This window comes from Ochotona curzoniae, unplaced genomic scaffold (assembly GCF_017591425.1).
Source record: "Ochotona curzoniae isolate NIBS_2020 unplaced genomic scaffold, NIBS_Ocur_1.0 contig_2754, whole genome shotgun sequence".
Taxonomy (NCBI): Eukaryota; Metazoa; Chordata; class Mammalia; order Lagomorpha; family Ochotonidae; genus Ochotona; species Ochotona curzoniae.
Genome location: NW_024465582.1, coordinates 17,615,059 through 17,747,038, shown reverse-complemented (window position 1 = coordinate 17,747,038; position 131,980 = coordinate 17,615,059). Strand labels below are relative to the sequence as shown.

At 45.9% G+C, this 131,980-nt stretch overlaps 1 protein-coding gene across 1 annotated transcript; it reads right to left on the bottom strand.

The window, feature by feature from the left end:
- Nucleotides 1-11,296: 11,296 nt before the first annotated feature.
- On the bottom strand, nt 11,297-117,386 carry EGFLAM (EGF like, fibronectin type III and laminin G domains). Its single transcript, XM_040977332.1, has 22 exons — nt 117,252-117,386; nt 115,930-116,013; nt 112,859-112,885; nt 106,617-106,734; nt 105,669-105,804; nt 83,993-84,159; nt 57,111-57,229; nt 56,204-56,522; nt 55,172-55,272; nt 54,325-54,425; nt 51,972-52,116; nt 48,612-48,801; nt 45,197-45,322; nt 43,788-44,031; nt 40,129-40,240; nt 36,185-36,301; nt 33,427-33,607; nt 25,769-25,847; nt 23,036-23,179; nt 16,390-16,473; nt 12,252-12,355; nt 11,297-11,510 (listed from the first exon to the last, which is right to left on the bottom strand). Exons 1-22 carry the CDS (start codon nt 117,384-117,386, stop codon nt 11,356-11,358), a joined length of 2,988 nt encoding a protein of 995 aa, XP_040833266.1. The 3' UTR covers nt 11,297-11,355.
- Between the last annotated feature and the right edge of the window lie 14,594 nt (nt 117,387-131,980).

The following is a 131,980-nucleotide window of genomic DNA, read 5'->3' as shown; positions in this document are numbered from 1 at the left end:
TTTGTACAACCTTCCAGGAAATCAACATTCTACTTACCAACAGAAGGAGACATCACAGTGACAGTGTCCGGCAGCAGCACATGAATCCTGGTCCTTCCGGGAAGGTTTGCCGTTGATGTGCCCTGACAGAGCTTAGTGGTCCTGCAGGGTCACGAATGCATCAGCACCCCCAACTTACTGAGTTCATTCAGACAGGAACACCTCAGTAATTGTAAGATTTAAAGCGATCATCTGAAGTGAAGCTCCTAAGAGGCGAAGGGAACTTCCCCCATCTTAATAAGCCAGGGTAACCCACAATCACACCTGAGCTCTCAACAGGCCTGGGCTTGGCCTGAGAAACTGCAGCTAATTTTAAATTAACTGCGAAACACACATTAGCAGTGCCACACCAGGAAGCTGCACTTGCGGTACGTCAGGTCTCAGTGGAGAACTTGTTTCCCAGATGGTGAATTCGCGACCCAAAATGTGCCACACCATCAGTCTCGGAAACTTCTAAAGGGCCAAAAGAGAAGGGTGAGATAGCCTTCAAGGGGAGGAAGACCAGAGAGACGAGCTCTTTGGAAAGGACAGTTCTTACCATCACACTGAAATGTTAGCATGTAAACTCCTTTACCAAACTGCCGCATAAGAAAATGGTTTGGAGAGCCTAGCGTGGTAGCCAGGTGGCCAAAGTCCTCGCCCTGTATGCACTGGGATCCCCTATGGGCACCAATTTTAATCCCAGCAACCCATCCAGCTCCCTCCCTGTGGCCTGGGAAAGCAGTTGAGGATGACCCAAAGCCTTGGGACCCTGCACCTGCAATGGGAGACCTGGGGGAGGCACTTGGCTTCAGATTGGCTCAGCTCTGGCCATTTGGGGTGGGATTCGTCGGAGGGAAGATCTTCCTCTCTGTCTCGCCCTCCTCTCTGTAGACCTGGCTTTCCAGTCTAAATAAATAAATTGAAATAGTTTAGAATGGTTTACATCTGACCATTTCCCTGCCACTGCAATAACCCAGCAGTAAAACTGAACTCAGCACTCAGTCTTCGAGACCCAAGAAGGTTAAAGTAGTGAGAGGCCCTGAACCAATTTGGGATTACCTTGGAGATGCTTTTTATCCCTGTATGATTAGTCTGAGATTGAAAAAACAAGAAAAGCTTTCCAAGATGATTTTTGGTAAGGCTGTTAAGTGGAAATAATGTTAAAGTGAATGCCATCCTAATATACTCTTGGTCTCATGATCTGTAAGCATTTGAAGGGGAGAGCATTCCCAGTTTCAGCTCAGATTTCACGTTTCCCCCTCCCACTTCCAGCCAGCACCTCCCTGCTGAAGACACCTGCCAGAGACCGAGCCTGGCGCAGGACTCCGCCTTTCTCATCTCATCCCATGCATCCCTCCCTCAGGTCCTCCCCATGCTGGAGGCCACCCCAGGTCAGGAGGCCTTGGGGCAGTGCAGAGCTGAGAACCGGAGGGCTCACCTTGCCCCAGACACACACCACCGTGAGCAGGTAGCCTCCAGGCTGATGGGCTGCCGACCACTGCGGGCCCCGTTGTTTTCCTGTGTCAGCCGCAGCTTGCACAGACCTAGCCCTGACCTGGTCTTACACTTTGTACCTGATCTTTCCTTCCTGAAACATGGGTCCACCTTGGCAACACTGGGCAGGTGCACAGGTAAAGCATGTGTTTGAGCGAGTGCACACCTCGCTCCTTGGGCACCCTGCGGGCTTCCTGGCCAACACCCCAAGGCATAAAGGTCTTCACAGTGGTGTAGACATACCTTAGATCCCATCTCATCTCCCCACACAGCACTAGGCCTGCCAGCTGAGCCACGGGGCTGATCCAGGCCTGGGGCCCATCTTCTCAGGAAATTCCTTCTGCCCTCGCACCCTAGTAGAGACCCTGTAGGCTCAGTGAGGCCTTTTTGGGGTCCCCAGGGCCTTAGTCCTCAGCCTTCACAGCCCAAATGTCCCTCCATCCATGCCCTGTTCTAAGGCCCCATTCTAAGGCAGGAATTGAGTAGTGTCTCAGTCACTGCCCCATTCGCAGAGCTCAAGACAGCACACGCACCTGCCGCATTTCCAGTGCTTGAGCAGTACTGAGCCTCGGAAGACAAGAAGTGGTTTCATGTGTTTGTCTGAATCATACACCTAGATGGTTTCAGAGACATCATCGCCCGGTAGAATCATCTCTCACTAAGGGGAAATGAAGGATCCATTTGACACGGTGTGCTTAGCAGGGAGGAGGTAGTACAGTGCCCTCTTGCTGAGAGTCCTTGCTAAAGTCCACGTTGAATGTAGTTCCCTTGCTGTCTCCAAGGAGATGCACCTGCAGTGGATGTGGGTGAGTGGAGTCTATAACGGTTACAGCCCTTCTGACCCCTGCCTTATTTCCCTATGTCCTTCCAGCTGAAGTGGACAGCTCACTTACTAAGTTCTGATTCCTGACCTTATCTACCCGTCAGGAAGACAGTCTTTAGACTGTCTCTCACCCCACCTCGCATGGCTCAGCCATCCTCTTTGTGGGTAGATAAGCCTGGTTTGTCCCCCAGGCCACAGTACTATCCTATCCTACTCTACCCAAAGTCTCTCTAAATGCTGAAATTTTCTTCCCTCAAGCCAGACTTCTTGAAAGTGCTAGGCTGCTGGTCCCAAATTCCTGCAAGCTTACAACATCACAGTCAGTACAGGGTCCTGACCCCACCACTCCCCAGCAATCACACTAGTCAGGGTTGTGTGTCCATGGCTGGCCCAATCCCATGGCCAGGTCAAGCTTCCATTCAGAGGGCCATTTTCCCTTAGCACTGGGCAAAGACCAGTTCTTCAAAAGGAGATATATTCCAGGTAGACCAAGCAAGGAAAGCCAGCATACAGATGAAGAGAAGAGCAATCACATAATTTGCTTAAATAACATTACATTTTCTTCTTTCCAGAAGTTTTTTTTTAAGCCGTACACACACACACGGTATACATTCTGTTGTAGAACTTGATTCTTTGAGCTTTGAAGGTTCGCAGCTAGCACTGTGATGAGTGGGTAAAACTGCTGCCTACAGTGCTGGAACCCCACATGGGCCCTGGTTTGAGACCTGGATGCTCCACTTCTGATCCAGCTCCCTGTAACTGCTTGGGAAAGCTGTGGAAGATAGTCCAGTTTCTTGGTTCCTTGTAGCCACATGAGACCCTGAAGCAGCCCCCAGCTCCGACTGTCGGGGCTGTCTGGGGACTGAGCCAGCAGACCGAAGATCTCAGTTACTGTCTCCCTCTCTGTAACTTTGCCTTTCAGATAAATCTTTAAGAAGATACTTTCCTAGCCATGGAATTATTCTTTGAAATGTTTGTTTATTTGAAAGGCAGAGATGCAGCAAGAGAGAGATGGGATGGGGTGGGGGTGGGAGGTGAGAGAGAGCCAGCTTGCATTTGCTGATTCTCTCTCTGAAAGGCTACACCAGCCAGGTCTGGATCACCGGGAGCCAGGAACTCCACCTGTGCCTGCTGCTAGGCAGGAGCCTGTGCTTCTGAAAATGCTTTTTCTCCTCCACTAGGAGTGTCCCATCTCCTGTCTGCCCAGCAGGTCACTGTGCCCACTGTGAGTCGAAGACTCGGGTACATCGCCCAGAGAGCCCTACACCTACAGCAACATTCCTCCCCACTGCGCCCTCACACACCTGACTTTGACCCTTTAGTGCCAGGACATACCAGAGGAGGGGTATGAGCAAGAATGGGAGTGAGGTGGAGGAGGGCAGCCAGCTCCTGTCACAGCGCACACCTGGCCAGGGTCAAGCAGTGGTCAGGAGGCAGAGGCCACTACCTCTCATCACTACCAAGCAACACAGCACGTAGGACAAGCCATCTAATGCAAGGCCACAACGGCTGACTCGCTCCCCCCCCCTCAGTGAACCTCAGAGTGCAAAGCCACAGACCTCCACATGGCACACGGCAAGCCTCCTGTGCTTTCTGTTGATTTCAGCTGGAGTTATCAAACACAGACAACTTTGCGCGTTTTAGCCCAAGGTGAACCCAATGTTCAGCTTTCCCAGTAAATTTCAGGGATCCACCTGGAGGCCTGCGGGTCCCTAGACTAGATTCTGAGCCTTCATTCTCAAGACCCACAGCAGGAATAAACCATTTGGTCAAAGTCAAGGGAACCACAATCCCTTTAACCTCAGTGTTTTAACCAAAACTGTTGTCCAGAGTCGATCAGAGTTAGGGTCATCACTCCAACCATCCAAAAAATAAGATGACAAACCAAACCAGATAACCCTCTTACCAAGGGCTAAAGACAAAAGCCATCAAATTGTAAACTGCAGAGAACAAAGAGAAAAAATAATCCATCCAAATAGGAAGGAATTAACAAGGGTTTAGTCCCTCTTTAGCTTAACGGGGAAGCAAGGCTGTCTGGCCTCGGTAGCCAGAGGCACTCCCCACTTCCCTTCCTGAGATTTCAGAAGACTGAGGCAGACAGAGCAGCAGCCTCCCCAGGACTTGCCCAAGTTTGTCCTCTGTCTTTGAGACCAGCAGCCACACCAACCGCCTGTAACGGGCTGCCGGAGTACCAGCAGTGATAACCACCAGCGACTGTGGAAGACGGCAAGAACCTCTGGGACAAAAAGCAAAACAAAGCCAAAGCAGTCCATCTTTACTCACCTTCTGCTCATCCCAGGTGACGCTCCAAGGGCGGCTGCGGAGTGTGAGCTTCTTACAGTTCTTGGTTCCCACCCTGTGTCTCCTGCCACAGGTGAGGAGCACGGACGAGGAGGGGCGTGTACAGAAGTGGCTCAAAAAGTGAACGAAGGAAATGGAAACCGTCAGCAGCACGAAGAGGGATCCAGACAAGAGCAAACGTGGGAGAGGGCAAACTCCCAGGGGCACGGAGAGGGTCCCTTAAAGAGGCAGCCATTGCCAAGGCTGAGGGTGGGGGCTCATACATCTCACAGTTGGCCCAGCGCAGAGCTGGTTCTCATTGGTTAGTTGGTTGATAGTTCCAATTGAAATTCAACAGAAAACACGTGAGGCTTTCGCCCAAGATGCGTAACCTCCTCATGACCAGCAAGCCCAGAACACCTGATTGCAAGGACTAACACATGGCACCCACATCCTAACAGGTGCTGGCTGTTTCCCTTATCTTGAGCTAGTGAGAAGAGGCCCCTGGTCTACCATCATGTGGATGACAGGGGCCGAAGCACTTGAGCCAGCTTCCCCGTTGCCCAGGCACATGAGTGGGGGCTGGGAAATGGAGCCACCAAAACTCTGCCATGTTGGCGTCCTGTATCAGCACACAGGTTCAAGACCCATCTGTTCCACTTCTAATCCAACTCCTGGACTGTGCCTGGGAAGGTAGCAGAGGATGGCTCCAGTGCCAAGGCCCCTGGCACTCATGCAGGAGACCCGGATGGAGCTCTGGGCTCCTGAGTGTAACCTGGCCCAGCCCCAGCTGTCGCAGTAACATGGGGAGTGAGCTGGCAGATGGAATTCATACTCCCTCTCTCCCTCCTCTTCTCCCTTTCAAATTTTTTTTTTTTCCAAAAACTAAAAATGGGAGATGATGCAGGTGGCCCTGACACAATCAGGTGCTGAGGCATGGGGTCTTCCACTGCCTCTGAGGCCTCTGCATGTCTCGTCCAGGGGTTGTCTGTAAATTACAAACCCTCAGTGAACATTTGGGGGAGGTAAAACGATGTAGCCACGAGCGGAGAGCTCCTTTGTTTCAGGGACCCAGCGAGGGCCCAGCGAGGGCCGAGTTACAGCAGCACTTGGGAGGCCCCAGCCCATCACATCACTGGCCCTACTTCTTCCCACCAGTCCCAAAACCTCCCAACAGAGCACGTGGAGCTTCAGGCCTCTAGGCCGGAGGCAGTCACACACACACGGCCAGCAGGGCCTCCACTCCTGGCCATGGCCTTTACTTCCACGGCCTGGGCAAGGGGCTCGAGCGGGGTTTAGCTGGTGTGACTCCAGCCTGGACAGCGGGCATGCGCAGTGTCCGGGTCCCCCTCCATGCGAAAAGGCCTCCTTTCACCCCAGCCTCCCACAAGGGCTGCAGTCAGCACGCAGAGACGGGACCACCCGCCCACCTCTGCCCGACTGGCCCTTGGCGTCTCCATTTTCCTGGCCTCTGCTGGTTTCCTCACAGGCTTTCCTCGGCGAATCCCCTGGCCTGGTGCCTCCTCGTTTGGCGCCTAAATGAGTATAAATGGCAAATTCCTTGCGCCTCCCCAGCCTTCCTGCTCAGAGGCATTCGGATCCAGTTCCTTTCCTAGCCAAGCCGGAAGTGTAGCCCCTTGGTACCTGGCTATCCAAGGCAGCATGTGGGCCCTGGTTTAGAAGAAGGCAGCCAGGCACTCGCGGCGGGAGGCCCTGACACGTATGGGCGGAATTTCCACATGGCAGATGTGGATCTTAAGCAAAATGGAAAGATAAGACAAATTAATAGGAAAATGGACATCTCCTCCCAAATACTGAGACACAATCCCCTCTCGCATCCCTGCAGGCAAAGGTCTGTGCTCAGGGAAGAAGCCCCGCAGGAAGGGGGCAGGGTGGGAGAGGGTTCTCCCTGAGGCTGCCCGGCTACTGCAGGCACAGCTTGGTCAGCGCCCTGCGAGGGGCCCAGGGGAGCACTCCGCTGCACAGAAATAGTTCGCACCAACTCCCCTGAGGGAGAGAGGTTATTTGTGGAAATGAAAGCCAAGGCGAAGAGGGAAAAGAATTCACCCTGGGCTTTGTGACCCCTGGAGAAGCCTGAATCCTGGTGAATAGAGCTCCAGTGTCGGCTTTGAGATCTGCCCAACCTAGAGCTCTTGCAAGACTCGCTTTGGCCCAAAGCTCTCTCCATATACTCATGGCAAGAGACTGCCCAACAGCCTGCTGGGAACTGGCTGCTGACCACAGGACTACACTGCCCAGGACAGCTGCCTCAAGGAAGCCTCGGGCTGCTGCTTTGGGACTCCTGTGTCCTTGATGGAAGGCCGGGCGGGGAAGGGAAAGCCTAGAAAAGCATCTGGGGCAACATTCTGGCTCCATCCCAATGGTGGGACCCTGGGCATGTCACTCGGGCTTCTTGGCCAGCTTCTGTCTTCCTAAACCCCTGGGCCATCTGCTGTGGCTATCATAGGACTATTGTTAAGATCAAATATGCAATCATTCTGTGACCAGGAGGTCAAGGGCATCCACTCACAGTGTCCACAGCAGAAGCTGGCTCACACGGCTGACTTGGATTCGTCCTTCTGTTGGCCTGTGTGCAGACTGGGACGTCTCAGTTCTACCAAGAGCTGCCCACTTACATGCTTTCTGACTTGGCACTTTCTGGCTGCGGCAGGGCCACTGGGATTTCCCCTTGGCTTGCTGTGGGCTTGCTCATGCAAACGCTGTGGGACAGCCCACATTGCCCATGCTGAGAAAGGATGGTGGGAGTGGACAAAGCTCACAACCCTTCCTTGGGCTGATTTTGATTCCAGGCCAAGCAACTCTTTCCCTCGGGCCACCTCCAGGGTGGAAGTCCTTGAGAGTTCTCCCACCTAAGATAAACTCATCTGACCTCCTCCTCCTCCGAGGGTGTGTCCAGCGCAGCTACTGCGCCTGGCCGGATGGGGCAGGAGCTGGATGCAGCAGGTGCTGCTGTGTCGGGCTCCTGTCTTACAGGTCCATCTTCCCCCTGGCAGCTGCAATTCTCAGCCTTTACTCCCTGTCCTACCTGGCTGGGCAGCTGGGCCCCAGCAGGCTGCCCTGGGCAGTTTTTCCCAGGAAGACCAGCCTTCTGAGGTAGGGGTTGGTTGGTTGTCCAAGCTCTAGGAGGGGCAGGGGCCCCCTCCTACCGCCTCCTTGTCTTCCTTTGGGAACTCACAGTGCTAAAAACAAGCCTTCTGAGAACCATATTTTTCTGGGTTAAAGGCAAAAAATGCGGTATTTCCTCCAAGTGGAAAGCACGGGGCCAGCCAGCTCTGGGCACATTTCCTAGATCCTTCCTCCCACTCAGGGGCCGGGGGGAGAAGCCAGGAGGTGGCTGGTGGAGGGAAGAAGAGGAGGGACGCCAGAAAGCAAACACCAGTTAGAGTGAAACCAGGGCAATACACACAGGAAAGCGGCAGCCTGTTGGCTGGGTGCAGGCCTGGGCCAGGCAATGAAAGGCCAAGGAGAAGGTGGGAGAGGGCCCACCCTTCAGAGTCAGGGCAGCTAGGCCCCAGCAGCTTCCGGGCAGAGTGAAGGTCAAGGGCATACAGAGCTTTCAAAAAGAAACCCCATGGGGTTGGACCTAGAAGAAACACGGGAGTTGTAAGGCTCCCATCTGATTGGATAAGCAAGAGCTCTGCTTTCTCTCACTCCACCCCTGGTCACCCCTGCTCAGGATAATATGAGTTCTGGGGAATTTTCTTGGGTCCTGATTGTGGGACAAAAGCTTTTCAGGAACCCATGTCTCACTGTTTCCTTCCTGCACAGGAAGAGCACTGGAGTAACCTCCCAGCTCGCCGGCCGCTCGCCAGGCCTCCCCCTCTCTCTAAGCGCCTGCTCAGCCTTCTCCCGCAGGCCTCTCACCACAGATCCCGTCTCCCTGCCGGTCCCTCATCCTCAGCACACAATACTGCTGTCAGAAGTCAGGTGGCAGGTGGAAGGATGAACAAGGAGAAAGGGGCAGAGCAGACGAGGCTGTGGAGGGGTGAATGCCATTCCCTTCGGGCCTGGCCAATCACCGAGAACTTTACACACCCCACTGCAACCATGTTCCACCACTGCTTTCTGTAACACGATTTGATATGGTAGACTGATGGCATTATTAGACTGATTTTTTTCTTTTTCAAACCTCCCTGTGTCTGTGCCCCTTGTCAGGGACTCAGTGGTTCCAATGCCATGTGCCACCACGAAGGCTCGTTTTTCATCTATTGAATCCATAGACTGTGATGAAGATACAGAGTGTGATGAAAATGGTTATAAGACAGCTTCAAACCTGGGCTACATGACTCCACTGCTCTTGCCTGCCACAACCATCATGAAAAGAAAAAACCCACAGTCCAAGAAGGATGAGAGACATATGGAGCAGGTCCATGCCAACCAACACATGCGAAATTAGCAACTCCTACACACGTGAATATATCCACCTGAGACCAGATGGACTGTCTGGTCAAGCCGAGTCAGGATCAGCTGAACTGAGCTGCCAAGTCCATTACTTGAGGCACACAGCAACAAAGGTCACTTGCATACGTCACTTCATATGTCTTCCATATGTCACCCGGGGGTGGTGGTTGTGGAACAGAATTGCTGTGGCCATGAACAACAGAGACACCCAGAGAGAAAACTGGGACATCCTCAAATCCAGCCTGCATCCTTCCAAGTGCTCCTGCCTATCGGAACCCAACGTGAGCCCCTCAGCGGCAGAACAAAATCCTTACAGCCATAACCAGCTCTGACGCACACTCGCCCTGCATTTCCCAGCTTTCACCTTCCGGGAGGGTCCGAGAGCCTTGCGCCCAGCCTGGAGCACACTGCGTCTTACTCTGCTCCTACCCCGAGTCTCCTATACTATCATCTTCTCTTGCATCTTCCCATCCTGCTATCCTTCCTCCCACAGGATCCCTCACCCATCATCTTGTCAAGTCTCTTCTCTCAGCCCCCTCTGCCTCCCACCCACGGGGAACGTGGTCTGAATCCTCTTCAGTTTCCACACACACTCCCAGGCCCCATCCCTGGGTCATTGCACTTTTCTCTGGATAACATTTGCATGGAACAACTCATCTGCAAGATAGCTTTCCTGGCTTTGACTCAGCTGGATATTTTGCTAAAATCACAATGATTTCTTTGTCTGGAGGCAATGCATTCATACTGTGCTGCAAAAGCAAGTCTATCACAGCCTGGGAAGCCCTCACCCCAGCAGTCTCCTAGGAACAGGTGTTGAGGTAAGGGTGCCTAGGAGATAGCAAGACCTAGATTGCACTCACCAGGTGATGTGGGTAGAAGAGGAAGATTTTTATTCCTGTTGTCACTAAGATCACCACCATTCCTTTGGTAGAAAGAATCCTGGCCATCCAAGCTTCCCAAAAGTGGAAGGCAGAACGCTGGGCATGAGCCAAACTTCTCTTAGCCAGTTACTTATCTTTTAGAATTCTTACAGTGCATGGCAGGATTTTGCACACAGCTCACCAGCAACTGCTGAACAAATGCTGTACAAAAAGGGTTGAGTCATGACTGGGGCTAATTACAGGCTCACATCCTGCTCCTCACCAGGGGCCACATTCATCTCACCTTGTCCCTAGCAAGTCCTGTCATGGGGCATCCGCCAGGGGAGCAGCTGTCTCCAGGGTCACGTGAGTGGATTCTCCGGAAGCAGTTCCATCGCTTCAGCTCATGCCTAGATGCTCCGACCGCACGGAGGGCGTGTCCTCCACCTGCAGCCTTGAGGACACTCTTCATCTCCAATGACCTCTGCAAAATCAGACTTCCACCAATGAATGAATGAACAGTTCAGTTCTAGCTTCTTTATCCCTTTTATTCAAGTGCACACAGATATCTCTCCCCTTTCTTAATACAGAAATGACAGTGACCCACCACAGTAACACATGTTCCTTTGAATCTCCTTCTTTTGGAAAGCTCCATTCCCATCCCCTGGAGCCATCAACACTTGCTGGAGGAGAAAGGGAAAGCCCCTGTGTTGCCCGCTCACATCACCTGTCGCACCCCACTGACACCACGTGTGGTCTAAATGAGTCTCCCTTGGAAGAAACGTTTTTTAGGAAAGTATGCAAGAATTCAGAATGGTCCACCCAAACTTCCAAAAGCATGGTAGTCTGCAGCTATAAAAATATTCACATATAAAAGTACAGCTACAAAATCATGAGACCCATTTTCCTATAACTGTGTTATAAAAAGTAGGGATTCTGCATTAGAGGTAAACAGGGACAGTGGGCCACACCGGGATCATGACTTTATGCTTAGTCTCCCCCAACCTTTATTTTCATGGAATAGCCGCAGTGTCTCGAAGTAGCCAGTGAACAAGGGAAGGGGCTAAAAGGAACAATTCCTGGACCAATGTGGGAATTGTGAAGTTCAAGGTCACACAGTCATCCTGTTGTCAGTAAGAATGTCATTCGTCAGGGAAAGAGAGAGAGAAGTATTTCAATACTGCCCCATGGGTCTCAGTCTCTCTCCCTGCACTATGAATCACAACACAGTCATTGAGCTGCACTAGACAGGCTCTGGAATTTGCACGTTCAATGGGCAAAGTCTGATGCTTCCTACACAGAGTGTTCCATTGAGTTGGGCCCTCGGGGTGTCAGCAGGAAAGGTCCCCCAGGGACTCCTGTCCTGGTTTTCAGTTTCTCATCAGGGTGTCCTCTTTCAGGGCCCCTGGGATCGTCAGGTTAGAGGTTCTGTCCCTTGGGCAAGGCCAGCTGATGTTACTTGGCTCCGCAAGTGTTGATGTTTTTCCCATCCACAGCGTCTTCCACGAGGGAAATGTGGTAATCAGTGGAGAGAGTCAAATGAGAGATGCAGCCCACGAGGCCTCTCATGTATTGCCTGTTGGTGTGCAGAGCAATTTCTTTCATTCCACCTGCCAGGAAGCAAGACGGAGGTGAGGTGAGCCAAAAGTCAAGGGTCAGCAGTCAGCTTTCTCTTTGAGGCCCCTGGGATGTGGGTCCCTAAACCTGCCCACTACCTCACAGCTCTGAAGTACCCTTGAAGACACAGGTCGGCTTGGATTGGTTTGGCACAAAACCAGAAGCTTCCAATACATCTGTTTCTTGTGTGTTCTAGCTCAAATGACCACATACAGTATCTAGTAAATTCTGTAACACTATATAAAGTCAACAAAATGTAGTCTGTCATTAGAGGTGATGTCATGTTAAACCACAAGAAATACACTGCCATGGAATGCTTCCATAGCTCACTGTTGGAAAATCTTGGATGGCTAACGCTATCCCATCATGTTTATGTTCTGCACTGGTATATTACAAGCCACTTACAGAAATACTACACAGTCTATTCTGAGAGAGGCCAGAAAGGCAGCTCCTCCTCCGGGAGAATTCACAGAGCTATTTGTAGTAGGTTCCTGTTCTATAAACAAGAAAAGCATGGTTTTCCTGGTGAATTGGTCCAAAGCACTTGAGCAAATGCCTTTCTGCCCTTCAGCGATGAGTCAGAAGTTCAGAAAATGCAAGAGTTGAGCATCTGGACAGCTTCCTGATTTCCAGGTATTTGACCGGCCCAGTGAAGTGCACACCCCAGCGAGACAACTGGATGACTAACAGGGAAAAGCACTGGCCTAATTTAGATGTGGCCAAAGGTCACTCACCCACATATAGAGCTCCATTGATGTTGAGCTGTCTCATCATGCCTGGTGATTTCCCTGTTCTGGCTCCATAGTCGTCCACGGTTATCTTGCCTGATTGTCCGTCCCTATAAGCACACATATACACACTTTAAACAGATATACCACCACACAGAACTTTTTTGTGGGGGGGCAGTTTTAATTTTATGTTTATTCTCCTTTGGTATGCTAGGTGTCACACTGCCTTTTTTGGCCTTTCTCCCATTGTGCACGTGTTTTAATAAACATGCATAAAACCACTGTGTGCCAGGTACTGCACTACATGGAACCAATGAAACAAAAACAAAACAAAGTCCTGGGCCTCGGGAGGAAGGTGACAATTCAAATTGTGAATGATGACATGGATCACCGCTCGGCAAGAATGCAAGGGTGCTATGGAATTGCATGGACAGGGCCTAATGCCATCCAGTGAAAAGCAACACATATGCGGGTTAGGACAGACTAAGGTCAGACAACAATGAGCTGAGAGACAGCGTGCTGGATGATGATGTCACAAGCAGATGGTGAAGGGTACTGGCAAGGACTTGAGAACTGAATCTGCAGGTGAGAGGGAGCCAGGGATGGAAGCGTAAGTGAAAGCAGGGGAGGAGTGGTGGCAGCACAGGGAGGCTTGGTGAGCTGGGCGGGACAGAAGAGGAGACAAAAAAGCAATTTTTGTGCATAAAGGTCACAAGAAGAATGGTTTACAAGTCCCTGAAGGACAGAATGCAGTAGTGACTTTGAGGTCTTGAGGGGGAGCTGTTAATCTGCGGAAGGGGCTTTGCAAGGTTTGTGGGTTGTTATTATTATTAATTTATTTTTATTGGAAAGGCAGAATAGACTTATGGAGAGAAGGAGAGACAGAGAAAGACCTTCCATATGCTGGCTCACTTCCCAGATGGCCACAACAGCCAGAGCTGAGCCAATGCAAGGCCAGGGCCCAGGCACCTCTTCTGGTGTCCCATGTGGGTGCAGGGTCCTTAGGCTTGAGGCCGTCCTCTGCTACTTCTCCAGGACACAAGCAGGGAGCTGGATGGGAAGTAGGGCAGCCAGGCCAGGAACTGGTGCCACTCTAGGATTCTGACGCGTGAAGGGAGAGGATTAGGCAGTTGAGTGATTCCACTAGGCCCTTTGCAGTTTTTTAAAGCTGTTATCCAAACATCTCCAGCCCCATAAGCTTTCTTCAGGAAAACACATCTTTTTTCAGCCCTGGGGGTGGGAGTGTGTGTCTGCCAACCCTGACTCACCTCTTACTAGAAACCCTTCCAGTCTGAGCCTTAGTTTGTTTTCTCTTGTTCTCATCTCACCCTTGGGATCATACACTGCCAGTTCTCTTTGGAAATGCTTGTGTAAAATGTCCTATCTGGGAGCCAGCATGTTAGCTCAACTGGCTCGTCCTCCACCTCCAAGTGTCGGCATCCCGTACGAGTGCCAGTTCATGTCCCAACTGCTTTATTTCCCATCCAGCTCCCTGTTTAAAATTTGAAAAGGATGGGCTAAGTCCTCAGGACCCTGCTTTTGCATGGAAGACCCAGAAGAGGCTCCTGGTTCCTGGCTTTGGATTGGCTCAGTTCCACCCATTGCAGTCATTTGGGGAGTGAACCAGCAGATGGTGGATCTTTCTCACTGTCTCTCCTCTCTGTAAATCTGTCTTCCCAATAAAACTAAAGAAGTCATTAAAAAAATACTCTCCAGATGCTGCAATGGAAAATGTCCCCAACAGCTTGATTCACTTGCTCTGTGTTATAAAAAAAATTAGTGTAAACTATCTCGCACCTACTCTATTCTTTCAATTCTAAGACTTTCCTTTCTCTGTTACTGAAATCAAGATGTGTGCTGTAATAAATGACATCTGAGCTTTGCAAAAATGTGATCTTACCTTTGAATATAATACATAATGCACTTCTTCAGCATGTTTGTTATTGCCCTTGACCTCCTAGCAGAATGCAAGACCATCAATGCATGGATATTGAATCTACTCAACGATGTCCCCCGTGTGTTTGGAACAGTAATGCGGTACGTGACAACAGATGAATGAACAAGTGAAACTGTGAAATTTCAACATTCTCACCCAAGATGGGAAAAAGCTATGCCCATCATCCAAGGCTATTGTGGCAATCAGATGTTACGTATGCAATGTACAAAGCATGGTAGCTGATAGCGTAAAGAAGTGTGTTGCAACTGTTATTATCAACATCATTGCTGCGTCACCATTTCCACCCATAAAATGAAGCTTACCAAACCTGAATTGCTGCTAATATAGACTGAGATAAAATATGCAAAGTATCTGGAACCTGACAATGCTGAACAAAGGAAAATTTGCATTAGCTTTTCTCCTAGGATTAATGCTCGTGACACAAGAATTACCCAGAATAACTACAGCGCTCAAAGGACAGGGTTCCTCTTGTACTGAAAACTTCACTGATTCCTCCACCTCCAACCATGGGGATGTGCTCATCCCTTCTTGCCATAGCTGATACCCATGACCTTGATGTAATCCCCATGCAAATTTGTTGTGCCATTCCTTCTAGATCCATCTGCTCACAATTCATAAAATCTTGAATCCTGCCACCTGTGGAGCTCCTGGGCTCAGCCCCTTCTGTGCAGCTCTCACCATAATCAGTGATCCAACAAGAAGAGCCACGTCTTTGGCACCCTTGGCATGGTGCCAGGCTTGCTGCCCCAACATCTGAAGCTTCCTTGGGGGTGTGTTTTACCGCCTTACCCCTCCCCAACAGCTGACATTCTGGTTGCGTGTGGGCTGTGTCACGGGGCCGCACAGAAACGGCTTTGATCCAGGCTCTGCCCACAAATGATTGTATAGCTTTCAGAAAGTCGTTTAGCATCACATTCCTTAGATGTCTAGGAAGTGCGTGGTTTCTCTGCAGCATGTATGTAATTGAACCACAACAATGGTAAAGATTTCAAAATCCTTCCACAATGTCTGCGCATTCTATCAACCAGCTCCATGCAAGGAAACCGGGGGCACTGCATTTCTTGATGTCACCAAAGTGGGGATTGCAGGGATCAAGTGTGGTTGGAGCTAAGAATGCAAGTGTTTGCTATTTGGATGTTTCTGTGCACACCCTTTTAAGGAAGGGTAAGGGAAATGTGGAACTCAGCAGCCCCATAGTTTAAAGCAATTGGGAGTTAAGTTGGTGTTTGCACATTTTGACTTATATTCTAGAGCATGTCTGAGAGCAGGTCCATAATATTTATTTCAACCAGCTCGCATTGGGACCTCATGAAAATTACAGCATATGTGATTCACAGGCTTTCTAGGCCCCTGGAGAGCAAACAGGCACACATCTGCCTCTGTGCTCTCACACTCCTTTAGGATGCAGGGGCAGGGTATCCAACCAGCTGCTCCCACCATAGCCTGTGTGAGCAGGGAAGGAAGTTGACATCGCGGAGCCCCCAACTTCCCAGGGCCTGCTCATGGCCTTACCCACTGACTCCTCCAGAAAGGGTTATGGTAAATGCTCGGGGAACCCCGAACAGATGCTCTGTTCAGCTTATCTTCCCCTGGGACCTGCACGTAGCCTGCAGTAATGACATTTCCATGATTTGCTTTGCCACTTGCTTTTTGGAAACAAACTACTATGAATATTGATCCCGAGAGCGAAACTATGAAGAAGATCAAAGGAATAAGCCACTCAAAGTTCAGCAGAAGTCAGGGTTACCTCTGTGAGGGAGTTAGGGTGTAACAGGGGATGGCTGAATAACCTGTACCGTTAAAGATGAACAAGACAGACATGCCAGGGGGGTGGGGAGAATGCAACTGCCTATACAGCCATCTTTGGAGCCTTGTTGAAAGTCCATTGCCTGAGCTGTCTTCTCATTAGAATGAGGCTCTCCTCTACCACAACCACAAGCAGATTGTTTTTCTCCAGAAGCTCACTGCTCAGTAAGGATGTGGGGTCGGAGCCTCAGCCTGCCAGTGTCAGTGGAAAGAGGGCGTAGGCCAAAGTTGGCAGCAATGCTTCGCATGCCCTGGTTCAGGAGTACTAAGGTACCAGTTCAAAGAGGCATGCAGGAGGGTGGGACTAAAAGAGCATTGGGAACCCACACACCACCACCACCACTGCTTGGCTCCAGCGCCCTCCCCATGCTCCATGCTCACCTGACTGCCTTGACTCGGTGCCACCGACCGTCATGGAAGGAGCCATTTACCATGATGGATGCCACACCACTGCCCAGGTTGTAGCTAGAGACATTGGAGCAAAATAAGACAGAGAACAAAATGAAACACCTAAGCGTGGGCACCACCCACTCTCGTTGCAGCAATTTTTTTGAATTCAGAAGGCAGTTGCTTTAACACGAAACAAAACAATGACATAAAAGGGGTTTGATTTCCAGTTTAGCCCATAGTTAAAATGTTTAATTGTGGCAAAATACACATAACATTCACCTCCTTAACTATATTTTAGGTGTAAAGTTCAGTGTTGTACAAGTGACTTCCAGAATTCTTTTCATCTTGCAAAAGGAAAGCTCTATACACTAAGAAACAACAACTAGTTCTGTCTTCCAACCCCTGGCTCTCTTTCATGCTGTGTTTCTATGGACTGTGTGATCGCAGACCCCTCACATAAGTGGAATCACACATAACTTACCTTTTTGTGCTTGGCCTATTTCACTTGGCAGTGTCATGAAGGCCCATGGACAGAAGCCTTCGCACCAGCCACAAGAAGGGCTTTCTCATTTGTAACATACTGTACTTGGTTGCAGAACATTCCCCACCCCCGATAACACACACCAAAGTCATGCCCACCCTGAACTGCAGAACATGAATTTGGAAATGGGGGTCTTTGCAGATGCAATTAAGATGAAATCATACTGGATGCCCATAATTCAATAGGAATGATATTCTTGCAAAAAGACAAGATTTGGACGGAGGCAGAGCTCCCAGGGAGAGAAGGCTTGGTGGAGATGGAGGCAGAGACCACAGACATATGTCCATAAGCCAAGGAGGACCAGGACGGCCAGCGATGGGCAGAACCTAGCAGAGACTCACGGGGTAGATTCTCTAGAAGCATGTAGCCTTGGTAACACACGGCGTGCAGATTTCTAGCTTCCAGAACTGTCAGAGTGAAATGTTATCATTTTAACCATCCATGTTGTGGTCATTTTTCACATGACAGAATAGGCTGAGCCCCAAAGAGATGAAGGGAAATTGCCCAAAATCGTGATGCTAACATGTCAAACTTGAACTTGAGGTGTTAGCTGTCTATATGCCCCATTTCACTCTGACGTCAGGTCTGTCTCCTTGCCTCCTTTCTTGTGTTTCAGTTCCCAGATACTCCGGTACTCTGAGGGTATCAGAAGACGTGGGCATGTTGTTTACCAGAGAAATATCCCTCTTAATCCAATGCTCATTCGATTATGTTAATTTAATTCACTTCAACAAATATTTAGGGAGTGACTGAGTTCAGGCATTGAGCCAACTGCTGAGATTTTATTCCTAGATAATAAAATAAAGCCCACGTAATCAGGCCTGAGATGGGCAGTGTGTTCCACTCAGGCCAATTCTCTCCTTGGTGCCTGAAAGGAGGTTCTCCCTTATGTCACTGTCCAGGAAGTAACGACATGGAGAGGAGGCCTGGGTCAGCTACGGAGTGCTCATTCTAAGAAAATAGCGAGGAGAGAAAGTGCCTGGCTTTCCCCGGAGAAAACACAGCAGGCTGTCACCTCCATCGTGAAGGCTCAAAGACTCAGTCCTCTGACATTTGCCTGAGAATACAACTCGGGATGACTGGACCAGCCATGGGACCCAGCTGCCACCGTGCCCCTGAACGAGCCACTGTTTTCTAGTGAATTTTCCCACATCAAGTGTTTCCTTGTAGAAAGCAGCCTGGAGGTGGAATTTGCAGATTTCATTATGAAGTGGCCAAATGCCTAAAGGAATGAATGACCATGAAACCAGGCGAGCAGCTGGTTGGCAGAAAGATCAGCAAATGATTCGCCATGGCTGTTCTGGCAGGCAGCGCAGGCTGATGGAGGAATGACACTCGGGTTTGAAGGACGTGCCAACTTCCCAGCTCTGTGACCTTGGGCATTTTGCTTCATGTCTCTGAGCCTAAATTTCCTCATTTCTTCAATGCAGGTCCCAGCCCCTGCAGCATGGCAGGGGATGGAGAGATGGCACTGTACAAGGCAGAGCGTGTGGACGGAGCCGAGTGGATAGCCGCACCATCTCGGCTCCATGCAGCTTGTGTCCAACAGATGGACAGTGCACCCCGGGCCACCAGGGGGAGGGAGACAGTTGCGAGCAGGTGCCACCTTTGTCACAGCTCTCCTGAAGTGGGCACCCACAGGCTGTCAATATGGGACCAGAGCAGCCAACAGTGCCCAGATCTCAGAGCAGGGAGGCTAGATCTGAATGTGCTTGCAGCACCATGCCAGGGAACCACAGGGCCCTGGCGTGGGCTGTCTTTGCTTCCCAGCCTGAGAACAATACCGCAGCTGCCTGGGGCTCAGAGCAGGCACGGTGCCCCCTGAGGTCAGGAACCAGCCCTGCAGCACAGGAGGGAGCTCAGCTCACTTCCTCAGGCTCAGCTTTCCAACCTCCCACTCTGATGTCAGACCCACCCATCAACTCCTGCTTCCCCAGGCAGGCCACCAGGCCACCTCATCCCGACGTACTCCCTGTCCTGTCACGGTAAATGACCTAGAGGAGTGATTTCTCTCACTAGGAGAGGTGAAGGGGGCACATGGATCTTGTTCTAACACTTACTTGCTAAACATTGAACTACACATTGAACATGTCTGCACTACACATAGTTACGCCCCAAGCTAGGATGCAAACATAGATGAGTACACATCTGATGTCACCAGAGCCTGTGGACCTGGTCACCTTCTTGCCATCACGTGCTGACCATGTGAGTCACATCTCCTTTAAATGCCAGCACTGGGCACTCGGCTATTGTCAGATCTCATTCCTGTCTCTGCTGCATGAAGATGTTGTGAAGTTAAAATTCGTGGGGAAGACTGTCAGATGGACCCACTGGTTGGTTTTATGTCCCATGCATAATCATGAAACAGCAAATCATACTCATTTGAGTGAGGCACTTTGCTTTTCTCTTCCTACTCAATCTAGAACCCAGAGTATGAATTCATTTGCTACCTTTTAAATTTTTATAGGAAAGTCAGATATACAGAGAGGAGGAGAGACAGAGAGGAAGATCTTCCATCTGCTGATTCACTCCCCAAGCAGTCACAATGACCACAGCTGAGTCAATCTGAAACTAGGAGCCTCTTCTGGGTCTCCCGCATGAGTGCAGGGCCCCAAGGCTTTGGACTGTCCTCAACTGCTTTTCCAGGCCACAAGCAGGGAGCTGGATGGGAAGTGGAGCAGCCGGGATTAGAACCGCTGCCCATACGGGATCCCAGCATATTGTAGGGCGAGGACTTTAGCCGCCAGGCTACCACTCCAGGCCTTTAATTTTTTAAAAGAGTTCTATGTTATCCCTTAGCTGGAGGGCTTGGAGCTCTGAAGTAGAAAAAGATGAACATTTAGGTGAAGGCAGAGACGTGAGAGAGTATTTTGTTATCTTGGGATTTCTTTTGTGTTTGCTTTAGAGCCATGCAAATATGAACACCTCCAGGCTGATGTGATGTCATTGCCTACACAGAATGACATGCTCTCTGGGCTCCAATGATGAGAACCCCTGGAGGATGCAGCCCATGACTTCTTAAAAACAGCAGGCTCTAGGAGCAGGTGTTCAGCCTAGCACTTCAGATGCCTTCATCCCACTAACGGAGTATAGGTTCAACTCCCAGCTCTGGCCTCTGGTTCCAACTTCCCACGAGCTCACATCCAGAGAGGCAGCAGGTGACGGACCAAGCAGTTTGTGCCAGCTGCCTGAGAGACACAGATGAAGTAGTCAGTTCCTAGCTTTAGCCTGACCACAGCAGGCATTCAGGGGATAACCTGCTGAACTAAATGGGAACTCACGCACCGATTCTCTGCTTCCCACACAGTCAGAAAATAATCATTTAAAAAGCCAAAATGTATGAAGCAGCTCTGCTGTGCCAACTCGCTCACATGTTACCTTTCCCAGCTAGGGGCTTTGGGAGCCCAGAAAACACACCATTCCAGGATGCTAATTCCACAGTTATCATCCCCAATAACTGGCTCTGTCAGGAACTCACCCTTTCAAGAACTAGTTCTGACTCCTCACAGACGACCCTGAACTTCTACAGGTGAAGGAACAAATAATCAGAGGAGTTAGGTCACTTGCACGGGATCATACAGCCATGCAAATCTGGTATGTCTGACTCCAAAGTCCCCTGGGACCTTGTTTTCTCGGGACGCAGTTCCTGGATCTAGCCGAAACATTTGTGTCCCATCAGATCCCGGTGACCAACTAGCCCTGCCCCCATCAGAATCTCGGGGGGTGGAGCTGGATTTGAAACAAACTCTTGTTCTACACATCCCTTTGGCCCCCAGTTCTCCCACCCCACAAACAGCACTTTCACATGTCTGTATTGGGGATGGGGATGGTGCAGAATCATTGCCCAGACGGAGGGGAACTTGGTGGAGCAGCAAGCAATGTGGCTTCCAGTCCCAGGCCTAGATGCAGAACTCTGCACGCAGCCCGAGTCCGGCAGTGCATCTCACACACAACACAACCACAAAACGCCAGGATCACGGGGAAATGTAGGGCCAGGAGATGCAGCCAGAAGTCTGAGATGCAGCCCGACTGGACAGGGCCTACTGGAAGGGCACTAAAGGGCACAGGAAAGGGCAGGGAGCTCTCAGGGCAGGGGAAGGATCAGACCTGAGCCAGGTTTCCTGTCAGTCTGGAGTTAGTTGGGTGGCAAATAGGCCTTTGCTGGCAGTTTTTGGGGGAAGCTGGGCTATCCTACCCCAAGGCCGAGTGACTGTTTCAGTTCCCTTTTCTGGGCACAGTCAAGTACTTGAGGCTTTGGCGAGGTTAACCACAGGAAAACCACAAGAAAAAGGCTTTGAGGCAGCCTGGCTGAGTCGGAGTGTGGGGAGCTCCAGGTCTGACCTCTGGGTGGGCTCCCCAGAGGAAGGGAGCAGAAGGGTGAGACAGCCATGCACCTGCGAGGCTCTAGCCTGAAAGTCACACCTATGTCTCTAAGGCCCCTGCCAATCATGGGATTGTATCATTCAGTATGCTCTGCTATTTAGGGGCAAATATGATGTTGGACAAGTGGCATTTCCTCTCATAATGCCTTTTCCTCACATGGAATAGATTTATGCTGCCCTACGCCTGGTTGTCAGTCATTCCAGCTACTGACTGATGAGTTCCCTGTCCTTCAGCTCTCCCCCCTTGTCTGTTCCAACTCGCATTACTTTAATATACTTAAGTGAATGCTTGGACTAGCCACCACAGGGGGGTGGTTAGAGGTAACAGCTTGCACAGGAATTTGGCACAGTGATTAAGGTCTTTTCGGACCCTACGTGAGAGCACCTGGATTCAAGTTTGAAGACTTCTGTCCATTCTAGCTTCCTGCTAATGCAACCGTGGGTGGCAGCAGGTGATGGCTCAAAAAGTTGCCTTCTGCCACCTCTGTTGGCGAGTCAGGCTGATTTTTGGGGTCCTGTCTTTGGCCTGGCCCAACTCTGGCTGTTTTGGGCCAGGAAGTGAACCACTGGATGGGAAAAATGAAGCATTAGATGGGAGATTTCTCTCTCTCTGCTTTTCAGATAAATAACTTTAAAAAAAACCATAAAAGAAACAAAACCCAAGAAATGCCTTTCCATGTGGCATATATGGTTAGAGTTGGAGCAGGGGTGGCTTACATGTAAACAAGGAACAGAATCTGCTGAAGAAACTGTCACAGGACTTATGGTGCAGCCAGTTAAGCTGCCAGCGGTGGTGCCAGCATCCCATATTGGAACAGGACTTCAAGTTTAGCTGCTCTGTTTCCAATCTAGCCTGCTGCAAATGCTCCCAGCAAGGCAGCAGCAGATGACTCAAGTGCTTCTACACCTGCCACCCATAGGGGAGAACCAGACAGAGCCACTGCTCATGGTTTCCGCTCACTCCAGCCTGGGCCAGTACAGCTCTTTGGAATCTCAGCTTTCACTCACTCTGATGGGAGCAGTTGTTCAGATAATTCTTCATAGCCAGGCATCTAAAAAATCGAGAGCAAGCTAAACTAACTTAAAAGAAGTTAAAACCAACTTTGTTGGTAGGAGGCTACGCTTGGCTTCTCCCACAGCAGAAGCCTGGAAAACATTCTCTTTCCACAGCTGTACAGCAACAAGAGCCCAAATCCAAATGCAAATCTAGGGCCACAGTTCAGACCTTCAGATGTCCCAGGGCGGGGCGCCTGAACTGAGGACTCCTTGGAAACAAGGCAAGACCCAAGGCCTCTTCTACTTCTTCCTGACTGGAGAGTGGGGAGCATACAGAAGGAACATACTAAAATAAGGTCCCAGATTTGTTCTGAAAGGACCAAAGATTGTAAATGTTTTAGGCTCTTCCATAGGAATCCTACTGAAATTTGCACAGATCTGTCATTGTAGCCAGGTCATAGGCCCACATGTGATGCAGGTAATGGTAGTATTCCAATAAAACTTTATAATACTGAGGGCTGAGCCAGATTTGGCCTAATCTCTATCATTTGCAGCCTCTTGCTTTTCATTAGGAGGTGGCTACTGGCAAAGGCAGAGCTTCAGGCTCCAGCGTCCTACGCCTCTGGTCCACATGTGGAGCACTCAAGCATGCTCCACTCCATCTGAGAAACACAATGAGAAACAACTGAAAGCAGTGGGCGGGGGGGGGGGCGGTTACCTGAAGACCAGCGCTCCATCCCGAAGGCCCAGGGAGATGAAGTCACTGTTGGGCCTGATGGGACTGTCTCCCCTCCACATCAACAGGCCATCCTTGGCAGTTGTCTTAAACCTCATGAATGCATTGGATCTTGATCCCGACACCCTGTAGGAAACATAAACAAGTGTGCCTAACCCACCACCAACATCTACTTCTGAGCAATCCCAGTGGTTTTTCTGTTTTAAAGGCAATGGAAAACTGCTCTTCACTGTCCATCAGAAAGCAAGCTTCCCAATGAACATGGTGTTCAAGCAGCAGCTTTGATCATGGCTGCGAAAGACCATACCTGGGGGCACGGCTTGGACTTGGTGACTGGAAAGATGGTGGGTCTCACACATGAGAGATGGCTTGATGGGATCATGGCTGGGAGGTGTAAAGAGGCAGAGCATCAAGAAGTTGTGAGGAAAAGAGAGGTGTCTGTCACCAGAGCAGCAGCGAGGGCTGTGTGTGTGTGTGTGTGTGTGTGTGTGTGTGTGTGTACACTGTTATCCCCTCTAGGGAATGGTCTGGTTTGGAAATTCTTCCCCACTGTAGCAATTCTGTTTTCATCGGATCTAGGCAAGAGCAACAGGCCTGGGGTTCTCAAACCAGAGGTGAGCGAGCAGTAAACACAACTGAATATTGCTACTAATACGGTTTTACTGGAGAGGTTTCTTCTTCCATGTTCCCTTACTCTGTGTGTTCCCATTGCCTCTGTCTGTTCCACATTTCTAGTGTGGAGCTAGCTGCTGTTAAGTGAGGGAAAGCTGACGGGGATTTTGTCTTGGATTGCTAGAGCCCAGTTTAGGCAGGAAGACCAAGTTTGCCTGCTGCTTGTGGAGCCTCAGAACAGTGAAGGAGAAGCAAGGTCCACCAGCCAAGTGCAGAGCAACGCAGCCCTGGCCAGTCCCCAAGGGATCTACTCTTCCCATACTTGTGCCCCAGATTCTTCCTTCTCCCACATGCCCTGGGTCTACTGACTGATGCAGCCAAGCAAGACGCTTCCATTTCTCCTGGCAGTGATTGATCTAGGGTTGGGCGTTGAACCTACTGCCATTGAGGGGAATTCACTAGGAGTGTCCTACTAACAATGTCTTCACTTCTAAAGAGAATAAGTTGAGCAAAGGATAAATAGAAAGGAAGTCTTTTGAATTTCCACTGGGCATGCTCTCTTTTGCAAGCATCTGATGGACAGCCTGGGGCCTGGCCTTTGGAGAACAGGAAGAGGGCAATGTGGTAGAAACAGGGATGAGACCCAGGCCTGGATGATGCATTTGGCATTCTACATACCTTAGACAATCCAGGTTCCATTCTATGTCTGGACTTCCTCTTACAGGAAATTCAAAAACACCCCTCATGTTAAAGATGTTTTTAATTTTCTGCTGCTCACTATCAAGTATCCAGAAAAAGATCCTGAATTTGACTTACATGCATTGGTACCTTGGTGCACATGCACACATGCACACCATCAGAGCTGCTGTGGCTCGGGATACATCACCTTGTACTGTCACCTGCCCCCATCACCTCTTTCTAATCGCTCAGTGATTCTTCCTAAGCTGCAAGGGCTGAAGACCAAGGGCCCCTTTCACATGATCTCTGCTTTGTGGGGACTGAATGACATTCTCCCTCTGGAGAGACAAAGATTGAAGGAAGAGGATCTGTTTGGCTGGGAGTGCATTTCCCCTAAGTCTCCACATGAAGACAACATGTGGGACTCCAGCAATGAAGCACGGGCCCGTCTGGTGTGCTTTCAGAGTCACCATGGACATCCAGTGCCCTGGGAAATTTTCTTTCAACCATTGATGTTCTTTTAAAGCCGCAAGCTCTGTCTTGAGAACTGTCTTTAGCTCAAGGATTTGCCTAAACTATCAAGCTGTAGTCAACCTGAAGAGGAAAGAACATTCCCTAGCATGACTGTGCCGAGGACATGGCACATTACAAATTCCAAAAAATAAGAGAAGGAGAAATAAAGAAAGAAGGGCCTAACTGAAAGTGGCCAAGACAAGCTTGGGTTATTGAAAGACTTTGCCAGTCATGCCCTTTGTCATATGAACAGGTGAAACCAAGGACTAGGACTCTGGCTCAGGACTGCAGCTTCTGGCTGTGACTTGGACATCTACTTTTGCTATGCTCTTGTGTCTACACAAAGAGAAGCACCTCTGTGGACAGGCCAGGGACTGAGGATATGAGATCCTTGTGGAAGTAGATGTGGGGCAGGTCCCAGAGCCAGCAGCTGATATGCCTGGAGCTGCTGTTTGGGCAGGGTGCAGCTAGGTCACCAGCTGCTGGTGCCCAGCAGAGTTGCACACAATGGCCACAGATTGGCATCAGGCTAACTGGCCTGCTCACAGAATTAGACTGCTAACCTTGACTTCAGATGCATCTAATGCTCATTGCTTCTCAAAGCTTCCACACTGGAAACCCCACAGCTGAGTTTTCTCCAAGCCCTTTTAACCAGAAAGGGTTTGCATCATTTGTATTAGGGTTGTTATGAAGGTTGTTTTTTCTTCCCCCCAAGTCTGGTTTGTTTTTGTTTTGTTGTGTTGTAGTTTCCATGTTTATTTTGTGTGCTTTTTTTTTTCCTTCCTGAGGCCACAGCTAAGGAGCCTTCTTGGAGAATCATCTTCTGGCACGAAAGATAAGCAAAGGCCCTGAGAAAGACATTGAGAAATGGTCACACAGGGAGACAAGGAAGCTGCTGTGCAAGCACATTACCTCTTGAGGATATCTGGGTTATCATACACCAGGTAACTGCGGCCCATGAACTGCGGGATCTCAATGGCTTCTATGATTGCTGGGACAGAACACAAGAAGGAGGTTACATGGTATGCAACGCTCTTGACCTCTGCACTCACACACGTGGCAGGAAGACACCAGGAAAGCCAGCCCCTGGCACTGTGACATTCAGCAGCTCATCAGGCCCTTCCTCTTGGCTGCACATGCACTTGGCCAGGTTCAGAGAGGCCTGACCTCACAGCCTGGAGTTGGCTTCTCCCTGTAGTCTCCCTAGAGGCTGGCTGTCCCTGTCACTGGCCAGAACACTACCCAGAAAGCCTTGCGATGTGCTGACAACTGTTCACAGGGATTCCTGGAAGCCTAAGAGAAACAACTCTTGAGGCACAGCTGGGGATGACCCCAGATGTTCTCCAGGGGAGGTGGAGAAAACAAGTCCTCAGCAAGGTCCATTAGGATGTCTTCATGTGGAGCTATTCTATCCCAGGACAAGCCCAACCTCCAGAGACAGGGGAAGAGCTGTGTATGAGGCTGGAACTCTTGGGTTTGTAAATCACTGTTCACTTTGGCGTTTCCCAGGGTCTTTGCCACAGCCTCACTAAGGAGAAGAAAGTATAGGGGAAGGATGGGGCTGGTTACTCCCACATCACAGACTGAGGAGACAAGGCATAGAAAGTGATACGGAAAGCAACAAACCATGAACCAATCAGACTGCCTTGTCTTCCGTCTGGCTCCTAGTCCCTCTTTGCTTTCCAATACTTTAGAAATGCATTTCCTTCCTCTCAATTTCTCATCATGCTGTTATTCCGAGGAGTCACCCTATTCAAAGAGAACAACTTAGGCAGCTGTGTTTGTTGCCACTAACTAGGAATGAGGCTAGGGGATTTCTCTGAGAGATAACAGCAACACCCCCTTCCTATTGGGAAGACACAGAAACACAAGTTTAATGGGACTAAGGTAGAATGAATTTCAAATGTAACGAAATGTGCAAAAATCAAAGAGAATAAACCAGCTTATGTACCTCCTCTATAGTTGTGAGGTGAGTATTTGGTCAGTGGGTAACATGAAACCTGGGCTGACGCATGGCACATTGGAGCGCCTGGACTGGAGTCCTGCTCTGATTCTGCTCCTGGCCTCTTGCTACGGGCACCCTGGGAGACAGCAGGTGATAGCTCAAGCACTGGGTCCCCTGCCAACCACAGGAGAGACCTAGGCTAGGTCCAGGCTCCTGTCTTTGGCCTGGATCAGCCCTGCTGTTAGAGGCATGTGGGGAGTGAACCAGTGGATGAAGGATCTGTTTCTCTCCGCCTTCCACATGAAGGAAAGTAAATTTTTTTTAAAAAGTTGTTTTAATAAAATATATAATCAATGCCAAAAAAGGACACTAAACTCAGAACTCTGCATCAAGAGGAAAAAATGTATAGTTATTTGGTGTCCATGACTAATGGGAAAGCTTAAACTTTTTTTAAAACATTCAAAAGAGAGATAGAAAACAAACATTGGTCCCCTAAGTTCAAGTTCTTATGTGAGCAGGTTCCAAAACCTTTTCATAGGAAATAAAAGGGAGGGGTTGAGGAGCATGGAGGGAAAGAAAAAAACAAAGTGAAAGAGCAAAGGAAGAGAAATACAAACTTCACAGGTCATTTATGAGGTAAGCAAGCAAGAGACTGCCTTATTGTCCTCTGGGGCAGCACAGCCCTGGGCCATGGCCTGTGGCCAGAGAACCGGTGAGGACAGGGAGGAGACAGCTGGGGCTGCTGCCACCCCGCCTCCTGGTCAAGGCAGGTAGGAGGAGGAAGAGCGTGGAGAGGAAGGAGGTGGAGACAGGAAGGAGTGGGAGGCCCACCAGCCCAAGGAGGGATGGAGGGCAAAGAGCCTGGGAGAAAACAGAAGGCCAGAGGGCAAAACAGCGGGCCAGGGAGGGAACAAGGGAGAGCCGGGAAACCCTGTGAGAAAAAAAGGAAGAGGCAGCAAGATGGCAGCCACCAGACAGGGAAATGGGGGCATGGAGGCAGAGGAGGGAGAGAGGATCCACCCGAGGGGACAGAACAGGAACGGGAGGGAAAGAGGAAGGGAAATGAGAGAGAAAAAAAGCAGAGGTGGTGGTGGGGGAGGGCGTGTGGTGGCCCCATCTCAGGAACTGGGCGGGCATAAAGAACAGGAAGGAGGGCTCGTCCAAGGGCACCAACAGGGAACCTCCCAGAACACCCCCAAGCCATGAGGAGCAGCCTTCCCCATCCCCCTTCTTCCCCACTTCCCCCTACCAGTATCTGGCTCAGGCCCAGGGTGAGGTACAATCTGGGCTTGTCCCTGATGATATTGGCCATGGCTGTGGGCCTGAAGCCAATGTTCCCTGCACATGGCCGCTGTTCCCTGCACTCCTTGAAGTGGTCAGGACATGCTTGTCACACATCAGCTCTGTACACTGAGCCCCAGGGTCTGGGTGAGCCCCTCTGGCCAGCTGGCTAAGCCCTCAGCTCAGACACTCCGCACTCCCCAAGTTCAGTGTGTTCCCAGGCCAGAGGGTGCAGAGGCAGGGTCCCCCTGGGCCCCTGGACAACAGGTCTGAGTTCCCCACTGCTCCCCCATTAACCCCAGGTCCCCTCTGCATGCAGATGGCTGGTGCTGTGCCCAGGGCCTGGCCGGAGCCTGCCTTGGCAGGAGCCCAGGGTGTCTCGGCCTGTCAGAGGACTTACTGTACTTACTATTGAGGCAGTAGTTCCCACACTCTGCCCGGTGCCAGCGTGAAAGAGAACAGGGAGATGCAGACTTTAGCAGCCGTTGTCAAACCCCAGCCATGCCGGAGACACAGGCAAGCGCTTGGAAATGGGCTTGCTGCTCTCACAAAGCCCTACCAAATGCCCACAAGGTCCTCTCTGGGAATGAGACCACAGCCCTGGCAGGTCCCACTGGTCATCACTGACTGGTGTGAGCGGCACCCATTCACTCCCCGCCACTGCCGCCATGGGCTGCTTAACAGCTTGGAGGTGTCCATGATAATCGGCTCTCTTCTCATTCTATCACTCCCGAGGCGCCCTTGTCTTCTACCCAGCTTGTCCTTCACACCCAGAGAAAGAGCTCCCTGCTGCAGAGCCTTGGAGCAAGGACGGACAAGTCTGCCAGCTGTCTCTGTTCTCTCTATTGTGGGAAACAGTACCCTAACCCCCGCCTCAGCCTCCTTTGCAAGATGCCCGAGCCCTGATTCTCTGCGAGGGACGAAGGGCCCTGGTCTGCTCTGGAAGGAAACAGGAAGAGGTCCATCGCGTAGGGAAATATTCATTCTGCCCAAACACGTGGGAGCCGGAAATGGGCTCCAGTCCCTCGTGGCCCCGGCAGCTTGTGTCCTTGCTACCATAGTCACGACTGTCTTCTAACCAAAGCTTTATACCTTACTTGTGCTGTGTGCTTCTCTCTGGAGCCACGGGCTGACTGCAGGGTCTGCGGAACATGTCTTTTCGCTCTCTCACACACAGCACCCCAGTGAATAACGGGCTCTGGGCCAGAAGTCCTGCAGCCCAGGCCGAGCGAATTTTCCACTTGAGGGACTGACTCTCCCCAACGGACTAGAAAGTACTGACGGGACAACGGCTCTTTCATGCACACTCAGGACTTGGGAAGGCAAGCCATGCGTGGATATCACTGCCCAGCAGGTCTCAACAAGTGACCGCTCCAGCTGCAAAGCTGATGGCGGCTCTCGGGGGGACACCTCCACTGGGGGCAGTGCCTTGTTGGACAATTCTACTTGGGATGGCATTCTTTATTCTAGGGCTTGAGCATCTCCAATCCTAAGCCCTAAATACTCCAAAATCCAAAAGTTTTTGAGCGCCAACATGACGCCACCAGTGAAAAACTTCACACCCGACCCTGGTGATGGGTCATGTCAAAAAACAAGTGTATCGCCAATACTGTATGCAATTACCCTCAGGTCACGTGTGCCACGTGCATGTAAGACATGAATGAATTCTGCATTTAGACTTAAGTCTCTCCTCCGACAGGCATCTCATTATATATGCCAAATCTTAAAAAAACTGAACTTTGAAATACTTGTGGCCCTAAGAAATTTTAGATAAGGGATATGCAATCTTAGTAAGTAAATAGATTCTGTAGCCACGATGTAGATAAATGAACACTGTCGCTAGTTTTTCAACTATCTGAATGCCAGCATCTAGGATAAACATCTCCACCTTTGTCACTGTTTAATGACACACGCATCCTAAGAAAATGAATTTCCTAAAGTATTCATAATAGATATCTTCTAAAAATTTTTAATTATTTGGAAGGCAAAGAGAGAGAGAAGGAGAGAGAGAAGGAGAGGGCAAGAGCAAGAGAGAGATCTCCTTTTGCTTGGCTCACTCCTCAAACGGCCTTAATAGGCAGACTTGAGTCAGGCCAAGGCCAGGAGCCTGGTTCTTCATCCAGGTCTCTCACATGGGTGCAGCGGCCCACGTGCTTGGGTCATTTCCCCTCTGCTTCCACACTGCATTCTTGGGGAGCTGGGTGAGGAGTGGAGCAACTGGGACTTGAACCAGCACCCATAGGACACCCAGCAGGTGGCAGCTTAACTTGCTAAAACTACAAGGCCAGTTTTATATAAAATTTAAAATTATTACTTTATTTCGCATACAGTCTTCTTAAAGTAGGATCTACTTTCATAAAAGCTATGATTTTATACGCTGTGACAAAAAAATGACCAAAACCAGCTTCAGCACAGCACAGTAACTTGCGTGTGTGGTCCATCACTACCGACAAGCACGCTCCCTTCTAGCAATCTGCCTGCAGAGCCTGTGCCCAAGGCTTAGGGCTACGCCATCCTCAGCGTGCTGAGCAGAGAAACAGCCCCATCTAGTGGCCTGTGAGATCCTTTTGTCCCTCTGGGCTGCTCTCGGCCAGGCAGGGAGGGGAAGGAATAGGAGGGCCATAGCTCAGCTCTTTGCCCAGTGAGCTGTCCGCTACTGAGGAGGAGGAAGCACCTGCGCCTTGCCCTCCTCCATGGACACCCAGGCACAGCAAGGCTCTGTAAAGGGACTAGAACAGAAGACGAGTACATTTGGATAAGTGCAGAGAAAGAAGAAAGGACTCTCCAAGGCTGGGACTCGTTTTTTAATGAGGAGGCCTTGTGAAAAGCCCTTGTGAGAGATGAGAAGGATTGTCTGCGTGTTGGGGAAGCACTGGGGTGTGAGGTGGTGCCAGGCCTATATGGCCATCTGGGGAGTGGGCCAGAAGACGGAAGATGCCTCACTCTCTCTGTCTCTCTGACTTAAAAAAAAAAAAAAGAAGAACAAAAGGGGGCGTTCCAGGGGTGGGCATTTGGTACAGTGGCTAAGGTATTACTTGGGTCACCCTTTTCCCATACGGGAGTGCAGGATTCAGGTCCCAGATACACTTCCAGTTCCAACTTGCTGGGAGGCGATCAGTGATAGCCAAGCACCTAGGTACCTGCCATCCACTTGTGAGATGCAGATTCAGCTCCAGGTTCCTACCTTTAGCTTGACCCAAGAGCCACTGCTAGTATTTGGAGAGTGAGCCGGTGGATGGATGATCTCTGTGTGCCTCTTTCCCTCTCAAATAAAAAAAAAATAGAATTAAAGAAAATGTCTCCAAACAGAAGGCAAAGGGCCCCCAACTGCAAATTTTATGATTTCTGTTGATGCCTGCTGTCTTAGCTAAGAGTAAGAAGAACTTCCCAGGGTCTTGTGAGGTTGGGATGGGGCAGCTGGGTTTGCCTCAGGTCCCACTGTTGTGGGGAGCCACTTGCACCCCGAAACTGCCTTAGAAGCTCAGCAGATGACAAGTCCCCGGACCACCATGCTGGTCTGGTGCCTGCAACTGCTCCAGAATTTTTCTGAGTGGCTCCTGCTCTCTTGAGCCACCAGGAGGTGAGCAAAAGAAGCAGTCCCTGTGCAGTCCACCTGGCGCCTCCCTGCTGAGACTAGCGGAGAGCCAGCCTGCCTTAGGAGCCGCAGGACAACTTATTCCTGGTTCTGGCTGCAGGAAGAGAGGCCCAATGGCCCTCCAGTCCTTCCCACCTCTCTGTGTTCCCCCAGACCCTGCCAGCAGGCCAGCTCCCCGGTGGGATCTGCCCCATCCAGTGCAACTGCTTCTCATTGAACCTGAGGCTATGATAACAAAGCTACTAATGGGAGCACTTCATATCGGCAACAGGCTAATGTTCTATGGCAGGAAATCACAGCTAACAAGATCACAAATTAGCCTTTCCTCCTCCTAATTCCCAAAGCTAAATGCTCATTTATATATTGGCTGCTACTTTGAGAAGCAAGCCTGAAATGCCCTTGGTATGATTGCAGACTTGGAAACCCAAACACCGATGTGTGAAATTCAGACCCAATTTTCTGAATGAATGGGCCACTCTTGAACTTAATCTCTGTAAGTACATCTCATTAGCTTAACAACAATTTGCTTGTTAGAATTATAATCAGGATGATCCACAAATGAATCAATTACTCTTCTTTGCTAAAGAAAGTTGCAGTGCACATTTTGCTATTCAATTCCATTTAAATATAAGAAATGCTGCCAAAGTCTTCTGGTTATAAAACTGTCACCTTTCATCTTCTCCCAAGGATGCTGCAAAACAACTCCCCCTTCTATTACCTCATACTGAAGTGCCCATCTGTAATTGATAGGTTTTCCCTAAGCCATAGTTTTGATAAAAACCCAAAGAGCCAGGAAATAGGTAGGAAAGAGAGTGAGTTATCCTCCTTTGCAAGCTCCTTGCCTTTCTTCCTCAGGTCTGTTTGCTTTACTTCTAGTTTCTGTGTAGGTGAAGTCAAACTGACATTTAAAGCAAGGCAGCCCGTGTGGTCCAACACAATTGATCTGTGTGGGCAGCGCAGCCCTAGATGCCAAGGCCACAGCCTCTAAGTGCAGCAGGAACTCGTGTGCTGCGATCTGCTTGGGCTTTCAGTCAACTGCATTGCTCAGGCAGGGCACTAATGCATTTTCCTTCCTCCTAGTGGTTCCCTATGTACCAGGCACTGTTCTAAAGATTTCACATGCGTTGGCTTGCATACAAGAGGTCTTCAAAAAGCTCATGGGAAGGTCTGAGTGCACACAGTTTTGAAAGTCACGCATAGTTTTTCCATCATAGCCACTCTCCATGTACCTTTTGAAAATCCGCAAACTTATCTCTTAATTATCTACTATTAGCAAAAACATCTTTCAATTCTTCTTAAGCATTTGTGGCTGGCTGTCGTAACACAATGAGTTAAGCCACCACCTGCAGCACCAACATCCCATACGAGCACCAGTTTGAATTGAAGCTGGTCCACTTCTGGTCCAGCTCTTTGCAAAGGCACCTAGGAAATTGGGGTTCCTAGGAGTCTGGCCCAGCTTTAGCTCTAGATTAGTTGATAATCTTTGTGGAGCGAGCCAGTAGATGGAAGACCTTTCTCTCTCTTTTCCTGCCTCTATCTCTGCCTTTTCAATAAAGAGATAAAACTTTAATTTAAAAAAGCAATTAGATATGTACAGACCATTAATCATCTAATAAGTAATTAAAATAATTGATTAAAATAACCAATGCAGCTGAAGCAGTGCAACCCTTTCTTCTTTTAAGAGTGGGGGTTACCCATCAATTCTTGCGGTCCCCCCCTCCACTTGCTCCAGAGACGCCCCAAGGGTACCTTTCTGGCAGTGCAGCCCCTCAAAGCCCAAGGGGCAGTCACACTCGTAGCCCTCCTTCCGGGGCCGGCAGCTGCCCCCGTGGGTGCAAGGTGCCCCCACGCAAGGGTGGGCAGCATTCTCCACATTCACGCCAGATGTGAAGTCATGTCTCACGTGGATGGTGCGGTCATTCAGGACGATCTTGGGAAAGAAAAATGTAAAGAAGTTGAGGAGTTGCAGAAACATCTTTGAGGTCTCCCTAAGCTTCCCCGACTGAACAGAGCAGGGATGTAAAACGTGGAAGTGCAGATCCTGCTTTTAAAGGCTTGTAAGTGGTGCAGGACCTACTCTGAGTGCGGATTTTGGGTTCTTGGGACAATCTGTAAGATAACATTCCCTTGGTTTCAGAAAACTAACTGCCACCACCCCCCTCTGCATCTACTCTTTCTCCCTCCAAACTCCCCTGCCAGATCCAAAAAGAGTATCTGGGACCTGAGAGTTTAGGTCCTCCGGATGGCCAATGCCTGGCCCAGCCAAATGGATGGAACCAGAATCTTAGGGTGTGGGGAAGGGGGAAAAGGGACCCAGTCCTCAGTGACCTTTAAATTCTCCCAAGCATCACCGGGGAAGCTTCAGACAAGGCTGAGAGCTGCTACTAGGAAGCTGAGACTCCAAGGCAGCAATGGCTGAGGGGCCGTGGAAGCCACCGAGGCTTGCAGGTGCTTCTGGCGCATGCCCTTGTGTCCTTTCCTTGACCTCCATCAAGTGGGCCTCCTTGACCTTCAGTAACTCCTTTGCCTTCCTTCCTTGATGACATTTCTGTGTTTCTTCCCTCTCCCCATCACTAAAAAAAACGGTGGCCTGTGAACCTGAGGTCTTACGTCATGGTTTTAGCACTGCTGTGCATGTATTTCATGGGCTGGAGGGAGAGTTCCTTTGTGCCCCTACCCTGACGATGTGGCTCTAGGGAATCTAGAGACTTCTCTGTGTGCATCAGTGAATCCAGATAAACAGACCCAAGCTTTCCACCCCCTGATTGGGAAGGTACATTCACGCTGAGCTGTTGCTGGCTTTTGCAGAATTCAGGGACAGAGAGAACTCCTGCCAGTGGAGCCCCAACTGCCCACAGGTCGTTAAGGGGTTAGCAATGGCACTTCCTTTCAGGCATCCAGAGGCTGGCCCAACCCTCGGATAGCAAAGCGAGAAGACTTGTCCACAGTCCTGAGTCTAAGATGGTGCAGGGAGTTGCTGTGGTCCTTTTATAAACTCCCCCTTTCAGGCTGAAAGCAACGGACTGTGAAACCAAGTGACAGGGGTTTGCACAGAGGCCAGAATGGCACCGTTCAATGCAGACTGTGTCACAGCCAGTACCTCTGGCATGGGGTGCGGGGAGTGGCCTCACCCGGAGGCTAGCAGGAAAGGGCTGTGTGTGACGTGAGAAGGGTAGGCAGAGGGAATGAAACTGGCATCTCAAGTTTGAATGTCAACTCTCGGCTAGCACAGTCAGTCCTGCTCATGTTGGGGGATCGATGAAGTGTCCCTGACATTGTGGTCCAGCCATAAAGGGGAGCACAGCAGAGTCCAGGCTCAGTCATGGGATCTGAGACAAAAAGGAGACAACCCCCGGGGCTCTTCTCAGTGCTGGGCTGTGCTGATCCATTCAGGACCTTCTCCCACCATCCCTCTCTTACATTATCTTCCCTGGCATTTCATCTCAGCCTCTAGAACAACATGTGCCTCACATGCCAGCCTTGGTCACTGAAGGAAAACAGGATGAAGCCCACACCCAGAAAGCAACATGATCTGTTTCGCTCTTCCTCCAGCCCTGTCCTCCACCGCCCCCTCATCCCCAGTGTTTGGTGGTTCTTTGAGTTGGGGCTGATGAGTCAGGTGGCAGGAGAGTCACAGGTGCAGCCTTTTTTTAGACCCAGAGACCACGGACATTATAAGAGAAAGACTCCATGACTGGGTGGGGTTGGCATCTTGGTTTTTGGAACCTCCTAGAGAGGAACTCATCTGCGTTCTCAAGAGCTTCATGACGGGGAAGGTGTTGAGGATGGTGGAGAAGATGCTGCCTGTGATGCCTGAACTCCACAGGGGAGGTTTGAGTTTGAGGCTAGCTTCCTGGTGATGTGTACTTTGGAGGGACACAGGTGATGGCTCCACCCAGGGGGGACACCAGGAGTGAGTTCCTGACTCCCAGCTTCCACCTGGCCCAGCCCTGAGTGCTGCAAGCAATTGGGGAGTGAACCAGTGGATGGGGGATACCTCTATCTGGCCATATCTTCCTCTTTCAAATGGACACATAACTTTGGGAAGAGCTTGGTTACATGGTCGATGAACAACTGCTTGGGTGGGGGATGAGCATGCACGTTTGCTCTTGAGCAAACTCCAAGCCCGAGAAGCACAAGTCAAGAGCTGCCATCACTCCCACTCGCTTGCTTCCCTGTTACAGAAGTGTGTGTCCCTGCAGTGACCTGCACCTGCTGTCCCCTCTGCAGTCCCAGAATATTCTGGTGGATTTGCAAAAACAAACAAACAAACAAACAAAAAGTCGGCCTTCACACAGTGCCATTCATGGAATACAAGCTTAGCAGAGACCTCCAAGAACAGATGTTGCAAGACAGTGAGATTGGATTGATTTTTTTTGAATCACATCCTAAAGCTTCCTGGAAGCCTCTTCTTTGGGTGTAGCAGAGTCCACATACCCCAATGCCCAATCCCACTGTCCACAGACATGGTGGCCCAGGAGATAGGAGAAAAGCAAGCAGCCTCTACCTTCTGGATGCTCCCAGTAAACGGCTTGAGGATGCCCGAGTTCTTTTTCACGTCATCGTAATTGGGGACTCCACCGATAAAAATGTCCGTGTTGCACTTAATCTGGGTAAAGCCTCCCTGGAAAGAGATTACAAACAAAGCACAATATAACTTTAGAGGGGACACTTATCACCCAAATGTGTCTCATATTTCACTTGGTGAGGTGAGGGGGTGGGGGTGTCCAGTGGCAGCAAGAGCCAGGAGGCCCATCACAATAATCCCTCTACACACTGGTTTGACTTCCATCGTGTTTCCTATTGCTACCAAACACGTGTCTGAATGTTGCCAAATTCTTACCGACTCTGAGACTCAAAAACATCCTGTGTAAAATAGGAATCACGCTGAGAGACTGTTTCAAAGTGTTTATGAAAAAATGGAATTCAACGGTAAGTGTAAGGGTGGGCATGTGGCACATTGGCTCAGATGTCATGATGAACACTTGCAATCCCATATGGAATGACTGGGGTTAAATCCAGCGCCACTTCCATTTCCAGCTTCCTGCTAATGTGCACCCTGAGAGATGGTAGCTGGTGCCTCCAGGTCCTGGATGCCCACTGTTCACATAGCAGACCTGGACTGACTTCCCGACTCAAGGCTTTGGCATGTTCCAGCCCTGGCAGTTGTAGGTATTTGGGGAAGTGAACCAGTAGATGGAAGTTCCCTGCCTTTTTCTTTCAAATAAATGAAAGTTGGTGATTTTTTAAAAAGTTCTGGAATCTCTCAATTTTTATGGCCCACAAACATTCAAGTAGGTTTGCATCTGCTCTGTGGTTGAGTCACAGTGGATGCATGGCCTGCATTACTGTTTGTTGGTATGTAACACTCCAGCACCCTCCCTGCAGGAAGCAGGAACCATGTGACATGTTAGCCAATAAGATGTGAGCAAAACAATGAATCCATTTTGGACAGAAGCTTTCAGAGAATGCTTCACCAGGCCTCTTCTCCCTGCTCCTATTCCTTCAGCCCAGCCTCAAATGAAAGCTGCAGCTAAACACAGACAAGTGAGAACTAAATCCTTGTTATATGCTACTGACACTTCGGGAGTGAGTGTGGCTGGCTGCAGTGCCATCTGGCTCTCCTGCTGGCTGAACTAACACTCATTTAGCACTTGGCCAGAGTTGCAAGCAATATCATTGTTTCAGTGTGGCTGGCATCATTATATTACAGTCAGTAAGGCAAGGACAAGAGCTCCAGAAGGCCAGAGAGGACAGGAAGGAGTGAGAGAAGCAGTCCTTGTTATCAAACACAAATGGCACAGACATTCTTCCCCTTCCAAACTCTCCAGAACACCTTAGAGCCAGTCCCCAGGGTCTTCTCCTCGAAAAGGCTTTAACAGCCCACACAGATGAAGGTGGGCCTGACTATAAGTTGTAGGCAACAAATTGTTAAAATCCTGTATGGTTGGAGTTGATTTTCCACCTGGGCACTGGCATCCCATGTGGAAGCCTGTTCAAGTCCTGGCTACTCCACTTCCCATTCAACTCCCAGTTAACAGCCTGGGAAGGCAGTGGAGGATGGCCCCAAGACCCTGGGTTCCTGTACCCACATGGGAGAACTCAGAAGAAGCTCCTGGGCCATTGCACCCATGTAGAAGATGGGAAAGAAGCTCCTGGTTCCCAGGTTTAAACCTACCCAGTTTAGCTTTGGCCATTATGGCCATTTGGGTATTTCTCTCTGTCTCTTCTTCTTTGTGTAAATCTGCATTTCCAATAAAAATAACTAAAAAATTTTAAAATGCCCATCTCATTAAAAAACATCCTGTAATGTCACAGAAATAAATTAAATTTTGAGATACCTGGAAATGAGTACACTCTGGGTGATACAGACCTAGGCAGCTAGATCAGGGTCACAAATTTGGAAGCCACATTTCCCCACCATGTAATCCTATCTGCCCATCTGTCAGTCAAATGACTTCCAGTGAGTACCTCCTCTTACCTGGGATCTCAAAGGGGTGGTGCCATGTGGCCATTTGCTTTCATACCCTTAGGAGCCCGTGTTGAGGAGGGGCTCGCTCCTCTTCTCTCTCCTTAGGTGGACTCTGAGGATAGAAGCTAGAAACCTCTCCCTCATCCTTTCCCTTCCTGGCCCACTTTATCCCTGAACATAGCCCCACGTGTGTCTGTATTTCTCACCTTCTAAATAAACCTGGCTAGGAGGAGCCAGGCCACATAACCCTACCTAACAAACACTGCCTGTAAGCTGAAAAGGGAGAGAACAGTTTGTTCAGGAAGATCTTGGCCAGGAGCAGGAGCACGGATTTAGGGGAGGTTCAAAGCTGAAGAGGAGGTAGGTGGCAGAGGGATCCTGGAAGAGAATGTACCCCTTATCCTAGGGAGCACTCGCAGGGATGAAAGGCTGAACAGCCTTTGGTCAACAACTCACAGGCAGCCTGGAGGGTTCTTCCTGAACTGGGGGTCATCAAAGAAGCAGAGGGCTGTTCAGGAATTATTGGGGCCCACAGGACACTGCTCCAGGCAGGAGCTGCCAGCACAAATCCACAGGCATCTCTCCTAGACTTTGTTCTTGCTCAAAAGTTTAAATAAGAAAGAAAGAAGTGATGGGGAAAGATTCAGGAGCAAGGGGGGTGGTTTCAGGGCAGTCAGGCTGTTCTGGAAAAACTTGAGTTGGGTTGTGTCCAGTGAAGGGGTGAGGCCTTGTGGGAGAAGAGGGGGCTCCTTTGCATGGCTTAAGGAAATCCTCCTGGCCACCCTTCTGTTTCTCCTTCCTCATCCTCCTCTTCCTTCTCATCCCATCCACCCTTTTCCCTTCCTTCTTCTTCCTTTCCCAGATTTTCCTTCACTTCCTCAAATATATACATAGAATTTTCTAGGGGTGAAGGGTGTCCACCTCTTGAAGCACATCCTAGTTTGGGATTCTTCTCATTCCCAAGCAGGTGTTTGGTTCCCGCAGGTCCTTTTGCCACTGTGTCCCCTAAGACTGTCCTGGACAAGTGTGTCCGCCTTTCTTCTTTCTTCCTTAGACCAATATCTTATTTCCAAGCAAAGTTCTTCTTTCCTTTCTCTAGCAATCTACTGGCTTATAAGTGTATCCTGCTGCACCAATGCCCTTTTTACTTGCTTCGCACAGAAGGAAGACTACTGGGAACTCAGATATTGGCAAATTCAATGTCCCCTCTGTCTTATGGCCTGTACATTTCTGTGCATGAAGAATCCTAGCAGGTTATAGTTTGAAAAAAAAATTCTTCTCTTAAACAGTTTTCTTCAGACATGACCTTAGGAACAGAATCCTGGAAAAAAGTTACACACTTGAGTAGAAATCTTAAGGTCTTGAATCCATGACAGCACATTATCAATTAATTTGGAAAATTCATTTTAAGACTGTTTCACAACCCTGATTATGCACTGGGAATTGTTATGTCTCACATACATAATTACTTCAGTTCTTGTTTCTTGGTGAAGGAAACACCAGCATTATCACATTATCCTCATCCACACGAGGTCAGTGTGATTTGAGGTCCAGGAACCAGCATGGGCTCACCCCAGTTGTGGTGGTGAAGCTATCTTTTGAACTCTAGGAGTCTGGCTTTATAGTCTTCTCTAGTCAGAGGTGCCCCATACCACTAGCCTTAACTCATACTACATTAACTGCTAATAACAGAGATGAAATTTGGGGGTAAAGGGAGTACAATGCATTGCTGTGAAGTGCTGTGTTTATGAAGTATTAACTTACTTGATCCCTACAAAGACTCACTAAGGCCAGTACAATTATTATTATTCCCATTCATGGCTGAGGAAGAATGGAAAAGTAATTTGCCCAGTGGAAAGCTGAGATTTCAACTGAGGTACTGGAGTTTGCATGCTTAACCACTATGCCTTGCAGTATAATAACAAGCAGAAATTAATCTGCTTCACACTAACCATCAAGAGAAAGTGTATTCTTCTTACCTCTGCCATTCCCTCCACTACCTTCTGCTTATCCACCCGTAAGATACCATTCTTCGCTGTGCGAGACACATGTAGCTCATGCCAATGGCCAAGGGTGAGGGTGTCTTCACTCCTGTTGAAGGAAGATATGATGTTAACCTTATGAGTCAACTTGAGGGCTAAGGGATGCCCAGATAGCGGATGCAACAGGAGATGGGACATTCTCCCGCAGTGTGTTTCAGAAGAGATTAGCCTGTCAGTCCATGGACTGTACAGGTAAGATTGTCCTCCCCAAGGTTGCTAGTATCACCTAGCCTGCTGGGGGCCTGAATAGAATTAAAAGGGAGAGGAAGGAAGGACTTTCTCTGACTGTTGAGTTGGGACATTCACCTTCTCTTGTCCTTTGACATGGAACATTTTTTGTTGTTTGTTTTAATTTATTTTTACTGAAAAGGCAGATTTATAGAGATAAGGAGAGACAGAAAGATCTACCATCCATTGGTTTACTCCCCATGTGGCCACAATGGCCAGAGCTAAGGTGATCCAAAGCCAGGAACCAGGAGCTTCCTCTGGATAGCTCACACAGGTGCAGGGTCTGAAGGCATTGTGCCATCCTGCACTGTTTTCCCAGGCCACACACAGGATCTGGATGCAAAGTCGAGATGCAGCTGAGACATGAACCAGTGCCCATAATGGATGCTGGCACTTAAAAGGGGAGTATTTAGCCAACTGAGCCATTGTAGCAGGCCCAAGATGGAAGCTCTTAATTCTGTAGTCTTCAAAACATGAGTAAAGACAATGCCATCAGCCTCCTGGTTCTCAGACCTTTGAACTCCTGGGAACCCCTAGTTGCTGGGCCTTCTAGGCTGGATGGAAAACATCACCAGCGTTCCCTGACCTCTAGCTTGTAGACAGCAAGTTATGGCACTTCTCATAACTATCAGAAGTAAACTTATTCTTTGTAAATTACCTAGTCTGGTGCAGTGGGTTAAGGTTTTGCCTGGCATCCCATGAAGGCACTGGTTCATGTCCTGGCTGGTCCAGCTCTCTGTTTGTGCTAGAAAACCAGCTTAGGACTCTGCCTCTTACACGGGAGATGTGGATGAATTTTCAGACTTCTGCTTTTAATCTGGCCCAGTACTAGCTGCCGTGGCTATTTGGGAGAGTAAATCAGTGGATAAATAATCTCTGTCTGTCTCTCTGCAACTCTGTATTTCAAATAAATAAATAAATAAATAAATAAATACATCTTTAAAACAAATCAGCAACTGAGTTGTACCGATTCTGTTATGGCAGCACAAAATGGACTAACAGAAAGGAGACTAGAGCTTGTGTTTTGTGATATTGTGTAAAAGATAAATACTACATTAAAATTCAAATCATTAATTAAAGGTAGAAGCACTTGAAGTTTAAATGATACTTACGGGAGCTGTATGCATTACACATCATAGTGAGGGATGCAGAAAGAGCATGCTCATTGCAGGTGTATTACTAATGATGTTTACTTCCTAGCCACCCCTGAACCTCTCAGTTATTTGTCAGTCCCAGATCATCTTTAGAAAGCCACAAGGAATCCCAATGGGCATCATTACTGAAGGGTCACCACCTTGTACCCTGATTGTGTGTGCGTGTGTGTATGTGTTGGCAAAAGCTTTTGTGATTTGTCGTTAGCAATTAGAATTTAATCACCTTGGTGAAATCAATATGCAATAAAAAAGCAGCCCTTTTGAAAGTGGTCTATCTCCATAATAACTAACAGCAGCATCGTCATGTTCTTGTCTGGCAGAGGTCATGTGCTGTCAATATCCCACCTTCCCCAGCTCAGCGCTATCGAGCATGGCCATCAAGAGCTCATTCCAATTGTGTCGATTTTAGAATCATGTTCATCATGAATCTCACCACCTTTCCCTTTTCCTAGAGCGAATATGATACAGCCAATTCCTGAACTTCGTATAGATAAGGCTTACACTGAATTTTCTTAATTAGCAGGAAGTCTTTGCAAATGGTTTTCAAAATAAACAGCTTCCAAGAGAACAGCTAAAACATTGACCAGGTTGGCTCCTTCCAGGAGAGGCTGGCCAGAGGATGGGACGAGAGTGTGGACTGTGCTTCCGACCTGGAAAACTCCTACCTCCTTCACACTCCCTGGAACTCAAGCACTTTGTTCCCATTTGCCTTTTCCTGACAGCTTGAGAGGCACTAGCTTTTGTCTTAAACATTTAAAACTCTCCTTTGCCAAAAATTAGGCATGGCATTATAAGAGGGAGAAACGTGAGACTTGTAAGGGTTTTTGTGCCTGCAATCTTGCAGCTGGAGCTGCCACCACGGGGAGGAAGGGCAGAGAGGGCAGTCTGTCCCGGGGGAGGGCTGATGAGCCCTGGCCTCCCTTGGCTCCCTTTGGTCACTCCTCATTTAGGAAGAAGCTGTTTCCAAGTGCAAGGTGATATTCAAGGTGGCTTCCCTTCTCAACTTGACATATAGTTCCAAGTGAATTGTTTAGGCTGCTTTGCATAATCATATGTAAATTGAATCAATTAAATACCCACCAAAATTGTCATGAGATATAGGTTGTTTTTGCATAATCAGAGATACAAAAAAAATGTTGTCCATTCCCCTAGGTGGGAAATGTCACCTACAAGTGGTAATTTAGCCACAAGGACAAAAAACCCCAACTTTTTCTTTTAAAAGAGTTGTTAAAACTCAGCGTGGTGAGGATTTCCCTTTAGCCTGGCAAAGTGATCAGCAGTGAATAGCGATGGATGGTAGTGACGTCTCACTTGTGGACTTTCTGTAAATGGCAGATGAGCAATAAGAACAGTGATGGAATGCAGCTGCAATTTCCTGCAAAACAAATTGGCCGATATCCCCATCTAGGACACCACACAGCAAGGTATCTTAGTTGAGTTTCAGAAGGAAAGAATTAGACAAATGTAGAAACATTAAATTAGTGCTCCTCTGACTTGAAAGCTAAAACCACCATGGGGTGGGGGGTCATAGTGAGAAGGGAGAGACGAACGAGGAAAACGCTGCCCCTTCCAACCCCAGGCTCCGAGGAACTCCAAGATGGACTGACTCAATGGCATAGGAACAACCCATCTGCTAACTGATCTCACAGTCAAACTACTGAATGGGAGAAATGTTTGGACTACTCCAATAGCAGCCAGCATTCCAGAAGCAAGCCTGCGTGGCTGTGCCATTGAAACTGTTCATCGCGTACTGGTCAGTGGCCATCTCCATATAGAACCAGTTCAAGAGGAAAGTCGGAATTGAAAGTAAAGTCATCAAGACACTTCTGTATGATGGGATTGGCCAACACTTTTCTACCTAGCCAACATGCACTGGGGAGCATGCAAAGGGTAAGGGGATGGTTTGTCAAGCTTGTCAGGTTTAGCGTGCAGATGAGGCATTTACCCACCACGGGAAGCAGAGAACTGTGACCTTCTAAGGAGGCATTTCAGTAAAGGAAACCTTCAGATAGAAGAATACCATGGATAGCAAGTCTGTCACCTTTAGGAAGCAGAGAGAATGTCCACACCAGGCTGAATTAAGACAGCAAGAGTGTTAAGTGGTGAGATCCCATGTTAGTGTTTTTTTTTGTTGTTTGTTTGTTTGTTTTTTTCTGAAAGTGGTTACTGATTGGCATTTTGGAGGAGGGAAGTCTGGGAGGTGTCAGTCCTCACCTGAGAACACCAGTCCCAGAGCCGCAGTCGAAGCGGAACTCCACGTGGCCCCCTGCCATGTTGATGGACAGGAAGTCTTTGCTGTCCGTGTCGTAGCTGTACAGGAGGACGCCATCCCCGGAATCTGGCCGGAATGTGATTTCCAGCTCCATGAAGGAAAGGTAGTGCTGGGGCTCCAGGGGCCAGGGCGTGGCAGCGAAGGACCTTAGAGAGGCTCGGAACTGTGGGATGGTCAAGATGAAGGCTGAGGAGACAAGCATGGTGTCAGGCAGTTCTGCGGGGCAACTGGTGGGTTTTGCCCCCCCAAAGTGCTCTGGTCTTCCTGGGTACAGTCCTCCAACTCATCTAGCTGGGTGGTGGGATGGAATTCTGTCCCCTAAAGCTTTTCTTCCCTCCATCTTCCTGTTCTCTCCCTCCTCCCACCTGCTGACTGGATGCAGGAAATGAAAAGACGACTCTAAGGCACTAAAAGACCCATTGGAATTGAGATTCTTTGTCCCTGAATGTTCCATGTGCCTGAATGACCGCTGGAAGCATTGCCATTACTTCTCCCCTCCATCACCTGTACGGATTTGTAACATGATTAAGAATCCGCCTTTACTGTCCTGAGCTGCTGGACTACACGATGCTGTGCTGCAGCAGCTTACCTCGACTCAGGCACCCATGTTCAGGTAATGTGAACTTTAAGATGATGTTACTCTAAATTTCCCCTCTGCAGTATTTCAGATCCAAATCTGAATGACTTGTGATCTATGTGTTTAGTTTTGTGATCTTTGTCGTAGTTTTTCATTTTGAAATTCTAGAAAACCGAAAGCATGCTCAAGCCCACCTGATTTTCAAAAAAGTCTTTTACATGTGCTGTTGTTATCTGTGTACGTGTGTGTGTGTGCGCACAGGCAGGCATACACATGCAACAGTGGATATATATATACATACGTGGAAACAGTGTGTACCTATATGCGTGTGCACGTGTACATCTTATTCATGTGCAGGACTGGGATACGGAGGGCAGAATCACCCAGCGGAACAGTATAAAGAAAAAGCAACATCACTTGTGTCTCATCACATTGTTAGGTTTTCTGCATATAATCCCCAGTCTTTGAAAGAGTCAGAAATGAGGACATGAACTTTGAATGCTCTGAATTCAGTCTGATGTAAACCACACAAGACAAACTTTAGAAGAACCCAGTCACATTCATCATCTATAAATGAACTTGTCTTTGGTTGGTTTGAAACTTGGATACTCAGAAATATTCCAAGTGTTACAATAAAGATTCTCACGTCCTCCCTGACAAAGTAACACTGACCCCATCACATGCGGGACTTCGCTAAAAGTACAAGGAGGGAACACTGCATCCCTGTGAATCAAGGTGCAGGGAGAACCCGCCGACAACCTGCTCCTTTCTCACCGTCTTCACAGTGTCGCCCTTTGAAGCCCAGGGGACAGAGGCAGATGTAAGAGTCGGCCTTGACTGCTGTGCAGGTGCCACCGTTGATACAGGATGCCTCATCGCAGATTCCGCTGCTGCATTCCCCTAAACATGGGAGTCCCAAAGCCAATGAGTGCAGGTGTCAGTCCCGTGGGAGGAGTCAACCTTGCCAAGAGCCCGCTGCCCTTGACCAATGGGGCACCTTCCCCTCTCCTGTGTGCACCCCTGCGCACAACACAACCACAGGTCAGCTTTCACGAGAAGCACAGCCTTCCCATCACTTTAATTTGGTTTTGAAGAATCACAGAGCCTTTATTTAAAATATGGTGGCTACTGTAAATCAAACACTAAGTTGCTGGGCAATGTCATGGTCCTGACAGAGATGACAGAGTCATTTCTGCTTTAATCCATCTCTCTGCTGCTTCCCACAGGAGCAGATTTCACTCTCCCCCATGTCCGCCAAGCGTCTATGTTAAAAGCATGCTAATTTCTATGACCCCAATTAGCGTAAGTGCTCCTGCCTTGTTGGTTCAGAGTGAAGACAAGTGGGACAAGCAGTGAAGGAGTTAAGCAGCTGCATCGGAGCTTATTAACTCACCAGAACTGTTGACTCCACTGTCTGGGAGCAAGGAGGCAGGTAGGAAGGACCCCAGGATTCCGTGGCACATGGGTTCCAGAACCCACAATTTCTACCTCCAAAGTTTCCATCTTTGGAAGTAGCTCCAGAGTAACAAGCAGAGACAGGCTGGCCACAAGAGGCATTAGTGCTCTCTGCCTGCTGCCTCAGAGGCCTCCAGAAAGGATCTGCATGGTCATGTTCAAGATCACCAGATGAAGTGCAAACAAAGGGAGCTCCTGGGCTGCTTTTTTGCTGCTCTTGTGTACAGCCCATAGCTACACAAGTGAGACAACACAGCCTTTTTGGGGGTGGAGGCAAAGGGGATGTCCATCTGCTGCCTGAAGTCAAGACCCTCCTCTATTCTACTCCTGGGACTGCACCTGCTTGAACTGGGACCTGCCCCATGCAAGAGGAGAATCCCCCCTCTAGGCTGCTGGTGTTATCTCAGCAGGCCAAGTCTCTCTTCTTTCCCTCCCTGTCATCTATTGCACTGAGTGGATCCAGTCTTACCATAATGACTCAGAGGTGGTGGCAGCAGGACTGCACACCCATTGTGGACCCAGGGGAGGAGTCTGATGTCAGGCACTGTTGAGAGAATTTACTCAAGGCCCTCTGGAAGGTCTGCTGCCTTAGCTGGGGCAGGCTGGCCTCTGTGAATTCCAGCTGGCTGCCACTATTAGGGAGCTGAAGCAGCGGGGATGGGCGACCTCTGCAGGCACAGCCCCAAGACCACGGCCCCCCAGCACTTGTGCTCTCCAAACAGATACCAGCTTTGATCTTAGAGAGCCAAACTTGCAGGTCCCTGTGGCCTGCCAGTTCCAAGGGATTGTGGTTCTCTTCTCAGAAAAGGGCTGACTCCACAAGAGGAAGTGGAATCCTTGGGTTATTTTAGACACACATGGAAGAAATTATTTTGCAGAGTGTCTGCATTGGAACAATTTTATTTTTAAGAGGTGAGGGCAGGGTTGGGAGAGGTCACGGAAGACGGACTGATCTATTTATGTGAGGATGGCAGTGTTTGATTGCCCTGGGGACGGCAGGCCATGAGTGCCGTGAGGCAGGGGGCTAGTGAGACGGCAAGAAATCCTCGGAGGAAACAGGAGAGATGGGACAGAATGCCAGAAAGGCTGAAGGTAGAAGAATCCAGTGTGGTCTCCAGGTACGGGGCTCGAGCAAAGAAAGAAGGGACAAGGGTGGCTGTGAACAGGAACTTGTTCCCCAGAAGTAGAGGAGGAGTGGGAGAACTACAGCTCAAGAAGACTGGAAATCTCCATGGCTGGAGGAAGGAAAGAGGTGCCCAAGCTCCCAGCTCTGCAGGGGTGGACAGGGCTGTGCCAAGCACAGCACTTGTGTAAACTGGTGAGGACTTGAGAGAGGGTGTAAATAGGCAAGAGTTTGGCCGGATGGGAAAAAAAAACACTTCTTTATTTTCTCAATCCTGAAATTGAGAAGTTTGAGTGTTTCGGTGGAGTGCTTCCCGCAACTACTGAGGCAGACAACCTACTTGTAGCATTAGCAGTTCTCTGTGCCTTGTGACCAACAGACTCCACAGTTGATGTCACATCCCATTTGTGGCAGATATTGCAAAAACATCATTTCAACTCCTTGCTTCTTTAAAATTGTGGCAGTCATTTCACCCACCATTAAATAATGCTGCTCTTTCGTGCTTTATAGAAAAGCACATATATTATTGTAATATCAAAACCTAAAAATATCTTATAGCTACATTTCAATATAATTGTTTCCTCTCATTATATTATGTATGTTATTTTCTGCACTTAAAAACATTCTGCAGTCAGGCATTTAGTATGGTAGTTACAATTCCTCATGGGATACCAGCATCCCATTTTAGTGTGGGTAAATTTGAGTGTTGGCTATAACCCAGCTTCCAGATTCTTTCTATTGTATTGGGAGGCAGTAGATGATGAGCTAAGTATTTGAGCACCTGCTACTCATGTGACAGACACAGACTGAATTCCAGGATCCTGGCTTTGGCCTAACCTCACCTTGGTACTTGCAGGAATTTGGGGAGTGAAACAACAGATGGAAAATCTGTCTGTCTGTCTGTCTGCCACTCAAATTTAAAAAAATCCTTCTTGAGCTTTCACCAAAGCATTAACAGAGACCACTAGGCTCTGGAGAAGAGAATCTTGGCAGCAGACTCCAAGCAGGGATGGACGGGCAGAGGATGGGTGACCCCCAATTCCCAGGGGTGAGACAGAAAGTGCGGGTGCTGGCAAGTTGAGTGCATTTACATAGCTATGGAGACATCCTCATCCATAGCTCAGCAACGGGCTCTGCCTGAGTATAAATTAGTCAACATTATAAGCCCCAGTTGCTTTATCTATACACAATGAGTATAATAATGTTGGCCTCCTAGATAATAATTCCTTCTTCCTCTGAGAGCGAAGAGAAAATGTTGGTTCAGGGATCAAGAATTAGAATGTGAACACTTCTAAAACAGAGTCCATGAAAGCCCTTATGTGACTGGCTGGGTTGGGGGAAGGAAATGAATAGTTTGCTGCTTTGTCCAGTAAGACTCTCATACCTCATGAAGAGGTCTGAGATGGCAGCGGGACACATCCAAGGATGTGCAGTGCCATACTGTTCTCAGGTTCAAGGTCAACATGCTTTCAGAGCCCGTACTTCCCACCTGAGGTTCAATCTCACTCAGCTTGCCAGGATTGCAACCCAAGTTGCTCACCTCTATGGCCCAAGCTGGAAATACAATTCCACAGGAACATCCCAATCCCAATCCTCGGGGTAGCTGCTTACCCACATCAGCGCCATTGAGTGCTCTGCCCAGTGGCCAGGGCCTCATGTCGATTCTCTTGCCATTCACAGAGAGTGACTGCACACAGCCTTGGAAGCCTCGGTTGGTCCCTGTTGCTCGGACCAGCCAGTATATGCTGGGAGTTCCACCCACATACAGAGGCGTCCGGAAGGTGATCTTACTGTATTGTCCCTTTAAGAAAGAACAAAACTCTATGTCAGCAAACCAAGTCAATGGATAAAACACAACATATTTTGCCGAGGTTCTTGGTGAAGGTGTAGGCCTCAGCCCCTATGTTTGCTTTCTCCTTGGCGTGTTTACCTTTAAATGATTGTTCAGCAGGAAAATGACATCGTGGTTACCATGAAAAACTCAGTGATTTTGTCAGAGGGCTGGGTGTCTAGAGGGATGAGTTGGAAATGGCTGGAAAGGAAGGAAAAGGCAGCCCAGAGCCATGACCAACCCACTCGCCAGGGGAGGAGCAAGGGACCAGGAAGGAGACTGGGCCAGCCATCCAAGAGAGCTTCCCCTTCCGAGTCCCACCATCAATTCACCCTTGGATATATCTTGGACATACCCTTTGGTACCTCAAAGGCAACAGAAGTCATTAAGCTTGTAAGAGAACTGACTATGATCCCTTCACTTGACCTTGATCCTAGTTACCTCTGCACTATATCCAACAAGAAATATGTAGAATTGTAGAGTGATTTGAAATCTACTTAAGGATACAAACTTTAAGTGTTAATGACAGTGAGGTAGGGCGATTTCCAATCTTACGCCAAACTACAATCTAGATTGCAGATTTGGAGGTCACCAAACACAGAGCTGAACGCTAGATGGGCTGGAATGAAGGTGCCCTTGAACATTTCTTTTTGTTGTTGTTACAAAAGCATTTTAATGGTTTGGATCAAAGGTCAAAAAACAGTGCTGGGGAAAGACATACTGACAAAACTTATAAAATGTCAGAAGTCTAAGCCAGGTAAAGCAATATATATTCTGTAAATGTTCATCATAAACATGTAGATAATCCACTGGTTTTAATCCTTTCTATAGTAAAAAAAAAAGAATATTTATAAATACTAGGTTGAACATGAGGCAGTTGTATGGTACTCACAGTGGGTTTTAATCCTTAAATTATTCACCAGTCACCGAGCATTCTATTTTCATTAGATCAACCACATGCTTTCTGGGCTTATTTTAAGATCCTCAGAATTCACTTCTTCCAAGCCTTATTCTCACTCTCTGGTTCTGTTTCCTGACCCAGGATCATATAGGACTTCCGGTGGCTTCCTTGCCTTTTTTTTCCTTTCCTTTCTTTCCTGTTCTTCCTTTCCTACTTTTCTTTCCCTTTATTCCCTCCCCTCCGCTCCCCTCCCCTCCCCTTCAGCAGTCAGTGCCTTGAGTCAGCTCTTTGGCTTCCTTTGATTGCCTTCCCTGGAGCCTGCTTTGCTTTGCAGAGAAATGAAAACACCTTGGAGTTTGCCTTCCATCCCCTAACACTTCGGGAAACTCTGCGATACACTTTACACTGCAGAGCTTCCCTGTGCGTCAGGCTAAAGTCCAGCACTGAGGAACTTCCCGAGAGCTCACTCTGGCTGGCTCCGTCTCTGTGTCCATCTTCTCCCTCACTAGTCTCCCTGGGAACACCCGCCTTAGTGCATCCTGTGTACACAATTCCTCATCTCAGGTTTGCTTCTGGGAACCTACCATCAAAACTCGAGTCTCAGAATTGGAAAAAGTAGGAAAGCTCATACAACCCAAGTTTCCACTGGCTGCTCACTTCCTTGTGTACATTTCCCAACAGATTTGGATGAGTTACTTTTACAAGGTTTTCCCCTAAGACAGAGCAACGGCTTGAGAGAGGGAGACTCATCGCCATCCTACACACTTCCATGCACTCAGGTACAGCTAAAGTTCTCAAGGCTTTCTCACTGGGCTTCAGTGTTGGGACTCTGAAGAGTTGATCCTTTTTCCCTAAGACATTCCCTGGGACTCTACGAGGCCACTCCACCACCCACACCTCCACCTTCTCCAAATTAAAAGACACGCCTCTGATCAGTCATTGAAGGAATGTATGTCATCTTCCTGTCTCTTCAATTCATCTTCCGCCATCTTTAGGTAGCTCTCTTGAGACTATGACTACAGACAAAAACATAGTCCTCTTAGAGGACTAATCACCGCTCAAGCCACTGGAAGCTATCACACAGTTGTTAGAACAGAGTAGGATCACCACCTCCCTTTTCTAGGTGCTATGCCTCTGCTCATGCATCCTGTAGTTTCTTTAGCTGTTGCGATCCCATGGTCCTGTTTGTTAAGCACTATTGAACTTCCTTGCTTTAAGCCCTAAGAGATATGAGGCTTATTACAGCTTCTCTGTGTTTTCTCCTTGGTGTTCTGGATCCACGTGTGAAACTTTGCTATTCCCATAAAAGCTCATTTGATCACTTTGGGCCTATGGTTCTGGCTTTGGTTGACCCTGTGGTTCATGCACCCTGCGTTCTGTTTCCCTATCAACATGGATAGAAGCAACTCCTGGCTCCACCTTCACTAGAGTCAAAATCCAGGAGGTAATTCTCTCTCTGTTCCTTTTGTACAAATGTTTGGATCAGCAAAACCAACAAAGTATAGTAAGGGGCCCAGCCAGGGAGGAGGTACAGGCATACACAACAAGGCTCTCTTGCTGTATTTTCCCTCAGAGAACACAGGCACCTCCTGATTGTAATTGCAGCTTAGATTCCTTGGCAGTTTGCTAATCCAAACTGTTTACTCCTAACCCAGTCCTAAAATTGCCCAGAGCAGAATAAATATGTGACTACCTGGGCGATTCGCTGAGTAGCCTGAAAGTTCCATTATTTTACCACTTCCTATTCTCATGGCTCCCCACCAAGGTGGAAGGATGAATTTGTCCCGTATCCTGACCCTTTCAGGGTCATTTTCTACAGCCACAGGATTGTGCCATCTCTTCTGTAAAAGGAAGCTTTGTGTTTGGCATCTCAAATGGGTTCCATCCTTCACCCTAGCGGCCTTCCTCTCCCCCGGGTTTTAAGGCCCTTGAGGAAAGAGGGCATGTCTCTGGGCACATGGCCTAGAGGACACATAGCACCCAGAGGACCTGGGAACCCGAGATTGATAAATTTCTTAAGTTCAGTTCTCCAACCTTGGTAGACATGGGTTGGGAGTGTGCCCCAACAGCCCTTAAGGTGATCAGATGTAACTGGGGTGCATCAAGTTTAGTTGCATGGGGTTGCCATAAAAAATGGGCCTACTTGAACCTGGCCAGAGCTTGAATCCTGCTGATTCTGTCTTGGCTCTGTGTCATTTACCCCTCTTGGGTGGGGGTGGAGCAGGCAGCTCCAACTCACCTGGGACTGGCCTGTCACAGGGGTGCCATTGTTCAGCTGCAGCAGCCCATTCAGCCCGTCCCTGTATAGTGTGACTGTGTGCCAGGCCCCCAGCTTGATTTGGGCCTCACTTACGATGATGGCGACCCCAGTTCCACAATTAAACCTGCAATGGAGAAACAAACAGGAAGGGAAGATGCTTGGATTAACCAACTTGCTATGTTTTTTTATTTTTTTATTTGATTTTCTTTGCAGATCAGAAATGTTGGGCAACCCAGCACCCACTCTATCCTTTTCTAAGACCTGCAGTGTTTACAGTGAATTCCAGCACTGTGGATTTTTGTAGCCCGGGGCACTCTGCTTCCAGAGCAGTCTTGGGGGCCCTTCTCCAACTCTCCAAGGACAGGCCCAGGGGTGTTGATAAGGTGGGAAACCCAAATCTTAATGGTGGTTTTGGCAAGCTGGCCAGCCCTGCCATCTGCATTCTGCTGGGTGCAAATCCAGGTGAAGTTTACATAGGAGGCCCCCACTCATGTGAAGGTGAGAGACAGAGAAGCATCCTCAGAAGGCTGCAGTGGTGTTGCTTTGTTCCCACCCTCTGAGCCCAGGGTGCCCACTGTTCATGATGCCTGATGCGAAGAACCTCGGTCATTTCTGGTTATTTTCTTTGCTGCCATCATATCGCTCCCATATGATCCTGGGAAGGAAATGTGACCAGCCCTGTCCTTCATAGGATTTGCCATATCTGCAGCCCAGATCCTCTGTACAGTGGGATGGAGACACCAGCCTCCCTTGTAAGGGATATCAGCATCGCTCAGTAGGAGCAGCCAGGTTGGAAAACTGTTTCCTGCCAATAATGCCCACGATGCTGAGAGTGTGTCCTTCCCTCCACGTACGGGATTCCTACAAGGGTGCATTGGCTGCCTTGGATCCTGGTGATTAAGATTAAACTTTTAGGAATCAGATCATTTAGCAAAGAATGGAGCCCCTTTTTCTGACCTTAATGAAATGTTGAAAAGTCTTCTCCAACCTAACCACAAGTACATTTTATGCCAGAATTGTAATTGAAAAAAATACAATACCAGTCAATATTTTTCTGAGTGCTTGCTACCAGGACTTTTGTATCCACTGTTAATGAATAAACTTGTTCGATCCTCAAGACAGCCCTGAGAGGAGACACGGGCAGGAGGAGGTTATTCCTGGAAGGTCAGGCAGCAGCAGCTTGTGCCTTTAGGATGTCAGCTGGTGCACCATGGAGAAGGCCAAGGTTTCTGAGCACTGGCCATTGGCAGACAGGTGCTGGGGGTGCCTCTCAACCATCTGTAAAACTTTGTTCCGCTGACGTCTGCACTGAAGCCAAATGTGGTTTCCAAAGCATGTTGGGGCACAAATGATCACGGCAGAGTTGGGAAACAAATGCTTACCATAGCCCTACGGGAAGATGGATTTGGAGTATGAGCCTCCATGAACCTCCAAGTCATGGGAGTGAGGGAGCATCTGGCCCACAGGCTATATATGGCCCATGGAATCACTTGGTTGGGCCCCATCAAGGCAAAGGCAGGCACAACTCAAAATTGAGTAAATGTATAGCTGATGAATGTTTAAGTTAGCAATTTTATATATGGCCCGTGAGTGATGCTATGGATATTCAAAACACCCTTGGCAGAAAAAAGTTTCTTCTCTCCTGCTGGGTCGTCCTTGCCTTCTGTGATATCAGTCATATTTGCTACTAGGAACTTGGAAGAAATCACCTGGGTGGAAATCTCTGGGTGGCAGGGAACTTCATCACTTTGAGTTGGGGTCTGCAGCAGAGTCAGCACTCTGTGGGTGCTCAACAACCAGTTGTGGTGGCCAGCACTGTAGTACAACAGATTAAGCTTCTACCTGTGATGATCCTTTATGAGCACCAGTTGCTCTGCTTCTGATCCAGCTCCCTGCTGATGTACCTGAGAAAGCAGAAGTCCCTGAGTCCCTACCACCCATGTGGGAGATTCAAACGGAGTTCTTGGCTCTAGCCTGGCCCAGATCTGCCTGTTGCAGCATTTGAAGGGTGAACCAGCAGAAGATTTTTGTGTGTCTGTCATTCTCTCTCTCTCTCTCTCTCTCTCTAACTCTGCCTTTCAAATAAATAAATCTTAGAAGAATCACTGATTGTTTGCCTGAATGGAAGCTTCCAAAGTTCCCAAACTCAAGTTTCCAAGTTTCTGGGCAATTTTGATTCTCCAATTCCTTAGTAAAGTGGCCCTTTCTCTTCTTCTCTCCAACATTCCTTTATACATTGGAATGTGTCCAGTATATATTTACTCACTGAATAAATATGTAAATATAATATAGGATAGTACAAAAAAATGCCCAGGGCTTTTGCATCAGTTACCTGAATTGGAGGGAACGCCGGATGATAGCCAGGGACATGAAATCACCACTCCCATGTTCATTCTCCCCGCAGTAGAGCAGCAAGCCGTCCTCTGCCTCTGCCTGTCATCGCGGAAACAAAAGCCCCATGAACAATGAGCAGCTCCCCCTACATAAAGCACCATCTGGAAGCCCCCACGAGGATCAAACGTGAACATTCTACTTGGAGTTCCTAATGACAGAGGGGCAAACAAGTGGACTCCAATTCATTCCCAGGTATCCAGCCCCAGTTCTCTTTCAGTAGATAAATTCCAACTGTGATGGAAACAGTGTGTGCAGAATGGCAATGAAGTGAGAGCAAGGGGCTACTCGCTCTGACCTGCTCTTTCCATGGCTTTGTGGATGCACCTGCAGGGTGGCTGGAAGACCATCTGTGCAAAAACTGCAGTCACAGAGAGAATACTGCTTGCACTCATTAACTCTGTGCTCACAAAGAGTACTCTTTTTCTTTTTCCCTCCATCAGGAGGACAGGATGCTAAAAACAAGCTCGCAGAGACTGGGCACCGTTGAAAGGGGATTTGATAATGGAGGTGCATTATTTCTTCTGAAGTTGTGGCATGGGGGCAGTCCCTGGTATAAGCAACATACTCACTGGAAAGTTTCAGGCCAGGCAGAACCCGCCCTCTTGTTGCATTCTTGTCTGAGTGACAGTGCCCATCACTCCTGCTGCCCGGTGGGCCACTGTGCGAGCAGGCTCTGGCTTCTAGTCTCCCTTGGCCCTGTCCCCTGCCTGCTCTCTCCCTCCGCCCTGCCATTTTGATGTAGCATGTTGTTGCGTGAAGAGACAAAAGGTGATCATCCCTCTTACCCTAAATTCAAGAGTAATTTGGAATGCCTGATAGGAATTCTTCAGGGGCTCGAACGTGACGTAGGAGTGACCGAAAAACTGAGGGTACTGTATCGCAATATCTGAAAAGGAAAAAGAAGACATACCAACATGTTGCTTCCTCATTTCCTCAAAAGCAAAAATCAGCATCCACCCTTGCCTGGCTAGCATCCAGGGAAACCTGCTCATCTGTTAACTTGGCGTTCTCTTCTCTTCTGCTCCGTGTCCCACCTACTATTCTCACTCTTGGGGAGTTAGAGCTTCTGAAATACTTAGAAAGTATACTTAGAAAGTTAGAGTTTTGGACATTGGCATTTGCTTCCCAGGAGCGAACCAATGTCTTGCGGATGCCCTTCGCTGTTTTCCAGCTATGTATGTGTCTTGTCAGCTGGCCTAAGTATTGTTCTCCTAAAACATTGTGCACATAATGTAGCTGCAGTATTAGAACAGATGTGAGCACAGAAAAGCCCAGCATCTCCAAGATTTCTTGCTTGAAAAAGTCACAGGACTGCTGGGGCTGGCATCGTACTGCAGGTTGAACCACCAGCTGGCATGCCAGCATTCCGTACGAGAGCCTGTTGGAGTCTCGGATGCTCCACTTCCAAGCTCATTCCCGCTGATGTGCCTGGGAGAGCAGTGGAGGATGGCCCGTGAGCATGGGCCCTTTCTGTTCCTGTGGGAGATGCTGATGAAGTTTCTGACTCTCCTGGCTTATGCTTGGTTCCGTTTAGCCATTTTGGCCATCTGGGGAAGTGAATCAGCTATGGAAGCTCTCTCTCTCAAACTGTCTTTCAGATAAAAAAATAAATAAAAATTTAAAAAATACATAAACAGGGCTGCTAATTAATGAGAAGCCACAAAAGCTACTTCACAATTTGGCCTGTGCAATAAACTTAGTGACAGATACAGAAGGACGGGATCATCATTCAAAAAGGAACCAAACAGACTCCAGACTCCCCCCTGCCTTCCAGCCTGGCTACCACCACCACGCTCTCCCCTCCCCTAAGCACCTACCTTCGGAGCAGCTCTCCCCACCTTTGCCCAGGTGGCAGTGGCATCGTGCGCCCCCCCAGGTGTAGTCATTGACACAGAAACTGTTGGTGGAGCATAGGACGTCATCACAAGACATGTCAAACGTCCTGGACATCACGGCCACGCTGTCCTTCCTCTTCTTCCCTACTGGAGTGGGTTTGGGGGCCCCGGTGGGTGTGGGGAGGGAGGTGGAGGGAGGAGGGACAAGCCTGGGAACGGCCTTGGGATTAGCAAGAGGTGCATTCTGCTTTTCCACCACGAGTTTCTTGTTCCCTTCCGTGGTAGCAGGGAGTGGTTTAACCTGGAGTCGGAAAAGGGAAAAGTGTTCACATACAGAGCGTGGTAACAAGTTGGCTCTATTTGTAGTTACTAGTAAATAGTTGAAGCTATATTTACTATTGATACTTTCAAAAACCCTGAGTGCAGATGGGACAAATGGCATTGATCCAAGTTTATGCATGAAGAACCTGAGACCCCGAGATCTTAAGCTGTTTGCTCTGTATTCTTCTGAAAATCAGTGGCAACACCAAAGCTCTAGCATTTCCTCTCACTGCAGTCACACAGGTGTGTTGCTTTGTCAAGTGGTGGTTCGTGACTATGTCACATCTGGTTCTATAACATGCCACTTGGTGGGAAATCTAAGTAGGGTTTTCTTTTCAGATGGTGAGGATCGTAGGCAAGGATTGTTCATGTCTCCATTGTTCATTGTTCATGAGAACCTCAGTATGTTTGGTACTTCCCCACTACTAATGAATGCTTGCCTGGAGCCTTGTAGTCTGAACAAATGAAAGCTTATGGCAAATGGGCCAGTGTAAGTGTTAAGCAGTCTAGTGGCTAAATTGCCTTGTTTGGCAAGGCAACAAGAACAGTCAACAGAGACAATGGTTACCTCTTCGAAGGAAATATCCAAATCTAAGTCATCTTCAAATTCGTCATCATCGTCATCACTGATTCCCATGTCGGTGACATAACGGGGTCTGTAGTGGCCACTGCCTGCTTCCTCGGTACCTTCACAGAGAAAAGCAACACAACTCCTGTGAGCATTCATCTAATGCAGCCACAGACATGGTGGCTAATGGGCCAGGGTGTGCTAGACACACACAAAGAATTCTACATAAATGAAGCAGCACCAGTGACAAAAAAAAATGAAGTTTCTTCTCACATGAAATCAAGGAACATGCCAGTTAATGAGAAAGAACTACCATTCTGTACTGCAGACTGGCAAAAATGCGAGCCAGGCAAAACAAAAATAATACTGTGGACAGGACCAATGGGGAATCGTAGACAGATGTTAGCTGCGAGAACTGATACTTGGACATAACTAGTTAAGCAGAAAATGATTATAGAATTTAACCCAGAAATTACATCCCACTCTTGCACGTGTGCACCCAGAGGCAGGTGCAAAACCAGTTCATTAACATCAGCATTGGCAATAGCAAAAAGTGCCCAAATATTTGCTGTTTACAAGGACAACCAACAGCGCAAATGTCCATCGCCACAGAATGAGTGAGTGAATTATGCTACATCAATGGAATGAAGAACTACACATCAGGGGAAATGAAATGAATGAGCTTGTGATGTGTCACATGGCTTCATCTCACAGGATATGCAAAACATGCCAACTCCTAAAAGATCACACACCCAGTTGGATGCCACTTATATAAAAATCAACAGAAAGTAAATGCCTTATTTAGGGATATATCTATACACACACACACACACACACACACATACACTCATTCTTCAGGAAAGCAAGGCAATAACAATCTCAAAAATATCCAATAGAGATTGGATGAGGGACGTGAATGGAGTCTGATATGCAGGGGCTTTAAATAACACATTAGAGTATCTACTGTTGATATAGTTGCTGGCTATACAGGTGTTTCGTGTTTCATGTATACATGTATATAATATATAAGTGCATGTAATATACATAGTTTCAATATGTGAAGTACCTCATTTAGAAGTTCTTCGAAACAGAAGTGGAAGTTGTAATAATCACTGCATCTACAAAACAGAGGCCCTACACCATGCCTTGGGATAATCATTCCCATGGTGCTGGGGAGGACAATGAGATATTTCAAAACCAAAAAGTAGGTGATAAAAATCTTAGGGAATAAGACAAGGCATTTTTCTTTAAAAAATGTATTTGGGGTGGTGGGACAGTGAGATAGGGAAAGGGAATATGTGAGAGCATGTACGGCTCCCCTGTCCACTAGTTCACCCCACAAATGCATGCTGGGAATTGGGAACTCTGTCTGGGTCTCCTATGTGGGTAACAGGAACTCCACTACTGCAGGAAACACTGCTGCCTCCCAGAGTCCACTGGGAGCCAGAAGAGGGGCAGGAACCTGGGACTGAATGCAGGTGCTCCCATGTTGGAGTCAGGTGTCCTAACTGCTGGGCTAGACACCCACCCAGGGACTGACCCTGGGGAAGGCCAGCTGGGCCTTCTTTTTCAGTTTCATCTGATCTACAACAACTTTGACCCAGGTTCCACATGGGCATCGGCATGGCAGGTGGTGGCCTTTCAAAGCTTTTCATGGCACAGCCCCACCCCTCCCTACAGCACACTTGGGTGGGCACAGGCTAGCCCTGCACTCATCATTCCATGCCCCAGTTTTCAGGTCAGGGCTGACTCTGCCAGCTGAGGGCGGGCTGCTGATGCCCATCAGATATACACATCCTATGCTTGAACCACTGATGATATAGAACAAAAGATGACACTTCTAACAGAAATGATCTTTAAAGGCATTTGGCTTTCAGAACAAGCTAAGGGAAACATAAAAACATACTTTCCCCCTTGTCTTAACCCGTTCTGGTCCCTAAGATAAAAGTAACATGATGGGGTGGCTTAGTAACAGTGCAACATTTGTTTCTCACAGCTTTGGAGGCTGGATGGTTCAAGATCATGGAGCTGGCCACCTCAGGGACTGGTGAGGACTTGTTTGCTACAAATGACACTCCGTGTGTCCTGCCACGGTAGAAGGGACACACAGCTTTCTCAGCCTCTTCTCCCAGGGAATTGACCCTATTCGTGAGGGGCTGATTTCATGACCTAGTCTTCCCTTAATGGCCCCCATATCTTGGCAACATTAGAGCGAAGATGTCAGTGAACAAGTTTGCGGAATATTCAGACTACAGTACCTCTGTAAGCAAAAAGGCTGAAGACAAGACAGGAAGTCATTTCTGTTCTTTCTCCTCCATGGCTTAAGAAGACAGAAACATGGTCAGCAGGTGATTCAAGACAGTGGGGAGTGAGCGACTCCAGGGGCTCAGGCACTCCTTGGTGGAGGTATGATGGCACAGTGCAGGTGATGGTCTCACTTCCTCATGTCAATTCCCCACAGTTTTATTCAAAGCAGCTCTCTTGTCAGCTGGCATTCAAGCCTGTCACTGCCACCTGTGCACTTGGACGCGTGTCCTGCTTTGCGTTCTCTCAAGCTGCCTGCTTGCAATGCAGCCATGCCATCGGTCTTCACACAACAAGCCCTAGAGGACAGCACCTTCCTTTCATCTCTCTCCATCTGTTTATCTTCCTATCCTTTTCTCTCCCTCTTTCTTCCTTCTGCCCTTTGCTCACTCTCCACCTCTCTCCTGTATTCAGAAGCGCTGGACTACATAAGAAAGAATCCATTTGGAAGAAGAATGATATAATGGGTACGTGGAGAGCTGGTCTTTGCCTTCAGCTGGTACTTCTCTCTACTTCCAGGGAGTCTCCCATTGCCTTGTGCATACTCTTGGCATTCTTGTACATATTCTCATCAATGTCCAGATCCTCCTCATCTTTGTCTTATGGCATGGTACCTGACATGCTATCTCTAGTGTCCCACAAGGTAAAGTCCAGGCTCCTTGGTCTAGGAGTCAGTGATCTCCATGACAACAATACCTCTTTTGCATCCATCACCATTCTTTATGCAAATCTACTGCCTCTCTCCTTGTTATCTTTAGGCATTTAACATGGTCACATTTATAAGCTTTCCAATAATCTTGCAGTATAAATATGATTAATCATAATTTGTAGATAAGTAATCTGAGGTTAAGAAGGATTAAATAATTTAAAATAAATGACTTAGTAATTGGCCAAGCTTAACTCAAATCCAAGGTCTATCTGGTGACTTCACTCCCAGTAGTCTAGAAAAGACAACACCGTGGAAGAAGAGCAAGGCTGAGTTGTGCAAAACGAACACACACTCATCATTCACTGGAATTCTGCACATCTTATTTCTATTAGTCCTCACAACAATCTTATGAATTTGATGTTATTGTCCCCAGTTTGCCAGGTGGAGATATAAACTCAGAAAGATGAAATAACCTTCTCAAAAACATGGAGATGGAAAGGTAAGAGTGTTTTCTTGGTCTCTCTTTTGGGTCACTTATTAACTCCAAATTGTATTTGCAACTTTTTTCTTCTTCCTTACAAAAGCCACAGTACAGTGAAATTGTGTGTGTCCTGAATATATCTTAGCCAATGCTCTCCTCCATACTATTGTCTTGTCCTTCTGCCATCTTCCTACACATGTCTTGCCTGTCCTACCCATTGGCATGGATTCTACAGAGATAAAGCAGAATGTGGATCACCAAAAGACCAAAATCTTGTGATAACGTAGAGACTATTATACCCTTCTGGGAGAGAAGATCAGGGAAGGGCATTCCTTCCTCTCCTGGGATAGGGTGATCCACCCATGGATACATGCTGTTGATCTTGAACTCAGAAGAAGCCGCCATCCTTTGATGAAATGAACAGATGTGTTGAATGGTATTTGTGTCTTCTGAACTCCCTGAGAATGTTGCCCTTGTGTTTCTGAACTCAATTCTGAACTCTGTGACAACAGGAACCACATCTTACATTTCTTGACATTCCTTCTCTTCTGTATTTTTACTAATATTTTTCACCTATACACCAAAGGCACGCACACACATACATACACACTCTATCAGGCAGAGGAGGGACTCCCAACAATATCAAACTATGGTGTGACTGTCCTCAGCTAGGCCTATTTAAGAGGGCAGGTTTCTGCAGAGGAAAAGTGAGACTTTGTCCCTCAATCCAAAGACAGTCCCAACCTCCTGCCAAAAAAAAAAAAATTCTTCTGATCCTGTGCCTTTCACAAAATTAGAAGTTTGCAGCTGAACAAGATCGTAAGTGCCATCTGTCCAACTGTCATGGTTTATAGATGTGGAAACTAAAGCCATGCAATTCCCTTCAAACCAACATCATGCATCTCATAGGAAGAAGAGCCTGAAGTGTAACTAGATCACACAACCCTTCCAAATACCTTACCACGCATGCATTTTGGAACTAAATATAGATGATACTTCACCCAGAAGAACCTAGGACCTAGGACTCGGTGGAGGAATGGAGATGCCCTTATTTTGGGGTGATTTCTTGGAGAAAAGGGTCATGGATACATTGCTGTGAGATGATGTTGTGATTCTAATGGATAACAATGACAATGAGCAGCCAGCTTTGTGGCACAAGGGGCTAAGCCACCACTTCTGAAGCTAGCAGCCCACACTGGAATGGTTGTCTATCCCAGCTGCTGCATTTCTCATTCAGCTTCTTGTTGAGATAGAAGAAGATGCCCCATGCATTTGGGTCCCAGTCATGCATGTGGCAGTCCAGGAGGGAGTTCCTGGCTTCCAACTTTGGCCTGGTCTCAACCTGACAATCATAGACAATGGAGAACAACAGTGGGTGGAGGATTACTCTCCCTATCTGTGTCACTTTGCCTTTCAAATAATAACTAAATAACTAAATAATCATTAAAAATCAAAATCCAGATTAACTGCTCACTTAGTAAGTTAAGACATGTACCATTCCATGGATACAGTCCTTTGATTTTCACAAAATATGTCTGAAATCAGAAGTCACTCAGTTTCAGGAAGGAAAACATATAAAAAGGAGGTAGAGAAAGGATTACAGAATTTTAAGGACTTAAAGAACTTGTAGTGTTTGTGGAAGACTTAGAGATCAACTGGTGCCCCCAGTCCATTTCACAGAGGAGTCAGCTGAGGCTCAGAGTCTGTGTGACAAACCTGAAGAGACAGAGAGCTCACTGTAGCAAAGCTGACCTGCAAGCCTGGATTAATGGTGGTATACTCCAGGCTCTTCGCAGCACCCCAAACTGTCTCTCCTAACAATGTAGGCTACAAGTCAGTTACTAATTCAAGAAAAGACATAAACCCAAAGAGGTCCAGACCCAGCATGACTCAAAGAAAACTAAATTAAAGTTCACTGCTCGTTCCCTGATAGCCCATCACCTCAGATCTCAAATCCATGGCGTACATAACAATTTCACCAGTGCTATTTCTGAGTTAGCACAGGATGTACAGTTCAAGGCAGTGATAAGAATTCTCCCAGGAGCCTGGGGTTATTGTAATTAAAGAGCATAACTTATCTCTTTCTACTTGGCACTTGGTTAATTAGGAAATGAGAACATTAAAAGGGAGACATTTATTAGATCTGGAATAATCAGGCCACTAACTGAATGCAAAACAAGTTCCTGGGTTGATCCATTATAGGAAAAAAACCAATAAACAACATGTAAATTCTGGTTAGTAGGTTAAAAGAGAACTTCTGTCTTAGAAAACCTTGTATGCTTGCTTTATTTTGAGCAGCATGAGATTTCTATAAATCATGAGTTTCTTGGATATAAAAATAGGAGATTCTTGGAAATATCTCTGGTCATGGAATCCAACTGACTGCCAGAAGGCTACATAACCTGGGTCCCTTCATCTCTGGCTCACAGCATTTCCAAGATAACAAGGAACAGGATTGGACTGATGAAGTCTGAGGTCTTTCCCAGCACTGACATTCTCTGATCCCAGAATTCACACTCGACTTAGAGTGATCGTAAGCATTTGTTGCATCAAGCAAAATTTGAAAAAGAAATCACTAGATAATTTTACTTACATGGATAAGAACAGAAACAGTGCAGCCTGGGAGTCAGCTGCTCTGGGGATTGTAGCTGTGGGTCCAAACGACAGATTCACTAGAAGATGCACATTAGCATCAAGTATCACAACCCCTCTTCAATCAAGGGGACTGGGTTGTACACTGAGCCTCGCATACTTTTTTAAAGGCTTTTTAAAGAGGCTTATTTATTTTGTTGGAAAATCAGATATACAAAGAGGAGGAGAGACAGAGAGGTATATCTCCAACTAATGATTCATTCCTCAAGTGGCCACAGTGACTGGAGCTGAGCCGATCAGAAGCCAGGAGCTGGGAGCCTCCTCCAGGTCTCCCACATAGGTGCAGGGTCCCAAGGCTTTGGGCCATCCTCAGATGCTTTTCCAGGCCACGAGCAGGGAGCTGGATGGGAAGCAGGCCACTGGGATTAGAACTGGCATCCATATGGGATCCCAGTGTATGCAAGGTGAGGACTTTAGTCACTAGGCTATCATGCTGGGCTCCCTTTTAGTTTTTTAAAAGGCAGGTTTACAGAGAGAAGGAGAGACACAGAGAAATGTTTTCTGTCTGCTGGCTCACTCCCTAAATAGCTGCAAAGCCAGGAGCCAGGAGCTTCTTCCAGGACTCCCACGTGGGTGAAGAGTCCCAAGGACTTGGGCCATGCTCCACTGCTTTCCCAGGCACATTATTTTTTTATTGTTATTATTTTATGAAATAGTTCCATAGGCTCTGGGATTCTCCCTAACCTCTTCCCAAGCCCTCCTCTCATATTGATTCCCTCCATATTATTACAATAATACAGCTCATAAAGTTATAATCCTATCATTGCGGGCATGGACCATACAGAGAGTCCAGCATGTTACTGTCAAGATAAATTCAACAGTTTCACTGGGAAACCATCTTTGATCTGAAAGTAATGGCAGGCTATCCCCCCTCAAATAAAAAGTCACCACACAAATTCAACAACAGGAAGAAAAATGGAAATTTACAACACCATGCAGTTCACTAACATGCTACTGAATGACCAATGTGTTAGAAAATGCAACTTCTCAACCACATCTTGTAACTACTTCATTGACATCTCCATTTTAGTTTATACATAACTGACTGCCATAAACCTTAAAATGGTTGTAGGGTACTATTCAACTGTCTCGTCGGTTTTTTTTTCATATTTATATTTAGCAGCTTATAGTATTCAAGTCAGATTCTACTGAGCTTCGTGAATTTTAGGATAATCCAAACAGGCTTATAACTCTAACAAGTCATATATTAACAACTGAGGAGCAGAACAGTTTTAGGAGGGGTACACAGAGAAATCTTCAATAACTTAGTGAGGAGTAACCGATCTTTGTGTCCTAGCTAGTGAGGTATACCCCCACGTAGTGATGCAGAACTGGGTCATTGTCTTGCCGCAATGCTCAGCAACTGGCTGGTTGGTGGAACAATGACAGATCAGACCCACAGCCTGAGTCTCTGACAATCTCAATGAACCCTTTGTGGTTTGGTCAAGTGCTTCAGCCTCATCTCACACCCATGTCTGTCTTTTCACCCTACGCCAGTCACACTGATACTTCCTTTAGTTTTCTGGATAACTCACGCCATCTTCTGCCTTGGGGTGTCTGCACCTGCTGGTCCCAACGCTTCCAAACACCTGTCACTGCCCAATGCCTTGACTCTTACATTTTTTACATCTGGGCTCAAAATCACTTTCATAGGGATGCCTTGCTTAAACTCCAGTTAAGATCACATGTCCTTCCTGTTTGTTCTTCTCATGTGTTCCTCCTGCAGAGCCTTGAGCTGCAACTGTATGCTTACAGTGTGGTGATTTCATGAATGTAACTCTTGCCAGATTGTAAAATCCTTGAGGAAAGCAACATGATCTATTTTGGCTTCCATTGTACAATCAACACCTGGCTCACTCCTGGCACACCCCAGGAACTCACACAACTCAGGAAAATCGAGAAACACTTCCTGACAGGATTAGGAATAATGAAAATGCATAAAAAGAAGCAGGCAGCTGGGTTTTTCACAGTTCAACCACAAGAAGAAGCATGCTAAGAATTTAAATGCTACCAAGAATCCGTTCGAGGATCTTAAGGAAAATGCTGTGTACCTTAAAGGCAAGTGGCAGACTGCTGGAGATGAACATTGTCTTGGGCAGTGAAGGTGGGTTTGGTGAGTGGAACTGCAGCAGCTCATGCATGGCCAGTGGGAACACATGATGATCAAACTATAATGTTAGATCCCTTTTGGGAAATATTACAAACAGGTATACTTGCCAAGTGGTTAAGTTACAAAGCCTGGCTGTGTTCCCAGGGGCCACAGCCTTATCGATCTGTGTTCTGAGGCCTGCCCAACATCTGCCTCCAAAGCGTAGGAACTCAGGGTGTGCAAGGATGCTGGACCATTTCCTCTGCTTCTTCTCCCCCAGGCAATCTGCCTGAATCATTTCTTCTCATCACGCTTCACAAAACTCGCCCTTTGACCCTAGCCCAAGCACAGCACGGCAGACACCAACTGACTTCCAGAGCCCCGGTCTCAAAGCTTCCATGATTCCTTTTGTCTTCCTGCAGTTACACAAAGAACCAGCTCACCCAGCACAGAGCTCCAGGGGTCCCTGCCTCTGGGAGAGCTTAAACCAGTCATTCCAGCACAAGCTGTGTTCTCTTCCCCTAGAGGCTCTCCTTCTAAAGTTAGTGGGACTGTGGGATGTTCCCAAGATGGCCAGAAGCCAAGGTGTTCTGCACCTGCTCACGGAGGGGCTGAAGAGACACTGGGTGATGTGAGAGCTGGCTGTGAACACAGCAGGTAAACCTGAGGTCCTATTTTATTTTTTTCATGGTATGCTGGAAATCTCACACTTAAAAGTCTTTGAAACTTGAGAGAATAATGAATGGCAATTTTTGGGCCACCTTCTGTAGTTATACTTCAGGTGTGGAGGTGGTAAACACAGGCAACTCATATATCCCAAATGGCTGAAATTGTGGTTGGCATCAAGATTTCAGTGTTAAGTATGTATACTGTAGGCACACATCATGAATTTGTTAAATATGAGAGTAATGGATGTTCTTTGCAAGAGCCAAATCTTTTTCTACATGGACTCTGCTCATGATAAATGCAAAAGTAAGTTTTGGTTGAAAACCCCAACTGAAAAATGGAGGATGCCCTAAGTATTTAAGTCATTTTCACTGAGTTGGGTAGCAATTAGGAACTGGCTGTCACTGGCAGAAAACTACTCCCCGCAGGGCCAGGAGACATTGAAAGGGATCTCTCCCCATTCTTTCTCTCCCACGCGCATGTCACGCTCCCATCTCAGCTCGTATGGGATAATTTGGCAGTGCTTCAGTTGACTGACTTTGTAATTCTACTGATAGAAAAATATCCTAAGAGTAAAAGTGGTTGTTATCACTTAATTTTTTTTAAAAAAAAAGTTAATTGAAAGTGACATGTCTGTGAGATGACTTGGTATTTAAGTAAAAAAGTTATCAGTGCTATTCACATGAACAGAGGTGCAGATCAAACTGGAGTGGACTGAAAGGTGAATAGGAGGCTATTAGAAACGAGAGTTCCATGAATGTCGTCTGGCAGCTCCAGCTTACAGGAAGACAGAACTGGGATGGCAGGCGGACGGCTGTGAGGGCTGGGAAGCTTGTCTGTGGATATGGAATCATACTTGCATGCCAAAGGGAATGATTCAGTCATAAAGATTAGATTGACAGGTGGATTCAGGAGTGACAAACAAAGCACTCAGCACACAAGGATGTTCTGGTCTGCAATGGATTGCATATAGCACAGTGAAACTGAAATGGTCCCATGGCTCAATGACACTGTGGCTGCTGTCACACTGTAGCACAGCACACTGCTCACATGTTGTGGTGTCACTGGGTTCTATTCTGTGCTGCCAGTCACATACAAGAATGGCCCATCCAGTTTGGTACAGTATGCCACACTCAACCATGATAAATGCCAGCTACTGGCTTATGAAGTTGCTGCACTCTACTTTGCAGCCACTGTTTTAGGATGTACTCTTTTTTGCTTACAAAAGCCATTTTGCTGTGAAGCTGTCTGTCACGTCCCTGCAGCAGCACTCTTGAGCATCTTGTGTTTTCTGCATCTTTTGCCTGTATCTGGAGGCTACAGTGAGAGATTGACCTATGCCATTCAGGTGTGCATAAATGAATGCTCCGAAGTTTTCACAAGGAAGCAAGCGCCCAACACTGCCATGTCTCAGAACCATTCCCACAGTGAAGTCCTGCATGGCTACTGTGGCTCACTTCAGGAGGGGCCTCAGCTCACACCTCGCAGCTGGGGACCATGACCTAGAACAGGGACACTGACACACCCAGGAGAGGGGAGATGAGGTCATAACCTACTAGGCAGGAGACACAGTATCTTAAACTCTAACTGGGTTTCTGTGGTTCTAAAAGTGGCTTCATATTTGGCCAACATCCATGCTTCCAATCTCTCTTAAGTATTCTGATGAACAAAGCGTTCAGCCTGGAGGTACTCACACCCTCTCTTCCTTCCTCCCTCCTGTAAGACAAAGCACTGGGAGGAAGTACTGTCAGCACAGAAATCTGTATTCAGTGAGCCGACTGATCCACAGCAGGGGTGAAACCAAAAGGTGACCACAAAGCCTGCAAGAGGCTTTATCCAAAGGTTAGTTCAAGAAAAAAGGAAAGAATAATATTCAACGAGTTGTGGGCAAGGAAACGAGTTAATGTATGGAAAAGTCTAAACAAGCAACTATAGATTACATGCCTAAATGTGTGGCTACTAAAACCATGATGGAACAAAAACACTGAAAACTAATGTTCCAGAGAAAGAACTGACACACAGAAGAAATCTCAGGTCTGTTCCTGGCTTTGGAGGCCAATGCGGACGACTGTTGAGGGCAGAAAGCTTGACTGGCACGTGGTAAGTAAGAGAAAGCATACTTCGTCCTCACAGAGGAACCATTAGAGACAAGAAAATACAGTCACTCCTACAGAAAATAGCAAAACAAAAGTGGAAGCAAAGATCCTCCATTTAAGAAAAGTGAAGCAAAAAAAAAAAAAAGCACAAAATTGCAGAAATATATAAAACACACCGACAATTATAACATCGTTAAGAGTAAGAAACTGGCTGCTTAAAGGACAGTACTTTGTCAGACTGGACTTTCAAAGTTTGAGCCACATCATGGTTCCAGCAAGCACCTAAAAGGTGACGCAGAAAGATCAAAAGTAAAACAATGTCACAGATATTCTAGGCTACAGCAAGCTGGTGTACCTGTGCTATCACTGGGCAGGATGAGCCTCAAGGAAAAAAGGAAGAAACATCATTAATGAAAAACATGGCTATGAAATATGGATTAAAAGAATCGTCAGGAATATAAAACTATCTTAAAAGTCTAGGTACCAGTACTACAACTGCACAAATATATCAAGAAAAAATTGGGAGAAGTGCAATTGAGATACTGTGGGCACTTTTAAATGCATCTCTCTTAGTAATTGATAGATCAAACCGATACAAAATTAGCAAGGATCTGTAGGACTTGAATGATGATACTGAAAATCTTGATCAAAGAAATTTAAACAGACTGCAAGTGTAAGGGACTTGGCAATGAATCTGATAAAAGGTATAAAGGACTTCTAAGGAGAAAAGGCTTAAAGTGCTCTAAGACTTTGAAGGTGATCCAAATGAGATAAAACATGGACATGATGGTGTGACTGCAGAGAAGGCAGGCATTGGTTCTTCCGAAATTAACTTATGCAGTCAATACAAACCTAATTTTAACTCTCAAGGTATTTCTGATTTTTAAAATCCCAACCAAGTTTTTCACAAAAATAGAATGACTGGTTTCGGAATTTCCACTGAGGGATAAAGAATCCAGGAAAGACGGACAGGAAATTGTGAAGAAATGTAAGGAGGACTAGAGAGATGTACCGGAAGGAACTACGTTGTCAAGGGAAGAGCCAACATGGTGATCCTGAAGTGGGTGGAGGGTGTGAGGAAGCTGGCAGGACTCAGGAGCAGATGCGGAAAGGTAGGGACAGCACAGAGATGTCAGACACTCTAAAGGGAGACAGGTGCTGGGGGAAACTGGTCCTCTGTGGGCAGAAAAGCACTAAGCCAGGTTCTCTGCATCTCTAAGAGTAAAGTTGAGCTGCATTTAGATCTCTACACACGAAAGGGAAAGTGTGAAAACTTTTACAATAAATTGTAGGCTATTTCACTATAATTTCAGAAAAATGAAGTAGTATTAAGAATTGGGAAGCATGAGCCTAATAGGAAGCATAAAGGAAAATATTGACGTGTTTAATTACATTAGAGTAAAATACTTCTATCCAATAATTGCTACCATAACTCAGGTGAAAGCTGTCAGACTAGCAGAATATATTTACAATGCATATTACAGAGTAAGGATTACTTATCAAGCATACATAGTTGATATTTATTAAATATATTTTATTAGCATACAACCATATTCCAACAGGTATTTACTAAGTAGGTGAAAATACTGATAAAAATGAACAGATCGTATAAGTAATTGATTTACAGGATGCTATAAATGACACTGAACCTCATTAGAAATGGAGAAGTATAAATCAAAATAACAGTGATCATTTTATAGTCATCAGATCAGACCGAAAAGTCTGATAATACCAAGTGTTGGAAGGATGTGGAACAAGAGCTGTGAATACACTGCCAGACACCTGGAGGCGTGCCTTCTTAACAACATCAGCTCAGCAGAGCTGCTGCCAGCAGTGCTACCTCCAAGCACGCATGTCCAAGAAGGCATGTATGAGACTGCTCATCGCAAACGTGCTTGCCACCACAAAAACGAAAACCTCCATGTCTAACAACAAAGCAATTGATGAATAAGTTATTCACGTGGTCTAACCCCTTACAGCAATAAAACTTGGGGAAAAAAGAGATTGTAGGGGGAATTAGTTGCACAAACAACTTGCCACATCATACTGTTTATAAGAAATTCTGAAACATTCAAAACACCACCATGCTGTGTACCAATACATGTATTTGTTATACATACTTGTTAGTGAAAGGACTAAAGCTTTTAGGGGGGAATCACAAATATGAATTGCAAGCCTCTCTCATAAAGAAGGAAAGGAATAATGTTGGGAAGTACTTGGGGGTAACCCCAACTGCTGAGAAAGCTCCTGTAGCCCCCAGAACAAAGGCGTTCCTTGACAAAACCCAACAGTGCTGGGACATGGTGAGTAGCATGCTCCTGGTATTTCTAGTATGCTTAAAGTCGTTCATCATAGAATGAAATCACAGCCTAAACTTACCTGGGAGCATGAAAATTCGCACCTAAAATGAAAATGAAAATCTGTGCTATAAAAACTCAAAACTTTGACATGGGGAATGAATTTGAGAAAATCTTCCAGTATGCTGAGAACAGTGTCAGTGGGCTGAACAACAGGAGAGAGAATGACAGCCGAGGTGGCGCACACAGAGGACCAGAGCTGAACTCAGCGACTGAGAGGTCTTCTGGTATTTATCAAAATTCAGTGAACTAGACTATCACTTAAAAGCATACAAACAAGGACTTTTGCATGTGGTGGAGCAAAATAATTTGAAAGGACAATCTTTCAGACAAAATGAATACAGCTCTATAATGACAGATAAAAGTTTCACAGTATAGGACATGCCCATTAGGATAGTTTCTGGGTAGGAAAGAAGTCATCACAGTTAAGAAATGGGTGATGGTGGAATACATGGTCCAGGAGGTGATGCCTGAAGATCAGACTTGGCTCACAGCACACAAATTCAGAAGGCAAAGAAATTCTACTATTTTGAGATAGAGCATCTGCACTAACAAGAAGAAAAAAAAATACTTCAGAACTATCCCTTAGGGTGCAGGCTGTCAGCCTAGTGGCTAAGACACCTGCACCCCACATCGGACACCTCAGTTCCCTGCCTGCTTCTGGCTCCCGAGTCAGTGTCCTGGCCATGCAGTTCCTGGCGATGACTCAGAGGACTGTGTCACCGACACACACCCTGGACACTTCAGTCTCGGCCTGGGCCAGGCATGGCCTTTGTCAGCAGTTGGGGAGTGAACCAGTAGATGGAAATGTACCAGTTTCTCTGTCTGTTAAACAAATAAAACAAAACAAAAACTATCACTTGAGGTTGGTGTTGTGGCATGCTAGGTTAAGCTGCTGCCTGCAATGCAATCATCCCATATGGACACTAGGTCAAGACCGAGCTGCTCCCTGCTGATGTACCTCGGAAATCAGTGGAAGATGACTCCAGTCTTGGGGCTCCACAGCCATGTGGGAGACCCAGAGGAAGCTCTTCACTCCTGCTTTCTGCCTGACCTAGCCTGGTCATTGCAGCCATCTGGGAAGTGAACCACCAGATGGAAGATTTCCCTGTTTCTCTCTATAACTTTGTGTTTCAAATAAACAATGCATCTTTTTATTTAAAAAAATCAGTTTCAACCGTGGTTTATTAGAAAAACACCAGCAATAGCAGGATGTGTATATTACTGATAGTCTCCAGAATGTATATGCAAAATTGGCCAAATAATTCTAAGGAATATGTTAAATCATCAACACTTAATTTTCTAAGGTTTTTCTTTCTCTTATATTCAGTCATCTCTGCAGAAAATCAATTACTTAGTTGCAATTCAAACTGACGTCCTTAATTTCAATGGGGATTAGTAAAAATTTAGCCATCTGAAAATAAAAGCCTTATCTACTATACAACTTCTATGACCGTCACTGTTCATTATCACTCCACATTCTTTAGACAATAGCTTTATCCTATAAATACAACTAGGAAAAAAAATCAAATTGCTTCCACTGAAAAACTGGTTTGCATCTGTCACTTAGAGTTCTTTAAGACCTTGATTTCTTTCTTGTCTTTGCTAACAGGAACACCACAGTAAGCAACTCCCAAGGCTTAAGTTACTGTCTCATCTCCAGATTTTAAACATTTTATTTCTTTGAAAAGCAGAGTGGGAATGACTTACCATCCACTAGATTTAGCACATGCTGATTGTTGAGGTGCCCAGAGACCCTCCACAGCTAGAGCAGGCCTTGGCTGAAGTCAGGCGCCTGGGACTCCATCTGTGTCTCCCACATGAGGAATCAACTGGTGCCTTCCCAGGAGCTTTAGCATGACACTGGATCAGAAGTGTAGTTAGGAGCCAAACCCACGTGTGCAGCCACTGGTGTGGGAAGCAATGCAGCATGGAGCCATCATGAACCCGTTGTTCATTAGAGGGAAAACCGTGATGGCTAAGGCTGAGCACTCACTGCTTAATGGATGGAATGACATGATGGGTAAAGCAAGCAAGTTGCAACCTGCACCTTGAGAAAGTGCCAGCTGGCTGGGATGTAACAAGCAGAGAAAGATGAGAAGGTGGAAGGGTCAGCCAAGGCTCTGGGGAGTTGGGGCAGTTGGAATGCTACCTGCTGAGGCAGGGGGTCATACTGTGAAACCAGGAGCAGTTAAGGCAAGATGGGCTGGCAGGTGGTAGAATGTGGGTGACTCTGACCTCAGGCTGAGGATGGTGACCTCTCTCCTGTGAGCAAGAAAGGACAAGAGAGCCACTGCAGAGGATGCTCAACAGCTGAGTACCTCACCTGTCTGTGTCTTCACTCCTTTCAACCTCTGGACAAGACCTGGACACACTAGATACGGCCTCTCTCGGCACTCAACCCACATGACCGTTGGCCTAAGTGATCTGATTTCTCATCGCTTTGGGGACATGTCAATCAGTTCTCAGAACCACCCAACGTCACCTCATTGTAAAGCCCTTGCCAGCCCCTGGTGATTGTTCTCAACCCTGCCCTCCTCAGAACTCCAGACTTTTATTTTCTGTGACACATGCTATAAACCGGGTGGCTGTCCAGATGCCTGGACACTGGACTCAACCCTGAACCCTTGAAGGGCAAGGGCAGCCTCAGCTCCCTTCAGAAAGCATGTGGCAACAATGAATGTTTGCAAAATCAACATCTGTTCTTTTTGTTGACTTACCTAATGCATTCCAACCTAATACCTTTCGGTGCTAATAATAAAATAGCTTACATGACGATCTATTCACTGCCATTGCCTACCTGATTTAAAATTGTTCTTAGCACAAATTCCAATCCATTAGTGGATTGCACAAAACCTTCGGTGGACGACAACCACATTGTTCAAAAACAGAGCAGAATGACAAAGGAAAGCTCTGCCTTTGCTAAGGGTAACTGCTGTGCTGTCAGGCACACACACGCCCGGGCATTTGGCTGTTTGTGTCCCGGCTGGCTATGCAGATTTCATGTGCTTACAGTGAGCTGCACTGCCTTAAGTCTGAGAAACGCTTTCCCTCATTGTTTCTCTTGAGCTTCCAGTTCATTCCCCAGGATGATGGCTGTTTTACAATGAGCAGGGGTTAGGTTTTCACATTTTATTTTTTGTCCTTTCTTAATCTCACCACTGAGGCTGGGCATGCTGGCTGGGGAGCGCTTTGAGTTGGTGACTGGCCACTGCATTGTGGGATGGCCTGCAGGTGTCTCTGGCCTCTACCAACAGATGCCAGTGGCATCCCCTACCCTTCTACCTTCTTGGCCTCTAACCTAGGAAAGAAAAATCCAGTCCTCACAGGATATACAGACTGACAAGACTTGACTTGCAGTCCCCTGCTAACACTCGTGCCCTCATTTTCTACCATTCTCTCCTCACTGACCACACTGGCCTCCTGGGCCTCCTACTGTTCATGACCTCTCCTGAGCGCATTGCCGCTCCAGGAACTTCGCACTTGCTGTGCTGCCACATGGGGGCGCTCTGCTCTGTTCTCTGCTGGTGCAGCCTCCTGTGACAGCTTGTCCCAGAGTGGCTCCCAAATACGCTGTGCACTCTTGTCCCTTACTTCTCCTCGTAGCACTGATCATTATAAATACTGTACTATTCAGTACATTCATGTACATTCAGTACTATTCATGTCATACATTATAATACAGACTTATGTGCTTACTGATTGAGATGGGGTGTCCTGCATTGCAGCCCATTTTGTTCACTGCTAAAACCCCTGCACCCCAGAACTGCCTGGCAGAGACAGTGCTGCTCACACCTTAGTGGGTCCTGGCAAATGGGCTTCCAACAAGTGCCATGACCACTGTAGGTTCAGGCGGTTTTCCCACACGTCATTAAAACAGTTTTCAGAATAAGTTAACCCAAAAGAATGAGGTGTGACAACTTTCAAGTATTAAAGGTTCCTCTCATCTCTCCTACTATTTATGGTTTTCTGAACTGACAGCTCTTATTTCATTTTACAAAGAAGTAGGTTTTTGTGTATCATTAGAATTCAGGATCAACCAGTTGCCCTACTCTTGCTGCAGAGGTAAAATCTAACACTTCTGGCTTGGTTGGCACTAGTCACCCCGAGACAGCCAGGGCACCTTCTCTTTGATGCCCTAGCCTCAACCACTTCTGGGACTCCCCACAGACTCTGAAAGGCTGTTCCAGCTCAGAAAGTCTGTGGGTCATCGCCATCTGCTGGATAAGCTCTGAACTACCGCCGCCAGCACGATGACTCCTGAGCTCCTGAGCTGGTCTTGCAAGTCATCCTCTAAATGCTTGGACTCTGCTCTTGGCCTCCGGAAGTCCATTCTGAAAACGTGACCATGATCAGTCAAGGAAGGAGTCCACTGGTCAAAATGGTGATAGATACAGCTGTGTTTTCAACATGGTAGAGCTAAGGCTGGAAGTCAGTGGCGAGTGATGGTTGTTATAAAGACGGCCTCTGGCTCTCCACATTTGTGGAAATGAGAGGCTGAAGTAGCCAGAAAATTCCAACGTGATGCCCAACTTCATAAACATAGATCTCCATAGCAGATGGCATTTTTGCTTTTAAAAAATGCTTATCTCAAAAGATCTGTGGAAGAAGTAGCTATTAGTCCAGATTATCTACTGTAATACGGGCTAATGATGAAGCTGGACTTTCAGATGTCATCCACTTTGCTACCTGGCTGTGTGCATTCATCTACCATATGTGCATATCATCCACATGTGGGGGAAGGAATGGTGCCAGCCTCCTCTACTTCCAAGAGATGCCTAAAGAGCAAACGTGAAGTTGCACAAAACAATATTAAGAGACCCAACTCTGTAATAGCAAATCCCCCTAAATAGCTGTCAATAAGAACTTAGCTATGCAGGTGTCATAGAGCTTTACAAAGGAATGCATGGTCATTAATGATACATTAATTTATATTTTATATATGTCTACATAAACTTATTTGATCACACAGAAAAACATCAATCTAATCTAATCGCTAGGATAAGAGACAATTCTGGGATATACTATATACCAAAATATTTTTTTTTTTAAAGATTTATTTTTATTATTTTCTCATTGGAAAGGCGGATATACAGAGAGGAGAGACAGAGAGGAAGATCTTCCGTCCGATGATTCACTCCCCAAGTGAGCGCAACGGGCCGATACTATGCCGATCCGAAGCCAGGAGCCTCTTCCGGGTCTCCCACGTAGGTGCAGGGTCCCAAAGCCTTGGGCCGTCCTCGACTGCTTTCCCGGGCCACAGGCAGGGAGCTGGAAGGGAAGCGGGGCTGCCGGGATTAGAACCGGCGCCCATATGGGATCCCGGGCGTGCAAGGCGAGGACCTTTAACCACTTGCGCCACCGCGCCGGGCCCTATATACCAAAATATTAACAGTGGCTATGGCTAGATGTTTAGTGGCAACTTTCATTTTAATTTATTTAAAGTTTTTTTACATTACCTGACTCTTTTCTAATACGCATCATAAAGCACAATAACCTTTTCTTATTTAGACACAACCAAAAAGCGACTTCTGTTTTAGGATTATAGCAATGGTTTCTTAAGTCTCTTTGCTCTTGTCCTTGAGCCTCTATACTACAACAGATTTTGTTGTTGTTAAATCCTAAGGAAGGTTGCTCACTCCTATGGTCAAGTGCCCTTCCCCCACCAGTCTCTGCGTCTGGCTGGGACACAGCCCAGTCTGATGGCCTCCGAAGGTCATCGATGCCCTGACTCTGCCGTCCCCACTCCTCTCAGAGAACTCCTTCCGCTACACACGGCCTTTCTTACTCTTCCTTGAACTTCTGGGTAGTAGGGGGGTGGGGGGAAATCCTTTAGGGAAAAAAGGAATCACACAGCTCTGGATCATACGAAGCAGTCATCCAGCTAAGCTCTTGTCCCAGATCTGCTGCTGAGGTGACTGGGGAGGACCCTGAGTGATGCCTGGCCTCGGTTTCTCATGCTCCCGAGAGAGAGGGCTGGGCCTTCCCAGCTCCTACAGTTGATAAAGTCTTTCGGGGCTTGTCTGTAATCAGTGGTGTTCAACCCAATATGCTAAACACACGGAGAAGGATGAGATGTCTGTACCTTAAATTGGATGAGTAAGTGGCTGGCAACGAATCCATGTTTTTGGGTTCCACATAATAGCATGTGGTGCTCTTACTCTATGCAATGGGACTCCTCACCCTTTGGTGAAGTCCTCCCTCTGCTCCTCCATCTCCACCTTCTTCATTCTGCACTATGCCCCGGGAGACTGACCTACTGCGTCTTGGCCCACCAAGAGGTGCCCCCAGGACACAGAGTGGGGGAGGAAGGAGTCAAGAGGCTTCCCCCATGTGGTGGTCATGGGTCAGATCTCAGAGTCACAGCTCCTGCCCAGTGGCCCTCCTTTCCTGTCTGTAGCTGGTACCTCTTCTCCAGCAGTTGCTTTGCACTGCCACTGACTTGTATGTATGTCTCTGGTGCTTAATCAGATGAGCTCCTTCTGATTCAACCAACTCACCAGAGGCTATGGTTTAAACTAGAGCAGCACTACACAGTTCTTTTGCATTGGAAAATTCTACTTTCTTATCCTTTGCCTTTCTTCTCCATCTAGGAAGAGACTGTGGAAATGGTTGCTGTTTATAAGTAAATGTATGGTAATGTGAGAAGTACAAAGGCCTCAGAGGAGCAATTAATAGGTAGCAGGTATTTAAACAGCAAAGTGAATCATTCCCTTTAGCACCAATAAAGGTGTGCAAATGAGTGTTACTCAGATTTACATCCATGGAGGCATTAGCAAATCAATAGAGTGATTACAGTGGAGGGCATCCTGGAAGTACAATCGCATTTCCAGTTATGTTTATGGACAAATGCACACTTAACATGCAGCTTTGTTTAGGCTTTGAGTGAAGCAAATGATTTATTTTGCCTCCTGTTCCCCCTTTTTGTCTTATATTCTAACTATTTTTCAGATCTAAGCAGCTCACTGATCAATAGCCTATCCCAAACTCCTGAAGGAATGCGTAGCATGGCAACTCTCCCTCTGCCTGCTTGCACTCTCTCCCTCCCTCACCATGAACTTGCTTCCCTGTGATCAAGTTGCAGGCTTTCTTAAGAACATTTGCATGGCATGGGACAGGTACTGCTGCTGTGAAGATGCCCAAATCCCATGCTGGAGCACCTAGCCTGGCTCCTGACGCCACCTTCCCACTAATGCAAACACAGAGATGGTGGGATGGCCCAAGAAACTGGGTCCTTTTCTGCATGGAAGAGTTACAAGACCTGTACTGTGTTTTCAGTTCCCTGGGTCAGCCCAGCTCCCTCTCCCCAACCTGCTGTCTTTGCCTCTTTAATAGAAAACTCATCCATGTGAAATGAAGTCACAGGTATCAGGGGAACAAGTTCATGCATCTCACTATCCCTTTGATCTTGACAAAGCGGGAACTTCCCAAACTTCCTGGGGAATCTCGAAATTTAGGAGAAGAAAATCTTCAGCTCTCCTGTGCTGACCGAGGGCAGCGAACTGCACCTGCAGGCCAGAGTCAGCCTGTCACTTACTAGAACATGATCTAGTAGTGGTCATAACATGTCTAGATGGCCAGAAAAAATGTTTAGGAAGACTAACTTTTATATGACATGTGCAAATTTTAAGAAATTTCAGCATCCATAAATATGATTTTATTGGGATAGAGTCAATGCATATTAATCTATTGTCTATGAATGCTATAACTGCAAAGCTGGCTTGAAAATCCTAAAATATTTACTATCTTTCTCTTTTAAAAATCTGCTGATCTTGGTCTAAGTAAGTGGTTCGATTTAGGGTAATTAAAAACCAACCAACCAATAAAGACCGGTGGTAAAATACAGTAGCTCTGTGAAGATTTTCTTTTTCCTTTTTGCTTGAAAATAGGATGGGTTTAGGACGTGAGCAATATGCAAGTTTATTATCAAAGTTCATGGTGACTTGGCAGTTTCAATTCTCAGATGTTCTTTTTTGCTGCAGTCTTTTAAAAGTAGCCAACCAACTGAAGACTGGAAGTTCAGAAAATGCCACCCCCACAGAAGCCACTGTCCTGTGCTGATCATTTCAAGTTGAGCACATGCGGGGAACAGCATCATCTGTCTAAAGAGCAGCACAATGGCAGGAAGCCCGCCCCACAGAGCTCATCAGTTATGGCCTCCTAAACTCTTATCACAGGAGTGGAGACAGCAGGCGGGTGGCCGCCACGCCTGGGCAGTCCCTGTCTCTACTCTCCTAGGAGCCCATTCTTCTGTCCAACAATCATTTACTCTCCCTTCAACCTGCCTCCCCTATCCCTAGTGAAGAGGGTTTATGAACCTCTAGATTTCTCTGATGTTTTGCTTTTCTGCACACCTGCACTGTGGTGAATCCAGACGGCCGTATGGGGCCTCAGACCGGAGAGCATGCTGCCCCTACACAGCCACGATTCACACTAACCATTCTCCCATCTAACACCTTCTTCCAGTTGTCCTCTTCTCAGCCAGGGAAGTTTTTGCTCTTGAGTCTGTCCCTGACTTCGGACATGCTGATGTCTCCAGTCTAGGAACAGAGCTCCTGGCATGCAGCCGTCAACAGAAGGCCGGTGCTTGTCCGTGGCAGCGATGCCGTCCTTCAGTCATGCTGCACGGAGGAAACACTCAGTAACGCTGCCTTCACCTTGAAGAGCAGCAGGTGTTGGAACTTCCGTTCCACCCGGGTTTCCTCCAAGCAATCCTGAGATGCAGAAAACATTTATCTGCTCCAGGCAATACTGGACCAATATTAGACACGAGGAAATTGAGGCCCAGAGAGAGAGAATGTCACTGTGCTGAAGCACTCCCACAGCAAAGTCCCTTGAGCTCAGACTCACTTGTCGGATTTTGCTCTAAGACTTGTCGCTTGGGGAAGCGGCTGTAGGCATGGCCAGGCTTTTTCATAGGCACTGACTAAAAGAGCTGGCAGGCTGTGTGGGTACTCCAGAGGGAGGATTAATCATGTGGGTTTGGGGTTCTTCCTACTGATCCCTAAAACAGGCCACCACTCTGCCTCTACTCGTTTCTTCTCTGCTTCTGCTGCAGCTGGTTCAGAGGCAATGTTACCAAGAAGGCCCCACCCACTTCATGAATGGGGACAAGGGAAATCCCTTGGTGGGGTGCTGCATAGGTGACAGTGTGTACCCGGAGCCCTCATAGGCCGAGACTGGTCTCTGAGCAGACAGGCAACTAGAAACAAGGGCGCCAACCTCTGCACTAAACTGGGCAAAAGCCAGGCTCCCATGTAGACGACTGCATGATGAACGGTATAAACAAACACAACCCCAATAGCTGTGCAGAGCCCTGCCCCAGGAAGCAGCAAGGTGTTAGAGAAGGTAGGGTGCAATGGACGGGGTGCGGGGGAACACTGTGGGGTCAGACTCTAGAAATTTCATTCATCTGAGACAGGTGGATTTGTCTCATTTCAGTGAAAGGGCAGATTTCGGAAGCTCCAGAAGAAAACGGATTCTGGGAAGAAGAGTATGGCAAAAATGAAACCAAAGCAAAATGATGCTCTATTTGCTGTGTAGTGCTCCAGGGTCTAAGGCTGTAACTGGAATCATAAGGACCAGAGGGAAAATGGGCCTCCTTTAGTCCTCGCCTCAACAGCAAATCATACTGTCAGAGAATCTCTCTCAGGCTTCTTTGCCACTCTTTCTTCGTTGAATTTAAATTCACTCTGCTTACTGTCTCCCTTCTTTCCAACTCTCCTCTCTATCTCATCTATTCACCGTTTCCCTACTCATGCCACATTGCAATTCTTGAGGCTCGACTTTGCCCACTGAACCTGAGCATCGGGGAACCCCTTTGACCTGTGTGGGTTTCCAGGTAAACATTCTCCCCTTTCCTGTGACCCCCTGGCACAGCGGCGGCAGACAGTGGTTATTCACGCTCTGAAGCAGTCCTGGCCCTTGGCTCGTTAGCCACCTTTACACACGTACTCAACTTCACATACGTGCACCTAAGGTGTGAGAATCCAGCCTAGAGTAAGTCCTTGTAGCTCCTCCAAGAGGTCAGACAGAGGCAAGAAAATGCTGTGAAATCACCGCGGGTAACGCAGGTGCCATGAACAAGAGCAGCAGGGGTGCGGGCTGAGGTGCCAGAAGCCTGTGTGAGGCAGGGGCACCTGAGCTGTGGGCTGAAGGAAGAAAGGGAGGTCAGGCAAGATCCGGGGGGAAGAAAAGTTCCGAGAAAGGGAAACAGCAGGTACAGAAGCCCCGAGGCAGGAAACAGCGAAATGGGTTTTGCTGGGAACAGAAAACACCTTCTGCCAGGGACTGCCCCGAGGAAACCAAATTCACTTCTTTGAAAAATTTATTAGTCCTTCCCTGCCTAGACTGTGCAGACAGAATACAAAACGTCTGTGGCGCAGGGTGATGGGACCAAGGCTCACGCCCGGGGAAGGTTATATAACCCTCGAGTTGCTCATACTCTAGAGCTGGGAGCTATTTTTCATCAAAAAGAACTTTGTTGGGGGAAAGAAAGCAGATTCATGTCCTTGATTTCTTGATGAATGGGGTCTCCATGAGGAGGTGACCACGAGATGGGTGCATAGACACATGTCCCATACAGCCCCCCACTATGTACACTAGATGCCTGATGCACAAGGTCACAGGCAAACTGTCATGTTGCTGGTGCTTCTTTTTGCAGAGAAAAAGGGACAGATGGTGATTTTGGTCTTCCTTCATGATTTCTCTTAGAAACAGTGTGCACCGATTTGTGTGGGAAGTGTCCCATCAAAGGACAGAAGTAAACCGAAGGCCACATCCTATTGCTCAAGGTCATCAAAAGGATTCTGTTTCTCTCCAGCACACCTGCACACTAAGGTCTTGGTATTTCCTTCCTTCCCACTGTGATTCTGCAGATGCTGCATGCACCACACCTGTCAGCACTCCCATGAAACCAGAAGCATCGTTCTCCCTCACATGGGCTGAGCACCTGTAACCACAACACTGCACTTTCCGCAGCCACCTGCACAAGAGCAAGGGGGTGTCTCCGACTACCCACTGGGTAACTAAGCTGCTAACAGTTGCTCTGGCACTAACAGGACTAGCGGAAAGTTAAGACTTACCTAGTGAAAAGAGCCTATGTGTGCTCCTTCCTTAGAAGAGAGTGAGTTCAGGCCTACAGTGGGCCACAGAGGAGCCCAGGGCATGTCTAGAGAGATTGAGGGGCACTCTGTGACTCGCAGGTTTCCCAAAGCTTTCGTTGTGAAGTAGGCTGCCCATGAAGCAAAGTGGCATTAAATCAAGCAAACATCCACATAGCTGGGAAGGAAGACGAATGGGAAGCAGGAAGGCCCAATAGATATAAATATTGGTCTTACCAATATTCCATGAGTATGTAAATTGTTGTCAATCAACATTTTTTTTTCAAGTTTTAAAAGGTAACTATGATATAAATATTTGGCTGGCCATAAGCTCCCGGGGCTATACTCAGCCTGTGGCTTGATTTTCAGCCTTCAGATGTATTTGAATCACGATACGGTGTACACAGTATATCTCATGAGTTTTAAAAGTAAAACAAAAGGCAAGATATAAAAAAGAACTCTTGGAAGTTTTGCTGCAGGAGCTCCCTTAGTCCATCGATTTGACACATACTGGCCCCTGCCCTGGGTGTGGTCACTGACCTTCACAGTGCGCACACTGCACTGCAGCTGAAGAGCGGCGACCTCTGAACTCGAGTCTCGCTGAGGGAAGCAAGTAGCTTTGCAGTTAGCCAAATCCATGTTCCAATCTCACTTTCCCAATGATCAGTCCCAGCAAAATGTGCAACCTTTCAAAGACTCCTTGTTTTTCAGTCGTAAGAGAGCATACCAGTCCTCTGGCACAGGGGCATTGTGAGAATTCAATGCATTTCCAGCTATAGCACTCAGCACAATGCCTGATTCATGGCAGGCAACTGTGATACTCAGAATTTGTTACAATTTGAGGAAGTGCTATTTGGCAATTTTATCTGTAGGAAAAATGAATTTCAAAAGCAAAAGTAATCACTGAAAAAAAATTAAGAGAATGTGCCAGAAAAAATAAATGTTTTCTAACATTATAAGTGATCATGATCAAAACCATAATTTAAATAGTCCATTACAGCACATTCTTTACAAACCTTATAAAATGTCATGCACCTTATCCCACTTAACACAGAAAACTGGAATTCAGCCATGGGGAAATCAGGATCAGAAACTCCAAAACCAGATCAATGCTTTGATGGGAAAGGAACCCCAACCCATCTGTCCTCATCCTTCTGTAACTCCAGTCTCCAGCCACACATCAAGGTCACTCCTCTTTCCCCTTACTTCTTGAATCCACAGAGAAAGAGGGGACAGCCAGAAAGAGGGGAGCAGCAGGCACCTCTCCAAACAGGTGCAGAGAGGCTCAAGGTGATTGGGGGGGGAGGGGTGGGTGGTCATACAGCAGAGCACCGTCTTGTTTGTAGCACAAAATAGAAAATTATTTCAAAGTGAGCCCCCAGCACTCCTTGCCCCGCTTTTTAAAAACAATATTCAAAGAAGCTAGCCTAGATCTCATCCAGGAATGGAAAGAGGCCTGACTTTGGATTAGAGTTGGTAACATTTCTTCCAGAAACAAGTTGCATCATTCCTTCATTTGTGCCTGTGCATTGTTAGTTCCTAAATCACAAAGATGAGTGTAAAAGTTCCTGGGTAATGGAAGTTATGATGTGTACTGGGCAGGGTCAGATGGTGGGAGTGGATGTTTCAAAGATGTGGCCTGACAGGAGGGGCTCACAGTCAAGGTTAAAGCCAAGGGTTGGTTTCAGAAGAGGCCCAAATTCCTGGGTAGGCAATGCAAGGTACATCCCCAGCACACTGGTGGCAGAGGAGGGCCCTCCTTTCCTGTGTGAAGAGGACCCAGAAGAACTTGTGTGCTCTGGATAGATTCTAGCGGTCTTTAATAAAGCAGCGGCAGCATTTCAGCTCTGAGAGCTCTGCGTTCAACAGGGTTCTTGGTGTATGTAAATGCACCCCACCACTCCTGTTTCAAAATACGAAGATTTCTAAGCTGGCCTAGGCTTGGCCAAGGGGTTGAAGCCCTTGCTAACCGACGCATGCTTCTTGACCTCATCTGGGAACTTGTTAACTCCTAGACCAGACACAGAATGTGATGTCCAGCAAAATCCTTGGGTGATTTGACACACATTGACCCAGCCTTTCCCCAGCTTTCACCATTGGCAATACCCTCCAGCAATAAGTCACTTCCCGACCATCCTTCAGAGGGTGCATGGGACTTAAAGTTCTTTCCATAGCAGGTGAAGCACTAACCCAGGAGAGTCTCAGAGCTTTGGGTTTCCATCCTGTGGATCCAAGATGAGCTCATTCTCCCACAAACTAAGAAGCGACGGAAAGGCTATCATTCTGCATCACGGCCCATTATGCAATCAGAAAAGAAAACTGACCTCCAACTACCCAACGAGGATATGAAAATAAATCTGGCACTGACCTCTGGACACAGCCTGAGACCCTGTTGGAAGCCTGTGACGTCCAGAGGGCTGGGAAAAGCACAGGAGGTAGCCGCCTATAACACATGGCTGTAGACCTTTCCAAGGCCAAGTACTCACGGGTGGTCTGGACAGTGTCGCTGGGCAGGCTGCGGGGGCTGGGGCCATGGGAATTCATGGCTCGCACTGCAAACTGATAGCTGGTATCTGGATCAAGGTCCTTGATGACCATGGACTCCATCTGGATTCGCTCTTGGATTAACGTCCAACGTTTGTCGATGTCTGGCCTGTGTCCATGCATAGAAGCACAAAGCAGTAGTTGAGAAACCAAAAAGGGAAGGGCGGCGAGCTGGCTGCATAAGCTGTGGAAGCAATGCTCATAAAAATGAATTAATATTTCCTATCTGACAGTGGTCCTGATTTTAAATCATAGGTCATTATCTGCATGTCCCTGCCAATAAAAATAAGTAGATCATTTTTAGGACCAGTTTTAAGCAGAGCCTAAAGACCATCTACTTTTCCTTGCATGGCCTTGACTGTGACAAAAAGACCCACCCACACAAGGGAGTTCAGTTTTAAGGACTTGGTCTTCCAGATGTTTTGTAAACAAGGCTGCCCTTGGTAGTCTTAACCCCAGAGACCAGGAGAGCACAGATTCCATCATGGCCTGATCACAAATAAACAAATATAAGTTGTACAGTGTGACTAATTGCACAAACTGCTATGGGGAAAAAAAATCGAAGATGATAGGTTCATGGGCATTTTCTCACTCTTAACAAACTGTGTAGCTGTGTCAGCTTACAGAATTGTCACATAGCTTTCTGAGAAGGTTAGGGAGAAGTCTTTTACTTAAAGCTCTTTTCTAGAAATCAATATACAGAGAGTGGGTAGGAGATAGAAATAGCTGAGTCAAAATCCTGATTCTACCACTTGCTAACTGCTACTCAACTTGTTTAAAACTTGGTTCTAACATCTGTAAAATGGGCATGACAAAAGTGCCTCTAAAAGAAGACCCTCATTAACAGTAAATGAGAAATTAATTTGTAGGATAGTGCATGACACCCTACTGTAAACACTAGTTAAGGGACTTGCCCAAGATCACAGCAGATAACCTATGGCTGGCTGCTTGCTCTGTGCCCACACACTTGTATGTGGCACCACTAGCCCACGTACCGAGCACTTGAGAGTCTGGGGTAGCAGACATAAACAGACATCTCTCAAATAGAAGACGGGTTTATAAAAAGCCATTCAGCAGCAAATAAAAATCCCAACGAGCTGTCACTCAGTCCAGTTACCCTAGTGTTAATAATAACAACAACAAAAAGACAACAGATAGTAAGAGCTGGCAAGGAAGTGGGGACAAAGGCAACCCTGCTATGCTGTTGGTGAGAATGTAAATTAGGACATCCTCTGTGGAAAACAAGATGAAGATTCCACAAAAACTAAAAATAGAGCTCCTGTGTGATCCAGTAATCATGCTAGTGGGTGTATATGCAAGAGAAATTAAATCCATCTGTTGAAGAGACATCTGGACCTCCATGTGGGCTGCAGCACTATTCATAAAAACAAGAAATGGGAGCAACCTGAATGCCCATTCATGGATAGATGGATAAAGAAAATGTGGTATATGCACCCAATGAAAAACTATTCAGCCATGAAAAGTGAAATCTTGCCATTTGTAACAACACAGACAGAATGAGAGATCATTCTGCAGGTAAAATAAGTTGGGGGCAGCATTGCGGCACAGCAGAGAAGCCACTGCCTGTGGCAGCAGCATCCCATGTGGGCACTGAATTGAGCTGCTCCACATCTTGGCTCCCTGCTCATGGCCTGGGAAAGCAGCGGGGGATGGTCCAAGACCTTGGGTTCCTGCACCCATGTTAGAGACCTAGAAGAAGCTCCTGGCTTTAGACTGGCTTAGTGCTGAGGGTTGCAGCCACTTGGGGAAGAGATAGAGAGGGTGGAATATCTGTGTGTGGGGGTAACCCTCTTTCTGTCTGTAACTCTTTCAAATAAAGGCATCTTTTTAAAAAAAAGATGAGAATCACATGATCTCACTCAGAGGTGGAATATAAAACAAAGAGACTAAAGAGAAGATGGTAGGAAAATTTGGCAGGGAATAAGTTAAAGATAGACAGGAGTAAAAAGCTTGGGAGTCTACTGAGTATCAGAGTGACTTTAGATAATGTAAACGTACCCTATTTAAAAGAGATAGGAAGTGGAATATTTTCATTTTTAACAAATGATTAATATTTGAGGAGACGGATATATTTACCAGTACTGAACACCACACAGTACATACATATATGGAAATACCACATGGTACACCACCAATACGCATAATATTTATGTGTCAAACTTTTTACCAAAAACATTTTTAAAAGAAACAGGGTAACTCTGAATTGAGATGCACTAGAAACACAAAACGTCTACTGATTGTCAACCAGTTGGACCATTCTCTCATTAACAATTTTTATGTTTAGTTGCATGTTGAGATGGTCATATTTGGGGTACTGTTGGAGGAGTCAGAAGGGTTATTAGGCAATTAGGGAGGGCCTCTGTGAGAATAAAGAATCAGATATTCCTCATTGATGACGACATCTGCCATTAGCCGACTTAAGATGATGCTCCAAGAAAACAAGATGAGTGGTTAGGGAGTATCAGGAGTTACGTATCTACAGACAACCAAACGTGGCAGCAGGCCTGGCTCACACCAGAAAATACCACAAACGTGGCATGTCCCAAGTACTGAGCAACTGACCATGGAGGAAAAACCTACCTTAACTGGTCAGGTCAACAATATTTCTCAATTGGCACAGTTCCCAAGTGGTCGGCATGGTAACGTGTGTTAACTGGTCAGTGAGCAGACACCTGACATATTGAAATTATCTAGAAGAACTGATCAATTGCTATGCGGTCCTGAGGCAAACTCTGAAGAATCAAACCTGGATGGACTCCTCCCGTGGGACCTCTCTTGTTAAGCAGGAGTTTCTGGTTCTCAGTGAAATCCACTCCTGTGTTAAAATATATTACTGAACTAATTCCACTTACTTCTTAATATCTTTTTAATGCCACTTTTGGAAAACTTCAAACTTCTGTAGACACTCCCATTGTATTTCTTTTGGGTAGCTCTGCCCCTACACAGATGTCCTAGCTGGAGAGGAGAAAAGGCGAGCCTTCTGGACTCAAGAACTACAAGATGAAACTTGGCAGTGACTCCGCATGTCTGTGGGACAGTGAGAGCAGCCTAACCACAGTGGAGAGTTTGTGTTCCAGCTAACAGCTACCACTCATCAAAAGCTTTCAACGCACCAAGTATCATTCTCAATTCTGAACTCCTTTACTTCCCACAACTACCTTATGCAATGAGTTCTAACCTTAAATATTCTCTCTCTCTCTCTCTCAACAGAGGAGGCATCTAAGACCCTAAATGGTAAGTTGATTCCCCAAGATCACAGCTGAGAAATGGTGAGGCAAACTTGGGTTGATAGTACAAGATCAGATTAAGACTATTACTCATCTGGATAAAAAGAGGGGGTGAAGGGTGGAGAGGTGCTATTCTCCAGACTGTGGCTGCTCCCTAGGCCCCTCTGCTCACACACATGTACAGAAACACAAGAAGCATTAATGTTTGACTTTTGTTCTTCAGGGATAACTTAACTGGCAAGAACATAGAGTAGATTTCCACGAGCGAGAACTGTTGGAAGCTGAAAGGACTGCTTAAGGCCAATAAAGAGCTTCTTCCTCAGGCTCAGGGCACCAAGAGGTGCAGCAAGAGGTGTGCAACCTTCCCCCCACCCCGCCACCCACCCTAGTGGAGTTGACAGGGCATGCCTGTTGCAGGAGATGGGCTGATTCTCTCTCCTGATGATCCATTTTCCCTAAAGATGGATTCCCATGTAAACAGATTTTCTCATCAGAGAAAACCTTCCTTGGACTGAAGGAAACACATTTAACAAAGTTAAGTGGGCACAAAATCACTTTGCAGGGAAAAGCCACAAGGGAGATCTAAAAAAGTCAAGTCAGAAAAGATGTGATCCTCAGACTAAATCCTCCTGTTATCCTTCGCTAAGCTTCCTGCGTCATGTTTGGAGAAGAAATACTCAGTATCTTTTCTGAGGATGTACTACTTTTATCCTGTTACTGCAATTATCTGCACTGATCTTCACATACAAATGACAGCCAAAAAGCAAGATGATTTTTGTATTCGTCATTTGTTTAGTGCAGGAGGGAAAACTATTTTTAATGAACAAGACTGCAAACATTAACATTTCATTAGATTGAGACAGATTGAATGCCAGTTCAAAACCTTGAACCTCTGCCTCTTCCCAGGTTGTGAGTTCTCATCAGAATGTTTGCAGAGTCCCCTGAGGTGCAGAAGTGCAAAGGTGAGGCTCTGAGAGATAACCAGGCAAAAGTCTGTTGTAAATCATCCTCAACAATACCTTTATCAAGAAAATCATTTTATCCTAACTACAACATTGCTGCTCAAATATCACCATAGCAACACTATCACGGCACTTTCCCCAACAAAGAAAAGACTATACAGGTAGAGAGAGGCTGACTGAGAACGTGCACCATCCCAGGCGAGGATCGCTGGTCACCAGCGAGGCGTTTACTTCAAGCACTTTTCCAAGCAGTGGGAGAGCTGGGGTCAAGTGGTCATTTGGGTCATCTTTTGGGACAAGCTCTGGGTTGGGTGTACCCATCCACTGTAATCAGCAATGTTTTCTAAGAACTCCATAATTCAAGCCATTAAAGACTTGGCACATTTGGGTAAGAAAAGCACCTGCTATTAGCAATGGCAGCATGAGAATCCAGTTTGGTTACTGGGGCTGGATGGAGGCTGAGATTCAGATCATTTGGCCCAATGACCTGAGCGTCAGGACACTCAGAAAATATGTGCAATGTTTCCTATATGAACACATTTTGTTTTCCTGAGTTCTCAGCGTTTATCAGATTTTCAGAGGTAATAACAAGCTGAAAAGCTCCCAGAGTCACTGATTTAAGTTGAGTTTCTCTTTCTACCCACAGGACACTGAGGGAGAATAATTTACCAGTCACAGAACCACTGTGTGGTATAACTTTCTGTTTTTATCCCCTTTCTGTGACATCTTGACAACCTTGCCCAACGCCAATCTCAACCTAAGTAAAAAAATCATTTTTCACAGTATCATGAAACCCAGCAGGTGGCCGCACTGGGCAAGTCAATTGGCAAAGTAATTAATGAAGATCGACCAGACCGACATCACTGAAGATATAATCTCGGAGGCTCCAAGGAAGTACAAACACAGTGCCTTTCTCGGGAAGTTTTAAGGCAACCGGGGACATAATACATCTGAGGATCAGTAGGAAGCCAGTGTCAAAGTGCAGACTTCAAGAGCTGAAATTGAGTAGGTCAGTGTGAACTGGAATCCTGAGAAAGTATACAGGGACCAGAAAAAACTTAAGCCAGTTATCCAGTGTATTTGCATTTGCAAGGGAACAGAGCAGGCTCAGGTGGTGGAGTGGCCAGGGCAAATCTAGCCATGTGTGTGATGTGAGTAAATGAAGTGTCAACTAGATGCAAAATACTGAGTGGCATATTTAAAGAGAGTAACATGAGACACTAATATCCCATATGGGCACCTGGCTGCTCTACTTCCAATCCAGCTCCCAACCAAAGGCTCAGGAAATCGGCAGAGGATGCCCTAACTCCTTGGGTCCCTGAACCCATGTGTGACATCTGGAAGAAGCTCCTGGCTCCCAGCTTCAGACCAGTCCAGCTCCTGCTGCTGCCGTAGCCATCTGGAAAGTGAACCAGTGGATGGGTGGAAGATCTCTCTTTGTGCCTCTCCTATCTCTAACTCTTTCAAACCAAAACAAAACAAAAAAACCCTTTTATTCTCCCTAACAAAACCTATAAGAAATTCCAAATTCTGTGAATGGATGAATTTGAGAGTACTTCAGAAACTTTGTAGGAAAAAAAATAATTAAAAGATGCTTATTTTAGTGCAAAAAATTTTTGAAAGGTATATATTCAATTTTCTCAGAATAGGCATTTTCCTCACTAGTTTTATAGTCATACTTACACATGCATGGATTTCTAAACTTTTTTGCACCCAGATAAAATTACCTTTTCATTTCCTTTTTTCTTTGGATTTTGAAGTCTTGTTGAACCTACTTATAACCAAGTTATACTGGTATTTGCATGCAAGCACACATACTTTCTTCCCACTTTTTAAGGTCCTATTTAGGAGAGAATTGAATCAAAAGAACACAAAATTGGATTCTAAAAACCTTGAAAGACCTTACTGAGGGTCTTGTGAGAAAATGGAAAAAAAAAGCTAATTACTAGATATTTTGCCTCTGCTGTAAGCAAGTGTTGAAAAACATTAATGACCATTGTTTCATCAGGTTTCAAAGTTATTAGCCTGCCTGAATTACCCATGTCTCCAGGAGGTCCAAATGAATAAAAAGGCAAATGAGAATGTGGGAAGGATTTTCCCCAAGAACAATACAAATGGTTAAGGAGAAGAAAATCTGACAGGGAAAAAATTTCTCAAGGAAATATACAAGGCTCAGCTCTGTTCTCTTACCTATAACTGATAAACTTTTCTACACAAAAGTTAGAAACATAGAAAAAAAAAAAAAGACAAAGAGGATTTCGAGTCCAAACTCAGAGGAGTCGTAGGCAGTCTTATATTATCATCAGAGTGGGGGCATTTGGCCTAGTGATAAGGATATCAGTATGCCAAAATCCCACATGAGAGCTCCATTCCAGCATCTGCTTTCAACCTCCTGCTAAACGAGACCCTAGGAAGCAGAGGTAAGGGCTCAAGCATTTTGCTTCCTGCCACTGACACGGGAGACCTAAAATGAGTCCCTGGCTCCAGGTTTTATCCCGCAGACCATCGTGAGCAGTTGGGGAACGTGATAGCTTTTTTTTTTTTTTTTGCCACAAACCCAAGACACCAGACTCCAGGAGTCATGGAAGAGGTCCTTTAGTCAGGCAGGGAGGTGGTTGTGGGGAAGGAAGGGAAAACAGCCAGCAGAATGGGGAAAAGGCAATAAAGAGAGTGCAGAGAGAGACAGAACAAGGAGGAGAGAAAGAGACCAGAGCAAAGGGAAGAGGCACCTTTATAGCCTCGAGGTGAGTCTGGGGGTGCCAGGTTAGGGACTGGCAGATACAGCTGTGAGTGGACACCAGCGACAAATGCCTCAGGGAATCGGTGGAACACATGGTTTGAACCTGAGGGTCACTAAGCTTACACAGGCAAGTGGGCCTTAATGGGGCCAAGACCCAGGGGATTCACAGTAGCGCATTCAAGGGGGTGTGGGGTCCAGGATGATGGGGGTCAGTCTTCGGGGCCTGTTTTGAGTCTCTCCTTATACAATGAACCAGCAGATGGAAACTCTCTTTGCTTGGCTCTCTTTCTCTCCCTCTCCACTATAAGTCAAAATAGCCATAATAATTTTAGGGAATATGAATAGTTGCCTTAGACATGGCTTGGAGTACTTCACCGTACCACCCACGTGCAAGTCCAGTTTGCGTTCTTAGTGCTTGGTTTTGGAATGGCTCAGCCTTGGCTACTGTGGGCATCTGGAGAGTAAACCAGCAGATGGAACATCTTTCCCTCTCTTTCTCTCACGGTCACTCCCGTTCTCTCTCTGCCTTTCAAATGAACGAAAATAAATAAATAAAACAATTATAAGGTAAAACCAACCCAAAGCAAACATAACAGAATGAATGTAAAATCTGTTAGATTTCTGAAAGGAATCTGATGGTACATCAGATTCTCAGAGTCAGAGAAAATGCATAATAATTACTACAATACAATTGTCAGTGATTCTCAGGCTAATGTTACAGAGAACAGCTTCAGTGTAATTCACAGATACAATTCTAAAAATATAATATTTCCCTCTGTCCTTCCCTCCCTTCCTTTCTCCCATTAGATTTTTGTTTAAAGATTGGTTGCATACTTGTAAGACAGAGAAAAACCTCATGTGATAAAAAGCTAAGATGAGGAATGGGGGTTAAGAATTTTAAACATGGGTTGTCTGCTAGATACATTTTTTTTTCTTCTCTAGATCAGCTCTGCTGAGAAGGCCCAGAGTCCGTACAGCAGGCAGTAGTGGCTTTCCACCTTAGTCACATGGCGGGAGGTATGCTATCACCCACCTCCTCAGAGGCAGAATTCACTGTTCTGCTTGGGTGGAGAACACACATGAACATGGGCAGAAGAGAAAGGGCATGTGTCAAAGAGGATGATGGGGACATCATTTAAGACTTCCACATGGACTAGGAAGACCAGTACTTCCTGACAGGGAAGCTGGTGACAGTTCATAATAAACAACTCTTTTTGAAGGCAATTAACAGTGGCTGACGAGACTGCCTCAGAAGGAAGCAGCTCTGCATCAGGGCCACCTTAAACTAGAGGTTGGGGGCTGGTATCACAATGTAGTAGGCTAAGCTTCCATTGGTGGCACTGGCATCCCATGTGGGCAGTGGTTTGTGTCTGGCTGCTCCACATTGGATCCAGCTGCCTGCTTCTGGTCTGAGAAAGCAGCAGAGGATGGCCCAAGTCCTTGGGACCCTGCACCTACTGGGGAGACCTGGAAGACGCTCCTGACTCCTGGGCTTTGGATCAGCTCAACTCTGGCCATTGCAGCTATCTGGGGAGTGGACCAGTGGATAGAAGATGCTGTTCTCTGTCTCTCAGTCTCTAACTCTGCCTTTCAAGTAAAATAATAATAACAACAACAATAATAATAATAATAATATTATCTTTCTTTTTTTAAGGAGAAGTCAGTTGGCCATCAATTAAATATGTTAGTATACTAAGGAACTTCCTGAACAGGATAGGAGATTAAACTTAATTCAGTGTCTCTGACCTTGACCTACAGTAATACATTTTTCATATCATCCAACATGCCTATACATTTAAATATGAATGTATGAGGGACTCTTCAATAAGTCCATGAATTTCAAACCTTGTTGCATTAAAAATAAACTTATCTTTTACTCCATTTTCCATGAGCTTTCTGAAGTGTCTTCTACATTTCTTACTTATGTTTGAAAACAAAACTGAAAAAGCCTCAAGGAAAATATGATTATCCTTATGTGTTTGTTTTGTTCTTTCCTGTCTCCCTTTTTCATTTATTTTCTTTTCCTGTTTTTAAAAATAAAGTCCTGTAAATTAATATCACCACTCACTGAAGTGTGGCCACAAATTTAATACACGCTGGACTAGACATTTCTCTCCCAGAACATCTTAGATGGTATTTCCAACTCAAATTCCAAGAACAGAGAAAACAGCTTCCAGTGGGAAGAATTATTACTTGTGTTAAATAAATCTCCAGAAAGTAGCAAATGAAGTCTGTCAAACTCCAAAGATGCTCTGGACACACCACACTCCAGAGAAATGTTCTGCCACATTTTTGAGTGAGCTACATGTTGACATGCATTGGACACTGCGGCCCAGTAAACACTGCACTCTCTCTCTCACACACATGCACTTACAAACTGAAACACAAGTTTCATCGATGATTTTTGTTTTAACTAGGTGACACTTTCTGGTAGTGTCTATTTTCTTTTACCTCATTGCACAAAACAAACAAAAAAAACCAACTAATGTCCAGCTAATGTCACTATTTTGTAAGAAGTCATCATTCATAGCTTGAGAACCCCTGTTCTAGAAAGTTGGAGCTGAGTAGATAAGTAAAGTTCAAGTATATGACAGTAAGTAGGAATTTGAGTTAAAAGTAGCTAAATCCTGATAAAAATATTTTTGAGAGTAGAATTTATTGGTGTATAAAACTGTCCTTTAGGGAATACAGAAGACCATATGGGATGGCCTTGATAGTAGAGGCCACTCTACTGGCCACAGAGGAAATAGACCAAAAGCCCAATTACAGCACAACCTAATAAAAGGGTGCTTCAAAAAGTTCACGGAAACGACGAAGTTAGAATGTGTTTTGGTGCAAAAATACAAAATCCATGCATTGTTTTTTCATGCTAGACAATCTTGGTGAACCTTTTGAAGTCTTCTATGAATGAATTTCCAGGACTTTTTCTGTACCAAAATAAACATATCCTTGAATTCCATTTTCCTATGAACTTTCTGGAGTCCCGCATGTGTATGGCCTGTTTCATCAGCACTGAGCCCTTCACTGCACAGCTTCATGTTTCCTGGAGGACCTTGGGTTATTTGACAGCTCATTTACTAATGATTTTCTCCCATGTTATTCCTTCTAAGTATCATTTCAGAAGCAGAATAAGATTCCCCTCTACTTTATCATCTCATGCCTTGAACTTGACTATTTTTTAAAGATTCATATTTTTTTTATTGTAAATTCAGATACTCAGAGAGGAAGAGAGACAGCAAGGAAAATCTTCCATCTACGATTCACTCATCAAATGACTACAACGGCCAGACCTGTGCCGTTCCAAAGCCAGGAGTCAGGAGCCTCTCCCAGGTCCCCTATGCAGGTGCAGGGTCCCAGGGCTTTAGGCCATCCTCAACCGCCCTCCCCCCAGCCACAAGCAGGGAGCTGGATGGGAAGTGAGACCACTGGGATTAGAACCGACACCCAGATGGGATCTCAGCACATGCAAGGTGAGGATTTCAGCCACTAGGCCAACTAGGGTCACTGGGCCCTTGACTCTATTCTTACACTAATTATATTACTTCTTCATGTGATACTATAGTTCTACCTTCTGTATTAGGCTGTGAGGTTATTAAGCAAGGTGACTTTGTCTTATCCTTTCTATTCTTGGAGTGTCTGTATGATCTTTCACAAATGCAAATACTACCAGTCTCTTTCAGACTTCAAACTTTCCATAACTACCTATTCCTTTCAGGATAAATACAAGTTCCATTATGATGCCATTCTTGCTTGCCACTGCTCACTACACAGAGCTCCAGGCTTTGTAAGTAATTCCAGGAACATTTTCTCCTTTTCTCCAAGCCCTTGCTTAAGTGGTTTCCCGTCTCCTAAGCCTTTCATGTTACTATCTCCCTGCTCTTTTGCCTGGATATCTAATGTGTCCTTCACAGCTCCAGTAAGAAGTTTTTGTAGTCACCTTCACAACTGGGTCGGATGGCAGGCCTGTGTGACTCTGGGCCCCGAGTCCTTGTCCCTGCCTGTGACAATCCCACTCCTGTACTATGGACACCTGCACTCCTCAACAGACCATTCCAGAGCAGGGGCTACAGCTCATTCACCCCTAAACCTCTTACACAACTTCTACACATGGAAGATTCTCAACACACACGTTTGGATGACTTTGTGCTCCCAGTAGGTATCCAATTTAAAAAAATGGTTGCATTGAACTAAGTATCTTCAGAATTTAACCTTAGGAATAACATTGTCCCAAATCCAAACAATTTCAGCCATCTACCAGTGTAAAATCTTAGGGGGATACACATGCACTCAACATTTTACTGTCTATGGCTGCCTTTTTATTGTGAAGATGTATCAACATTGAGATATTTAAGTTAGCAAAGCACATGCTCGTTAGCATCTGGTCCTTTGAAACAGCCTGTCACCCACTGATCTACCTTTAACCTTGCAAATGCTGCTCTGACAGGCTGGGTGAACCTATAAATCCCTTTTCAGAATAATACTGTAAATGCATGAAATAAATCCACAGGAACAAAAAAGAAACTGATTGAAGACAATGGCCACAATCAAAGAACTCATGATGTGGCAATTTACATGCTTCTATATTGATACAATAAATTATGAAACCCAGCAATAAATTTAATACCTATAATAATTTCATAGTAGTAATAAACCTAAATGGCTATTTTAACATATGCACAACAATTATAAAACAGTAAGGAAATACTTGTGATTTGAATGCTAACAAAATCACCAGAATTGTGACACCTAATTTCCATGGGATTTGCTGTTTATATTCATTTTTTAGGTGAATGTTAAATTTCAGTAGGTGAAACTAAGACAGTATTTGCTCCTAACCAAAGTCTAGGTACCCCCGAATTCACTCCTGGAAGCCCTGGGGGATCTATGGACTGCAGCTTCAGCACCCTGCAAAGAGAAGAGACACAAACCCCAAGATGAGGCAGGACAAACAGGACAGCACTAAGAAAGAACCACACACTCTGAGGACCTGCTCTGTCAATTTTAAGGCTGGTCTTATTCGGGATTTGTTTCACAAGAAAATGAATTGGAAGAAAAAGCTCCAAACCACTAAATAGTAGTGTGTTTTTCTAAATGTGTATTATTTGACCTTCAGTTTTAAGCCTCTCTATGTACAAACTGCTTTAACCCAACCAAATGACAAACACATGAGCAGAAAGGGGTGATGATAAACTCGGCTGGCAATCTGTCCAGGCCAGGTGACAGGAAAGTACGATTTTTCATTTACAGGTTTCAAATGGCTCCCAAAGCTGTTACACAAGATTTCAATTTACGTCAACTCCCATCAGTCTGACCAGGAATTACATTAGGAGTACTCATGGTGGGAGGGCCTGTAGCTTTAAGGAATCAATGTGTAGAACTGTAGGTCAGACTCCTGCAGAAAACCCCGTGGACAGCCCTTCCAGCTGAGCCTGAGGGCCGTCCCAACAGTGACAAACATCTCTGGGAACAGGAACTGGTTGGGAAGGGGCACCTGATACTTTCAAGTTCAAGACTAAAGGAAAACAAATTCTTCATGAAGCACTCACTACTCATTAATATGAAATCCCAGCTGACCTCCAAGCAAGCCCCTTCGTGCTTAGTTCTAATTCTGACTGCTGGTGATATAGAAAGCTCATACTTAAATAGCACAGCTTCTAGAAGATTTTCCTGAAAAGAAAGTTGGAATTGCTTTTCCCATTCTCCCCCAAATGAACTCATTGCATAAAAACAACTCTTTAAATATTTTCAATTCTAATTTTTGGTAGCTAGAAAACTCATGGCACACTACCTTGCCCTTAAATCTTACAGACATTTGCTTCATTATTACTATGCACTCTAGCAAAATGCGATGGAAAGGGTGGCAATTGACTTACTTATGCAGATTTCTGGAATATGGATTTGCATTCTACTAGGAAATAAAAGTATAGTACGAACTTTGAAGTTAGAGAAATCTGGATGTTATGGAAGCTTTACCATGTCCCCTTTAGGGTGAGAAAACAAGAGCCATCAGTCACCTGCTGGGGAGAAGTGTGCAGCAGTGGAGGCTGCGAGGTTGTGTTTGTGGAGACACGTGTTAGGTTCCCTGGTTTTTCTCTCTAGAGGGAAGGGAGAATGCTGGTTACTTTTGAGGTCTCTGCCATTACTTCTAAGGGACTCACTGAGCCACTGTAGCTAACACATTTTAAATGATCTGCTTCAAGACAAAGAGCACCCAGTAAAGCAGTACAATTCCATGTGGCCCAGCGCAAGAGAATCAACACAAATGACCCTGCAGGAGCCTTGCTGCCAAGTGCCAGCAGGTCTTATTCACCATCACAGCTCTTCAGATGTAGCCGGTCCTACCATTCACAGCTCACAGCTGAGAGTGAGGCTGACAGACTAAGCCCCTCATTCAAGCTTCTACTTGATGGTTGGACTTTTCTAAATTCAGTCCTATGATTTTCTGTGTCCAAGTGTTCACCAGCACCGAGTGAACAAGTGAGCTGTCTAGTCCTAGTGCTAGGTGCTGTATTGTACAAAGGGGAACATGTCCTACCTCCCTGTTGCATGAATAAGATAGATCGGGGCAAGTAATAAACAAGTATTTTGGGTACTGCAAGTGAGTGGTGCAGGTACACATAAGCTAGTCTGTAAGTGGAGGGAGGCAGTTAGGCAAGGCTTCCAGGAAGCCGTGGAGAAGACCAGAAGGATGAGTAGTCAGAATAAGCAAAGTGGGGACAGGTTGTCCAGCCCTGCAGGGTGAGCTGCTGTTTGGGATGACTGTATTCCACATTACAATACCTGGTTTGAGTCCCAGCTACCCTGCTTTGGATTTGGCTTTCCGCTAACGTGCCTCTCTGGAGGCAGCAGTTGATGGCTCAAGTACTTGGGGTCCCTGCCACCCATGTGACACACCTAGATGGAATTACTGGTTCCTGGAGCTTCAGCCTGGTCCAACCCCAACCGTCTGAGGCATTTGGGGAGTGAATAGAGGATGGAAGATCCATCTCTCTCTGCCTTTCAAACAAAATGAACAAATTAAAAAACAAAACAAAACAAAACAAAAATTTTTCCCCCCAAAAAACCCAGCTAAGACAATAGTTTTCCTGACAGAGAAAACACAGACTTACAACCAGGTGTTATGATTCAAACAGGATTTGAATCAAACTGATGAAGATGTTTTAATATCAAAGTCTCATGTTAAAAGCCAATGGATTTATGCTAATGGCTGGCCAGTGAAGGGCAGAGTCTATGCGACATTCCGTGTCTGAAGGTAGAGTCGTGGGGACGTGACTGGCTTGGGTGTGGTTGCAGTGGTGGAGTACCCTGTTCATAACATGGTGGCTTATAGCAGAAACACACATGCCCAAAGGAGGAGGGTGCTTCCTGGCTCACCAAGTAAGTGTGCCTCTGCCAGTCTCTGACCTCCCCAGGTGCCTGACACATGGGACTTTCTGAGCTTGGATTGTGAACCTTTAAGACTGAAGGCGAGGAAAAAAATCTCTATCCTTCCTATGGAGCTCCTTTCAAGATTTTAAGAAGTTAACATCCTAGGAAAGAACACAGCCACCAGAGAGGAAAAGAAAGACACATTGTTAAGGCCACTAAATACTTACTGTGCATCAGGCACTGCTTAAACTCCCCCGTGCCTTACCCCAGTTGCGCAGTGAGATAAGTACTCTCTTGTTCTACTATCTAAGACAGATAGGTTAAACCATCCACCTAAGATCACACAATTGAAAAGGGGTAGGGACAAAGCTTTATCTGGGGAGTTGATCTTAGAGCCTGAGTATTAAGCCACCAGTCCACATTGCCCCACCTGTGTTGAACTGATCATCAGAGCCCAGGAGTTTTTGGTGTTTTACACAGTTTAGCCTTATTCACACGTGAGAAAACCAAGACTTGGAATCCAATGACTTTGTCAAGCTGGCCCAAAACACTCACATCTGAGTCCTCGTGTGGACCAACTTAAACCTCTGCGATGACACCATGGATCAGGGTGTCAGTTTCCATTATGAATGCAAAACTTCTTTAACTTTAACTTTGACCTCAGCTGTGCATCAAATCACATCATTCCTGAGATTCTTAGGGAAAATCCAGTCTTCTCAGCTTCTAGTTCAAATCCCAGACTCCAGCCTAATTTCAATAACAGCCCTTACAGGGACCCTTCCTGTGATGAAACTAAGGAAGATGCTCATTATTTGAGATTAAGGAAGCATTTATGATGGGATGGAAAGACATGTGACCTTTGACCAAGAAAACATCAGTTTGTGAAGAGTAATTTTTAAATACCACCCAGGTAGCAGGATTGTGATGCTCTCAAACAAAACCAGTGTGCCTCAGGCACGGCAGCAGTTAGCCCAGAAGCAACTTTGTGTAAGGCTGGGACTACAAGTCTGTAAGGAACCAGGAAATTATTTAGGCAGAAAAGTGTGAAAAAAGGAGACCAGAGAAAGCCTTACCCCTTTTCACTAACTATATAACTGACTTGTGCAGAGCCTGAGAGGACAACAGTTCTTAACCTGTCTCCCTAAAAAAGAATATTTTGAAATATCACATGCATTTACATTAAACCAGTGGTGGACTTTTAAAAAGTATTATTCATCTACTTAGTTTTATTTATTTGAAAGGGAGAGAGACACAAGGATAGACAGAGGATATCTTCCACCTACAGATGCATTCACCAAATGCCTACAACAGCCGTGTACAGGCCAGACCGAAGCCAGGAAATCAGAACTCAACTCGGGCATCCCATGTGGGCAACAGGGACCTGAGTGCTTGAGCCATCACCTGCTGCCTCCTAGGTTGAGAACTACCAGGAAGCCGGAAATGGAAGAAGAGCTGGGACTTGAACCCTGGCACTCTGCTATGGAATGCAGGAGTCCCAAGTGGTGCTTTTACCACTGTGCCTAATGCCCACCTCCAGTAGGAGACTTTCAATCTGCTCTTACAGCAGCTAACAGTGACTGACAAAATGCTAACCAGTCACATGATGGCTGCAGAAAAACTGTGGTGTACGTTGCTTGAAAACTAGCTTTTCCCTGTGAGAAGCTCAACGAGAACAACAAAGAGGCAGAAAGGCACCCCAGCTGAAAGACCAGTAACGATAGGATGAGACACATTTCCCAGGCCTTCTGTTTTCACTGCCATCATATATGTAGCTTTTTATTTTTTTAACAAAAATATTATTATGAGAGGGGAACTCACCCCGGGGAAATTCTTCAGCAGCAGGAGTAAAGTTTCTCAGATATTTATAACCCAAAAATGTCAAAACATAGGTAGCTATATTTATGCTTGGTTCTTATTTTAAGGAACACTGAGTATTGATACCCACAAAGTAAACTTGAACATTGCTTAAGAGGTAGTCTCCTTTTCCTCAAATGCATGGCTTTTTTGATTTAGAAAAACAGGTGAATGCATTTTTAAAAATTGCAAAATATGCTATAGCATAAAGATTAACTGGGAATTTGCCTCTTCAATTTTTTTTCTATACTGCTCAAATATTTAAAAGCTACTTGTATCAAAGAAGTGAATGGAGAATGCCAAGTTTAGGGTAGATCACACAACTGCCATGGAAAAGCTTTCATCCTGAGGCCATCAGAGAGCATCCTTTCCAGGCACTCGCACCAGAGCTGGTCTCCTTCAGGTGGATTAGGGACAAACACACGCTTTGTCCCTAGCACTCAAGCAATAGTCATGGATACACAACACCAGCAAACAGGGGCCAGTGTTGCGGTACAGTTGGTTAAGATGCTGCCTGCAGTACTGACATCTCCTGTGAGCAGCAGCTTACGTTCCAGCTGCTTTGTTTCAGAACTAGTTCCCTAGGAAAGCAGTGGAAGATGATCCAAGTCTTGCCGCACATGTAGGAGACTGTTACAATTCCTGGCTCTGGAGTTTGGCCTCGCTTAGCTGTGGCCATTGCAGCCATTTGTGGGAGAGAACCAGCATATGGGACATCTCTTACTCTCACTATCTGTAACTCTGACTTTAAAATAAGATAAATAAATCTTTTAAAGAATATAATAAAAAGAAAAAAGTTAGCAAATATTCATAAATAGCATTCCTGTATTCTGGTCTATTATAATTTCTTGGGTCAATCTGTTATTAAAGTATCTCCTACCAAAGTCTTTGATGCCATCATCCCCACGGATGGGGAGCAGGTGCTGTGTAAGGGCCTATGTGTCAACAGCAGGACCAGAGCCTACGTTTCCAGTGACCACCTAGACAAGGACTGCACATGGAGAGCTAGAACTTAGAGGATAACCTCTCAGATAAATCGATTTCTGCCATTTCCTAGCCAGGGGACAACAAAGATGTGCTTGTTGCTAGTAAAGAGGAAATCCTGGCTCACATGGGGATGGTCAGTGTGTTTCTGTACACAGGAGGTTCCTGGGAAAATAGACAACATTAAACATTAAATGGATTTATCTAAGGAAAAAGAATAACTGTAAAAACCAAAAAGCCTTTCATACTGTCTTAATCTATTGAAGCTTTTATAATAAAATAGAACTTCAGTCCTTTCTCTGTGTAGGCTTTATATCTATGAACTGCAATGAATTTGGATCAAAATATTTAAAAACAAAATTGTATATTGAGCACGTACAGAGATCTTTCTTATCGTTATTCCCTGAACAATACAATATGAGGAAATAATTACATAGCTCTTATCTTAGGTTATATTGGTGATCTAGAGATGACCTGATGTGCACAGGAAGATGTGCAGAGCTGGCAGGCAAACACTGTGTTATGTTGTATAAGACACTTGATCAGCCCAGTCTTCTGGATCCAATCAGAGCCATGTCCTGAAACCAATGGACACTAGAGAGTGTGCCATAAACTGGACAACTTCTATAAACAGCAGGAATTTACTTCTCCTAGTTCTGGTATCTGAGAACTCATAGATCAAGGCACTAAAAGATTCAGTGTTTGGTGAGGGCTCACTTCCTAGCAACATTTTTCTGGATCCTTCTATGTCAGAAGGTATGAGGGACTTCTCTTGGACCTTTTTTTTTTTAAAAAAAAATAAAAGTTCTTTGATCTCAATCAGGAAGGCTTTACCCCCATGACCCAGTTACTTCCCCAAAGCCCTACCTCCTAATATCATCACTTCAAGGTTAGGATCTCTGCAGATGAACCTGGCTGGGTGGGGTGGAAGCGGGGAGACTAACTTACAGCCCACAGTGGGCACATTAATTGTGGTTTTCTGATTTATAGCCAGGAAGGCTCTCTCCAAACAGCTATCTCAGACGCTCACCTGTAAGTGGGTAGGCCCCGAGGTGTTTGTCACTGGCTTCTTTAAGCCCCATGAGGGCATAGCCAGCAGTGTGAGGAAGCTGGACCTCCAGAGGAACCTCAGACAATAGGAGAGAACAGAAGCCAGTGTATAAATGTGTCCTCTCTCTTTACGGATGAATAAGATAGAGACATTCTCTAGGCTTTGGAGAGCCGACAGTGAAGCAAGGCCACGGGGAGCCTGCCCAGTGACTGTAGTAACACACCCTTACGTTGTACCCCCTTCCCTGTGTCACTTTCCTCAAGCTTTCATTGCTACTTCCAAATAAATTACTGGCAACCAAGTCTTTGTTCAAGGTTATACTCTGGAATCAATCCCAAATCATGAGAGGCATTGAAGTTAAGAGAGAAGTGACCTGTGCAGGGTCACACAGCTGGCAAGCAGGAAGGGCAGTGCCTCTCCTGGTTCTCTGCATTTGAATCTTTCATCAAAGTGCCACCCACCTTTTACAAAATAGCAGACACACAGCAAGCTTAAAAAACATGCATCTGAGCACAAAACTAAAAATAACACACTTTCTGGAGGTTGCAGACATGATCTGCTGGTATGTTCAGGCCTGGCATGATGGACCAGTGACTAAATCCTCACCTTGCACATACCCATGTCCCATTTGGGCACCAGATTGTGTCCTGGCAGCCCTACGTCCCATCCAGCTCCCTGCTTGTGGCCTGAGAGAGCAGTCAAGAACAGCCTGAAGCCTAGGAACCCTGCACCTGGCGTGGGAGACCCGGAAGAAGGTCCTGGCTTTGGATCAGCTCAGCTCCACCCATAGCGGCCTCTTGGGGTGTGAACCAATGGACCGATGATCTTTCTTACTGAATCTCTTTCTCTGTAAATCTGCCTTTCTGTAAAAATGAATAAGTCTTTTAAAAATCTTCCTATTTTTATAAATCTCCAAGTCTTCAGTTTTGATCTGCTGGGGTTTCATTTACTTGTGTTAAGTCAGTTATAATTATTTTGTCCCAGGTTTTACAGCAGAGAAAGCTTAAGTGTTAAAAGGCAGCTTTGCACACTGGGCTGGGTTTGGAGATATGATTAGAGTTCTCTCTATTTAAGAAGTATTCCAATATGATCCAGCAATAGCACCAATCCAATATGATCCAGCAATAGCAATATATCTAAAACACCTGTTTCATGACAAACCAACATGCACCCCTATGTTCATAGCAGCACAATCAGTAATTGCAAAAACATGGAAGCACCCTTCTTCATCAGCAGATGAATGGATAAGAAAGATATGGCTCATCTACTCCATGGAATACTACTCAGCTATTAAAAAAAAAATGCAGTTCTTTGTGGCTAAATGGGCCCAACTGGAAACTATAATGCTAAAGGAAATGAGCAAATCCCAAAAGGTTAGATACCACATGTTTGCCTTAATTTAATCTGTAATATTTTTTTGAACCTGTATTTAATACTGTCTAACCCATATGTTTTGAAAAATTGAACTTGCATTATTTTTAACATATTGTTTACTCAATACTATGTCAATTAATTCCATAACATTGTATATTGTTGCTGATGTTATGTTGGGGCTTTTAATTGATCAGGATTTTACTCTGTTAGCTCTACCTTCAGACCAGAGAAGGTCTCCCCAAGAAGCCATCGAACTTATCTGGACAATAAGATGCTGGACTCTATGCTGGGTATATGCTTGCAATGAAGGAATCGCAACTGAACTCGAACTGTGGTTACGCAACAAGATGGAGGAATTCACTATGGTGGGAGGGTTATGGAAGGGGTCAGGGGAATCCCAGTACCTATAAAACTGTATCACATAATACAATGTTATTAACAAAAAAAAGAAGTATTCCAGGTTTTGCCTACCAAGTCTATCAACAGCAGGATTGAGACTGTCCTCAAACAGGAGCTTCTGGGGCTCTGTGGTGGATATATGCATAAACACACATACATGACACACATGTAAAATGTACTTATTTTAAATTTTCCTATGATCTGTTCCTACCCATCTAGTAACTTATACAATTTTCCATTGAGAGTCCAACCCTCCTAAATCTGCAATCTATCAACTCCCAGGCCCACCACTGTTCATTCCAGAGCTTACAATGGGACAAATAACTGAACACACACACACACAGTGAATTTTTCTCAACACAGCCACAGTGATTGGCTTCAACAAAGGAAAGGGACTTAACCACTATCAGTTAGAGTGGCCACAAAGGCCCTCATGGGCTTATGGGAAAACAGCTGTTTTCTTTCCAGGAAGGAGCTAATTCACTGGACTGCAAACCTTGAGTGGCTCTTTTGCCACCCTACAGGAAAAGCCTGCCTGACAATGAGGGCAACCAAGCAGAAAGGTGGATGGGAACACGGCTGAGGTGACAAGTCGTCTTTCCTAAATTTCAATTTGCCGCGAGACTTTACAGCCATGGGATTGAATACACACCTGTCTCATCCTGCCCTTTCAGGCTCCTGCAGCTGAAGGAGACTGACCTGACACAAGCTCTGCACTCCAGCAACCAGTGACCCTGTTACAGACCCAGCCGACTGCTTCCCCACAGAAACTAACGTGTTTGCCACTACTAAGCAAAAGGCTAGGAAGTCACAGAGCAGCGGCAGAGCTCATCAAAACTTGGCAGAATCCTTTTGTCCCAGCTTCAGAGAGCCTTCGGAATGAGGAGCTGCACCGGGCTCTTTGTGAAGCCGCGAGGCAATAGGCCTCCAACAGGCCCCATCATCTTTAATTCAGAGACGCCAGCTCCATGAGCACCGCTCCCAGACAAACTCATCAACCAGTGCATCAGTCTTAAATCGAGCTGCAGCCAGAGTTCAGGACAGTCCTTCGACTGAGTATTCCTTCTGTTCACCTATGCTTGTTTGCTTCCTCTATTTTTTTCTTTTGAGTAAACTTACATAGCAGCACTAAGATGCATTGTAAGCTCTATAGGAAGTTCTCATCACTCGTCTCCCTTGGGACAAGCTGAAGACCAAATACTAGATAGGCTGACACACACAAAAAGCTGAGAGCAAATTAAGATGTATGTCCTAGGGTAACAGGGATTTGAAGGAAACCATGGAATATAAAGAAGCCCCCCCCATTCCAAAGGCAAAAAAAATCATCAATTATTTATTTCAAATATAAATGAATCAATGTTTCAAGGCCAAGGTGACCAATTTCAAGTGTGAAAAGAGGGCTGGCTTGTTGGTAACGGGGGGTCAGGGGTTCACAGGCCTGAAAAAGTCTGACTGGAAGCAAAATGGGAAACATATAGGTAAGAGGGCATAGAGACCTCCACTGAAACGTGTGGGGCGCTGGCACCTCAGAGCTCGTGTGTGCTCTAAGACCCAGAAGGATTCCCCCTTGGGCTTACAGCATCCTCAGAACACCTGAGGTCTACACATTTGGCTCTTGAAAGTGACACACCAACTTACCGGATGAATTCCACAGAATAGTACTGAATTGGGGAGCTTCCTTCACTCTCTCCAGGTTTCCACGACAGAGCCACTTCAGAATCAGAAACTACAACCACATGTGGCTGCTGGGGCGCTGCTGGAGGCAGGCAGGCATCTAGGCAGGGAGACAACAACATCAAGATGTGGCTGGTGGTCCCAGCTGCCAGCCGTCAGACTGAAAACATAACAAACCCATGTGCTGCCTACAGCCCAAGTGCTCCGCCTAGAACAGCCTCAAAAACAAAATCAAGCAAACACAAAATACTCATCCCAGCTGCATACACTGGGGAACATCTGTGTTAACGGGAGAAGTTCTTCTCATCTTCCTCCAGCACCTATGGCTGGAAATCCAGCCATTATATCCCAGCCAGTGACTTTGGGACATCCAATACAGTGAGTCCTTAGGCACTCCAATCACACTCTCATATCCTAATGATCTTTCATTTCTGTTTGTCTGTTGGAACTGATATGCAGCTGGTAGAAACCATGAAATGCACTGAGAGACCATCTTGGAAACACCTTGTTGGGTAAAGAGGTAGGAATCACCCATGAACCTATCACATGTAGCTGCTGTCAGTATCGTCAGAGGCTGACTTTGGTACCTCCCAGCCTCTGTGTATTCCGCTAGGTGGACCTGGAACATGTTATCTGCCCTTCTTTCCTCTGCATTTTCCTCACTTTCCTAATTCCCAGTCTCCTGCCAGATCCCCACCTCTTTATTATCTGTTCAGAAAGTTCTTCCCTTATCCCAGTCACACATTCCTGGAGGTGTGAGTAGCACCTAATTAGATGGCATCTTAATTCACCCAGCAAATACCATGGGAGCAGGGCTGCACCTTGGCCACCACTGAATTCCCATATCCCGGTGTGGTATCTGGTCTCAGTCTATCCCTTTACTGTTATCAATTAATTTCAACCCCTTTTTACCTTGGGCCAAGGTGGTGACATGCTGAGGAGAGCTGAGCCGTCCTTTGCCAGTCTGGCTGTAAGCTGCTACGCTCACTTGATATTCAGTGCCTGGCTGCAAATTTCCGATCACTTCCTCCTGTCAGTGACCAAACAAGAGAGGTGCCAATGATCAGCTCTGTTTGCATAAACCATGAAGTTTCCACGCCCAGGCCCCTGCGACACTGCTTGAGTCAGAAGGAGTTTGGCTTTGAGGAGAATTGATCCAGTTTTAAAATCTGCTAAAAATGAAAACATCATGGAGCTATTTTCCAAGATTGGAAGACTACCCTTACGAAACCTCCATATTGTCCCAGAACTGAGTCACTCTCACCATCAAGCATCAGAATTCTGGGTCGGAGGGGTCGGGGCCTGAGCATTATGTTACTGCTAATCCGGGGATCACCTATTGAGACCCACTGGCATTGATGATGGATGTGTGTGTGAAACAGAGAAAATGTCAACTTCCCCTACATGGTTCACTCTTACCAGAAAGCCCCAGTTGAAGACAATGTGCTCTGCTTGTGCCCTGATAAAACGGGTGTTTCCAAGGCTCCAGCACTAAATGGCTAAGTGAGAGGCCTGACCCACATCGCTGAGGAATACCAGCACAAGGTGACGAATGAGCTCTGGCACTGGGGTCAGCCAGTCCCAGGCACGGATCCTGTCTAGGCCACTTAGGACTAGTTGCAGCCTTCATGGGAAATTCCCTGAGCCTCATTTGCCTCCTCTGTAAAGTGGGTATGACACATGAGTATCTCCTGTGATCATGATGCTTCGGATAAGGTTTGTGTGGTCTCTGGCACAGCGGGTGTTCTCACATGGGTGCTACTTAGATCATTGTCTTAGCCATACAGACACCTTCCTCTTCTCAGATCACCTAAATTCCTGATCAGTCCAAGGTTCTCACAGCCTGTTAAGTGACAACTTCCTCGACCGCATGGACATGGTGACTTCACCCTACTTAGTATTGTGCAATGACTGAGGCACTCTCCTCTGTTACAACTGTTACTCACTCTTCTATGAGAGCCCAAGCCATCTCAGGGCAGAACTGTATTGTGTCTTCCCAAGCACCTCTGTAGAGCACTAACTACTCATTGTTGCTAAGAAGAATTAACAAGATCCAAAGGACACCTTTAAATAACGATTTAACACTTATAGAGAGAGGTTTTAAAAACATTAACCACACATCATAATCATTTGCATATGAAAAAGTGCTAATGACACATCAGAATCATCTGCCAATAGGAAACAGTGCTGATACCTGGAGTAACTGTTGGGCTGTTTAAGTCACAATGTCTGGGGACCAGAGCCACGGTGCTAAGTCTCTCCCACGGAACAACCATCTTGTAGCAGAGGCCCCTCTGGTTCCTCTCCCTCAGAGGCAAATTTTTGGAGGAATTATGTCTACCTTCTCATTCCATGTGCTCTCCTTCTGTTACTCCCACCTGGCGTCCTTCTCTTAGAAACTTATGGAGATACTCTTAACCAAAGTCCTCACAGCAGCTTTACAGTAAATCCAGTGGGCCTGGCTAATCTTGCGTCTTCTTCTGTCTGCTTTATTGGACAACCTGACTCTACCCCTCCTTGGTCTCCCAGGTCTCTGGTTGCTCCTTGTTAGTATCTTCACCCACTTCCCTGTGTCCCTTCCAAGTGTAGGTACTTTCAAGATCATCCATTGTCAGCTTCTTTGTCTTTTCTCCTATTCCCTCAACCCACATGGTCATGTAACTCAAATCCGTGCTTTTGGCTCTAGTCTGCTTCTTGACTTCCAGGATTCCTGTTGAACATCTCTACCTCAAAACTAATCGTACCCCCTCTTATTCCCCAGAACAACGTAACACATCGATAGCGTCCCCTTGTTCCTCCCTTTCATTACCCATTCCTTTGTGTTCAACCCTCCTCTCCAACCACCAATCCAACCAGTTAGTAATCCAACTGATGCCACCACTTTTACGTCACCTGAATCTGCTTAGGTCATTTCATACTGCCAGCAATTAAGTCCAAGTCCTGCTTACAATGGACTCTAATTCACTCCCTGTCACCATACTGCCCACTATCTTCAGCCTAGATTCCATGTTGCTACAGTAGAAGCGTCTTCCTAAATCCCAAGTCACTTTCCAATTTAAAAATCCCCAGACCATAGTATCTTTGTATCCCCCATGTATCCTTCCAGCACTGTCCCATGCCACCTCCCCTTCTTGCATTCTACATTCCAGTCATTCTTCACAACTTGGCACGGCCCAAATTTATGCCATCCAATTCCTTGCCTCTGGGCCTTTGAACCTGCTGCTCCCTACACAGGAAATGCCCTTCTCTCTGCTCTTCCCCAGCTCAACCTGCCCATCCTTCATGACTCAGTCGGCTGAGACATTACCTCATTTCTCTGACCCCAGCCCCCTGTCTGGTTAGGTGCCTCTCCTCTATGCTTCCTTGGCATCTCCAATCTCAGCACCACTCACTTTCTCTTGTAATTGTCTGTTTATTTGTCACCTTTTTCCCCACTTGAGGGCAGGAAGCAAGTTTACCCCTCTGTTATCCCAGAGCTTAGCATATTATTGAGCATAGAGCAAATGCTTATGACTGCTTTTTGATGAATGAATAAACAAACTGAAATGGAAAAAAAAAAGACATCAAGAGCCAAAGCGTCTCTTATATACACATTACCTCATCACAAAACCAGCACCTACCATTGACCCTTCCACGTTGATTCATAGCATCTGTATAGCTTGAATATGTCCCTCAAAGTTCTTATGTTGGGAACTTAAGTCCTAAAGCAAGAGGTTGGGATGTGGAACCTGATGAGAGGCACTCAGATCATGCCAACAGAGCCCTCACAAATAGCTTCATGTCACTGTGAGAATTGGGTAGTTGCTAGGAAATTGCACTTGTTCTAACAGTGAGCTCAGCCACCTTCTGCCTTCTGCTATGGGATGTCACAGCATGAAGGACTTAACCAGATGCTGAGCAGATGTTGAAGCCATGCCCTTGGACCTCTCTGCCTTCAGAATCATAAGCTAAATACATTTATTTTCTTTGTAAATCACCCAGGTCATGGTATTCTGTTACAGCAACACAAAGCAAACCAACAGAGACTTTTGCCCTGAATCCCAGGCGTCAGTTACTCCAGAGACAGGACTGACGTCCCCTTGCCCATTTCCACCTTGCCTTGCACACCTGCAACCTTCTTCCATTCCTAGCTCGGTGCCCTCGGTTAGGGTCTTTGCACTGCTTACCTGAGCCATTTCCACAGCCCCTTGAGGACATCTGTCTCCAATTTGTGCCTTCCTTTCCTCCCTATCATTTCCTTTCCACCCTACAGCAGCTTCACAAAGCTACAGGCCTGCTCTCCCAGTTTCTGGCTCCCACTCTATTTCTGCACATGCATGCCTTCCAGCTCCGCCTTATGTCAAGTTGGATGGTCAAGTGATTGGAGGTAACAGGTGATTCCAAGATCCCAGCTCTTATTCCACTCCAGGATTTTTCCATGGAAGCAGAAAGACTTTCAAACCAACACCACACATTCACATGGCTTTACAATGCTTTTCTGGGAGAAGTCACTATATTGCAAGAAGTATAGGAGTGGTGCCATAGCTTCAGAGGCCATGGTAGAGGTTAGCTATGAGCCAATGTTAAATTCAGCTATGACTGATTACTATTTGTGGGTACCTTCTCTGTTCTAGACACAAGTGGTCTTCGCATACACGGCTTTAACTCTTCAGTGAAGTATCACTTATTTTCCTTTGCAGAGAAGAAAACTCACAATTACAAGGAAACATAGCTCATAATTTGCTCAAGGGCATGCTTTCAATATGCAGTAATGGGACACTTGAACCCTGATCACGTTGATTCCAAGGTCCAAGTTTTAATTGGATACACATGCAAGAAATATTAAGTAATGTTTCTGTCAACAACCAGACTTATCAAAGGACACTGAAGACTATGTTGGTACCACTTCATCTACGAATATGGAAGGTAATGTAACATAAATGTAAATATGACCAACAGGATGGGCACTGGGCCTAGCAGTTAAAATGCCTCTGGCTCACATGGATGAGCCTCCATCCCAGCTCCAATTTCTGATTCCAAGTAGAAGTGACAGCTGAAGTAACTGGGCTCCTGCCACCTACGAGGGACAGTACTCTCACCAGGACTGAGATTCTGGCTCCCAGCTTGGCCCCAGTGTGGTTCTGGTCATTATGGGCATTGGGAAGTGCATCAGTGAATGAGAGTTCATTCTGTCTATCTCTTACTGCATCCCAAGCAAAAAAACTGCTACCACTGAAAACTAAGAAAAACTATTTGCTGAATCATTTTATTAGGCACAGATGAGTGCTCCCCGCAGCTGGGTGTACTCTTAAGAGGCAGAGGACCACATTTCCAGATGCCATTTGCCCAAGCCTTTTCCTGTGCTGACATACTGACAAGCTGGCCCATAGGGAGTGAGTGGCTGGGGCTGTAGAGAGCGGCTAGCTCACGACAGACCTGTAACCTCCTCCTCTGACACCCCTCCTGCGGGTTGAAATCCTTCCTTCTGTGACTTGTAACGACCTTGGGATGTAAAAATCCAACCATGCCAGATTCTGTGTTTCTGCCCTTCAATACCTTGCCCCACTACTTCAGCCTCATGCAACACTGGAGAAGATGCTGAATAAGTGCTTTTGCAAGTAGAAAAACAAACAGGGTTTGCCTTTTTATTTTCCTTTTTTTTTTTTTTTTTTGGTTGCGTTATGGAAGTTTGAAAATAAAGCAAGCAGTTTCTCTCTTGGACTTTGCTTCTACACAAGACGGACTGCAAAGTGGAGTGAGACCAAGTCCTTTCATGGAGCAGAGGTCAGAGCCAACAGTCTCTCCATCCCCTCCCCACTTTTTTTAGGGGGGCAAAGTTGACCTCACTGCTGCAAAGTAACCTTGCCCTGGGCTTATCTGCCCGTTTCTAAAAGGCAAACCTCTCCCTTCCTCTCAGCCTCACTGGTGACTGTCGTGCGATCAGTGAATTGACATTTGTAGAAGAGAGAAGCTGGGAAGGTCATGTTACAAAGCTCAAGCAGAAAGCCTGTGCTGCTCGGAGCCAAGTGAACCCAGGACCCACCCTTTTTCATAGATTACCATCACACCCAGCTTCCCTCTTCTGATTGGCTGGCATAACCATTAATAGTCTGCACTTACACAGCATCTTGGGATTCATGAAATCTTTGCACATCGTTGCCTCCACCTGTCTAAACCTCCTTCACTACTAACTCAAAAAGTTACCAAATTGCCCTGATTTGTTTTACTAGTTTGCATTCCAGAAGGAAACGTTCAGATTTTTCTCAGAAAAAGATAATAGTACACGTGAAATGATTACTCAATCAGAAGCTTCAAGAAGCAGATGACCAAATGTCAAATTCCACACTATTAGTTATCATTTATGCCAGATGAACTGCTTATCAATCTGATCATGTTTGGCACTCAATCTAGAAATCGAATCTACCATTTTGGGGGTGGTGGGTAGGGAGGGCAGTTTCACCTATTGAAAAGATAATCTAGAATTTTTAGGATGGCCCAGTAAAGCAGCAGCTAGGTGGGAGGAGTTTGGGCTCTACTCCCAGGGTGCTGCTCATTTATTGACACATTTCTTCTAGATCAGTGTTATGGTACAGTAGAGTAGGCTACTGTTTGTGATGCCAACATCCGACTCAGGTGCTGGTTTAAGTCCTAGCTGTTCCAGCACTGATCCAAATCTCCACTAAAGACCTGAGAGAGTGATGGAAGATGGTCCAGGTGTTTTGGCCCTTACACCCATGATGGAGACCCATTCTAGTTCTTGACTTTGGTCTGGCCCAGCCCTGTGTTGTGGCCATGTGGGGGAGTGAATCTGTGGATGGAAGATTCTCTCATTCTTACTTCCACATTTCAAGTAAGTAAATAAATAAATAAGTTTTCCTTCTTCCCTTTTGGTTCTACCTTGGCTTTGGACAGTGCTTAAACTATTATCCCTATAAAAATGTTACTTTGAACCTCACTCTGCCATATGAAATTGAAGTAAGCACACACAGGATGAAAGGGCCCTTTCTAAAAGATGTCAAATTCACCTTGTATAAGTGACAGTCCCAAGATGCACTAGAACTGACCAGTTGTTGTTGGGAGGGTGTGAGGAAGTGGGACAAACAGCAGGCTGAATGAAAAGAGATTCCTGCAGCCTGGGTTGGGTTGGGGAGTTAATTTTTCCAAAACATACTTACAAAAATTGCCTGATGATCCAGTTGTCCCTAGAAAGGAGAGAAAATGAAGGTAAAAAGAAGAGCAAAAGAAAACCTGCATGTCTAGAATGAACCCACAAAGCCTCTGCCCGTTCTGGTCACAGTCATGGTTTAGCACACACACCTCTCACTGACATATGATTTAGCCCGACCACTTAAGTTCTTATGCTTTGCCAAGTGTCATGCTGAGGGCTCGACAATCATTGTCTCCCTGTATATTCACACTGTCCTTATGCTATGGGATGACATGATACAGGACAGAAGTTCCCAATCTTTCTCTGCTCAAGCATGTTTGGTGTTTCAGCAATATTTCCACAGCACTTCTAAGCTAAAGTCATACCCAACAGTTCCACTTATTAAGTAGTTAGATCCAAACAACTTAGTAGGAGCAGACCCAAAGATTTGCCTTTTCCCTTGAAATATTTGAATATTCTACGCTGTTGCTGTGATCACTGAAGAGTATCAGGAAACCCTGGCCCAATCTGGGAACTGTATATTAGTGCTCTTTGACGTCCTACGTTATTGATGGGAAACTGAGACCTAGGACGCCATACCAGCCTCTCCCTCTTCCTTCCTGACCCACTCCTTTCACTTCTACTTCTTTCTTCTTCTCTCCAGCCTGTATGTCCCAAACACTATCAACCCCCCCCCACACACACACACACACTCCTTCAGTTCAAATATTCCCTCTCATTAGGATACCTTTCTCACAGTTTGAATTTCCAGGAAATTTCCTATTTCAACTTCCCTGAGCCTTGCTTCTAGACCACTGTTCCCACACTCATATCTCCCTCTTAAATACCTGTGATCTACTAAATGGCATGGCAATGACATCTGGCCTTATGTCCTTCCCTTGTTGTTTTGTCAGTGGGAATGTAGTTTTCCCAACAAAACCCAAAACTGCCTCAAAACGGTAACTGCTTTATCTCTTGCTGGACATACAAAAGCCACTAGGCAAGTTTGTTGAAACCAGCAAGATGATCAGATGTTAGAATTTAGTTGCATATTCTAAGGGCTGCAATTGGGAGAACATGTTTATCATACAATTCACACGTAGATGTGTTTTATACTTTACTGAAGATATTTCCATATATTATTTTTTTGTTCTCACAGCAGTAAATTATTATATTCCTTTCATAGGAAAAAGTTAAGGATTATGCAGGTTAAGGGACTCTGGCCAAAGTTACTGACAGTTCGGCCAAAGTTCCAACCTAGGAGTGGAAGAAACAGGTCCGGATGCCTGGGGTACTGATCTCCCTCCTGGTCCTGTTCCTTCTGTTTTGTGTTTTCATGGCAGCGACCTTCACAGAGACACCAGCTTTCAGCCTAAGTTCCATATCATGGGCAGGACTTATACTGCAGAGGCAATATACAGGTTCCAAGACATCTGTCCCCATCATGATGTACCCAATAGCTGGCCTATACTTTCCACAGAGCAGTGACACCTGCAGGACACAAGGCCAGGATGGCTGGGGACAGAACGAGGGACAATGCAGTCCTTTGGTGGGCCCTCTGGGTTTGCTGGAAGCCCCAGGACTGAAAGGGGACAGGGAACCTCAACTTGTAATTGCCTATATGGGGTCAACCCTGTCTACCCCTCTGAGGACAGAGCATACCATAGACTGGGGACAAGGCTTACTAAGGCCAAAGGGGTACATCAGCAAAAATCTGATTAGAGATCAAAAGCTTGTTATGCACAGTGTGAGCACCTTGGAGATGGGTAGCTCTTCTTTTTGAGACCTACAAGTTCTTATGAAACTAACTAGAGCCAGGGCTCAGGAGCCAGTCAGTCCTACATTAGCAGTGGACCCTGTCACCTACTAAGGTGGGGTTTGGGGAAGTTAATCTACTTGTTTGAAATAACTTAAAGTGTCACATCCTTGTCAAAAATCAGGTCATAGGATGGTTGTGAAAATTCAATGGCCAAACAAGCATGAAGCATGAGGGATCGTGCAGCAGGTCTTGGATGCTCCACAAAGTGACAGTTATTCATCAAGCAGCAGACGGCAAACAGGTTGAGAGCCATGTGCCACACTCAGAAGGCTTTTACTAAACAAAAGCCACAAACATTCGCCACAGTGGCTATAACAGTGTCACAGGCAGTGGTGTAACTCTCTGCAGAGCAATTCAAGAGATTCTGGCTTGGAGAGAGGATTAGACAAATAGGAAGGGGGTGAAAGGAAAGATGAGAGATGCCTAAGGCAAGAAGTTCACCCAGAGAGACCTTGACAGGAAACAGATGAGGAGCCAACAATTGGCTAGTGGAAGGACAGGATGCTGGGCTTGAAAGGAGAGAATACACAACTTGCCTGTTTGAATACATACTTCAAATTACATCATTTTCTCCAGCATTGTGCCTCCAGGCAGTTGGGAAGACATAAATGCATCATATTTATTTATAAAGCTTTATTGGAATTTCAGAACTTTATGAAGAAAAGAACAAGGGAACACAGCTGTAGAATGGCTTTTTCCTTGTCTGATAGGATGCAGTTGAGCCCAGGACTCTGGGTAGACACTTGCCTTTTGCAAGATACAGACAGCATGTCATGCAGGTAATGTATATGTGAGATAGTTAGAAATTTGTCTTCATTATTATTACTATTATTTGAGAGAGAAAAAGTGAGATTGACCAGTTGATTGATCATATCCTGGTACACTCTTCAAATGCTTGCAATAACCTGGGGCCGGGCCACGGCTGGAGCTGGGGGCTTGGAACTCAATCCACATCTCCCTGGGTTATGGGTGACAGGAACCCAAGTACCAGACCTGTCCATTGCATCCCAGGCTCTACATAAATAGGAAACTGGAGTCAGGAGTCTCAGCCAGGAATTGGATGTAGGTACTCTAATGTGGGACATGGGCATTTTAACAGGCATCTTTAGCACTAGGCGAAACCTCAACGTTCCTACAAATAATCACAGGCTAACCGAGCAGTAGCTTTTATTATGACATATGCAGCAGCTCACATACAGAAAAGTAGAAATCCACCTGAGTGTCCCTGAATGTCACGTGCCCAGACGTGTGCAGCAGGCTGTCATGAGGGTGATACTTACACTGGCCAAAGCGTCCTGGCTGGCAGGCACCCTGTGTGACTGCTCCTGAAGGAACTTATCTGTGCTGACCTCAGAGTAAAAGACCTGCAAGAGAGGCAGACACCTAGGTGAGGGCAGAGCCAGTTATTCTCCAAGTTCCAAGGTTTGAACCCTATGCAAAATAGTGGAGTCCATGGCTTCACCCCCACACACTAGTTCTGTGAACAAGCATTCTTGACAGGGTTCCAAACCCAGGAACCTGCAGAGGCCAGAGGGAAGATACCTGTCAGTGAGGGAAGGCTCGACCCAGCTCCTTCTAACTTTCCTCTAAACGGTGACTTCTCAGGAAAGCTTTCATGTTCCCCACTTTAACAGGACACAAATCGAGAAATACAACTCTGTACTTTAAGGAGGCAGCAGGAAAAGGCCAAGACCAACAGCTACTGTTCTGCAGTGGAGTGGTGCAGAGTAGGGGTGCCCAGTGTCATGCAGTAGCTTACACCCCATCTACATGGAGAGCTTAGCCCAAATGGGCCAGGTGCACAAAGGCAATGTGGACACAGCATAGCCAGCTCTATCCACACCACTGAGGTTGGAGAACTCCGAATGGTTTATAAAATGTCCTGACTTCAATAGGTCAAGTAATTTCTAAAAACACAGTGCACAGAAAACATTTTGGCAAACTGCAATCTGCCCAACTCGTATCTCTTACTGATACCACACTCTCTTCCCTTTATCTGTCCACTCCTTTAATCTGGGTTGTATATGATTTTATATATTTGACAACATTCCATGGTAATTCCTTGGCTTTCTCAAGTCTCTGCACTCTGTACTCTACACTCTGCACAATACAAATACAATGTTTAGGGCACTACAAATGCTCTTGAAGGGGAACTATTCCTGCTAATGTCACAGAGAATGGGGATCGTTATTAACAAGATTTTGCGGCTAGCTTGAAATCGGAAATGTTCCAAAAGCTGAAACTGGTGGGGACTGACAATGACATCACAAGAAGATTCCACACCTGACCTCATATGACAGCACATAGTCAACAGGGGCTCTAAACATACTGTATATATAAAACTATCTTTAGGATATGTGTTGAGGGGGGTATCTGAAACATAAGTGAATCTTAGGTTTAGTACTTGGCTCCCATCTCCAGGAAATCTCATTATCTATATGTAAATATTTTAAAATCCACAAGAAGTCTGACATCTGAAACACTCCTGGTCCCAGCATTTTGGGGTTGGGGACACTCCAACTGCACAGGAGGCATGAGGACAGGAAGGATGGACAGTCAACCTGCATACCATTGGCGGAGGGTCCTGGGCCCAGATACTCACTGTGTACTCAGCAATGGGGCTCTTGGGTTGCTGTGGCATCTTCCACTGGATGCGGAAAGCTGTGCAGTTCAATGCACTGAGCTTGATGTCCAGAGGAGGCCCCACCTTGCCTGTCCCCCGAGGAAAAGAGATCATGTTAGAAGCTCCAAGCATTCCACAGGGTGTATTTATACAAGCTGGAGAACATTCTTCAAGACAGTTCCCCAGGCTGGAAATGTAGCCATGTCTCTGCCAGAGACAGAACTTTGCTGTTCCCTCCCAGTCTGGCAGGAGAGAAATCAGCCACCCATTGCCCTCAGTTCCTTGTGCAGCAACCAAAGCATCAGGGACCAGAAGAGGGAGCATCAGGGAAACAAGACCAATCACTTCTACCTAACACCACAAATATGGGATGGATTAAAGCAGATGATGGATTTAAAATGTTATTCGTTTTACTTGAACGAATTGGAGAGAAAACAAGAGATTTTCCCTCCTGCTGGTTCACTCCAAAATGACTGCTAGAGTGAGGGCAGTCCGAAGCTGAGAGCCAGGAGCTCCCTCAGGGTCTCTCATGTGATTTCAGGGTCCCAAATACCTGGACCATCCTCTGCTAACTTCCTAGGCCACTAGCAGAATGCTGGATGAAAAGTGGAGCAGCTGGGACAAGAACTGGTGCTTATATGGGATGTTGGCAACACAGGCAGAGGCGTTATGACATTGTGCCAGCCCCCAGATGATAAATTTTTAATTTGCTCAATATCATGTATATTTTATAAAGATCTGCCTGCTTCTGCAGTTAGTATATTCTTATCACAGAACCTTTAAAAAATAGTTGGGTATACGATGGAATTTAAAATAGTCCAGTGTTTTGGGTTAGCACTGCAGCAAAGCCACTTAAACCACTCTGTGGGTATCATGTATGGATACAAGTTTGTGTCCTGGCTGATCCACTTTGACCATCTCCCTGCTAATACATCTGGGAGAGCCATGGAGGATAGCCCAAGTACTCAGGTGGGAGACTCTGAAGGAGCTCTGACACACCTGATAAAAGGCTACTATCCAAAATATGCAAACTGATTATCTGCAGTCTCTCAAAAATTCAGATTCTGAGACCCAATCCCTTATGTGATGGTATTTGGCAATGAGGCCATGAGGTCATGTGGTCAATAAGAGCCCTGGGTTGATTTTCCTGCTCTTGGTTTTGGCTCTGGCTGTTGTAAGCTTTGGGAAAGAGAACTATTGAGCACTAATCTCCCGTCACTTAAATTAATACTAATACTAATACTAATACTAATACTAATACTAATACTAATACTAATACTAATACTAATACTAATACTAAATAGCTACCACGGGACCCCAGGGTTGCAGAATTAGGGGTAGAAGATGAGGAGGATACCAGGAAGACTCCAAGGATTCTGGCTTGGCCAACACCACAGGAGGTGGTTTGTGCAACTCATTTAGCTGGGAACGTGTTGATATCTCTTTCTGTCCATGAAATGGCAGGTGCACAGTGGTGAGTGAGAGGAGGTTAGATCAGCATTTTAACCAAATACTGAAAACATTCCCTGTGAACTAGTTAAATATGGAAAAGCAAATCATAAAAAATTGGATTTTAAAATCAGATTTTTTTGAGTGGGAACATTTCTAAGCTTAGAAGAAGTTTAAAAATAAATCAAAAGAAAAGTAATGGATTCTAAATCATAAAACTTTCATTATACTCTTCAAAAATTATAAAAGAAAAATCCAAAACAACAGATCAAGGAAATGACAGGCCAAGAGATCTCTTTATTATAAAACTCATACATATGGATAAAAACATATTCAGACCTGAATAAATAAAATATAAAGAGACAACTCACAGAAGAAGGCTAGTAAACACATACATGAAAATATTCAAATTTGTCAGTTATTAAAGAAATAGTTCTTAAAAATTGGGATTTTTTTTTTTTTACTTATCAATGAGCCAAAATATTTAAGGGTGAGTACTTAGTAACTCCTGCTGACAAGAGTATGTGAATGTGCTACTTTCAAAAAATTACAGACAGCAGTGGAAGTGAGTAGATGGGCATTTTGGAGGACAATGTGGTGATGCACAATGCGATTCAGTGCCACTAATCCTCTGCTATTTTGGGGGCTCCCAGACATGTGTGTGTTTAGAGTCTGCCATGGAGAAAGAGCCTTCCTAGAAGAGAAGGCTGAGCATATGAAGGTGTTTATTCCTAGAACTACATCTAAGACAAAGAAACTATGAACGTGCATTGGGCAACTGGTCAACTACAATGCATTGCCTGCACGGACTTGCAGGGAAACATAAAACCTGAGCTATCACGTGTTGAAATTTGGAGCAAAAAAAGACATTGGTGAGCAAACCAACAGATCTCTGTGAATTCTGTGAGTCAGCTGATACTACTGTACTATCACTAGTTAGTCCTCTTACTAGTTCATTTTTTACGTGTGGCTTGTACCATGGTTGCATGCAGTGTTAACCAAAGGAGAAAGTGGATGCATAGCGTACAGGAATTCTCTGCACTACCTTTGCAACTCTTCTATAAACTTAAATGCATTTCAAAGTGAAAAGCCCATTCTTAAAAAGCAGAACTTGGATCACACTGTGGCCAAGTTATAATGCAGTGTTAAACAAAAGAGTATGTTCAGTTGCCACCTTTACCATTATGTAGCATAGTCATTTGAAAAACAAATTGAAGGCAAGAGGAAAAGGCTGATTATTATGTTAGGGTGGCTGAGATAAAGCGTGTCTTCTACCCTACTTCCTTGTACTTGGCAAGCCTTCCAGAAGTGTTCCCTTTTCACAGTTTCTAAAAGTTACTTTCAGAACTATTTTTGTATACAAAGACCAAAAGCTGCACGCTGTGGCTGTAACAATGCTCCTTGATTCTAAAGGAAATCCATACGATAATGCCTCGAGAACTCGGAACCAGTCGGGTTAGAGTAAACAGTGCTGTCTCAGCTTTATGATCCGTTTTTCTCCATTTAGCAGTGAGGCCAAAACACTGTTTTAGCTGTTAGCAACAAAGTCAACATACCTGCATAAAAGAACCTTCTAGCACACAAACCAACCTCCCCAGCAACAGGAGATAACACCCAGGTCCTTCCTCCTTGGCAATGGACACCATGAACAACGATGCCCAGAACTGGCCATTGAGCCATGGAAAGGCTGCTGTAGGAAAGGTTCCCATTTTGATGGTTATTCCTAATTGAAAACTGTCCTGCTCTTTGTGCCCTGGGTTCTTTCCAATGTGTTTCTCAACGCTGTCTCACAATGTTGTCCCTTATGCTGAGCTTCATAGGAGGTAGGGTCCGGGAAGATGGCTCCGGTCAAGCCTGCAGTGTGCAGGGGAGGAGGGACGCATCTAAGAGCAGGGTCCTGGCTTCCCATGTCCATGAGGACCCATCTGCCACCTGCTCCATGCCTTCCACAGCCTCTGTAGGGAACTGAGTGTTAGGACAGGAAGGTTGTTTTTCTGTTTTCTTTAATCTGTAAGGCTGTGAAATGAAGCACGAGGGTCAAGGTCATAGGTTTGGGATCTGCAAATCCTATGTGTAGGAGGGGAGCCTTTGGAGGACTGAGGGTCGTTATCAGGCGCTCCTCATGCAGCACCTGCACTCAACATTTTTCTTGTTGTGTGTTTGTCTGCAAGGCAGAATTGTCTGTGTGTCTGTGAGCAAGGCAGGTCTCCAGCTGGGGCCATCTGAAGCTGTATTTACAGGACAAGCACGTTGTTTAAACATAGATCCTGTCATGATTGAGTCAAGTATGGGGGAGGAGGTAGGTTAAAGACATGAGTGGTGCTAGCCTTGGACTAGAGATTAATTTCAAGCAGGGTCAGGTGGTGGATCTGCCAAGGTCAAGGGACTCCTTAGGCGAAGCCACCACATATGGACTGCAATCACCTTTGGAGACACAGAGGTGCTGGGCTGTGGTCCCACCGGGATGAGCAGGTCAAAGCACTCCCTAAGCATCTGCCAGCGATCAGAATGAAAGGTCGGGGGATTCCACCCCATTCAGGTTTTCTTCATGGTCTCTAACTGCTGAATCATCAAGAGAAAGTCATACCTTAACACCAGGCAAACTGACACCTCACTGTACTCTCTAAAACTCCCAAGGAAGCAAAAACATTTGAAGAGTTGTAACTCTGAAGTTTCCCAGGCTCCTGTCTATTAGGTAACATACCAGTGCTTCCTCACCATCAAAATTATTCAAGTACCAGATCACTGACATGTGGACAAATAAGATGGAACCAGTTAAGTACAAGAACTATATTTGTATTTTGCCAAGGTTATGAATAATAGAATATGCTATATAATAGAAAATTAGTTTTGAAGAAAAGTTGCCTGCATAATGCTTTTACAAACTGTATTCTGAAGACATGCCCTTCTAAGCCAAAAGCCATACTTCTCAAGAGATAACTAAATAGTGTATTTCTTTGCCACAAGGAAGCTGTATTCTTGAAGCTTCATCTTTGGAGGGCTTTCAAAATTATGTTAGGCTTTTTTTTTTTTTGCATTAGAAATTTCTGAAGAATTAGGTCAATTTCTTATGGAAATTTTATTTCATAAATACTTCAACTTCCTGAGCAAAATTCATCTCTGATTCAATTAGTTTTGTAATCCAATGCATAAAAACATTTCAAAATGCAAACAAAAATATTATCTGTGACATAAATATATTGCTAGCTTTTTAATTATTGGATTTTCATGTAACGAACCAAATTATATTCACTGATGCAATGCAAAGTGCTAAAAGTAACTAAAAATTGTCAGGAAACACTGAATAGAAAATACAACCACATTTCCCTTGTTTTTGGAAGCTTGTTCCAACTATTATTGTTTAAGTAGCACTATGTAAAAGTAGTAAAAAATGAAACCACTAGAGTCACTTCCAAAGTGTGGTTTTCAAGGCGATGATGAATACATACATGGGCTTCAGACACAATGTTTGTTCCAGCTACCTGCAAAGGAAGGCAGTCTCCAACGCTGGGGAGTAACAGGAGCGCTCTGACAGCTTCTCTTTGTGGCTCAGTTACCATTCACATCACCACCTAGCTTCCCGTTTGAAATCTCTCACTCCAGAGCCTGATCCCATAAAGAAATCAGCATTCTAGAATACCCAGAAAGCAAGTGCATCATTCCAAAGTGTAGTTCCACAATAAAATTTACCATTACACCATATAATTCCAGAATGTAGATCATCATTCCAGAATGTAACCTGCCACTCCAGAGCATAATTCCAGAGAGTGACACAACTATTCCAACTGCAGTTCCAGGATTAGTTTATCACCCGGAAAGTAAAGTCTTAGAATAAAAGCCCCCATTCCAGACTAATGCGTGACTCAACAGTGTAATTCCAGAGAGCAAACCACAATTCCAGATAGCCTTGGTCAACTCATTCACTAACCTATGAGTAGAGTACGCACTCCCTAAATCAAGGTGCCTTCTACTCTGGCATTTTATGATTCTCTCCACACACACACACATGGACAAGGACACTGGGGGTGACACAAGCTTTTTACTCTCCAAATGTCCCCAACAGCCGTGTCTGGGAGAGCCAAAGCCAGAGCTAAGAGTTCAATGCAGGTGCCCCACAGGAGTGGCAGGAGCCCCCAGAGGGAGCCATCACCAGCTTCCTAGTGTGTGTTAGAGAGCTGGAGCAGGAAGCAGAGCCAGCACCTGAACCCAGACCTTTCAATCTGATATGTGATATCTGAAGTAGTGGCTCAGCTGCTGCACCAACTGCCCTTCCCTATGGTGTCAAAACTTTAAAACTAAAAGGGAGCTTCAAATTTTTCTACACATTCTCACAGGGTTATCACTGTCTCCTAAAAGACTTACAATGACATCCCTGAGCCCTGTCCTGAGTTTCTGCAGTCATGGAGTCCAATAATTTGCATTCCTACTAACTTCTCAGAAACTGCTGATATCATGTTTGTTCCTGAACTTGATTGTTCAATCTCTGATACTAATACTGTTGAGGGAATTAAAAATTCAAAGCAGCTGAGTGTCCTGTGTGAAGTCTCAGCAGTTACTGAAGAACTGAAATTGAGACCTTGACTGGGTCCTAGCTGGGTGCCCATACCAGCAGGGGACTCCTTGGTGAGAGCAGCTTTAGTCTTTCTCTTGTTTTCAGGATCAGGTTCCTGTCCTGTCTCTTCCTTCCAGCACTGGTTTCTGGCAGAATCAGGCAGCACATCTGGTGATGGTATGCCCAGCTTATACCATCTTAATAAGTTGCTTTCCTTTTCCTTTGTTTTGGGCCAGAATCTGGCCCCTTCCATGGAGAGGCCAAGTCCTCTCCATCTCCTTCCTGGTCAAACCACTGGATTGGTAAACATGAGCTCAATAATTAACAAGCCACACCAAGCTGTAAATAATCACAAAGGCTTAAGAATGCCTGTCTTGGGCCCAGTGCCATAGACTAGTAGCTAAAGTCCTCACCTTGCATGTACCAGGAACCTATATGAACACTGATTCCAATCCTGACTGCTCCACTTCCCTTTCAGCTCCCTGCATGTAGCCTGGGAAAGCAGTATAGGATGGGCCAAAGTCTTGGTATTTTGCATGTGCATGGGAGACCCAGAAGAAGCTCCTGGATCCTGGCTTAGAATCAGCTTAGCTTCAGCTGTTGTGACCACTTGGGGAGTGAATTAGTGGATGGAAGATCTTTCTGTCTCTCCTTCTCTCTGTACATCTGACTTTTGAATAAAAATAAATAAATTTTGAAAAGTTGACTATCTTTCAGAGAATGGAGATCACTACTCATTTAAAATTGGAAAAGAAATCAAGCATCTAGCTTTACCTCCGTGTCTGGGAGGTTTGAAGATGATAGGTTCACAGTACTGGCATATGCCCTTGTTTACAGATGATGAACAATTCCAACTTTCTGGCTATTACCTCTAAAACTGGTAGTCTGGACATTTCACAAAGAGGATCCTCTACCCCCAAGTCCATAGGACATATTAGGCAAGTAGAAAAAGGATTGTCCATTCTGGCCAGAAGACTCTTGGGTCAAGCACAGGTGTGATGAGCAAATGTACCTTCCTCCAGATCTCTCACATCCATCCTTATCCTCTCCCCAGAATACTCCCTCATAGATCATTGTGGCCTCAACAATCCAAGGCCTAACAAGGTGAGACCAGGCTAGACTGCAGATTGGTGCCCTCTCAGCTACACATAACATATGTGCTGCTCTCTTTAATTTCTTCAACTGACCTGTAAAGCCAGTGTTATATCCATTTTCAAATGAGGAAACAGGACAGTTTTTTACATGCTCAAGGTCAAAGAAGTTAGGTAAGCCAGTATTTGACCACAGTCTGACAGCAAAATCCATGTTCTTAACAGCTTCCAGGTTTGAGGACAGAATAACTACTGGAATGTGCAAAAAACACACAGATTGGCTCAGCGGGAGAGCAGTGGATAGTAGGAATTATTGCAACTGCATTTATTGCTCATTCTGTCTTTGGACCAACACAGCAAATCTTTCTCTGCCTTCCATCCACTGTCATGAAGATCTTAAAGTGACACCAGAAAGCTCTGGGTTCAGGGAGACACGCCGGGGTCATACTTAAGGAGAAAATGAATAACAGCAGGAGTGAATCTCATATGTCAAGGACATTCAACAGGAACACGTATGGGAACATGGATTGTGGAAGGCTGTAAAATGCGACAGAATTGAGTCTGCAGTATGAAAGGGATGCCGCATCGTTAACAAAAGATGCCAAAACCACAAAGATGCAGAAATGAAGAATAGTGAGCTAAAGACACATCGCTTACTTATGATTCAGTAAGTTACAGTTCTAGCGTCTTTGGATCCATCATGGCCCACCAAAGCTCTATGAGGTAGGTGAGGAATCTGTGAAACAGAGGTGAGCAGTTATTCCAAGGTGATCACCACAAAGCAGGAAATGAGAGACCACCCGAGCCTTGGGAAGAGCTCTGGGCTTAAGTCACATAAGAGACGGCCATGGGGACAGGAACTGGCCACGAAGACTTAGGTTCAGGAAGAGGGGCATGTTTGTCAGAAATGCAAATGAGCTCTTCCAGGTGTTCTGAGACCTGACAAGTGGGTTCAGGCCAAACGCCACCAGTCAGCCATGGAACAAGCATTCCTCATCCATTAGTAGTCTGCACTAGTAATAAAAATAACGACTGCTTCAAGAACCATCTTCAGTGCTTAGACACTTTACATATAGAGATGATTATATGAAAGTATCGGAAGAATCCCATTTTACAGATATGAAAACTAAGGCTGAGAGAGACTACCTAACCTTGTTTCTCTCACACCTTCTAGGCGGCAGCTAGGACTCCATTGCCTGTCCTCAGGACACAGCCTCTCCATCCCAGGCTCCACATCCAGTTCCTCCAGTGCTCCCCACTTCAGATCCTCTGTCAGGTCTACCCGGCTGAGAGCAGAGGTCTCAGCATTCATTGAGAAAGTGCAACAGTAGCAATTCACACATAGAGTTTTAAACACAACACACTTCATTTCTGCAGAATGGATAGCTCTAGAGGCTGGGAAGGGACAGAAGCAGTACACACACTGACTGTACCCACTTGGATTTACCATTCCAAAGAAGAAAAGAGGGAAGCGTAAGTAACTGTAAGATCTGACAGCTGTCTGTTCTCTGGCACAAGTAACTCGTGTGTGGTAGCACAGCAGAGGACCACTGAGCCTTAAGTCACCAGAGACTATAAAACCTGCTAGAAAACCAATACCCAGAAAATGAGATTTGAGTTATGCAAAGTCACCTTAAAGGGGTGTCCTTGAATGGAGTACAAGGCTAAATCATCCCCTCTGCACCCCTCCTCTACACAGTGTTACGGCAGGAAGCTATTCCGTTAGGCAGGGCTCATGCTGTATCAACTGTTAGAAGCTTTGACTGGCCTCTCTCGGTTACGTTATTGCCACACTGATTGTGAAACACAGTGGGCTACCACAGGAGTTTATCTACCAAAGGTTCTACAAAACCACTCAGGGTTGATTGCAGCTCTCCTTAACCACCCTAACGCAGTCACCCTTATCTGCAGCCTGGCAAACCACAGGCTCACATTTTATGCTTCCCTTACCATTCACTTTTCCTTGAGCAGAGTCAGTTATATAGACCCAGCGAATCACAACAGGTGTCCTTTGGGTGGGTGGCAAGATTTCATGTGGAGCACAGAGTCAGAGAGGCATTCATGTTGCTCACCCAGGTCCTATTTCAGGGGCCTAGTGCCCAGGACACCATCCAGATTAGAACGAGCACTGGAACATTGGGATGAAGCATCCCAAGTGGAAGGTTGATCCACTTCACCACAATACCCACCCCTTTTGAAATACATTTTCAAGAGTTCCAGTTAGTCTGTCCAGGGACACATCTACATCTTTTAGTATATCTTTTCAACAAACAGCAATCACTCTGTGACCTGCTCAATGTCCAAAGACAGACAAGGAAACTCTCAGATGTCTGTAACAATGCATTGTCCACATCTTCACATTCATATAACTGTTCCTGCTCTGCCCGGCTCTCTCTTGAAATAGTGGACTTAAAATAACCTTCACCTATAATTAAAACACTAGGGTATTGGCATAAGAATGGACAGGCAGATCAATAGAACTGAACAGATAGCTCAGGAATGTATAAAAACTTAATTTATGATAAGAAAGGACTCTTGGATCAATGGGGAATGGAAGAATTATTCAGAGGATGACACGAGGACAGTTGGTTAGCAAATTAGAGGAAGAAATCAATTTCTAGCCTTAATTCACACTATACACCAACATAACTTTAACTGCAGACGGATTAAAGAATTCAAGCAATAGACATTTGTAAAGCCGTAAAACAAGACAATTCTCCCCATTCATCCCACCCACCCTAGTATAATTACTTAAGTTTTCCTTAATAGGAGAACTTGGACACACAAAAAAACAGCTTATGCCACTATTTCTAAAAATAATTCCTTCCAAACAAAGCAACAACCAAAATGAAAATACAGCCTGAGGACAAATATTTGTTGACAGACAAGATATTCATGTCATTTAGCATATAAACAGCCCTTTCAAAACACAGCATCAACATTTTATGGTCCACAGAGAAAATGAACAAAAGGCTTAAATATACAAATTATGAGAAAAAAATCAAATTCGAAATTTCACAGAAATAAAACCCAAATACATGAGTAGTTAAAGAAATATAACTTAATGCAATCCTGGGGGCCACTGCCTACCTATAAATTAATTGTTTAAAGTGATGAAACCCAGTTTTATAAAGGGAGTGTTTGTATAAATTTCTTTCACAATTTATTCAGTTATTTGAAAGGCAGAGTGATAGAGTGAGAGACATAGACAATTAGACGGCGACAACAGTAAGGCCTTTGGGTCTGGCTGAAACCACTAATAGGAGCAACATTTGGGTCTCCCACACACGCGGCAGGAACTCAAGTATTTGAGCCGTTATCCACTGCTTCCTAGAGAATAACTCAAGACACAGAAAGACTGAGTGACTTGTCCAAGATCACACAGACACACAATAAGAACCAAAGTTGATATTAGTAACAACGTTATGCAGAGATGGTTGCATTTAATCATTGCAAAAACCCCATCCATAACCCATTATTATTGCCATTTTATGGATGAGAACACTGAGGTTCTGGGTCAGCGTGTGTTTGTGGCTACAAGGCAAGCAAGAGGGAAGCTTACAAGTGGACTTGGGCATTCTGACTCTGGAATCCTTTAATCCAAGCCACTGGGTTAAACCACCCCCTTACTAAACATCGCACATAGTTCACACTTGTTCTCCCCCTACTGTCCTTTTTTTTCTTAAAGACATTTATTCTTCACTGTTCAATTTGTCGGGTGTCCCAACGACTTTTGCACCCATTCCACATTTTGTTTCTCTGCCTGGCTAGATTTCTTTCTCAGCATCAGCTGTCTCAAGACTGCCAACAACATGTGTGTGATTTGACAAAAATCATGGTAGAGAGAGGAACAAAGGACTTCCCATTATTCTGTAGATTACTTTCTTTCCATTCCTGCTTAATTACGGCCCCCAAAACAAACAAAAACTCAAAAGAAGAAAAAAAGATTTGTTCGTCAATGAATAAATGGACAAAACAAATGTGGTTGAGATGAGTATATACAACACAATGTTGTTCAGCATTAAAAAAATAAATAAAAAGGAATTCTGGCCATGTGCAACCACATAGACCTGGGAGACACGGTGCTAATGAAAATAAGCCAGGTACAGTCGGATTTGTTTTAAGATGTATTTACTGTTTTTACTGGAAAATCAGATTTATACAGAGGAGAGACAGAGAAAAAGATCCTCAATTTGCTGGTTCCCTCCCCAAGCAGCTGCAATGGCTGGAGCGGAGGTGACCTGGAGCCAGGAGCCAGAAGTTTCACATGGGAGCAGGTCCTAATAAGGCTGTGGGCTGTCCTCCACTGCCTTCTCAGATCACAAGAAGGGAGCTTGGAAAGGAAGTGGAGCAGCCAGGATACAAACTAGTGCCCACATGGGATCCCAGTGCGTGCAAGGTGAGGATTCAGCCACTGAGCCATCATGCGAGAGACCACAGAAGATATTTTAAAAAGGCTGAGCTCATGGTAGTACAGAGCAGTAGGTAGCGGGGAATGAGAATGAGGGAAATCAGACCTGTGTTCATGGAGTACAAAGTTTCAATTAGACGAAGTAAGTTGTGGATATACATCACAAAACACAATGCCTATCATTAGCAATAACATACATTTGAAAGTACTAAGAGCCTAAATTTCAAGCATTCTTATCCTAAATAAATATGTGAAGTATGCATAAGTTAATTAGCTTGATTTGGTCATTCATATATATATATATATATACACACACACACATATATATACATACATATATATATTTGGTCATACATATATATAAATGACCAAACCAAGCTAATACATATATATTTCAAAATATGTGTATATATATATACACACACATATATATTTCAAAACATCATACATATATATGTTTTGCAGCCCCAAAAAACATCTTTAAAAATCAGTCAAATCAGAAGAACCAACACAGGTCTGGCATCATGGCACAGTGGTTGAAAAGTCTGCCTGTGACACCAGCATTTCATTTCACAGCGGTGGTTCAAGTCACAGCTACTCAGCTTCCAGTCCAGCTCTCTGCTACCATTCTTGAGAAAGCATCAGAAATGGTCCTAGACTTCAGTTTAGGGTAAGGATTATCAGTACTGCGTTTTGAATCTCCAGGGAGTTAGAGTCACCACATTCTATTGCATGATTGGGTGATGAAGTTCTTAGCTGCTCAACCAAACACATTAACCCTATGTGTGATATGCAAACCACACTGCACCTTGGGTTTCTTCTTTCAAATTTATTTCTTGGTTCTGGTGTGGCAGCCTAGCTGCTAAAGTCCTCACCTCGCAATGTGTCAGGATCCTATATGAGTGCTGGTTCTAATCCTGGTGGCCCTGCTTCCCACCCAGCTCCCTGCTTGTAGCCTCAGAAAACAGTAGAGAATGGCTCAAAACCTTGGGACCCTGCACTCGTGTGAGAGACCTGGAAGAGACTCTGGGCTCCTGGCTTTGGATTGGCTATTGTGTCCGTTTGGGGAGTGAACCATCTGATGGACGATCTTCCTCTCTGTCTCTCCTCCTCTCTGTATATCTGATATTCCAATAAAAATAAATAAATATTTTGAAAAATTATTTCTTCTCCCCTAGTCTTCATCTATTTTGTTAAGTTAAGCTTGACAGAAAGCAGCATTCAAGAACTTTCTCCTCCCTATTTCTTTCTCTAGAATCTATTCATCATCGTCTTCCTTTTCATATTGTTAACTGTGGGTTTTGGTCTTAGTTTTCCGCATTCTATGTTCTAGCTTCTTTACACAGTTTACTTTTAGACCTTGGAACAACCTAGGAAAGCAAGCATGAAACATCCTTGAAGGCATCCCTGAAGACACCGAGTCAGCTTCCTAGAATCACACAGCTAGGGAAATGCCAGATTTGGGATTCTGATTCAGATGTGTCTGGTACCCAAGCTGTACCAAGCGGCCAAGTTTCCTTCCTCTGTCATGAGCTGGAGATACACAGTGAGAACCTTACTAGGAGACAAAAGGAAGCACAGTGAGGATGAAGAGCGGTGGCCTCACTGGTCCACAGGGCCTCCCATCCCTGGGGAGGATGGGACTAAAAGGGTAGGAGCAGGGCAGGCTGATTTTAACATTTATATGGTAATAGCTAGTATAAGGGTTTAATCTGATATAACTGCATCCTGCCCTTTGTTGACCCTGGTCCTCATTCCAGTCCCCTATGGATTACACAGAGACAATCTCCCATCCCTAACTGGTGCCAGGAATATTTCCTCATGAATGTTTATATTTCTTAAGAAAGAGCAGGAGCCTTATGACTGGCCAGGGATCATCTCTGTCCACAAAGTCATTTTTTTCTTTCTTTCTCTAAAGCATTGAGTTCTGCTGTGCCTCAGTCCCTATTAATACAGTATATCCTGTGAATTTTTGGACTTGCCCACCCCTTTCTTCAGCCTACTGGCTGTCAGAGATCCAGTACTGGGTCATTCCTAACAGCATCCTTTCTCCTTCCATACAGCATTTGTAGAAAGGGGACAACTTGGAACGAGCATGGTGGAGCAAGTTTGTTTATTCCTATGGGGATGCCCTTCTGACATTTTTTTATGGGAAACTATTCCTTCCCACACAAAACTATGGCAATGGAATAAGCAGATCTCCCTTAGAAGCTGAAAGCAAACAGAATCAACAGTTACAACAGTAAAGTCAAGGGAAGTCATGCCCACACAGGGTAAAAAGACCGAAGGCCAGTATAATTCTGGTAATAAAAAAACAACTAGAAAAAATCCTGATCGCTGAATTCACAGACAGTAAAGCATATAATTTCCTGTATATCTAAGCAGTTTAAAATATTCTGTTTGTATAGCTACACAAAGATCTCCCTCAAAAGAATCATATGCAAAAAGTTGCAGAAAGCACAAGAAACAACAACTTTTTTCAGGACTGCTTGAAAAAACAAAGCCATTACAGATTGGTGGGGGGCTGTATTAGCTACAAGGTGCAACAGATGAATGGATACAAATATTAAATACAGTCATATAGTAGCTGTTACTGAAAAATAATCCCTAAACCTAAGAGGTTAAGTTATTATTTTTTGCTCTTTTGTTGCCTCACCGAAACCTATTCGGATGACTTCTCAGCTCTGTTGCCAGTTAGGATGCTCTACATAGCAAGTGCTTCTTCTCACCCTCTCTAACCCAACAATCATCATCCACAATAAACCCAGGGTGCTGTTCACACGGCTGGCTTCATTCTACACATGAGAGCCCCTGCCAGCGTTTTTCAAAGACACTAGACTCAAGCACGAAGCATTTCCTCCTGCCTTGGTAAAGGCAGCATCCTCAGAGCCCCTCTCACATATGGCATCCACTTTCATGTTCCAATCTCCCTCAGTTCCCTTGAATAACATGTGACTTTTACTATTTTGTTTTACTTAATCACCATTTGCCAATCTTCGGACATTCATTCACGCTATATATTTTATTAACTTTATTTTCCTGCAAGAGTGTCATCCAGAGCCTATCCAATTTCGCTGTGGTGTTTATATCCCCTATTGTGGTGGGTGCTTCCACTGCACAGAACTTTAGCTGCACTGGTCTTTCGGGAAGCAAGCCATAACCCAGCTTTGCAAGTGTTATAGATACGAAACTCTCCTTGATAATG

What these genes read in the sequence shown, in the direction of transcription:
- EGFLAM (XM_040977332.1), bottom strand. Translation starts at nt 117,386, where the DNA reads ATGATCTCTTTTCCTCGGGGGACAGGCAAGGTGGGGCCTCCTCTGGAC. An exon ending in TAGTGGAGGGAATGGCAGAG is followed by an intron (nt 36,302 to 40,128) that starts GTAAGAAGAATA and finishes ATCTCTTTCCAG; the next exon opens with GGAGGCTTTACCCAGATTAA. An exon ending in CACCGAGTCAAGGCAGTCAG is followed by an intron (nt 12,356 to 16,389) that starts GTGAGCATGGAG and finishes GTGTGCTTATAG; the next exon opens with GGACGGACAATCAGGCAAGA.